At 40.3% G+C, this 144,179-nt stretch overlaps 8 protein-coding genes across 14 annotated transcripts in view; 2 read left to right on the forward strand and 6 right to left on the reverse strand.

The window, feature by feature from the left end:
* The window catches only part of sp3a (sp3a transcription factor), a 9,915-nt gene extending 8,722 nt beyond the window's left edge, over nucleotides 1–1,193 (reverse strand). Inside the window, exons 1-3 of one of the 2 annotated variants that reach the window (XM_078174506.1) lie at nucleotides 1,001–1,175; nucleotides 499–596; nucleotides 11–100 (exon numbers count right to left, since the gene is read on the reverse strand). In XM_078174506.1, coding sequence (XP_078030632.1) covers nucleotides 11–100; nucleotides 499–596; nucleotides 1,001–1,007 — 195 coding nt within the window. In that variant the 5' untranslated portion in view covers nucleotides 1,008–1,175. Of the gene's footprint in view, nucleotides 1–10; nucleotides 101–498; nucleotides 597–1,000 lie in introns of both variants that reach the window. The other variant, XM_033618213.2, reaches the window with a different exon arrangement.
* Nucleotides 1,194–8,227: 7,034 nt separating this feature from the next.
* On the reverse strand, nucleotides 8,228–66,657 carry LOC117251057 (obg-like ATPase 1). 2 transcript variants are annotated; one of them, XM_078174507.1, is made up of 11 exons: nucleotides 66,526–66,657; nucleotides 63,149–63,240; nucleotides 58,247–58,390; nucleotides 55,999–56,126; nucleotides 37,333–37,508; nucleotides 33,610–33,690; nucleotides 33,156–33,253; nucleotides 20,698–20,838; nucleotides 20,057–20,153; nucleotides 12,266–12,388; nucleotides 8,228–8,706 (listed from the first exon to the last, which is right to left on the reverse strand). In XM_078174507.1, exons 4-11 carry the CDS (start codon nucleotides 56,003–56,005, stop codon nucleotides 8,605–8,607), a joined length of 825 nt encoding a protein of 274 aa, XP_078030633.1. In that variant the 5' UTR covers nucleotides 56,006–56,126; nucleotides 58,247–58,390; nucleotides 63,149–63,240; nucleotides 66,526–66,657; the 3' UTR covers nucleotides 8,228–8,604. The 2 variants fall into 2 exon arrangements, with proteins under 2 accessions (XP_078030633.1, XP_033472917.1); XM_033617026.2 differs by lacking the exon at nucleotides 66,526–66,657 and adding an exon at nucleotides 63,351–63,510.
* Nucleotides 66,658–66,798: 141 nt separating this feature from the next.
* sp9 (sp9 transcription factor) lies at nucleotides 66,799–69,386 on the forward strand. Its single transcript, XM_033617025.2, has 2 exons — nucleotides 66,799–66,967; nucleotides 67,508–69,386. Exons 1-2 carry the CDS (start codon nucleotides 66,947–66,949, stop codon nucleotides 68,804–68,806), a joined length of 1,320 nt encoding a protein of 439 aa, XP_033472916.1. The 5' UTR covers nucleotides 66,799–66,946; the 3' UTR covers nucleotides 68,807–69,386.
* Nucleotides 69,387–70,952: 1,566 nt separating this feature from the next.
* Nucleotides 70,953–77,657, reverse strand: cirsr (corepressor of RBPJ and splicing regulator). Its single transcript, XM_033614919.2, has 10 exons — nucleotides 77,469–77,657; nucleotides 75,830–75,924; nucleotides 75,519–75,592; nucleotides 75,372–75,385; nucleotides 75,190–75,242; nucleotides 75,042–75,090; nucleotides 73,877–73,997; nucleotides 72,950–73,056; nucleotides 72,545–72,630; nucleotides 70,953–72,129 (listed from the first exon to the last, which is right to left on the reverse strand). The coding sequence occupies exons 1-10, from the start codon at nucleotides 77,538–77,540 to the stop codon at nucleotides 71,424–71,426; spliced, it is 1,377 nt and encodes a 458-aa protein (XP_033470810.1). The 5' UTR covers nucleotides 77,541–77,657; the 3' UTR covers nucleotides 70,953–71,423.
* Nucleotides 77,658–78,184: 527 nt separating this feature from the next.
* On the forward strand, nucleotides 78,185–85,503 carry scrn3 (secernin 3). 2 transcript variants are annotated; one of them, XM_033613708.2, is made up of 8 exons: nucleotides 78,185–78,303; nucleotides 78,531–78,699; nucleotides 78,833–79,014; nucleotides 79,219–79,418; nucleotides 83,814–84,026; nucleotides 84,126–84,288; nucleotides 84,387–84,567; nucleotides 84,677–85,503. In XM_033613708.2, exons 2-8 carry the CDS (start codon nucleotides 78,544–78,546, stop codon nucleotides 84,836–84,838), a joined length of 1,257 nt encoding a protein of 418 aa, XP_033469599.1. In that variant the 5' UTR covers nucleotides 78,185–78,303; nucleotides 78,531–78,543; the 3' UTR covers nucleotides 84,839–85,503. The 2 variants fall into 2 exon arrangements, with proteins under 2 accessions (XP_033469599.1, XP_078030635.1); XM_078174509.1 differs by having other exon boundaries at nucleotides 78,243–78,284.
* Nucleotides 84,878–99,005, reverse strand: gpr155a (G protein-coupled receptor 155a). 4 transcript variants are annotated; one of them, XM_033613672.2, is made up of 16 exons: nucleotides 98,754–99,005; nucleotides 98,032–98,543; nucleotides 96,443–96,842; nucleotides 95,944–96,112; nucleotides 95,689–95,844; nucleotides 94,683–94,766; nucleotides 94,452–94,572; nucleotides 94,233–94,317; nucleotides 93,803–93,893; nucleotides 93,039–93,219; nucleotides 91,996–92,085; nucleotides 90,838–90,968; nucleotides 90,313–90,408; nucleotides 90,161–90,225; nucleotides 89,898–90,035; nucleotides 84,878–88,907 (listed from the first exon to the last, which is right to left on the reverse strand). In XM_033613672.2, exons 2-16 carry the CDS (start codon nucleotides 98,462–98,464, stop codon nucleotides 88,712–88,714), a joined length of 2,436 nt encoding a protein of 811 aa, XP_033469563.1. In that variant the 5' UTR covers nucleotides 98,465–98,543; nucleotides 98,754–99,005; the 3' UTR covers nucleotides 84,878–88,711. The 4 variants fall into 4 exon arrangements, with proteins under 4 accessions (XP_033469563.1, XP_033469572.1, XP_033469554.1 ...); XM_033613681.2 differs by having other exon boundaries at nucleotides 84,878–85,771; nucleotides 93,024–93,219; XM_033613663.2 differs by having other exon boundaries at nucleotides 93,024–93,219.
* A 1,750-nt stretch (nucleotides 99,006–100,755) lies between these two features.
* Nucleotides 100,756–112,944, reverse strand: LOC117248524 (acetylcholine receptor subunit alpha-like). The gene is made up of 9 exons (XM_033613695.2): nucleotides 112,698–112,944; nucleotides 109,040–109,182; nucleotides 108,906–108,950; nucleotides 108,284–108,393; nucleotides 107,639–107,834; nucleotides 106,353–106,590; nucleotides 101,803–102,026; nucleotides 101,349–101,588; nucleotides 100,756–101,255 (listed from the first exon to the last, which is right to left on the reverse strand). The coding sequence occupies exons 1-9, from the start codon at nucleotides 112,738–112,740 to the stop codon at nucleotides 101,127–101,129; spliced, it is 1,368 nt and encodes a 455-aa protein (XP_033469586.1). The 5' UTR covers nucleotides 112,741–112,944; the 3' UTR covers nucleotides 100,756–101,126.
* Nucleotides 112,945–124,333: 11,389 nt separating this feature from the next.
* On the reverse strand, nucleotides 124,334–137,284 carry chn1 (chimerin 1). The gene is made up of 7 exons (XM_033618186.2): nucleotides 136,622–137,284; nucleotides 135,167–135,251; nucleotides 131,665–131,838; nucleotides 129,791–129,868; nucleotides 128,857–128,994; nucleotides 127,788–127,893; nucleotides 124,334–125,216 (listed from the first exon to the last, which is right to left on the reverse strand). Exons 1-7 carry the CDS (start codon nucleotides 136,871–136,873, stop codon nucleotides 125,045–125,047), a joined length of 1,005 nt encoding a protein of 334 aa, XP_033474077.1. The 5' UTR covers nucleotides 136,874–137,284; the 3' UTR covers nucleotides 124,334–125,044.
* Between the last annotated feature and the right edge of the window lie 6,895 nt (nucleotides 137,285–144,179).

The following is a 144,179-nucleotide window of genomic DNA, read 5'->3' on the forward strand; positions in this document are numbered from 1 at the left end:
GCTGACTTACCACACCAGCAGCAGCAGCACCTCTGTCCACCTCTGCCGACGGTGACCCAACCTTAGTGCAGGTGGTTGCTAGCAGGTCGAGGGGTAACGGCTGAGTGTCCTTCCCACAACGGGCAAATTTAAAAGGGAGAGAGTGGGTGGCCATTAGTCTGGGCCTTAGAGAGTATGACGTATTGCCAAAGAGCAAAGTCTGACGTGAGAAGGTTAAAGGACTGTCATGTCCTGTGTTGAGCCCCCCAGGCAGCACCTATGATAGCACCCAGGTAATGTGTAGGTCCCACTGGAGTTTCCCAGCCTGTCACTTCACTCCTGGCTAAAGAGGCGGGATCTGTAAGCTGCCTCAGAGGAAGTGTTGCCTGAGAGGTTCAATGAGGGTACATTACCCCCCTCCAAGTTTGAGATGTGTGAACTTCGGTGAGCACCACTCAGTTTCTGGGAACGCAGCATCGACATATAATGAGAATCATAATCCCGAGAGGGAAACCTTACCTGATTGCTCCTGTCTTGCTCCTGCTGCAGAAAGTCGCTCTGACTGCTGTCCACTTCCAAGGCAGCCATATCTTCTGGTTTCAACGGCTGTTCTGGTGCTGTGTAGCAAAAAGCAAATAGCTAAGAGTGTGAAACAGCCGATGCTAACGTTAGCTAAACAAGCCTGGTGCCCACACAACTAGAGGACTAGCTTATATTTCTAACGCCAGAATACTGGTTAGCAATAAAACCACAACCACGGCCACCAACTACACCAAACACCACGAAGAAAACGGCGACGTAACAATGGTTAGTTAGAGGAGAGCTCAGTAGTAATGTGTCCTAAACAAGCTAACACAGCTAGCTAAGCTAACGAGCGCAGCGTTAGCTCCTGATGCTAGCTTAGCCGGCGCTGATTAGCAATATCACCAACAAGCATCCCTGCTAGCCTGCTAGCGAGCTAATTTAGCCAGAGGATGGCTGTTAGCTTACGTGGGTGAAGAATAAGGTAGATATTACATACCAGTCATTACGTGACTTGTCGTGAAACGGAGAGTCGCGATAGTCACAATCCACCGGACATGATCAGCAAATTAAATTGATTGTATACGCGTAGAAATAGGTGATAACTGTCAGAATTTTTTTCTATTTTGATTGACGGGCGGTAGGTAACACAAAGGGTGGGGCCTCCAGTGTTGACTGGGAGTATTTGCGTCACAGACAGGAAATCCCGCCGTCCTTCATAAAGGTGATTGGTTGTTCGTTTTGCACGCGGCGTTATCATTTGTCAGGCGACACGTCAATCATCCTTTGTTGCAGTCTTTTCCTGTTTTTTTTAATGCATGTTCAGTTTTACAGTACTAGTGTTGATGGCAGTGAGGACTGTAGTGACATTGTTTACTGTCAGTTACATTGCTGTTATCAGTGAATTAAATCTCTTCAGATAGATAGCTGCTTGTGTAATGTAGGCCAGGGGTGTCAAACTCATTTTAGTTTATGAGCAACAGGAACTTGATCTCAACTGTGCTGGACCAGTTAAACCATTGTAGAGTAACCTATTAATAACAACTCCCAATGTTTACCTTTCTTTTAGTGTAAAGACCTACAGTCTGAAAGCAGTCATGCTTTTACAAAACAGATGACCAGGCTGAGATTTCTTTAATTTAAACAATATGTCTGTTTTTCCACATTCAGCACATCATGTACTCACATGCATACACTTCCAGTCCTGTGTAGTAATGCATGCATCACCACACTAAACTAAAGAGAAAGCTATTGAAGAAGGAGGTGAAGCTGTCCACTGCCTTACACACCACTTAGTCTAAAAATCAAACGTTTTGGCAGTGCCTTCACAACAGCATTGTTTTGAGATAGAGGTCGGACACATCTGCTGACTCCTCATTTTTTGCACAGTGTTCAGTATCTTTAAATATGATCACAATGAGTCTATTCATTATTTTGTCACAGAGCCATATTGTGGTCAGGGGGCAAAAGCCTTTGAAGCAGCATTTTACATTCACTAGCTACTTGCTCTTTAACTTGCTAATGAAACCTGGCAACTCTTAGGATTCACAGGTGCTTCAATGTACATAGTCATTCACTGGGCCAGATTGGACCCTGTAGTGGGCCAGTTCTTGCCCACAGGAAGTATGTTTAACCCTCGTAACATAATGTAAAATAGCAATCAGAGGCTACATAGATATAAGAAATCAGAATCAGAATCAGAGATACTTTATTGATCCCTGGGGGGAAATTGTTGGCGTTACAGGTGTTCCTTCCAAGAGTAGAAAGATATATTGTATAGTGCAAAAAATATAGCCTATACTGTAGTAACCTATCAAATATACACAGATACAGTGGCAAAAAAAGATAATAAACATAAACAGAATATATACAGTAAAGGTAAAGGTATGTGCTTTGCTTTTTGAACAATAATATGCTGATATTATACAGACTTGTTATTATACATATGTACTGTAATAGGCTATAAGCTGAGAATATAGACAGTTGTGCGATTACACTGCTCGGAAGAATACATGGGATTCATCTTCTGTATTTAACTCATTCTAAGGCGTAATTACTGGTCAAGCAAATGTCCTTTTGCCAGGAGGTCAACCCACCTCTGGCATCATCAATTAAAAGAAAACCTGAGCCCATTTCTTTATGCATCGCTGTCATTTACACAACATATTGCAACTCATATACATCTTTTAAAGACATGTTTGAAAGTATTGCAATATTACTTCAAATGGTCCCAGGATGCTAATGATGGATTGAAGTATTTCCTTTTTTATGTGTGTGTCAGGTGCTGTGACTGAGCATTAAAACATAACACAAGATAGGAGATAAACTGTTTCAGCTGCTTGGCGACACCTGACATCATCCTCCACCTCATTTTGTCATATGGATTGTCTATGTTGTAATCTTATTATATTGGTCTATTACATACACACAGCACCTTTTACACGTCCACCCTGGGCGACAGATCCTTATTCAGTTGCTCTTCCTGAGGTTTCTTCCATTTTTCTCCACATTAAAGGGTTTTTTCGGGCAGTGGGTGTCGTATGCTGTACAGATTGTAAAGCCCCCTGAGGCAAATTGTGATTTGTGATACTGGGATGTATAAATAAAAAGACATGACTCCCCATGTTGATTCCGATGGTCAGGGATCCAAGACTAGTGCTCTCTTTTTCCACAACTTAAAAATCTGTATACCTCACTGCATAGTGCTTATTATAATGATTTGAAAATATGTAGTGTAACATAAAGCATTGGATCACTGTGGCTTTAAAAACTGGGTTGTGGCCTGCTGTGTCTGAATGAATGTAACTCATGGAGAAAACACTGAAATTTACAATGACACTGACAAAGAAACAGTATGTAATTATGTTACATCAAGTCATAGATGGCAGATTAGATCAGTGTATCCATATTTTTAAGTAAACACAACAGATTTACTCTATTTAAGGCACTGCTACACAAAATTCAGACTCTACATTGAATCAGAATGATGTCATTTATCATGGCAGCTTTGCTCTCTCTCTGAAAACTAATAGTGGCACTTTCTTACCTGTGAATAAGACGGTGATCAGCAATTGAGTTTTAAGATGCATGTTTATTATAGGACAGAAAGGAACACAATCGAGACACAATCTGTTTGTATTTGACCAGATTTCTTCCCCTCCATCTGATTGTGCTCAGTACAACATTGTGAAAGTGCATTGAAATGAGAGCCTGCATGCTATTGTACCTGCTCTGCGCCTGCGATGCTATCAGGACCCCACTTCTGAGTATTATTTGTGGTGTGTCAGTTCCTCACAGTGCGCGACCGCAGTGAGGCTATTTCTCTCAACCTTCAATTCAAACTTGGCCCATTACAGCCAGACTACAAAAGCACTTTCCGTGCACTCAGGAGCTCACGGCAGTGAATGGTGGATATTTCCAATCACTCTGCTGTCAATCCAAGTGTCAGGTAAACACAGGCCAATGGAAACAGCTTTAGAAAAACCTTGCAGCTGTGTCTGTCTTACTCCAGGAGTCCTTGGAAACGTATCAACAATTTCTACAAAGACCTCCAAGTTAAAGGGAAAAGTCAAATATCCTAAAAGCAGCTCAGATGCAACACCCCGGTGGACGCAGTGGCCTACGCGAGACATGTAACTGCCATGGTGTTTGTCTTCAGACCTGTGTGTTGTCTCCAGCTCCAGCTGCAAACAAAGGAAATGAGGCTGTATTGACAGACCCCGTGTTCACCTCATGAGAGGAATCTGTGAAGTCTGGAGCAATTACCCAGTGGGAGTTTCTGCACATCTATAAGGAATCAGTGTGATAGATATAACTCTAAATAGCGGCATCAATGACCTCACTGCACAGACCCAGCTTTCCTTAAGTACTGTTGTGGGAAAATGCAATAATATATTATTTTTAACAAATCTTCTCAGCATAAATTGATCAGAAACAGTAATCAAAACTTTATTTTCCTGACACCTCTTCTTCCGGGAGCAGACGTTGTTGTTGTTGTGGCACCATGCAGCAAAGTGAAGGATAAGAGGAGTAACAGAGTCCACAATGACTCTGGGTATTTCGTATTAACATATTGACAGTTGTTTTCATGAAGGCCAGTCCATGAGAGAGTGACCCCACGGAGAGAAACTGCCCTGCTGGAGGCATCTCATGGGACACTGTAAATGGGACCTGTGAGAGAGAATTGAAACTGGTGCAGCATGGAGGAGTGTGGACAGAATATGAAATGTGTGTTATAGACTATAACTCCGAAGCACCTGAGACTGAAACAATTGGACTGTTCTTTGTCTGAGGAGCTGAGAATTTAACCGTTATAGGGGTTGCATGAAATGTTTTCTGACACTTATTTTTTATTGTTTTGATGTACACACATTTGCATAAACAACAATTAGGCCACAAACCTACACTATGGAAATGTAGAAGGCTGATAAATGTATAAACAGGGGTTGAGGTCTGGTTGGTAGTGTGTATTACCAGTGATGCAAGTTTTATGGCAGCAGAAAGAATAAGTATGATACACATTGCTTTATGTACAGATGAGGATTTTGTGTGTCTGCTGAGAGGCTGATTTACACTCAGTTGCCACTTTATTAGGTACACATGTACAATCCAGTGCAATCTAATGCAACCGTTTTGGCAGAAAGTCAGGGGCGTAAAAATAGACAGTGCAGACTGTGCAGTTGCACTGGGGCCTGTAACATGGGGGGGCCCATAGAACGAATGGGCCCTCCAACAATGTGTTGAGTGCATGGGCCATTATGGGTGATTGCCAACTTTGAAATTTGCCTGTGTTCAAAGAAGTCTGTATGCCCTTGAAAAAGGTTAACTTTCTTTCTTCTTTCTTCTTTCGTTCTTTTTTGTAAAATAGTCAGTAGCATATGTAAACAAATTATTTATATATAAAGTATTAAAATTGTGTGCACTGGTGCCTGTCGCAACGATCTTACACCACTGCAGAAAGTCATACCTATAATGTTCAGTATTTTTGACAGTGTCATAGAAGTGTTAATTCAGTTCTAAAAAAGTGGCAGCTAAAATTAGTACTTGGATCAAGAACATGGAAAATGACATATATCTTGAAAAATAAATTAAGTATGTGTGAGGGAATATGGTAACAATTTAATGACTTTATAAAATACAGAGATAACATCTGTAATAACATTTGGATATTAAAAAAGCAAAGCAAAAAAAATTTAGCTCTATGTCTTAGCATTAAGGTCTTAATCAGGGATGTTAGTGTACCAGACTGCATTATATTCAAATGTGTTTCTAATATTCCGCCCCGATTTTGTGTGCAAAATTAAAAGACTTAACTTGCTGCAAATTACTATAATAGCACAGGTAAACATTAAAAGTAATTTTCAATAATGCAGATGCAACCCAAAACTATATTTGTCAATCTAAGAATATGATTTAAACACTTCTTCCTGAGACTCCACTGAGCTGTTTGTGCTGATCTTTTCCCACAACATCATACTGACTATGTTTATTCACTCTGGCAGAGAGCAATAAGTCAAAGCTCCAGGATGTATCACGAAACACAGAAGAGAGGAAATTGTTGCATCAACTCTCATAACTAAACATGAAGTGCTACTTTATTCAAATCCTGATTCTATAGTGATTTCATGCCTGTGTACAGTATGTAGTCCATGTGTCAGACAGAGGAGTTGCACAATAGCAATAATTACAACATGGCAACACTTTTATTGTCGTCCAAAATAGAGATAATTTCCTCTCTGTAATGATATGATACAATGCCTTTACAATAACCATTGAGTTTCCCAACACAGTCCCTTGTGCATTGTAACTGCCCTGAAAAATGGCACAGTTATTTATATGTTTATTTGTTATAACTCACACATTCCTTTTATAAAATTCTTCAAAGGTCTTTAGTGTGCATGTGATTTACAACAGCAGGCCGCGGTCTGTCTTCTTGGGTGTGTGTGTGTGTGTTTGAAAGCGAGCTTTCCACTCTGTGTCCTTCTTGGTTTGATGCCACTGTGGTTTGCCTCGGGGCAGAGTGGCACCGCCTGATTGATGGTGCTGACAGAACATTTGTACCAACAGAGAATCTGTCACATTTCTGGACTTGGTTTTTTTGAGGCTGTACCAAGTAGACTGCTTTAACAGTCTGTCTACGTCACCTCATGAATACTTGCATACAGATTACCTGGTGCTTATGTTTGCATTAATGCTTTAAGATGTGCTTCATGGGACAGAAAAGACACCCAATGAGTTTATAATTATTGTCTCTCCTGAGACATCTAAATTCTTAGTATCCAACCCAGAATCATCCCATTGGGGACCTTCTTACAGAACAACTTTACACTGGTGTTTTGTTCCTATACAACATCTGCATGATTCTAAATAGCTTTATTACTCGCTCTGAGAAGATTTATTGTCGCTTTATGAAAAACAAAATACTCCACGACCCAGACCACTGGGAACAACTCGTCAATCCCGAGCCTCAAAACTACAGCAGATGAATAATCTTCTATGTGAGGTTTAGGTTGGCCAACACCACCACCACCCCGAGAGGAATGCAAAAACAGTTTTGTCTCAAGCCCCCATTGTGCTCTCCAGAGGATCTGTATGGTTTCACTTAGAAAACAGTGAGCCAAAAACAGCCTGTTGTTGTACAGAAGACAGTATATGAGAGCTGTAAGTGTTGGTAGCAGCAACTTTGTTGGTCTGCTGCATGAAATATCTTTAAGTGATTAAAATCAGTGGTTAATGCTAAAGCCACTGAGCTTAATGTCATTTTATACACATGTTGTCATCCGTCTTTCGTTCCATCTAACCACAATAAACACTATCCTATATTTTGCCACTGATCTCAAACCTTAAAGACTATAATCCACCTTATTTCCATGACAAACACTGTGCTTTGTAGTACTAGCACAGGCTCGGCTCCTTTCCAAAACTTGGATATGCAATACTATCTCTGTAAAATGACCATTTTTATTCAATCTTTTTGTTCCCATCAAAAGGCCATTTTGTTCTCTGCAGTCTTAATGGTTACAAGATATTCACCAAAGCACTGCTGATCTACAGCTCTTTGTTCGGACTCCCACGGAGAATACAATCTTACTCTGGAGCGCTGCGGCTGCAGCCATACAATTCCATCAGCATAAACGCTTCACAAACACTTACACACAAAGTATAGGGGCGAGAAAAACACTACTTCAGACAACAGGAATCATTTTCTGGCTGTGGATTGTGTCAACCTCTATTTTCATACTATACAGAATATCATAAAAAAATGGACTTTTTTTTTTTAGTGAAAATATGGTTTGAATGAATATTTCTTTTATTTATTGGTAGGTGTGTATTTGCCTTTATTGTTCAGACAGGAGAAAGAAACTGTAAACATAACAAAGACGCTATTTTTGTCAATATTTGAGGATTGTAGCAGGCCACTGTAGGGATGGTGAAAGAGACAACACTTATTCATCAGTCATAAATGAAATTATAAATGAAAGGTTAACTCAATCACTTTACAAATAATCATTTAAACTGACCAGCTCTTTTGGCCGAAACACCTGCATCCTGCATGTGCCCTTCTAAAATCAGCATCACTTAACAGATTTAATTATAATTGTCCCCTCTCTGCTACAGTCAATGTCAGCTGTGTCTTTTAATTCTCTAATCAGTGGTCGGCAGGACCGCTATCACCATCCCCATGCAGCTTCCCACTCAATACAGACATCCCAAAACACACACAGACTGGTTTGTCAAATGTTTTATTGAGTGTAGACATCTGGGCTACTGTAAAACATGCATTATCTGCAGAAGGGGGAGAAGAGCAGGTGGCATTGTCCCCGCTGTCAGCTGTGTCAGTGCTGGCACCCGTGATGGAGATTAATGAGGTATCTGGAGAGTAATATGCTCCTTCAAATGCTGCTACAATTTGGAGTGGGGGCCGATCCTGATCTTAAATAGCAAAGCTGTCAGAGTTTACTGAACCTGTGCTTTGGATCAGGGGGAGGATTTGATCCTACAGAAAGTGAGAGTGTGGCAGTGGGTATCAGGCCAACAAAAAAAAAAAGGGGGGGGGCACTAACAAGCACAGTCAGTTATGTAAACAAACAGATTGTTCTTGTGTCACTTTTTCTTTGGTGCGTTTGGTGCATTAAACTTGAAAAAGATGATGTCTCCATCTTCAACGACATAGTTTCTTCCTTGCTGTCTGTATTTTCCTGCAGCCTGTAGGATGATGGAGAAAATATGAATTAACATTTAAAAGTAAACTGTATGATACTTAGTCAAATGGCCTATATAGAGCACATATTAATGCTTTACTTTGCAAGGGCTTAGGTTTTGTTTCAACATTGGGGTGGACACATTTGAAACAAGAGGGTTGGGCTGTCCTTCACCAGAAAAATTTGAGCATCAAACACTTAAATTCCTGCATTCTCCTTAATTTCATGCATCAATTTGTGCCTTTATGAATCAATTTATGGTGTGAATGTCTTTAATTTTGTCAAAATAAAAGTCTGCTGCTACTTTCATGTTTTAATTGGGGGGTGGGGGGTGCACATGTTCTAAATATTGAGAGCGAAATCTACAGCTATGGTACACTGTTAATAATAATAGAAAATAATAGTTCGGGATTAGTATCCAATCTATTTTATCGCCTACAATAACTTAACTCCAATTGCAAATGTCATGTTCTCTCTCTTTCCCTCTCTTGCTCACACACAGACACACACACACACACACACACACACACTCACACACAAGCTCACACACACGCACACACACACACACACACACTTGCATCCATGTTTTGTTCAAGGGGTGCCTGAATTCCCACTGAGTGAATAATCCTCTCTTCTGCCCATTTCAGTTTCATGTGCACAAGCACAAAATGTTAATAAGTCTTTGATTACAGCCCTATCAAACTTCTCAAGGAAACAAAATAAGTTCTAACATTTCTTTTGTATACAGTAAGTGTTTGTTCTCCTTCCCGGCAAACTCAAAAATAATTGACTTGAAGTGCTAATACGGACAGGTTTATGCATTCTGGTTCTGCACAGCGAACAATTAATTAGAAGAATCAATGTCCCTTTAAAGGCTCAGGAGACCATTTAATCCAAGCTCAATACCACCAGAAACACTGGATGGAGAGGGAGACAGGAAAAAAAAAAATCAATGGCTATTTGTGATTCCTGAGTATGTATTAAACCAGACACGTCTAACTGGTTCATTTGCACTTGAAAGCAGCCATCTGGAGCAGCAAGCTTGGCTTAAGCAGATATGATTACTAATAATGTGATATCCCCGTACACTGGCCCTATTCAGACAGCCTATTCCCACAACTGGCATTAAATAGTGCAGACTTTAATGCCACAGTCAGAAACGCTCCATGTTCTTATGAGGCCCAAAAAGGGATTAGTAAGAGAGCATGCAGTAAGGACCTGACACTCAGATCTCAACCCCGGATAACAATGGCAGGGCTCCCCAGAGACCCATGCGTTTCACCCTCTGTTTGCAGCTTATGATGGGTGTGGACAATACACTGCCGCTGCATTAAATTCTAAATACTTATTAAAAAAAGGGGGCTTGAATAGTAAAGAGATTTAAATGTTTTCATAGTGCTTCATTTCCACACTGGTCGCCGCAGGTCCCTGTGTGTCACCATAATTACATTAGTTGAGTGTGTAAGTGGGCACATGGAGTTGATGGTGGTGATAGTGAGATTGTAACAGCATGGCTTACAGCTGCTGCTCACAAATGTCACACATAGCAAGGTTTAAGTCACTTCTGATTTAAGTAACTTGGAATTCAATTTTTTTTTTAAATGTGCAGAAATTAAACGATAAAAAAGAGCATCTTTGATATGAAAGGCATCCTACAGCTTTGATTAAAGGATTATTAACTCTGTACCTTCAATTACTAAATTACAGTTTGCCAATATGAAACTAAATTAATGCCAAACTTAAAAAAAACATTTGCAGTAGGCAGTGTTTGGGAGGAGTGAACTACATGTAATTAAACTTGTAATTTAACTACATTTTGTGGTAGTTTGCTGGTAGTTCAACTAAATTCATTTGCACAGTAATTCAAGTACTTACATTACTTTTTCCTCATTTTTTTTTGTACAGGTAATCTCTGAAATCACAAACAATTTTAGGCCATAAAAAGGGACGATTTTTTTTTTTCGCTGCTTCTCTACTATAATCGAAGCCCTTTCACCACAATTTGACCACAATCTGTGGTATTAATTATTGCTATTTATTAACAAATATCAGAGAGGTTTTTGCATGCTGTTTTAGAAGTTACCCAGCTGACTGAGTAATCCTGCATGGTGCAACACCCCCACCTGGACTATCGTGTCTGAATGCAGGAGTCTGACTGATGGACGTTGCATACAAATAAATAAATAAAGAATAAAAAAAATAAGTAAATAAATATTTAATTATTTACTTATTTTGATGATTTATATATAACTTGTGAACAAGTGGGTACTTTTTTGCAATAAATTAATTTAAGTGGCATTTTTTTGTATTATATTTTTATATTTATTATAATTTCATATCACATATTATGGAAGTGTATTGCTGCCATACCAAAAAAATAAAATAAAATAAAATTCTTATGTTATAACAAGAACTTTTATTGTAATAACACTATACTGTTTATCTTGTTGTAAGGTGAAATAATTTCTTATTACAATATTGTTAATAAGAAAGTTTCACATTATTATGTGAAATAATTTATTGTTCTAATAATTGTAAACTGTCATAACAACAAATTATTTAATGTTAAATGTGAAATGTATGACAAAATATAATACAAAAAAGTCACATGCCAGCAAAAAAAATGCCACTTAATTGAGTTCATTGCAAAAAGTACCCACTTGTCCCCAAGTCATACATAGATTACTTCACTTTATAACACGATAAATAGCATATTGTTATAACAATAAAAGTTTCTTATTATAAAATGAAAGTATCCAGTTAAAACATGAAAAACATCTTGTTATAACAAGAACCCCCTCACGTTATTACCTGACACTAATTTGTTTTTTCTAAGCAGCTTTAGTTAACCAATCTCCCACACCTAACCCCGGGGTAGCTTCGCTGTCTTCCACCTATGCTTTCAAAATAGCTTCCCATACACTGGCAACAGGGAACAAAAGCATTTTACAAAATTTTCTAAGTACCTGCTGTAGTTGGTGCCTGCTTATTGTCTTCACAAATTCACCATGAAATCAGTTATTACATCCAACACACACACGAACAACCCCCACCCCAGTTAAAAGGTCAAAAACAAACACTGGCCATCTTAAAACTAAGACATGCAAGTCACATTTCTGCACTACCCAGCCATGAAACAGTCCTTATTTGAGGAATTTCACACTTTATTTAACTTGCCGCTTTATATCACTGTCACATGCCTACAGTGGCTTGGGGATTTGGCAACAGAGAGCTCTAAGCTAACAGCACACTCTATAGATCTGATAAATGCCTGGTGAGGTGACGGAGTGCTACCTCCAAGCGACTGTGCTGAGCCGCGAGCGAGAGCTGCCATCAGCCAGTTAAGACACATTGTGATAAAGATATGCACAGCTGGAGCAGAATGGCAGTGTTTAGAGCCAGAATCAGTTGGCTTGTCAGGAGTGGTGCTGGAGTGTGTGCAGTAATTTCTTCCCCTGAGTAAAGGTGAAGAGCAGTTTGCAGTAGGTAGCTGTGTGGTGACTGTCAGCTCCACTGATCACAGGAGACTTCCCCTCATCTCCTCTGGCACCCTGACTGCTCACCTTGACAGCGCTCTCACTGCCTTCCTCTTTAAAATCCTGGAATTTCATTACTTCCGCCATAATGAAGCCCTTCTCAAAGTCTGTGTGGATCTTCCCCGCAGCCTGTGGAGCCTTAGTTCCTTTCTGTCACGAGGAAGGAAAAGAGAGGACAAATGAATTGTTTTGGAGAAGATGGATTACAGCATGCGAGCGACATGGTGTTTGATAGGGTGATAGCGTTGTGAGCATCACTCGGGGGTGTTTTCAGTCGGGGGTATTCTTGCCTCAGTCCTGATTTCTGGATAGCTTTCCACTCGGCTGTGCCCTGCTAGGGCAGCCTGGACACCGATAAGGACCCGGCACTGCTATCAATGCCTTCTGATTCCCATTCCGTGGTGGTATTGATTTCTGTCCAAGCAATCTCGCCTCATTGTGGGTCGCTGCTCAGCTCTCTGGTCATGACAGCAAGAAGACCCAGTGTTGCAGTGAGAGGCCAGGGTGGTATAGGCCTCACTGCATTGGCCCTTACTATTCTGACACACCAGAGTTTATAATTCATTTCAAACCTTCAGTTATATCATACCGTGGTGGATGCAGGGCTGCTGGAGTATGTGAGGCTGTTTTAATGTATGTAACTCAGCCCTGTCTCATAAAAAATTATGTTTAAAGACAACTAATCTGAAACAGAAAATACATTTTTAAAAAACACATGGGTGGATTGTGAAAAAAGGGGCCCCTGGGCACAATATGCAAAGGGCCCCACCACCTCTACAACACAGGAGCAAGACACGAAGACGTTGTGCTGGTTTTGCATCTAATTGTAGTCGCTATGCATTTTTTTGTGGTTTTGTGTCTCTTTGTGGTTGTTTGGTGTCTTATCGAGGTAGTTTTGTGTCTCTTTGAGGTAGCTTGGTGTCTTTCTGGGGTATTTTTTGTAGGTTTTTGTTAGGTCTGTGGGTTTTGTAGTAATTTTGTGTCTTATTGAGGTAGTTTTGTGTCTCTTTGAGGTAGTTTTTTGTCTCCTTGAGGGAGTTTTGTGTCTCTTTGACATGTGTTTGTATCTTATTGAGGATATTTTGTCTTTTTTGGTAATTTTCTGTCTACTTGTGGTTATTTCTTGTCTCTTAGAGGTTGTTCTGTGTCTCTTTGAGGTAGTTTGGTGTCTTTCTGGGGTATTTTTTTTGTAGATTTATGTTAGTTTTGTGTCTTTTTGTAGTAATTTTGTGTCTTCTTGAGGTAGTTTTGTGTCTCTTTGAGGTAGTTTGTGTGTAATCGAAGTAATTTTGTGTCTGTCTATGGTCATTTTTTGTAATTCTTTTTTAGTTTTGTGTCTTTTCATAGTAATTTTGTGTCTTATTGAGGTAATTTTGTGTCTCTCTAAGGTCATTTTCGTACTTTTTTGTTAGTTTTGTGTCTTTTGGTTGTAATTTTGCGTCTTTTTGAGATAATTTTGTGTCCCTTTGAGGTAGTTTTTTGTCTCCTTGAGGGAGTTTTGTGTCTCTTTGAGGTGTGTTTGTATCTTATTGAGGGTATTTTGTCTTTTTTGGTCATTTTCTGTCTCCTCGTGGTTATTTCACGTCTCTTAGAGGTTGTTTTGTGTCTTTTTGAAGTTATTTATGTCTCTTTGAGGTAATTTTGCATCTTATTGAGGTAATTTTGTCTCTTTGAGATAATTTTGTGACTTATTGAGGTAATTTTGGGTATCTTTGAGGTAGTTCTTGTGCCTCATTGAGGTAGGTTTGTATCTTATTGAGGTTATTTTGTCTTTTTTGGTCATTTTCTGTCTCCTCGTGGTTATTTCACATCTCTTAGAGGTTGTTTTGTGTCTTTTTGAAGTTATTTATGTCTCTTTGAGGTAATTTTGCATCTTACTGAGGTAATTTTGTCTCTTTGAGATAATTTTGTGTCTTATTGAGGTAATTTTGGGTATCTTTGAGGTAGTTCTTGTGCCTCATTGAGGTAGGTTTGTATCTTATTGAGGTTATTTTGTCTTTTTTGGTCATTTATTGTCTCCTTGTGTTTATTTTGTGACTCTGTGGTTGTTTTATGTCTTTTTGTAGTTTTTGTTCTCTAAGATAACTTTGCATCACCCTGGGGCAATTCTGTCTTTTTGAGGTATTTTTGCATCTTATTGCTATAATTTTGCATCCTCCCAAGGTATATTTTTTACTTATATAGTCGTTTTGTGTCTCTTTGTGTCTCTTCGTTTTGCCCGTTTTTGTAGTTATGTTGTGTCTTTTTGCAGTTTCTTTGCAACTCTTTATAGGAATTTTGAGTCTCACCCTGGTCAGCATTTGTTAATTTGAGTGACATTTTGCTCCAGGCCTACCGGGCACAGGCCTCTTCAATAATCCATCCATGGGCGAAATATAATGCCAAGCAATTTAAGTTTTGTATAACATAATAAGAATATGCTGCAAATTCATGTATCTCAAAAGTCTCAAAAATGTTGATACTGAACATATGAGCAAAATGTTAGTTAACAACACGTGTCCGTTATCAGCAAATGTGCAGGGACAACATATTTCAGCTGTTTCCCCCCAAACAGCATTCATTTTTATATTACACATTAACATTTAACAACTAAGACAAGAGTCTTTGTTATTACATTTTTTTAAATCATATTTTAACTGACATCACACTTCTTACCTTACTTAAACTAAAGTGCTTTTGTTGCCTAAAGTTGTGGTGTCAAGGTCCTGCATTTTCTATGTCCGCCATCCTCTCCAAGGGCCTCCTTCTGAAGCCTATGTGGTACATGAATGTGGTATTTTGTTACCTGATAAACATGTTGTCTGTGAACATAATCCAGGCAGTGATTTTGTTGTCACAACAATGTAATTAAAAAAGCAGTTTAGTAACATACAATGTTAATCTCTAGGAACGGGGTTGCTTTAAATTGACTTTGAATATTTTACCTTCAGAACAATGCCACATTTAAAATGTCCCCTAATGTTATTCCAGATAGCAATTTACAAAACACAAAATAACAATTTAATAGCTTTCTAAATTCGTTGTACTTTGAATCCTCTTTAAAACTCCAAGACACAACTAGTGACTGATAAAATGTGCAATTTATATGCACTGAAATAATGCAGGGCGTAAATGACAAATGACCCAAATAAGTGACGTGGCTGCTGTGTATCATTATGACTCCTGCCTGTCGACCTGCTCGCTCTCTCTCTGCTCTGCAGCTCTGTGCTCAGGAACTGTTGAGCAGTTTTAATTATGTATATAATCAGGTTGGGGTCAACATATTTCATGCCAAAAGAATGATGCGTATTTAATGACTCTAATACATTACCATCTCTTTGCAATCTCATTGACGGAGTGCTTGTGAGTTTAACTACCATTAATCAGCATCAAGGTTTGTCTATCTGGAGAAAAATAGATTAAGGGAGGGATTTTTTTCATACGGAGCATTACAAGAGATCCACATTGTCCTAGTTAAGAGCTATGCAGAGCAGGCTGATAGATAATGGTCACCTCGAGGCTGCCTAATAAAGCATGTTAAAGGACTTAGGAACACGACATTACTGAGTGTAGTTTTTACAATGCAAGATGTATTGGCTTAATATAGTTACTCACTGATGCTTACCTGACTAAATGCCCCTCACACACAATCAAGGCTGGCTGTAATCAGTTATGTCGACGAGGACAAGCGTGTTTTCGAGGATGCCTTTGAAGTGTTTCAGGACTTTTTTTTGTAAATAGCGAGGACATCAGTCATGCTGAGACGAGTATGCGCCTGAACCTGGTGATGTCATCTGACTAAAATGTAATGTGTCCTGTCTAAAAAAACAAAACAAAATGGAAGTGAGCTCATCTCTCCCTCTGGCCTGCACACAGTCTGAGAGGCCATCATGAAAATATTTACTCACAGTTCCTGTTTACAGACTTGTGCGGACCAGTGGCACAATGTTTTCATAAGTATGGCCAGATGGGTTGCTGAAAATCTTGGGGTGGTACATCAAAACCAAAAACTGTAAATGAATTTCAGGAATTCTATTATGCTGTTGAGGTTTATAGGCTAGTTTAGGGGTGTCAGAATACACCAGTATTGACAATAACTATGGTATTTAAAAATGAAATATTGATTTTATGTTAATAATACACATAATGATGACACTATCATGTAAATAATCCAGCATCTCTTAAATCATTTGTGTTTCTTTAAGTTCTTGTTTTGTCTCCCTCCCCCAACCCCATCTGGCTCCCCATAAACATCCATGAAGTGTAACTGACCCTTCACTAAGTCCCTCCCCTCAAACGCAGACTGGCCAATCATAGCGTGAGTCGGCCAACTCCAACAAGGGTTTGTACAATAATGATTACAGACATTGTCTCCACCTCTCTGCACTTGTATGATATGTGTAATTCATTTGTCCAAAAGAAGATAAACACCAAAGAAGTTAAAGACATATTTGACTGATAGCATTTCTAAAATTCTTTAAAGATATGGTGATAATACCATTATTGTCAACTCTTTTGGCCACGATATTCTGACCCGTTCTCACTCCGAAGTCGTTGAAATCCAGTGCTTGGACATTGACTTGTGGTGTCAGACTTTGACGGAAAAAGCCATCCTTTAATGTCGGCATGATACACGGCTGGGCGCCATTATAGTCTAACAGAGACTAGAAGAAAGGTAAGGCAGCGAAAGTCTGAGTAGGGGGGTTGGGAAGGGTGGTGGAGCGAGAGCTAAACCCTGTTCTTTTTTCCTAAACCTAATCATGTGCTTTTGTTGCCTAAACCCAACCACGTGCGTTAGTTTTTGGAAGAAAAGTTGTTGCATTTATTTTGAAAGAGACTCTATGTAAATGTTACATTTCCTGTAAAAAATGAAGCGTAACGAGAACGAAGACAATGCATGTAACAGGCAGAACTTGATTCCGCATCCCTGAACGCCAACAACCAACGCACCCAGGGTACCTTTCACGTTGTATCCGTTGATATTCGACGAGGTTGGAGTGAGAATGTGTTGGATAATCTTACAGCAAAAACACCGTAGTTAAAAACATTACGGAATCGCATACTGATATACTTCGGTGTCTTATTTCTTATTTTACAGTTAATGTTACTAATATGATGTGCATAGACTAATACCAGTACAGTTAACGTTATGAGTTCCACAACAATCCTGTTTTAATGTGTTATTGTTTGTCCAATAAGCTCACTGTCCTTTTTCTGAAAAGATAAAGATACAGCTTTAATTTGAAGGAGTGAATTGATTGTTAGGGACAAAACATTCACTGAGAACAAGCCTCAAGTTTAAAAACACCACACAGAGGCCTCCAATGATTTTTCATTATTTTTGCAGGAGGTAGAGGAGCAGCAATTGTATCAGTATGGCTGTGCCCCCCCCCGACCACCCCTTGTGGCGCCACTGGTGTTGACATGTTTCACATCATTTGCAACAATACAAATGAGCCTATTTGAAGGTGGCTGTTCCTTACATACAGGTTTTATATTCATGTGAAGTCCAGCACTAAAATAATCGTCTGATCCAGTTGGTGGCAAAAGAATACGAACAATTATTGTAGTTGTTCATTTGCTGCATTGAAATAAAATCTGCATTTCTGATCAAAATGTGAATATTTGTCTAAAGTAGCAGCATGGGGCGTCCTGTTGGCAGGCGATCTGAGGCTCATACTGTATAACAGCGATGTCCTGTGTTCATATCTGACCAGGGGGGTTTGTTGCATGTATCCCCCGCCTCTCTGTCGCTTTCTAAACTTCCTGTTTCTCTTCTTGTGAACAAAGTAATAAAAGCAACACCCTGAAATAATCCTTAAAAAAAGAAAACACAGTATGGGTTACTGGGTTCGTATTTTCTTACATTTTGCAACATAAAACCAAAACACCAAATGCTGTGATGAGTTCTTGTATCACAACAGCATATTGTGACCCTAAACTTGAAACAGTTAGGGATCATTTAAGGGCACATCTGGCGACATAGAGAATCTGTAATTCACATCTTCACCTTCTAACAAAACAAGACTGGATGCTGGTTAAGCCATCTTTGTAGTTTACAACATGTCAATGGGATTTATGGGAAAACATTTTGACTTGTGCTTCTTTTTTTGTGGTAAATCAATGAAACTATAGATGGTGTTCAGACTCAAGGTTCTGCAGCTCATGTTGACCTGCTGCGTTCACCTCAGAGGTGGAGCTCCTTTATCCATCAATATATATTGGGCTTCAGGAAAATGAAATGAAATTATCTGGCATGTTTGTTTTAGAGGTGAATTGCTAACAGTTTTTGGCTGCGGACAAGATCATTTCCTGGACACACTGTCACTCCTTATGCCATTTATCATAGTGAATAATCACAAGCTAAACTAGAGTAGAGAAAGGCCATGAAAAGGACATCATGTTTGTAGATGTGCTTAACATTTTTAGATAATTATAGGTGTATCTTTTACCTATTGTACGTTTAAAACTTGTTTAGTGGACATTTATTATTGAGTGTTAATTATTTGGTATTAAATGTAAATCATATGCACATTCTCATTTTGTCACATGGACTAGAACACTATGATTCATACACCTGTAGATATTTCACACCTGGATGCTTCTTCTAAAAAGTTCTTACCTTTTGCAGAGAACAACATGAAAACAGAATGAGACCTTAAAAAGATCTATATGCTGTTTTTAAACATCTCAAAAAAAATTATGTGTCCTGTTAAAGATCTGTGATACCACAACTCATGTATGTGCTGTGAGTGCTGTTAATAAGTAATGTCAATTTGAGAGCATTTTAAACTCTGCAATAATCAAATTTTTCTGTCATTATTCGCAGCAGCCTATTCAACAAAGATAGTGGACAGACACAACCTGGGGATTTTATTTGCCATTAGAATGTGAAAACTGGAGTAGCTCACATTGAGGGAACAAAGCCTTAATGATCTGCTTGGCGACAGGTTCTTTGAATAGATGTCATTGTAGAAAATTGAAATGCTTTTTTGAAAGTGGTTGTCCAAGTTATGTTTATGGGACTGAAAGCATTCTGCATTGTAAAAGGTTTGATTTAAAATTGCAATCCCTTGAAATATCTGATGGGATGGAAGAATGGATATGATTAAGTTTGACAGGATACAACCCAAATCTTTAGTCTTCAGAAAGTTTTCTCAGAAGTTACTTTGCTGTGTTTTTAAAACCACCTACATGAATTTATAATACGTAGCTCCCGACCAGTCAAATGGCTTGTTATATCCGCACTCAATTCTTCTATTTGCTCAGGAAAAAAAAAAAAATTTTCTACACAATACCAGCACGCAAAGCCAACATCTGTATTGATGTAAATCCTGCGATCCCGGTGCACAAAGCTCTTGGCGGGCCAGGCTCAGTAAACTGAGACACACAGGGAGGAGGAGCCCCCTGCAAGGCCCACAAACAGTCGAATGAAAAGCGACATCAATTTTGGCACAGACAACCTCCGTCACACAGATTAGGCAGGCACAATGCACAGGCTCCTTATCTCCAGCGGCAGGAGGAGGGCAGGCAGATCTGCACAGGATGGAAACATTCTCATGGACGTAATGGGCAAAATCAATTGTTGCCCTCCTCAATCAATGTAGCCCCCACTTTCACTGTTCAGCAGCTCACCAGTAATTGAAGTTATCCTTGGCCTGTAATGACTAGCTAAAGCACAACCATGACAAAGTTGAAAGTGTGTGATATCAGTGAGGGTGCCAGCAGGGTGGAACGTGGGACACTGTGTGAATTCGTTTGTGTGTGTGTGTGTGTGTGTGTGTCTGGTACACACCCTCACACTCATATGTCTGTGCACAGCAGGCAGCTGGCTCTTACCCGAATGGTCCATGCACGGACCTCGTCTGGTCCAGCAGTGAAGAAGTACTCCAGTTGCAGGGCTGCGTAGCCTGCCTTGATGATCTTGCTCAGGGCACTGGTGGAGAGAAATTTCAGTTTAAATCGAGGGGTCTGAACTGTTTAAGTATTATTTATTGCCACTGATGCCAAGACAAAGTTCACTTCGGTGGCAAGGCCCCATTCATTCCAATATAAACTCATTAAGTGAATAAGATGGGTCACTTCGTTTCACACAAGACATTCAACTCTCCAATGGTTTCTTTGATTAATTAGAAAGCTCGTAGACTCATTTAGCATTTTTAAGAATTCAACCCTCGTTCTGCACCGAGAGGGAAAAAAAAACATCTGCTGTCACAATTTTTCTCTCCATAGAGGTTTTCACACGAGAACAATAAACCCAAAATGCCCAAGTTATAATTATACCTACAGATGACAGATGACAGTTAAAAACTTAATTTAGAGGAAAACCCTTTGACTGAGTTGTTCAGTAAGAAGAGGGATCCTTTGCTTTATAATGGTAATTACTCTGCCATTTATTATTCTATCAGCACATGCAATTAAAGGAGTGCATGGAGGACACAGCTGATAATAAAGTGTGGGGAGACTGAATGCTAATTAACCTCTGCGTCTTGTGCTCTGTGCAGTGCTGCTGCCTCTCCCCTTCGCTCTTGTCCTGTAGCAGGCTCTCCAGGCCGCCGCTGAAGGGGATGACCAAGGCTCCAGGGTCATGACTGTCCACCCACTCCTTGATTTTCACCAACCTGGTAAAAATCAGCAGCCACAAAAGCCAGGCGGAGGACTTGATTAACATGGAAGTATTTGTTATCCACTGGTGTATGCATATTCATGAGAGCAGCTGAACATACGAGTGTTTGCAGGAGACTGCACTCCAAAGGTGGCATTTCTTTCAGGGAGTTTGACTCTCTTTCAGTAAAAGTTTTTTTAACTTGACAAGTGCTCATATGGAAGAGCACAGATTCACAAAGATTTAAAAAGTAACTGTAGCAATTTCACACAGTAAAAACACAACTTTACATGTAAAAATCCTGCATTCAAAATTCAACTGTATTTTAAGTACTGAAGTATCATCAGCAAATTATGCCTAGTATATTACAGTATGTACTACTGTGATACTTAAGTGAAAGTATTCATGCTTGTTTCTTTTTATATTGGCCCTAACACACCCAGCTGACCTTTAGTTACCTTGTCACCTTTGTTTTTACAGTGTGCCCCACACTGGTGGCAGTAGTCGGCCCTTGTTCCCTATTTATTAGCTGAACCAGCATGTTAAATTGGCGTTGGAAACGATGGGGCCCATCAATGAATTAAATTCCTCTGATTGGCTGTTCAGCGCAATGTACAAGAATAGTCATGCAAGTGAGGAAAGTAAACAAAGAAAAAAAATCAGGAGGGCATGAGATTAAAACAAACTTGTGATATGAGGCAGGATTTTTTTATTTGCCATTGAGCTATCTCGCAGGAAAGGTTCGTAATCGTAAATAAATCGTAAATATCCTTTATTCTTTCAACAACAGGTTGTGTTGTTAACGTGCTAAATGGCTAATTAGCCTCTTGAATCTGTCCTGTCGGTTCTCCTGCTTCCCTTTTTTTAAATGACGAGAACAGACTACGGCCGCCTGCTGGTGTGGAGTATTTTTCCCTCTCACGCAGGCGCAAAATGTACATGCTGGTTGGCTTGTGGCTGTAATCTTTGCAGTGTGTTCAAGTGCAACTTTCTGACCGAAACACAGACAATGTGAGGCGACACAACAGTTGGCCCTCGTCACTGCTAGATCTTTGATGTCATTTTGGTGTGTGTGGGCCTTAAAGGTCTAATCTCTAGGATTTAGTGGCACCTAGTGGTGAAGTTGCAGACTGCAACCAACTGAAACTTGTGTGCCAACCGTGTACGACAACTACGCAAATGGCCCTATCTAGAGCCAGTGTTTGGTTTGTTTCTGCTGGCCTGCTGTAGAAACAACATGGCGGACTCCGTGGAACAGGACCACTCTGTATGTAGATTTAAATGGTCCATTCTAAAATACAACAATTCTTATTTTTTGGTTATTATAAATGATTGAAAACATATATATGAATATAATCTACTATTTCTGCCCATATATCCCGTTAAATCCTTCACATTAGACCTTTGATAACAGACAAATAGATTTAATTCATCTCAACTAAACACGGACCAAAAAAGCCAGGAAGAAATAGAACAACTAAGTGTCTCCTTACTCATAAATGTCGCTGTCATTCTCTTTACCACCTAAGTTTTTTCTCTTTTTGTCTTCCAGTCCAGCAGGACACCTGACATTGCAGGACAAAGATATCCTCGCACTTAATGGTAACTCTCAGTCAGAACAATACAAGGGGGTTAGGGCAATTATGAGATTAGCCCCACGAGCTCTCAGGCTGGGATTGGACAGGTCTCAAAGAACAGCATCACACAAATCCATTTTCACACGGCGGCCCTGACAGAGCTCCTAGACTGGATTGATTCTAAGGGGTCCCTGTCATTATCTGTAATCCTAGTTTCCTGTTTAAAGCCCATAAGAATCAAAGACTGGGAGGGACCCGGCCACCTCAATACCACATCTATTCCAATAACAATGTCACCGCTTTATCACCTACAGCACCATATCACTGCTCCTACCTAATGATTATCAATATACAATATATGACAGGGGAATGGGCGCAGGGAGAACACAGTTTTGCTTTGATTGGATGTTTTTCCCAACAAGCCAGAATAACACTACAGGGTAAATTTGAAATGCCTCATATGCTACTTTGTCTGTCTGTTCGGATGCACATCTATTAGGAGCCGTAACCTAATATTTCCCTTTCCTGTTCGATGTGGAGCTGACGTTTGACTGCCACCGCAATAAGGTAGTCGCCAATATCTCACCAATAAAGGACAGAAAAATAAAACACATTTAGTCAAAGCCCAAAAAAAAGAAGCTGAAAACAGAGGAGATGGCGGGCGCTCCAAGAGGGGAAAAAATCCAATCTGAGATAATAACAGCTGTAGTTTGTCACTTTTAGCAGCACAGCTGTCTATTTGGTGGCACGTTATTTGCATTCCTCAGGTATTGCGTACTCTACAGGCGGCTGAATAATGATTCACAAATCACTCTCTCCACACCAGTCAAGGGCTGTGATCCTTTGAATAGACCATTGTACCTGAGACTGTAATTGGTGAAGACTTGACAGAGCTGAGCCAAGCCAGCCAAGTAACAAAGAGGCTCTTGGTAGAAGGCTGAGGGATGATTTTAATAATGTGAAGCCGAGACGGAGAACGTGAGCTGCAAATGAGCACGGGGGTCTCTGGGTCCTTGCACTGAGTGACATGGGACCAGACAAACACCTTGCCACAGGAACACGGAAACACCCCCTTCCCTCAACTCCAGAAACAAAGCACTGTCAATTAAGAGCTTTGATGCTCCGTCAGCATGGCTCCCAAAACCGATTCTGTCAACTTCACCGCTGTCCACCCATGCCACTTTGCAATTTGTATTTATGTCCTTTCCAATTATTTATGTGAAATTTTATGTGGATGTGTAAATTGGGGAAATGTTTATGCAGAACATGCTGCGGTTTCCTTTTATCTTTCAGTCATTCATGAAATCGTAAAGGTCTTCATGTAAATCTGTATTTCAGAGAAAATCAGGGTGTTGACAAGAATCATGTTTTCTATACATCAAGGACTGTTTACGATAAAGTCTTCTCAGTGGCGTAGCATCAGTACCTTCTTCCCTCCTTATTTTGTTTTGTTTAAATGCAGGGTTTATTTCTTTTCTACATCCACATCTTCGAGGAGAAAACTGGAAATGTGGATATGTGAACCTCCATAACAGAAATAATAGATAAAATATTTGTTCATGTAAAACATTTAAAAGGGTTTAACAAGTCTAAGCGCCACAAAAAAAGGAAAAAATATCCAGTGAGTGAGACTGCGTATGTGTGTGTGTGTGTCTTGTCAGTCTCCCATTATGTCCCAGCACTGAGTGCCATCTCTCACTGCTCGGCTAATAGAAAGATTCAGCACTTTCTGGTCTCGATATCCCTCTCTGAACAAATGATGCCTGAAATTTTTATTCTTTTTATAATGGAATTCCAATGGCCTTTGCTGCAAATCAAGTGGAAATTTTTGCATATCAAGTGGGAAAAATTAAATGTTAACCACGTTTTAATGTGATTAAGGGTGACAGGGACATTATTTCTGCTAATCATTCACCAGCTTGAAGGCTCAAACAAAGCTAAGGAACAAGCCATGTTTGTGCTTTTCCCCGCTGCTCTCGATTCGAGGGGGAAAATAGTTCTCTAATGAAACTTTTACAAATATAAAACATGATATGCATGTATCTATGTTAGCTGATAAAAACAAGGCAGTGTGAATCAACATCTGTTTGTCTTACAGCTAGAAAAATATATTATTTGTTCTAAGCTTTAAATTTGACGCCTATTATATTTACAATACATCCAATTTAAAACACAATATATTGTGAAATGAGGAAAAAAAACCCAAAACAATTGGAGCTTCCAGAACGGGCTGGCCCTGAATGGAGATGTCCCACAGGGGGCCACCCTCTGGGGCCAGTCTATTTGTCTTTTTGTGTGGGAATCCTGAGGGGGGGATAATTCCTGTGTTTCCGCATGCCTGGGGCTTCCCTGGGCTTTGTCAGGGCTTTGATCTGCTTAAATGGCTCAGGAGGGGAAAACAATGGGAGTTTCTAAAGTACAGGGGCAGCTACCTGAGACAATGACCTGGGCCTGCGTCTGACACACATTCATACAGGTTGGCCTTATTAGGAGTGCTTAGCCAGTTAAGCCTGTAAAAGGTGGGCCATCACCTCCAGTTTGAGTGCTCCTTTCAGATGCAATTGAATGCTGTCAGACCCGAAGAGTAATCCACTACCTGCATCCACCACAGCTTCATCACTGACACACCCAAACTGGTGAGTGGTGGAGGGGAGTGACAACAGGCGTCTGGGCAGGTGCGCTTAAATAAATTAGGAACACTGGCCAGGTGTTCCCAGTTACAGCAATGGCACCTCAGCTCCACAGAGGCAAAGGGCGCTGGGGCCGCCCCAACCAGCCGTATGTGTAACTGAGCGGTTTCACAAATCTTGGCAGCTGCTGGCTTGCATGCCAGGCACAGACTCATCAAGTAATAAACCCGGGGTCCCCTCTGTTTTGTCGGTCCCTGGTTGCAGGGACGAGAATCCTAGAGGGTTGGGATGCTGCAGCACACAGCGCACTCTAACCCCCTCCTCTTTGCTTCCTCTGTGAAGGGAGACAGATATGAGAGGTATGAGCTCATGGTGGCTTTTGAGGCTGGGAAGTCGGGGGCTCTGTGGGAAGCTTTTCATCCTCCCAGTAGTGAGCTCCTGAGCGACAAGAGTGCAGACGCTCTCTGCTCCCTGTGGCCATGGCCGGATGGAAAGGCATTACACATCAGTCTCGGAGAAGGAAGGAGATCTGACACATACACACACACGCACGCACCCACTATCTCCAATATTGTGAACTTCTTTCAGCCTTCAAAGCAATCACAGGCTGGAGGAAACAGAACCCAGCGCAGGCACAATGGGAGCAGCTTTAATTAAGAGCATCATCTCACATCATATCTCAAACAAACCTCGAGGGTGTGCTGGTAACAAGCTTTTTTTTGAACAACTTTTTCTTTGATAACTACACCCATTAAATTTTTTAAAGACAAATCTTGTGACTTAAAATGTTTGCACATGATAGATGAAACCCTAAAAAAACATCTCCCCCCAGTTTCGTCTTTACGATGGTTGTCGAGAGCACATTATCAAAGCTGCGGCCTTGTTTAAGGGTATTTGTGAGAGGGGGGAGGGGGGCGGCAAAAAGGCAAACATCTGAAATTCAAACAGTAACCCAGAGGAGTACATTCTACATCACCCAAAATAATTCTCTATATGGGGTATCCATGCTGTCATTCATAGCAGTTGACTGGGCGAGAGAAAATAAGGGGGCTGGGGTAGAGTGGGGGGAGTCATCAAGATGTGACAATTGTGACAAGAGCAGGCAAAGTGTAGCGCCGAAGAACACCACACGGATTTCTCCATCTCTTCTTTTTTTCCAGGATGACAGCTTAATGTCTACCACATGCAATATTTATTCTCATCGTGTGTCAGACTGTCTAGCTGTCCTAGGGAGTACAAAGAATGCCACTTATTAGAATAAAAGCAGAAGGAAGGTAATCAAGGACATATGTAACATCAGCCAATCATGCCCCCTTCCAATCCCGCATCTTTTTTTTTTCTTTTACCCCCATTCATAACAGTTCAACAATAATCCTGATAATAAGCGTTCAGGAGCTGTATGTGGCTACACTAAATTCATTTGTCTCATTAGAGCTGCTGGGGCCGCGGGCAACTCACTGTGGCATGTGTGCTCGGGCTTAACCTTATCGCAAAGATAATAAAAAGCACAGCTCAACAAAGCCAAAGCTATCAAAATGTATCATTAGACAGACTTGAAACTCGCACACATTTCTTTTTATGTCTGCAATGCCAAACTACAGGCTTTGCAGGGGAACAATTCCCAGGGCGCCTTCAGAAGGAAGCGAGCATGTTGTGTGCTGCTAGAGGTGTCTACATACATTATGGACTGCAGGAAACTCACCCAGCATTAACGTTCTTAAGCTTGGGCCAAAAATGAGGGAGAAGTGATAATCTGTATAGGAATATGGAGATATTTCCTGCGGGGTCATTACAGAACAAACAAGAACAGACAATGTCTCTTTTAGTCTCAAGTTTAGGGTCTGTCTCATTAGTTACAGCAACAGCAGCGCTGTGTCTTCACCACCAGGACACAACAAAGAAAACGGGGTGACATGTGACATGTCAACACTGTCCTTTCATTACCTGGACTGGGGACAGTCAATAACCACTCTAACTGGACCAAGAGGACTTTATTAGCACCATCTGTTTCGGTTTTACTATACAGCCTCTCCTGTTGTTTTCTCTCATTGAAAGTTAGCTAAAGGCATCCATTAGGACCGACTGTGGGCAGTAGGGTACACATGTTACCATGGGAAAGTGCTTCTCAGGATTCCACAGTGCACGAGGAGAGAGTGGACGACTGTGCACAAAATAAAAAAGGAGCAAGCGATCGTATATATCCCTCAAGGCTTTGAAAAGGGAACTCTAACTCCCCAGATAGTAGTTCCTAAAAACTTGGATGGAGCCAGTGGTTTTGCACTCAATAAAGTTTCAGTTGTGTTTATGGGAATTATGGTTTGGAGTAGCTGAAGTGGGCTGCAGTGACTACTTTCATGGAGTGGCTTTCAGTGAATCATAATAGCCCCCCCCCCCCCCCATCTCAGTTTTTCTTCTGTCTCTGAATCTTGACGGGTACTCAGAAACGGCTGGCTGTTTGTCAAAATCTTCACACACACACAAAAATGCATGTTTAACTTATTACTGGGCTTTTTCAAAAAACAAAAAATGCATATAACAGAACACAAGTCAATATTAAAGCTAAGCAGACGAAGGATCTGTTTACCATATGATCTGTTTGGAGAGGCGGAGAGGGCTCGGGGGAGATAGGTGTGAGCTCTCGAGACAACTGACATGCTGCAACTCCTGTCAGGGCTTCCTTTACTTTAATTGTCAAAGCTCCTCCTGCAGGCCAACTAGAGTATCAGACTCGGCAAAGACATTTTCTCCTCCCTCTTCAAGGTGTCCACAGGTAGCAGACACTTAAATTTAAGGCTTTTAAGAACTTTTCGAGATATTTTTTTTTAACCAAATATTAAACTGATTTTGGACAAATATTTTTTTTCTCATTCAAGCATTACAGGTAAGTATAGAGGTTAGTAGTATATATGTGGCAGAGGTAGGTTTTATGTAGGAATATGGTTATTAGAGAGAGTTAGGTTAATTTACATTTTGTCAGCAGGTAAGTGCAAATATAAAGAAAAATACATTATAAGGTTCAGTGGTAGATTTAAAGATTTGTGACATTAGAAATGTGGATTTTCACCCAGAAGAGCTTGGCTCATTCTGACAAGAATAAATTAAATTTTGAATATAGATAATATATTTGTTTTAATTTAAGATTATTTAATGCCCTTCAAGGCTTTATATCTATAAGACTGAATTTAAGGCATTTAAGACTTTTTAAGGACGTGCAGACACCCTGTTTTTTAACTGTAGGTGGATTTCTTTTAACGTAGCACCAAAGATCGGTGCATTGCCTCCAACAGTGAGACAGAGGTTTAGGATTAGGCTGTTTTATTATTGTCAGAAAATCCCTATGAAAAGTTTAGTGGGTAAGTGGTTTCCTGAAACAGCTGGGCATCATAGTTTTTAGCAAACATCACTAAAGCAGAAGAAAACAGTGCATTTGTTGGGGACTATTTTCTGCTGCGGATTGATACACATTTTATATGCCAGTGAGTATTTATGGCAGAAGAACAGCGTATGTGTGACTGACTTAAAAAACTATAGTGCCCATATTTGTTGTAATAAAGGAACATGTCGCTTCATGAAACAGTGTGTCTCACTGATGTGGTTTTTTTAATAGATTTTGGACAACAATGGAGCTCTATGGCACAGAGGGATAAAATCAGGCTTTGGGCACATGCGCAAACCTTTATAACAGGATCAATTCGTTGTTGGTTTGGGTCTTCTCATGAGATTTGTTCACAATAATAAAAAACAGAGCATCTCTAACCGTATCCTCTCACTCATAATGAGTAAAATAAACAGGGGTTGAGTCAGCGTCTTGCTTAACGACACCTTAACATGAAACGAGGCCTTTCGCTGAGATCAAACCGGACAAGGACTTGTTAATCACAAGTCTCCTGAAGTGCTGAGACACACTGATTGTTGTCCAGACACAAGCTGTTTTTTCAACATCACAGTCAACAGAAATGGCTGATGAGAAGAACATGCATGGCATACGATTTTCTGAATTACACCATGCCAGACAAATATGTGGGGAATTAATTATAAAAGATCAATTTATGCCTCTGTGGCAGGAAAATAAAGATGATTAAAAAGGATGACTGGAAGAGCAGCTGCGGCATGTAACTATTTCAGATGTGGTTTTCTGAACATAAAGACAGACGTACCTAATGTAACACACATTTCGAAGCAAATAACGTTCAAAGAGACAAAGTTTTCAATACGTTTGAATAACAAGACTCGAGGAACGTTTACGCAGACTAAAGAGGGGAGTACACGTGCTCATATGTATATACACACACACACACACACACACTTGCATACAGACAACCAGACACACACTCATACATACACAGTTAATAAAAGCTCCAAGCAATGGTACCCTGCAGTTCTTACACTCACCAGGAGAACCCACACGGCAGAGGCACTCACAGACAGGTCACGCTTGCTGGTTTCCTTAAAGGTCAACTCATCTACTTAAGAGGTACCAATTTACTTTAATGCACATTGTCCAAAAGAAGAAGACGGGGCAAAAAAATAGAAAAAGAAATGACAAGGTAGAAAAACATCACAGCATATCTGGAGTATTCTCAGCTGTGCTTTTTTGCCATTACAAAATGTGACTGCTCTTAGTTCTCCAAGGAGGATTGAATAAATAGATATCAAACCTATTAAAAGAAAATAAAGACTGATAAAGATGGCGAGGCCACAAGCTTGTAAAATAAACAATAACTTCACTGACAAGTGAAAACACACTAACACTGGGCAGGCTGCAGCCACCACATCATCAACAGTGCTCTAATGACCCTCTCTAACACACAAACTACGGTATGTGGCACAGAGAAAAAGTCTTCCAGGCAGCTCACTGACGCCGAGCAAAGAGGAGAAAGCCTCTTGATAGACTCTTGTAGATGCCATTCCCTATCACGCAATGCCTCTCAGTCATAAACACATGACAAATGCGGCCTTAATCATTTTTTACGAGCGGGGATGTGCAGGGGGCAGTGCATGGTTAGAGGGGAGAGGGGAGCGGTGAGCAGCAGGCGGCCCCCTCTGCACAGAGGAGAGGGCTGTGTGGTAAAGTCTCCTCTGGAACATCACTCGGCCAGCAATCCTTTGATCTCCACACCGCAATTACGCCAGCATCCAAATGAGCATGGAGTCGCCTCTGAAACAGACTTCAAACATGCACATGTACGCATTCTCATACACATACACATACACTGTATAGGATTGGAGCCATGTGCTCCTCTCAACAGTAAATGATGTACTGTCTCCAGCAGAGAACCTGGGGATGAAAGGAGGCCTTGCTCCTCGTCTGATCCCTCCATTAATGATGGCTTGCTAAAGCTAATACTGTGTATTCTTGTCTAAACAAGGGCAGCTTGGTATGTGGTTCCCATACTCCAAACAGGATGATCTCAGTTAACAATGGACTGTTTTTGGAGGCTCAAAAAGTTTGATAAAATGGCTGTCATCTCCCATGTGAGACAAAAGCTGCAGCAATAATTGTCTGTCTCTACAACTTGAAACTGAGTGTCTGTAATAATGAAATCAATTAACTTACATACATTAAACTCACAAAATAATGTTCTGTGGCGCATGCTGCTCAAATTAATGACACTAACCTAAAGCCTGAGTGGCAGCATGTACGCCACAAAACACCTAGAATATAAAACAGTACGTGAAAAAACTCAACCTGTGAAATGGCCTGAGTGGATGTCCTGAGAGACATAGATGAGATTGGCTTATTTGCCTCATTCTAGGATTCGCCCTCTTTTTCCCCACACATTAAAGCTGAGATTGCAATTTGTCTTGCTGTTTGCTTTGAATAGTCCTTAACCGTATCATCATCTCAACTGTGCTGGTGGAAAAACACGGGAGCATGGCGACAGCCAAATGGCAGTCTGGCGTCTCTGCTGCAGACTAGCTGCCATTAGGGCTGAGAGCAGCATTTATTGTACAATTAGGGCCAGCTAGATCTACCTGTAATCATCTCCATACAGGTGTGAGCTCCTCTCTGGACAAGGGAAGTGACTCATCACTTGTCAAACATCAACACTTTGATGTCGGCATTGTTCATCGTGGCGCCCTCAGGACACCTGAGCACTACTGTTTGGCTCTTTAAAACACTCTAAGATTTATTGCGTTTCACACAGTAAAAATACGCGCACACACGCAACAAGAAAAAAAAACCTCTTCCTACCGATGACGGATGTTCCACATGCCATGAATCATTTGATTTATGAGTTCTCTTCCCCCTCCCTCCGTCACACACTCATACTTTCGTGTCAGGAACATTTTAACAAACAGTCATAGGTAAACAACTTCCCCTTGTAATACAACGCTGCCAAGCAAAAACAAATTTTGTAGGACTGACACCACAAGCCTAGAGGGCAATTGGAAAAGTGCGATAACAATCCACAAGTTGGTGTTATTGACAAAATGGCTGTAGTGTGGAAAAGTAGCCCTTTCAGATATAATGGATGTCTAACACCAGCCCTCGAGATCTGCTCTCACTGTGGCCACATGACAACATTATTATAAAAAGTGTTTTGACAGAATGGAGCTGGAAACACAGCAAAGTTTATTTAGCACATTAAAGGTCAATTCACATTATAAATAATGCTGCACCTGCAACATAAAAAGTTCAAGTCCCTGCATATAAGCATTTAAAGCAGATGCATTTTTTCTTGAAATTGGTGACTTCATTTTTGCACTTATTCCAAAAAAGAGCATGCTTTCACTAAGCTGCTTACATGGCAAAAATAAAATAAATATTCCACTTGTATTTCCCTTTATATGTAGCCATACATACTCTGGTTAACCTGCCCTGACATGTAGTTTGAATGGCTGGAGCCACTTGTGCAATTTGATTTCTTTGCACCAAAATATATATTTTTCAAAGTTTTTTGGTAGCAGACTTTACACATACTCAAAAACCTGTTGATATCCAAGTCTTTTATAATGTTTAAAAGCAGGTGTGTTTCTCCTTCTGCCCAGAAATGTGGGCTTTTCTTTTGGGCAGGTCATTCAGACCTGACGAAGATCCCTCTGGGATCGAAATGTTGTTTGCTTATTAAAGTTTGTGGCATGGAGTAAGCATGCAGGCTCTACCTCTTTTTCATTCATGTTTTTGTGCCGGCTTTGCACTTACGTGATGTGCATGTAACTACCCTCTTGCACGCTTTTCTTTTGGGCATGCATCTCAATCCCAGCCTTGCAAACTTGGCGAATTGGTTCAGTACAATGCATCCATGACAATGCACAGAGCTGCACACAATGTGTCGTATACATGTCCAAATAATGCACCTAAAACCTGAATAATACAAGCATACCCCACATGTCTTAATTGAAAAATGCTCCGTTTGAAAAAAGGCCTAATCGTATAATCCAAATGGAATAAGCTGTTTATATGACCCGTATCGAATTCAGAATGTTGTCTTATTTGGAATAACTGTGGAATATTAGTGTGCTTGTAAACGCAGTCACTGTGTACGAAGAAAGCCTCAGATGTCGTTTGTAATCTGTGGGAATTTCATGGCTGTAAAGTGATGCTTGTAAAACTACTTGAGCAACAACATGTGAAGACAAAACCAAATATTTGGAGCAAAACATTTTCAGATAGTATGATATTCAAAGAGTGTAATCCTTATGATTTATTGGCTCTCTCCAGATGATTTTAATTACTTGTTTGGCTTTGAATGTACACATGTTTGTTTTTTTTGTCATTTAAAGCCTTCCATATGATATGACAAATTTTGATGGAAAATGGGGACCATATGCGAGTATGTGCTTAATGAAGTGCAGAGTCTGGAGGCTGGCTGGGGTCTGCAGAGCTGGATGTTGTGTTAGAGCTTACTTAGTGCCACCTCCAGGCAGATCCTCTCACAAAGATATGACCGTTTCTGTCAGCAGGAGACCGCAGTCAGTAGATCAGCCAGGCTAAGTCGCACACACATACTCTTCACATCCCAGCAGACGCATGCACACACACTTTTTTTTTCAGCTGAAATGCAGATTCAATCAAAGTTAGTAGAAATCAATGTAACTCCGTACATAAGTAGAAGGAAAGCTCTTTGGTGATGATTAATGAGTGCAATGAGTCGTCTCCCGCCTTTATTCCAAGCACTTACCATTTGTTCTTTCTCCTGATGTAGTCTTTCTCAGAGAGGTTAACGAGGTAAATCATTGGTTTGGATGTCAAAAACAAGTATTTGTTCAACACTTCGATCTGTGGCGAAGACAGACAGAGCGAGCAGTGAGAATCCAAACTTTCCAAAGTAGCCTTTGAGTGCGGCACAGGCAGAGATAAGTGAAGCCAAATCAAATTAGAGTCTGGTGTATAGGCGCTGTGGGGAGCGACTATAAAGCCTCTAAATTAAGATCAGCACGGCCAGATGTCATTAGCTTGTACAAAAGTAATGTCAAAATAAAACCAACAAAAGGCTGTGCATAATATTAACTTGTGATTTGCACAAAAGACAGAAAAAAAGAAAGGAGGAAACAGCAGTTGTACTTTTAGGTCAGATGAAAAGATTAGCGAGATAAATGGCATTAATAAATCTGACTGTAACATCAAAGGCTTACCTCCTTGTCGTTCCAATCCTGATAGTAGCGGATGTGTTTCTTTTCATCCATTACCCAGCTCTTGATTTTGCACATAACGTCCTGTTTGGGGTTAAAAGAGAATGAACAAGAAGCCATTAAAGGAGATGAAAAAGAATATAAACCCAGCAGGGTATGGGGTAATTATTTCCTAAATGCATGGCATCCTGATGCCAAAATGAACAATGGCTGTGCTCGCATTCAAGCAGGAGTGGCCTGGCTTTGACAGGGATGGCATGCACAAGACCCCCTTCCCTCCTTTAAATCATGACAAAATGCCTTCTGGGGTGTCTCGCTTAGAGTCGCAGTTTTGAACATCAATATTCCATCGGGACTGTTTAATGAAAAGGATAGAGAGAGGAGACTAAATTGGAAAGAGCAGGGAACTAATTGGAACTTGGTTAGTTAGGTGTAAATTATTGGTCCTTCCTCAGGCACTTTGCAGAATGTAGTCATACTGAATAAGCACTAGTGAGGTACAGAACTAATTATTCACTGTTTCTTCTGGAGAAAATATTGAGCATTTCCAGCTATGTATGCCACATTCATTACCGAGGTACTTGTGGGTTGAGACCACAGGCAAGACTGGGTCTTGACAGGATCTGGAAGCGGAAAAGGGTGGGAAAATGGGAGGGAGGTAGTTATAAAATTTGTAATAAAGAAATTGAGCCTATTATTGTTGATCCAGCCCCACAGAAATTAGCGGAACACATTCTTTTTGTTCCTGTCAACTTGACCTCCCCCTTCATATAAAAACTCCCCCACCCCCTGCAACACTCCCCCTACCTCCTTTTCCCTCCCCAAACCCTTGCAGCACTTCACAATCATACTCCCTTTTGAAAGAACTGAGGAAAAAATCCTGCCAGAGCCTCAATTACACAATGGCAGAAAAAGCTCCACACACTGACCCCCAGCCAGCTGCATTCACTCTCTGCACATCTCTCTCCACAGGAATTCTAAAGGCCTTTTAGTCAGGCAGCCAGAGTGCAGCCAGCGGGAGAGAGCGCAGGAAGAGCTGCATACACTCCGCCCGCGCCGTCCCAAGTCTTCACAGAGAGATTAATCATCTGTGAAATGGAAACAGCAAACGGCCAGTGACACAGGCTGAACCCGCTCCAGGTTTCCCTCATCAGCTCGCAGCCGCCGTGCAGCGCTCCTCTAACAGGCAGGTGTTAATAAAAGGCATATAGGTCCCACAGGGGTCAAACACATATGCCTGCCACCATGAAGCGCCGCTGGTGGGCCGGCTTCTTATTATTGTTTTGTAAGGATAGGGATTTTGAGGATTCACACGGACAAAAGCAATGAAACATTGTTCTTGTAAACACAGCACCGGCAAAATGGATTTAAATCTTTATAACAATGCATACATATGAGCCCTGCTGCTGCATGCACATAAATTTAGCTGGAACTGACAATGAAATATTCAGTGACCATTTCACCCAGACAGCAAATTTTAACCAAAATATACTATTTTACAATAAATTCCAAATTTCTGATTTGTTTTTTTTTCTCTTACAAAATCCCATTTTCTTAAACAGCATATCTTCAGCTGTGAGCTGCAGCAGTAAGCATATAAAAACGCACACCAACAAAACCTTCACAGGTTTTTTTGTTTTCCATTAATTTTGCATCCCCTACCTATCAGATAAAACAACATTCCTCTCGCAACTAGTATCCTTTTTACTTTAGGATATTAATAATCACCTCATGTGTTTTTTCTTTCTCCAACATCCTGTTTCAGCAGAAGTACATTAAAAAAGGAGCAAGATGCCCTTGAAACTCCTCATGTTGTGTTATATACCACAAATATTCAACATTATTCTTTTAGGAGCGCATGCACAAGCTATTAAACTATAAGGCATAATTATTTACTGGTATATACAGAAGTTCTCTGAGTGATATGATAAGGTATAGTGTCTGTAGTAGGAACAATGTACAGGGAATTTCCCACACTGCCTACATTAATCTTAAAGTAACTACTTTAATTTTTATGCTTTGCAACATAGAGATTTGTGTGGATATGTCGTAATTACTCCAAAATTTCACATAATTTTATTTTATTTTTTTTTCCTTTTTTTCGTAGTTTTATTTTATTTCCACTGACAGACAATATAAAAATGTGAGAACGCATGTTAAAAAAAAATCAGATTGAGGATTTTTAGGATACATTTAATGCAAACTATTGTGTCCACTTAACCAGCTCTGTAAGTGGGTCATCTTGAATCATACCAGGAACACTAATGTGACAATAAGCAAATATCTCAATGGTAAAATAATTGTGTAACTCCACTTGAGGCAGGATAAAAGCAGTTTTTGCTCATGAAATTTCAGGCTACATAAGGACCTGTAGAGCTTATAGGAAAGTGAGTGCAACAATGGAAATTAGATGTTATTTCAAAAGGTCTTGCAAATTACTTAGAGGGAAATCTAAGGAAGTAATCACCATCTACACAGAATGTCCCTTTGATTTCATAGCATCCTGTGGCTCTCCAGCAGAAAGTACAAGCACTGTTGTTTCTTTTAAGCTGCGCATTTTTAAGACGTAGTCGTGATGCACATGCTCTGCATATAGATGCTTACATAAACATGTATATGTGTCTGTGCACAGCTGAGCGTGTCAAACACCAGGCGCAGCCTGTGAGACAATCACACAATCCCTCCCATCTAAAAGCTTGCTACAGCCTTTGATAACCACCATTCTTTGCCATCTAAAGAGGTCTTCTATAGATTTCACTTGCCGACGTGTGCACAACCTTTGACAAGTAATGTATCATTTTTATTCATTGCCTAAAATTGTTAGCAATTATGTGCGTAAGCGGCCACCTGCCTAGCCTGAATGGCTCCTGTCTGTGGGGCTACAGGGGTGTGGGGAAGTGCTGTTGGCTGTACGGGGGGGTTTCGTCTGAGGGGAACCAACCAAACACAGGGCCTCTGCAGCAGGTGAAAAAGCCCCTCTCGTTAGTGTAATGAGTGGTCAGAGCCTCAGTGTGTTGGGGCCTGAAATTGGGCATGCCGCTCCAAGTGAAAGGCCAGATCCCCTCGTGTGCTAGCCCATCCTATCCTGCTCCGATGATGGAAGGGCATCGTGAGACATTTACAACCAAATCATTGCTAATGTTGTCTGCTCGGCCTCGTTACCTTAACAATATAACCATCTGAATGCATCCACATACATTTTGATCTGACAACCAGGATGTGGATTTTTTTTTTCTGATCTTACCCTGCATATGGCCCTGCACCTCTCTGCATACAACCGAGGGATCCTCTGTCAAAGAATATTCTAAACATTTACGGTATTCATAGCGAGGTATTGGCATATGTGTCACCCACTGTATGGCCTTATACAATTTCCCCAGCTGCTGTAGGTGTATAAGCATGAGCAAGAGCTGTGCCATGATTTGAGTATTACTTTAGATGAAAAGAGCTGTGTGGAAACACTTTCATTAGCCCAGTGCTGTGACCCAGGGTCAGCAGCTGAATAAGTAACTCTCTATTAATGATTTCTACAGCAGAAAACCCCTGACCCCTGATCACTTTCAATCTCAGAAAGGGAAAAAATGGGGCAGGGGGAGGGGTGAGACCTATTGGAGGGAGATTAAAAAAAACATACTTTTTTTTTCTCCTTGGCCATGTGTGTGGGAGGGTTATTATTTGTGCCTTGCTGTGAGGGGGAGCAAAGGGCCTGCTGGGACATTGACTCACGTATTCTGGTTTGAGTTTCTTGTCACCGCCTCTAATGGCCGTCTTCTCCAGCTTGTCAATAATAGGCCCGATCATCTCCTCATCCTTCAGCCTCAGCTCCTCGTGGATGATCTCCATATCCCTCACTGGGTCCACTGTCCCCTCAACATGGATGATATCCTCATCCTCAAAAGCACCTGCAGTGACAGGACACAAAGACAGAGAAAGGAGAGAGCATCAGTATAGAATTTTTTTTCAGCAGCAACGACAACACCACTGCCTTACATCAACATAGACAGTACAAGCAACAGGATCAGAGCTGCGGAATCAATGACATTGACTTCCTGAGATCGAATGTGAAATGGTGATTAGATCTGGCCCAAAAAAATCATTAGCTTTTAGCAGAGAATATGGAAAAATAAACATGCACATGAAAAAGCACAGTGGGAGTCTCAGGGAAGTCATAACAAATACAATAAAATACTCAGGAACATATTTAATTTTCTTTCAGTGTGCAAGTGTCAGAACTGTATGAAACCAGCTTACAGTGTCAAAGTAAGTTCCACTAAAATTGACTTTAAGTGCAACAAAACAGGCTTGTGTGTCAATCTGCATGAAGTGTGGAGTGTCTGGTCACGCATTTCTCACCCCTCTGTCTTAAAACTATTAGCCATTCAGCTAAAACATACCAGAAATGAAGAGAAGTGAGCACGATTTAAGAGAAAAATGTCAACATTCATAGACGACAGTCTTCCCCTAATCATTTGCGCCTTAGCAGTCTTGGCTGTGCTGGTGATTAGGTAATGAGGCTCTGAAGCAGGCCATTTAGCAGCAGCAGCTCTCAGGACTCCTTCTGATTCTCCAGCAGAGCTCAGGGGTGAGGGCGGGATGGAGGGAGGGAGGAAGGGAGGGGTGCATGGGCGTACATCTGTCACATTAGAGTGACAGCCTTTAACATTATCAGTGGCCACTGTAGTGGACTGAAATATGCTCTTTAATTTACAACCTGTACAGTTAGCGCATGGTTTGTTTTGTATTATCACTACATTTGCAAATAAATGGGGGGTTAAAGCACCTTATTGGTGAAGGGAGTGCACAGAGCCTTTACTCAAGGAAAAGTGGCAATACTGCAATATAAAAATACACCTTAGAGGTAAAAGTTCTGCACTGAAAACACTTGAGTTAAGGTTTGCAAATATTATTGTCATATTATTACTATCTATGATTACATAACTGGAAAATGATCACAGATGTAAATAAAAATAGGTCAGATTGTATAAATAAATAAATACATAAATATTATATATTTATGAATAAATAAATAATACTATACCATACCATACTATACTACACATATATAAACTACATTTTTCAGTAGCTTGCTAGTCGTTGAACTGCATTCATTCAGCCATTTTTTTGTTTTGTTTACTACTGAAACTACAAACAATTTCGGGCCATAAAAGGAAATGAATAATTTTTAAAAACATTTTTATTACCCCCCTTTGAGCACCCCCACCACCTTTTTCCCTTACCCTGACCGCTGTGAAGGCACCCAGGCGATGCATTGGTTACACAGAATTTGTACTAAACTTGAATACATTAGGTGTCAAGTAATCAGAAGTATTGATTATTTTTAGTTATTGACAAATGTCCAGAGACACTGCATGCTATTTTAGACGTTACCTGGCTAACTGATTAATCCTGCTTGGTGTAACACGCCCACCTGGACACTAATTACTGAAGACAGGTGTCTGACTGATGGACATCATACACAAAAACAAAGCTGACATTCTTGCACTTTCCCATAATAGTGTTTTTTTTTAAATTCACATATAACCTGTGAGCAAGTTGGCACTTTATGCAAAAAAACTCACATAAGTGACATTTTTTGTTGGCATGTGATTTTTTGTATTTTATATCTCTTTTAAAATGTTTTTATTTTAATGATTTTTATTATTTTATTGGGCTATTTTTAGCTAATAGCTTCCTCGCGTAGCTTTGCTGTAGTTCACCTTCCTCCAGTTTAAAGGAACTGGTAACTTTTTATGGGTTCATCATGTTTTGTCAGATAAAAGTAGTGGGGTAAAAATACATTATTTACCTCTACATTGTAGGGGAATAGAAGTGTAAAGTAGCATGGAATGTAAATACTAAAGCAAAGTGCGTAAAATGTACGCCTTCTTGCCAGATTTATATAAGTACAGTATATCTGGATTTTGATTATGGCTACACATGTTTTCTAAATCAGTCAGCAGTGACTTGTGAAGTCTCACACTGAAGCATAATGGGAATGCCATCTCATTCAACACGGAAGTGGATGTCAGGTGAATGATTACTTGACTTGAAGTATTGCTGTGCTGAGGGACTCTATGTTTGGAATGCTCATGGTAGAGTCACTTAACGTTATCAACAATCCATATTCATGTGTTGACATCTGAGTAGTGAAGGTGTGCTGACAGGTGAGGCCCTGCGAGATAATAGCGTCACCCGAGTGATCAGCACTATTCATCATGAGGCTGTCACATCGTCTCTCAACAAGTTCTAACAGTGATACATATAGGAAGTATCAGTGATTCATGCTGTGCACAGTCGTCATGATCGGCAACAACATGCCTGAGATTCAGGCAAATCTTGACAGAGTTTCATTATCAGATATATTGTCTAGACCCTGCCTCTCCACTAACCAGACTAATGTCCTGGTTGTCTACAGTTGAAGCCCCTGAGACTACCTCTGAGTGTTTTTTAGCTGCCTGGCTGAAGTCATGGCAATGTCAGTCCACCACTTTGGTCCAGACGGATGTACTTCAACAGCTGTTGGATAGATTGCCACAAAATTTTGAAGACATTCCTGTTCCCCATAGGATGACCTGTCACTAGCATGTTAACATGCTAAACTACGATGGTAAACATCTTAGTCTGAAAGATGAAGCCTACACGGAAGTTTCAAAATCTGCTCCAAAAGCGAGTCAATCCCCATAGACCACCATGTTAAAATTTACAGCAGAAATAAACATGTTTACAGCCTGGCAGAGAAAACTGTTTTGGTCTGTATAGCTAATTTCAACATTCGTGACAACTGTAAGGAGGGGGAATTTTTATATGAATCACCCATTTACATTTTATTAAGGCTTAAAATTGTGCATAATTAACAGCCTATTAAAGTGACAGGCCGTGTGCCCTTAGCGCCCTCGGCTTCTCAGTCAGATCCATCCCTCGCTCCTCCACAGCTCCATCCTCTCGTCCAAATATGGCCACTTCTGGCTCTAAAAAACCAAGATGGCAACAGCTGAAATGCCAAAGTCAAGGCTTTGAAGTCCACAAACCAACGGGTGATGTCACACTAGCTACATCCATTATTTGATACAGTCTATAGTAAACAGGGTAAACACTGGCTCATAAAGCCTGTCATTAGCCAGCTATCTCAGGGAGTTTCCAAAATCCCTGTCGCTATGTGAAACTAGGCTTGCATAGCCAAACAACAACTCCAGAGCAAGCAAACTACACACTTAAACATCTCCTGATGTTTTATGTGGCATTTTCTTTTGCGAGGATTTAGCCATTTTAAGGTCAGTGTTCACCTCTCCATCAAAATGGTGTTCCCTCCCAACACGATTTCGCACTCTCAAGGCATCATGGGGTTAGCACTACCCAAGGCGATTGTGATTGGTTTTAAGAGATACAAACAACCTCTTAGTCCATAATTACGATAGGTTCAGCCAGACCTTTCTCTGGCTACACAAGACTATGGTAAACATCAGCATGTTAGCATTGCAACTGTGAGCATGTTAGCACGAGGATGTTAGCATTTAGCTCAAAGTACAGCCCCACAGTAGACTAGTAGTCTTGTTCAATAATCAGAGCCAGTGCCTCTGAGATCAGCTCTTAATGTTTTTAAACTGTAAAGGACACTTAATTGTAAACTGAACCCACATGAAGCTCTCCAGTCATCTTCCACTTGCACAGAATATCATATCTTGTTCCTCTACGGGAATAAGGAGGGACACGTTGATTCCCCATGAGACTCAACTACAGGGCTTTTACAATCTAGCATCACTCATCAGTCACATCCAAACATCAAAGCTCAACAACAAAAATGACAGACAACCAAAAAATCCTGCGCCAGTGGCCTTATTACTCATGCGAGTCAACAGAAGCTGTAGACTTTTGTGCAAGCTGTCATCCTGTGCGTTGTCCTCATGGTGAAATGAACTTATCCAATTACTCTTTGCCTAATCAGGCTGTTTTGGTTCCTCTCCTCTTGCAGAGGTACTCCACAGTATAAACAGTTCACTTACGCCGCACAGAAAGGGGCTAATCAGTGGAATTATTGTTTTGCTGCTCCAATTTACCAGCTCCCTGTTCAGCACTGATTGGAACGAAAATTTGCTATTGTGTCTGCATGAACTCAGAAAATATAATGCAATGTAATCATTTTGTTAGCTGCAAGAATATACATATATTATAAACAATTATGATGTACAGTTTTGATACACTGTGTTTCAAATGGAAAATCCGCACAAGTCTGTTGTTCAATTTAGTGCACATAAATGAGGAGCGAAGAGGTTTCAAACAGGTTCACATGGTTAATAAACCACTCATGATTGTATAAATCAGTTAATGAAAGCAGGAGAAATGACTGTACACCAGACCATTTATTAAAATGTTTAAACACCTAAAGCAAACAGGATCATTTCGCATCACATTTCTCACTTTTTAAAATAAGAAATGGACGGTTTCTAACTATTGTTATACATCCCTAATAAAAAGCTGATAAATCAAAATTTCAAAGAGGCTTTCAGCGAGCAGGAGCAGCTGATCACTCACTATTTAGTCATCAGCTGACACTTTCCCCTGACTGCCACATATTCCAAAGTAATTTGCTTTAATTAATTTCGCCTAATTTAACATTCACATCTACTTTACCGCTGTCCCATTCAAGGCTTAGAGCTGGAGAACAAATGCACGAGGTGAAAGAGAGAAGAGAAATCTGAGGGGGCAATCTCCACAATTAGTCCTTTAACAACTGGGTCTGGGTAGGGCTCTGTGAAGACGGCTCTTATGAGGCCGCGGTGCCACACAAAGCCACATGCAAGACAGTTAAAACACAAAAAAAGAAGAAAGAGGTTAGGAAGGCCCAGTTTCAGGAGTCAGGACTGTCTCACAATTTTTATTGTACTGCTTCATTTCAAATAGTGTATGTTTTGAAGACACCATTAACAGGTGCACCTTTATTGACAGAACAAAAGGATTAGTCTCTCAAGGGTGAGTGGTGTTTAACGGCTTGATTAGGGATCAGGATAAGCTCTGGAAATTATGGACTTACAGCAGCACTGCAGACTGGTGCAGCCTGAGAAGATATAACTCCATGAACTGACATTTACAAATAAAAAAACAGACAGCAAATGAAAAAAACAAGGAAAAAAAATACATGTGTCTTTGCTCATGTTTTTACATTAACTTCAGTATGCAAAATTTAACTGCAACACATTTAGGAGCATAACTTTTTAATATAAGAAAAGTTTCTCTAAAACAAACAACCTATTCCCAGTTTGAACAAGTTTAACACCTAAAACCAGCAAGCGAACTCGAGTTTATATCATTACTTTTCTGTCAGGTACACAGACAAGGCAGTCATCTGAGTCAAGTCTAGATCAATACTGATTGAGCTGCTTCCTCTGATGTTGCTACCTGGGAGGATATGTGGTCAACATAATTCAGTTAAATTACAGTATTCATTGACTTCTAACTTCCTGTGCATGTTTTCACATGCAAGATGGGTAAGAGCACATCTAAAGAACTTGCATTCCTCGCGCTGCTTTTAAAATGTTCATGCAAACTCAGTGCCGCAATTCTCCTGGTATTCAGAGCAGTAAAAGCTATTTTATGAGTCTGTCAGGAAAGGCACATTATGGATGTCTTCCCAGCATAGAAACACTGGCAATGCACACAAGGGTATTTATGTTCATTCAGGAAATATCTTCTTGACATTCATTTTAGGATACATGAAATTGACGGCAATTTGTAGTACGCTGCTTCTGTAACAGAGTTTGTGGCATATTCAGCCTTGTTTCTTTGCATATGTCAATTATGGCAAATACATTGGCTGCTAAAAAGCAGTTTGACACCAGAAAATGGAGGGTTTGAGCCCTTTGGAGAAACACTCATGTTTTCTACATGATCCCATCTTTCAAAATAGATCACAGTGAAATCACAGTGCTCGATCGTATGAATATCTGTACCTTGCGAGGCATCTCCAATTCCTATGTGATCTACTGTCAATTGCAGTGTCTCATACCAAACTGAGTATTAAAGGTGCATCTTTGCAGAATGTTTGATATCACTGACTGAAAAAAAAAAACATGTAGGGGAAAGCCGTTTAGACAAGTGTGATCTGTGAGCGGTTGAAAAGTGAATGCACTGGGGAGGCTCCAGTTTTCATGAACTCTGACAGAAAACAACGGTGCTAATTCCCCTTATCATTATCTTAACCTCTGTCATTCCATTTATTTTGTTAAACCACAGAGCATAAGAGTGCCTTGATTGAAAGGAACCGTCATATGCACACCACTGTTGTCCCACATCATTCAAAGAACAAACCTTTTTAGATCCTTAACTACTATAGTGCTGCTGATTGCACAGGCACCAGCAATTTCCTAACCAACCGCCACCTGAACAATGATGTGTTCAGCTTTCAGGCCCTCCAGCCTTTCAAAGGTGAATCATTTCACAGTTTGGAGCGAGATCTCCATAGCAACTCCTCTTTGAAGGGTTTAGAATCACCATCCAATAATTCTATGATCATCGGGCCTTGCCATTCCCAGTGGTTCTTTTCACAGCGGACAGGCAAGGGGGGCATGAGGAGGAAGCAGGAAGATTCTACAGTCTATTTCAGGCAATTCATCTTGCAGCCCCATTAGAATTCAAAATATTGCGACCTTCAATCACCGGGCATGTTATCTGGAGCTGTGGCGATCTCCAGTCAAGATGGGTAGACATTTTGCTCTAATCATCCACGATGAGTGGAGGCTGACAAAAACTCTTCATTCTCGCTGAAGCAAAATGCTCATTTAAATGCTGTGACAGCACCTCAACACGGCCCTGAAAACACACAAAGGGAGGATGATGCCCACGGCTAAATGATTTAGATTTAGAATTGCAGTATTGGTTGAAACAAAAGCTAACATAAACAAAGAACTACATACAGTGCGGGAAAGCTTTTTTTTTGTCGGACTAATCTTCCATGCAGCATTTCCATTTTTCCCTCAAGCATAACAAGACACAACAGTAAGGCAGGTGCTAGGACCCAGCTGAGACTACTGTACAACAGTTTATTTTTGTCCAAGTGTGGTGTGGGAAGTGAGTCGCTTGCTTCTTCTAAACCAGTTAACTTTGCCGAGTGGATTATGGCTGAACATTGAAAAATAAACAATATGTTGAAACTGATACATGCCAAAGTACAACAAGTTTCTGACTAAAGTCTTGAGTGTACCACACTTACATAAACCACAAACTGACAAAACTGACAAGTGACTCATACCATGGCATCTGTCCTCTCTTTTAACACGTAAATTAATTTTCATTAGAAGTACTCATTTTACCAAATTGACAGTTGTAGGCTATAGCAGAAATCAATATTTCATACAGGCTTCAAACAGCTTTGAAGGCCCATTGTCTTACAGTAGTATACAATTATGTACTATATATCAAACACTGATATTACCACGATTACTATTCAAAGACGCACAATGACTGATGATGGATTACATGAGAAAAATGTTCCAGCTATAATATGAGCATTATGTTTGTGGGCTAAACAAAAATGTTTGGTCGGTAGAGAATGCTAGGCGAACAGCGTTTTAAACTACCCTCGCTGGAAACGTATTATTTGCTTCCCTTATTTTAAAGATATGCTACTTGATCTCCAAGCCGTGCAGAGACACAGAACGCAACCATAGACTGCAGAAAAATAACAGACGTAGCCACTGTGATGTCACCTATTGGTTTGTGGACTATAGAGTTTTGCATGTTGGCCATCGCCATCTTGGACTTCTGGGGCAGTGACATGAGGTGAACATTTTTGGACACCAGGGTGGAGCTTTGGAGGAGTAAGGGGTGGCTCTGACTCATAGACTTTAATGACACCTCGTAGACAGCCTGTCACTTAAAGTGCCGCGGCCTCAATTATGCAACAACATTTATATGGTTGAGTAAAATAAAAATCCATGAAGGTGGAAATTATCTACAGAGACCAAAATGTTCTTTGTACCGGGCTGTAAACATGTTTATTTCAGCTATAAATTTGGGCATTTTAACATGGGAGTGTATGGGGATTGACTCACTTTTGGAGCCAGCCTCAAGTGGCCATTGGAGGAACTGTAGTTTTTGCACTTCCATATTAGCATAATTGTTTTTTAGCGACAGAGATTGCTGCTTGAGTGCAAGGTATCACGGTCTGAAAACCACTCCCACTGAGAGCAAAACAAACAGCTTAATGCTTACAAGATGCCTGTAGACAGCTAAAATAGTCAAATGATTATTTTAGCACCCTTTGTCTACCAGGAAGGAATTAGGGACTTTAACATTGTTGGTCTATTTCAGTGTCCCTTCTCTTCATCATGCTTATCTTAGAGAAATAATCTCTCTGCGTGGACAGAAGTGAAATACTTTAATATTTACAACTATTTGACTGGATTACCCAGTAAGATCATCATTTAACCTTAGAAAAATAAGACCTTACAAAGCTTAGTCAGCTTCAACCTCTACAATTTGTCTGGCCAAGCAGCAAAATGCTTGTTGAACACAAAGGCAAACTGAGAGTCAACAGTTTTCCAATTTTCTTTATCTCTGTATCAATTTTTGTTTTCTTAAGGCTCAGTCTTTAAGTTCAGAAACTTATAAAAACTTAGCTCTGGGTTCCCTGTTGGTAGTACATGCCACAACACAACAACTTCTAAGCATTTTTCTGTTGTTTGCTAGCAGACAGAAGTGACAAGGAGGAACCTTTACGCAATACAAAGGAGAGTAATGAACTATTTTCCCCTCGGGTGTGGCGTGGGACTTAATTGTGCCCTGTCCCTGTGAAATGTGCTACGCTAGACTCTTCTCACTGTTCAGTATACATTGAAGTATGCATTTGTTCATATTCTATATTTTCTTATTGTCAACATATCTCATGAAAGACTAAAATAACAATGAATCAGTCCTTCCGATAGTTATTGCCTTTGTACCAGAAGACACTAAGACATAAAACAGAATGTCCCTGTGTCATAGATCTCCATTGTTGTCCAAAATATTATTAAAAACAGATCCCTGAGCTACATTGTTGCACTGAGTCAAATCATGGCCACTGTTGTTTATTGTGAGTCAATCCCACATAGACCATCCCAGAGCCAAAAATATTCACCCATGTACCAAGTGTCTAATAATCTGCTGCTGAAAATAGTCCCCAACAAATGCAAGATTTTCCCGTTTGAGAAACATGTGCTAAAAACTACAGTGCCCAAGTCTTTAAGCAAGTTACTCAAACTTTTTTTTACTTAAAATGAAACTATAATTGCATAATTTTTTAAAGATTTACAGTCTGAAAGTATTCAGTAGTAAAATATTAAGATGACTAAAGCTTTGTTGTTTTATTCTTTTTTGGAACAACGTGGGTTTTTCTGAGCTTTTACACAGTGAATAAACACATCAACCAATCATGTTGCGCAAACTATGAGGATTATAAAACATCAATACGGAGGCTCAACACAAGCAGCAATCGCGGAGGCTGAAAAATGAAGCCAAAACAGAAGTGCCAAAAACTGCAGTTCTTTGAACGGCCACTTGAGGCTGGCTCCAAGAACGAGTCAATCCCCATAGATGCCTATGTTAAACTGTGCAGAATAAATAAACATGTTTACAGCCTGGTCCAAAAACTGTTTTGGTTTCTACTGCTAATTCCCCCCTTCAAGACAACTGTATAGATAGTTACATAATCAAGGGCTGGGGCGGCTCTGAGCGACAGTCTATCTGCCTATGGAGCCAAGACGGCAAAATTTATCACTCCTTTTAGCCTTGACAAAGACAGCGCATACCAGACATCCTCTTTCCATGTGTACCTTTCACAATAAAAGCCCTAGACACATACTGCACACTGTGTAACTGTTTACCAGAGGGAGCTCAAATTCACTCAAAGCATTTCGCTTTGGGGAAACTCACTTACAGTAGTTAAAGCTAAACATCAACTGACCTCAGACAGACAGCCAGACACTGCTCTGGGTCAAGTAGGTAGTTGATGCATATTTGCATGAAAACCTTTTATTGAACAAATGTTGCAACTGTCGAAAATCTGCATCACTGCTGCTGTGTAATGTTTTAATGTGAAATATTTGCAGGTGAGTATAGCTGAGGTAATTTCTGGAATTTTTCACAGGATTTAATGTGAAATATTTAATATTTAATTATTTTCTGGACATATAACATCAAGCTACAAGAGATTAAAAATATAATAGTAATTTTAAATGTGTAAAAATTATGGGTACATGTTATCACTAGTTGTTTCATGTTTTCTGGCTCAGCTCTGTATTTAGCACCATTAGCTATAGGATACTTTCGTACAATCTCTCTGTAAAAGACTTTCAGCAACATAAAAATGACATTTCTAATAGTTACCATTGGGTGTATAAATTAACACATCAACGCAACAACTTATTCTGTGGCTGAACTGCTGAGAGATTCACTCACTGCCTGATCTGTTTAGATAGTCACACACATGGAAGTCACTGGGCTGGTGAGGTGTTTTGGATGTTTGTCAAGTTTGGGAATTTGTGAGTTGGTGAGTGATAAGGCAGAATTCCTGGAGACTAGCCATTACTGGCGTCAGTGAGGAGGCAGGTTGGCCATAAATCATTTCTGTCTGAATAGTCAATCCAGTTTGTTCACAACGCCTGGAGCTAAACAATCAGTTTGATTTGTTCACTATAAGCGATTAGTGTAGTGTGGGCTAATGTCTGAATGATGCAATACCTAAACATAAATACAATGTCCTACCAGTGTAGCCAACAAATTTAATCACTCACTCTGAATCATCAGATTTGGACATTTATCAGGTAGTGATGATTCATGTGGAAGTTGCGGAGGATATTAGAGCTCTTTAAATAGTGACGCTTTTTAGAGGTGAGTGAATAGGAGAGGCCTAAATGTTGTCAGTTTGATGTTGACTGACTTCGACTTGATCATAATAACACTGCCAACAAAAACTCAAAAAAAAAATTAAAATAAAATAAAATCAACAACAAAACAGTTAGCACCTAGCAACACTTTCAAAGTGTTTGACAGATTTGATACACAAACTACCACAGTGCAAAATCAAAGTAAATAAAGTTGTTAACATTTTCAGACACAGTTAACAATCATTACTTACGCTTGTTAACTTAATGTCTTCATTTATAATTAGTTGGAAAACACAAAAATGCATATTTCCATAAATCTGTCAACAGTCTGTCAACCATAGCATAGAATTTTATGATGGTGTTTTCCAGGTATCCAAGACAGCAAACAAACTAAAGAACTTAAGTATAGCTTATTGGCTATTGGTCTGTTAGCTGCTGTGCATGCTGCTGTTACCACAGTTGCTGTATGCACATGTCTAGGTTTACATTTACATTGAGATTCATGACTATTAAAAGTATTCCCTGTTTGTATTAGCGATCTATGAAGATTTGATACTTCTGTCATATTTTACCATTTAAGGAAGTCATTAGTTTGAGTACTCACATAAAAAAACATAACAAAAAACAAAGGTACTTGTTTATGGCACTGTATTAAGCAGAACACTGCCAACAATAGGATACCAACATGTCTGGCATTGTATTAGTATTCTGTACTTGACCAATAGTGGCAAACAAGGCACAACATAAGGCAAATAATTTAAATGTTTAGAGCTGCAACTGACAATTACTTTCACTGTCAGTTAATCTGCAAAGTTTTCCTTCAGTTAATTAATTAACTGTCTGGTTAAGAAAACATCAGAACATTGAGGAAAAATGCTCATTACAATTTCCTAGAGCCCAAGGTGACGTCTTCAAATGTCTTGTTTTTACTGACAAACTCTAAAACTAAAAGATAAATAGTTTAATACTGTGACTAGGAGAGAAAAGCAAATCATTAAATTTGAGAAGCTGAAACCATCAAATGTTTGGCTTTTTGCCTGAAAAATGCCTGAAAGTTTCAATCTCAAAGATCTGTTTTGTTTTCTTTGGCAACACCCATGACGATAAGCAGCAACTGCAGTTGTGTTTTTTAGAAAGCATGTAAAGATGGACAACGCGTCTCCACTTCCTCCCACTGCACAAAAATGAAGCCAAAATATCCTGCATATGGCCGCTGCCATCTTTCGCTGGTAACGTCATTTGGAGCCAGAGACTGCGTAGCACTGATGTGAGGAATATCAAGTTCTTGCCCACACACCTGTTTGACCAATCATCATGTGTCATCAATTGTGAGCACACAGATTGGCACACACAGGTGTCAATCTAAATGTCAAACCCCCTTTTTTCTAGCATCAAATAACTAGTTATAACCAAACCTATCAAAAAGAACAAACACTTAAATGTTTATTAGAATGACAATAACTACCTTAAATGACAGAAACCATTTTTGGGGAAAAAATAAGTTGTTGTGTACTACGGGGTTTATGATTTATACCACAGCCAGCCACCAGGGAGCCATTGAGACATTTTGGATTCACTTCTGGGGAGCTGTCATGTTGTGGTGATAAATAGTGACTTAACAGACATTTAATTATGTGAAAATCTTCAAGATTATTACTTTGATTAATGAATTAGTTGCTTATTAATTGTTGCTTTTGACTATTTAATTAATAGGCCAAATGTTTCAGCTTAAGGATAGAGCAATGTAACATCTCTACTGCTCTATGGCTAAGATCTCATATAAATGATCAGATTTACGTCCCTTAAAACTTCTACCATTATTTTATAAAATGGGCAAACTTTCTTGTGCCTGCTGCAGGCAGTAGACAAGGGGAGGGAGGAAGTTAACCAGGAGTTCAGGTGCTGAAAGCATGAATATCACAGCAAGAGAAGAGTCTACGCCAAAAATAACAGCCACTTTCCACTCGGCTGCCTACAACCACAGCCAGTCCCTAAAGATTAAATGTGCTATACCGCAGTATCTTAAGGCGAGATTCTTACTGAGTGTCATGCAACCGTAAATAAGTCTTCATTAGAAGTGAACCAGAGCATTCCTGTAGTGATGAGGGGGACACTGTGTGAGCATTCAAACATCTAATTGCTGGAAACCAAACATCTGGGAATAAGGCCAGGTGAGCTGGCAGAGTTGCTAACGGGGAACAGAAGAGCAGATGAAGTAGAACATGTCTGTGTCTTGTCTCAGACAGCGAGGATTCAGCCGTGTTCCAGTCACTGCAGAAGCACTGGGAACACTTAGCCTGCAAACCATTTTGTTATGAGACCAGGGAACACCAGCCATTCAACAGAATCAGCTTTCAGGATGTCATCATGCGCCTTAATAGTTGTTGGAAGGTATTGTTGAAAGCAAATCCGCTGTTTACACAGGCTTTTCAAAGTCATTAGAGGTTGAAAAATATTCATATCATGCATACTATGGGGGAATTTTGAGACACCAAGAGGAAAATCCAGTCAGACTACTCCCTGGAAAAAGTTGAATATTTTCACAAGACGAATATACACTACGTGGTAACCTATGATGGTTTCTTCTATACAAAGTAATGCAAACCTATAAAGGGAATAAATGACCACAATAACATGATGGACATAACAGAAAATCAAGTCTGATCTCTAAAGTTTAAAGGAACACTTCAACCACCAAATGATCATTTGTATATCAGTACCTCAACCCCGGTTACATTGAATTCATGAAGAAAGAATCAAAAAACATAGAAAATTCTTAATGAATTACAGTCATACTTCATCAAAACATCTGCTTACAAACTCTCACACAGATTGTCTGGTACAATCCAAGTCCCATTTATCCAGTGGTATACTAATGGTGAGTTCCATTTGCATTGGGAAGCCAAAATTTCCGTGTACCAAGTTGTAAATTTCAACTGCAATGACCCCTGAAGTCAGATTTCCAACTTGGAAAGTTGGAGGAACCTCACCAACCCTGACCTCAAAATCCAATATGGCTGCTCCGCACATCAACGGTAATCAAAGCTGTAGTAATGTACAGTTTATTAGCACTTCTGTCCCATTTGTGTCCATTAAAACAGTCATACATATAGATATGCTAAGAATATCTTGGTTTTCCGACTTGCCTTACTTGAATGTGATCAGCTTGGGAGTGACATCATTCCCAGCTTCGAGCTCTGACTTCTGAGGTAAATGGATGCACCTTGAGTACTTTCTAAACAAACGTCCCTTTTCGACAGGATGGTACTAAAAGTGACGATACTAAAAGTGAAACTTATCTATGCTCTCCTTAAAGCCAGACTCCATTGACACCAACAGTAATTTTACCTTGCTGAACATGGGAGCTGCTGGTCTGCCTCTGCCTCGATTGGTGGTTTGTGTGTGTTAACACTAAAGTCACACAATAACTCAAACAAACCACCAATTGAGGCAGAGGCAGACCAGCAGCTCCCATGTGCAGTGAGGTAAACTTAATGTTTTTGTCAATGGAGTCTGGCACTGAAGAGAGCAGAGATAAGTTTCACTTTCTGTTCAGTTCCCTGTCAGAAGGGGCTGTCTGTTTGGGAAACACTGAGCATACGACTAGATAAATGAGACTTGGATTATACTGCAAGAGCTGTGTGACAGTTTATAAATGAACATTTTGATGTAGTTTTGTTGTTGTTAAACACAGACCCCTATGACTTCAGTTCATCAAGAATTTCTCCATTTTTGAAACTTCCCAAGAGGCACATGAACCAAACAAAGTTTTCTTCAGAAACTTAACATAACACAGGATGAACAATTCATAAACAATGATAATTTTGGGTTAGTTTTGGCTTAACATGACCTCCAGACTTAGTTTCATCAGGCTCTGGACAGTTGCTTGTGTCCTCAGTTTGTACTAACAATAACTGTTTCTTGTTACTAATGCTGAGCATCCAAAGTATCTTTATAAAGCCTTCTGCTAATTCCCAGACAAAAAAAACCCCCAAACAAAACAAAACATACCACTCCAGACATGAAAAAGTGTGATCCCCCACAACCATATAATCACGCCATATAAAAGCAGCGGCCTCAACATTGCAGTCAGCCTCACACCAGATAGATATAATTACTAAACAAAACCAGCTATGTCTAATGGTTAACTTGTGAAACATACCACATTGTTTCCAAGGACTTCATGAGAGTGGAAACAATGGCATGCCAAAGCGGACAGATGTAAACACACACACACACACACACACACACACACACACACACAGAAGCAGCTTTCGATCTTCCTATTTATGACTCTCGTGGATGTTTGTCTTCTTTGTGTGAGCAGAAACAATAGGGTTGGTTTTGAGAGAGGATCTGGCCTATACATTTGGCACATATCAAAGGAACTGTGGGTGTTTTTAACCATCACATAATGATTCTAAACATACATATGACACACATAAGTGACAATAATGTATATATCCAATAATGTAAATTAGCATCACTAAATGTGAGCAAACCACAAGAAGATGAACACATTAATTCTGGACATTCTGATACCACTGACTGTAATGTTTAAAATCTGAGCAACTTTTAAAGAACAATATTTCATGGTTTTATTACTCTCAAGTCTCATAAAAAGACCAAAACCAACAAAACCCTGAGTCTTTTAATTGCTTATGTGTGATATAGCTTATTCCCCTGTGACATATCTCTATTGTTGCCCAAAACTATAAAAAACATGAGTTAGCTATACACCATGGATATATTATGAGAACTTGATAAAGCATTGGAGGCACAGCCCATTTTATTCCTGTGAATGTTGCTCAATGGCACATGAAGCCAAAAAAGTTTGACTTCCTGGGTATAAAATAACCTGGATCCTCCATATCTATGGGCCCATAGAACAAACACACCAGAGACTTCCACCAGATGAGTGGCTAACTTGTGGTGTAGCCCTCCGCTAACGCGAATGGGGAAGAACATTATTTAATCGTACAGCTCTTCTAGGTTTTTGAAATGTTATCGAACTGAATAGCTTAATATCTGCGGGGGTTGTAACCAGTGGTGTAGTGGTAGTTGATGAGGTGGGTGTACTACTGAGTAGATGTGTAGGTTATCAAAGGAGTAGGAAGTGGGTATACTCTCTTATATATTCCAGTGGCTTTTTGGCTAATAGGTGGATATACTATAAATGTCCAGAAAAAGAGGTGGATATACTCTGTATACCTGCATATACCCTCCACTACACCACTGATTGTGACTGATGTATCTGCTAATTTACATGCATCTTATTCACAATGTATGTGTATTGGAAAAAGTCATTTTAGGCCCTGTGGCATCACATGATGGACCTGGAAGTTGTAATTCCCATTTTTGGCCACTATGATAACTGGGCTTTAAAGCTTAGCATTGTTCCGGGGGCCTTGGCTTGTGTTACACTGGCTAAGACGTTCCTTTATAACCATGAACATGGTGTCATGAGTAAATCCCACATCACTGTCCTACCATCCCAGTCACTAGAAGACAATGTTGGCATTGCTCTGTAAACCACAGATACGTTCTATCTGCATGTTTCATATGTATCATATCGATGTTTCTAAAGTGATGTAACATGAGCTGACTTTGTCATTGGGAGGTGGCTGGATGGTGGACAGCGCAACCCAAGCGAGACACCTGCCAAGCTGCAGACCCTGCAGATCACTGTTCAAGACCAACAAACAACAAAATGGCCTGTATTTGTGCATCATTGCTGCGTTTCTGGCAGCTTATCAGCTCAAAACATAGGTTTCTGTTGCATATCACTGTTTTTTTCAGTGGGGATAGTGCCAAGAAAAGCGGCTGTCTCTTAAAGAGACATCTCTGAGTTTCCTGTCAGGAATATGGCATGAATATGACTGTTATATACTGAAACATCACTGCTTTTCCTGCCGAGACTGTGCCCCCAAAACCAGGCATTTTAAGCCCAAACATGATCTTTTTCAAACCTAAACCAAGTAGTTATGGAAACCTAACTAAATGTTAACCATGGCATTGTTGACATGTACAGTATTAGCATACCTTCTACAAAATAACATGCAAATGTAACATATCTATGGTATGCAGAAACGTGGAATGGCATTTTTTTCCTGGTGATTGGGTTGGTGCTGCAGCTGCAAATATTCAATAGTGAAGCAAATGTGTACACCTAAAATAGTCCTCAACAAATACACTATTTACTCCTGTTTGTGTAAAGTTTGTTAAAACTTCAGTGCCCAGCTGTTTTGGGAAGTTACAAATCCCTGTTGTTTATTCTCAAAAAAACATCAATTATATATTTGTGACCTGTTTAAAAGAGCCACAAACAGGCTGAGGAAGTCTGAAAGTATTGAGAGACAGGCGAATACATTGTTGGTTTTGATCTTTTCAAGGGTTTTGTTGACAATTAGAAATATATAGAATAACACCGGCCTCATCCTTTAACTTAAATTGTACCAAAAATCATTAAAAACTGAAATGACAACGGACCCGTTTATCTCCCTTCACATGTCTTGTCCACTCTGTAAATCATTACTCAGTCTTACAGTGGGTGGTCTTCCAGTTCCACTTCTCACAAACTACAGAGTCAAAGGCTATTTGAAAACTGTGTTGGAACAAATGTAATACACTTGTCAGAGATACAAGTTAGGGACAATATAGCAAAATGGCCTCAATCTTAACCCTTTATATCCGGACGTTCTGCGCCTGCCACCACCAACTCTCTAATCAGAGCTCCTTTCACACAGTGGGGGAAGTCAATAACAGCACACAATCAGTAACCAAATTCAGCTATTTTTAAAAGAGCCTCTGCATTCATTTCAATTGCTGTAATTTGAATTATTCTAGCGTGTAACACTTTAATTGTGTTAGACATAGACCATGTCAGAGACACGGAGGAAGTTGAGGGAGACCTGGAAAGTGATTTGAAGCCAGACTGGGAATAATTTGCTGAGAGAATCATTTCTGTACATAGAAGGCAGTGTTTTGAATCACTCCAAATATACATGATTTCTATTATCCTTATAATTGTCAACAGTATTCTAAATGAATGCAGGGTGCAAAAAAGAAACCTCCATCTTCACATTATGTCTATTAATAACTTACTTACCTCCACTGTGCCCAAAATTAATCAAAAGTGGCATTAGGAATCATATTACAATATTATGTGAGGCTCCTTCTGATTTGTCTTGTTATGTTTCCAGACCTCAGAATATGCTACTGATTGTGTGAAGCCTAAACTAGACGCAGATCCTTTCCCTTCTGGGATTCTCATTCAAGGAGCCTCCCTGTAGGAATGTGAGGTTTGATCTGACTTCATTAACACTGACTTATGTTGATGCTGGCATGCACCACACAAGATGCTCTACTAGGAAACTATAGCACAACTAAGGCCTTTGCTTTCAGAAAGATGGTACTGGGCCTATTTTGTGTGACCAAATGTTGCCAATGCAGCTGCTTTAGCTAAAATATAAGATACTGTGATTTGTTGATGATATAAAATCATATGTAGGAGAGCAACCCTCGACCTGTGACTCACGTGTCATGTGGAAGATGCCATCACAGGCGCTGATATGGGACAGGAAGGCATTTCCCAGGCCTTGGCCAGCATGAGCACCTTTCACCAGGCCAGCAATGTCGACAACATTAAGGAATGCTGGGATTTTGCTGCAAACCAGGAAGTAAAAAGAAAAAAGTCAGGCATTTAAGACTTTCTTAAAAATATAATTTCAACAAAATCAGAAACAGTTGTGCTGCAGTCCAATTCAACAGCCCTGTAAAAAGTTTAATGTTTGTTAAACTTTTAATTTTAATTTTGCCAGTTTAAGCTGTGATTCATTTGAGATTGTAGTTTGTGATGTTGTTGCATTGGATTGCATCAGACTGCAAGGTGTTTTGAAGAGATTTCTGTAAAAGAGGTGAACAGAATACTAGACATTCTTTCTGATATATTTAGTCAACACAAAAAAACTGAAGAGGTTTGACCACAAAGTGGACATCGTAAAAGTTAATGCTAGTATTATTCTACATTTTGAGACATGAATAGCTGCAGCCACACAATGCATCCCTACAAACCGCACCCACTAATAGAACAGGACAAACTCACCAACACAATGGGTTTTTTTTAACCCCTGCTGCAACATGAGGTTGTAGCAATTAATTATGAGGCCAAACATTGCAGTACTCCGCTTAATTAATTTAGTTTAATCATGATACATGAAGACGTTATTCACCTTATATGTAACAAGATGTAACCCCTACCCTTAACAGCCTTTCTTTTAACCTAACACTTCATTGCTTTCTTCATTGTTTCCACTTCCTGGCCAAGGCGTGAGGGGACTGACGTGTGGGTATGGTGGGTGAGTCATGTAGGTGGTGGGTGTGTCCTGAAGCTGCTCCAGCTCCAGCTACACCTACTCATAGATTTTTATTATTGTAAATCCCACAAAAGAAAACAAAGATATACATCTGTCAATACTTTCCCTGCTTTGTCTGTGACACTCAAATTCAAGCAACTTAATTCCAGCTGAAGACTTACATCTTTAAAGACAGTGTGAGTTTTAAAAACAGGCTCAGTATTTTCCGAGAACAGCTGGGCACTGTAACTCAGTGCATTTGATGGGGACTATTTTCACTCGCACATTAATATACACTTGCTACTTGGCTACTTGCTTGCTACTAGGATGATGCATGTGGGATTAACTCAATGTATAATAAACTGCTGCTGATGTTCTCTGGCACTTTTTGTTCTTAGGAACAATTCATTGTTGAGTTTTGGTCTTTTCATGGGATTTTTAAAAAAATATGTTAAAACAATATATAATGAGAATTATGTAGAATATCACCAGCCTTATCCTGAGAGAGGTCAGGCTGTACTCATGCACTGTTCATACATTTCCCTACGTAAAAGTAATGCATCAAAATTTGTGCTTAACCCTTGTAATTTGGAAGACTGTGATCAGGTGACCAATGCGCTGACAGGAGTAAAGAACAAAGTGGGAAGCAGTCTGGATAAGAGGCTGGCTGGGGCGGTGGATGGGTCACAAAACACAGGACTTTCCCCTGGGACTTTCCCCAGGAGGCCGGTGTTTGGAACTGGAATTTGAGTGAGTCATCTCAGGTACGTTGTCACCATGTTTCTTTTCCTAAACCTACCCACAGTAACTTCACTTGCCTAAACCTAACCTCCATAACTGAGTAACTCTGTGTTAAATACATAAAGTCAAACATGGGGCACTAACTTGTAGGGTATCATATGAACTGCTGTATGAGTATACATTGGATAGGTAGGTGGGTAAACAGGTAGGAACTGTAGAGCTGGTTTTATGGTGACTGGTGTATTTATTTATTAATAGCAGTGGAATCTATTCTGCATGTATTTAAGTTAAAGTATAGAGCACAGAGATTCATACTGCTCGTAGCAGGAGTTTACTTCTTGTGACTAAAATTCATGCACTTAAATGCTCTGTGCTATTCAACATACCAATTCTTGTCAGTCAAAAAGGGATATCTCGCTAGTGCTTTGTCAGTATAGACCAGCAAATCTGAATTCAGCCTGCTTTAACAGCTTCTATAAATGTGTATGATAACCAGGTGTTGGAGGTTCAGACGCTTCAGCGTTCTCCTTAACAGAAAACCTTACAGTAGAACAGCAATCATACATCATACAGAACTGGCAGCTACATGTCAACAACATTGTTATATGTTTTCTCATACCTATTGCGAGAAGCCCGTCAGTGACTACAGATCTGAAGTGTGAATAATAGTTGAACGACGAGACCCCATACCTGGGAGGTTTGTGGAATTGGCAGAGGAAATCATAGCGTTCATCTGGAATGGGCACTCTGCTTTCATTTGGGTCAATGGTGCAGAAGGGGAAATTTTCAGCTGCAGCCTGACTCTTTGTCAACACGTTGAAAAAGGTTGACTTCCTGAAAATAAAAACAGCGGTGAGGTCAATCCATCTAAAAGTGCTGGTGTGCAGAACCTGATGGTTCGATAGTATGATCCTGAAACACTTCAGTAAATTATGCAAGATTGTCTTTTTTTATATTCGGCACAGGAAGGAAAAGGTTATTCTAATGGACTGAATATTTGAGCGCTTCAACCAAAAATACTCCATGAAATACTCTGCCCGATTACAAGGTCAAATAATCCCATAATAGATCAATTGTACATGGAATCGAGGGGCAAATTACATTCCTGATAGATCTCAGCTGTTGAACGAGATCAGCCAAATGCCGCCCCATGTTGTGATCACGGAGAGATTTATTTTGTATGGCACAAGCAGCTCAAGTGTACTTCAGAATCTACAGACAATGGCAAGTGTCTAAGAGTAATAATTACATGGCAGTTAACTATAATCCAGGACTTTCCATTTTTATCCCCTCACTTGGTGCTTCACATTGAAATGATTGTTTGCTAAGTCCTATAGGCATGAAATTGCTCAAGATTGCTAAAGTGCATGCATTAATTCCTTATATAAAGCTAAACTATTTCTCTAACATACTTGAAGGCTTTCCTAGGGTCACCTTGGGGGAAAAAAAGAAAGACGGTCCACAGGGACGAATATCATCAGTTGTAAAGATGTTCTTGATGATATAAATAATTACACAGCAAATTACTAAAATGCAAATAAGAGTTTACTGTGGTCACTGGGGAAAGTGATGCACATTTGCAGCCAGACTTTAGTGTTTTTTTATAGGGAGGTGAGACATACAGATAACTCAGGCAAAAATATGAATCTATAACCTGGACTGGGTTTACTATGAAGATCATGAATGTCACAGACAACAACATGTAATGTAGAATACAGTGAATAAATGAGGATTGAGAATAGAATACAGTGAATACATGAGGACTGAGGCAACACCAGCTGCTAATAAAGACTGAGAAGCAGATGAAATCTCCAAAAAGAGCTCGTGAGTGGCTCTTGAGTTAATATAATTTTGTCAATTCACAATTACAGTTTATTAATTTTAAAAATCCAGGTGATCAATGTCTTCTCAAAAGTTACAAACATATTTTAAATGATTATTAATTGGAAAAAAATGGGACACTTGAAATCAAAATTTGTCCATCTACCAAAGAGAAAGGGGCTAAGGGAAGGTTTTTTCCTTTAGAAAATGCAGATTAAGAGCAAAATACAAAGTTAAGATGCTGGAGAACTGTGCAGTCAATGCACACACAATTTAAATTTGTGATTTTGCAAACCATTCCCAGATCACACACACACATTTCCCTGCATAGATTTATTTCTTCATAGGGGTCAGAGTGCATGCTTGGCCACCTACAGCAAACAACAAAACATATTAGCGTCACATTTCCCATATATCTGTGTTTCTATGTTCCTAATAAATTACATGACCCATGCTATGGTTGATGTTTGTATTAACAGTTCATACAAGAAGATTCTAGATTCTTTGTTTTTCTGGTTGAATGCCTCGTTAATCTCAATCAAGTTGGTTATCCTCATGCAAGCTGCCTAATTCAGTGTCATGATGACATTCTTAGGTAGTTTCACAATCTATCCGCTCTGAAAAACATAAAACATACTGGCCTCTACTGTTTAAATATATAAAACCTTTATTTAACTAGGAAGTTGTACTGAGATTAAAACCTCTTTAACAGGTGAGATGTAATGTAGGCAGACTAAAGGGTTTGTCTATTACACAACACAGTCTGAGCTGACACAATAGGCAAAAGGCAGGTACCCATTAAAATAACTTCATGTCTAGGTGACCTGGAGGAGATTTCTAAGAATGACTCAACATGAGTCAGTTGGGCCATATACTGTGCATACTTTACAGTGTGTCCCAGTAAGGGGTTAAACGGACACGACTAAACTTTTTTGTGCCTTTGAGCAAAAGAGAACATGTGCCGGTCTCGGTGTAGAAATAGCTGTGAGATTGGCTGAATCACACTCTCAAGTTTCCTGTGTGTGTGTGTGTGTGTGTGTGTGTGTGTGTGTGTGTGAAGAATGGTCAGTTACGCCCAACTAACAGCAGGCTGGCATCTGAACATGGTTCATTCATGATGAAACCATGGGAGGGTTGACAAGTTGTACTTTGACACAAATGTGGTATGGCAGGCCACAACCTCAATGAGTTCTACTTCTTATACCGGGAAGAAATTGTGGTTTTTGCTGGGGTAAGAAATGAAAACACTGGACTCTGGGGAGTTGGCTCTTTGTGCAATAAGCTCAGAAATCTGACAAAACAGCTAAGACACATGACATGTGAAGAGGCACAACCCTCTGAGTGTTTACTCTCTGTTAAGTATCTGAATATATAATGAAACAAGTCCTTACTACACTATTCAGCACAGTAACTGGACAACATCTCAACACCTTGGGCCTTTCTGTCCCTTCAAAACCTGCCGTTTTCATCTCTTTCAAAACTTCCCAGTTTACTCGAAAACAACAGTTCTGCCGAAAATGACTCGGAAAAAATGTCTCAAGGAGCTCCTAACATATGAGGACCTGTCAGCTGAGCAGAAGATAACCTATCACTGTGGCCTTTTCCTGCAGCTCAGAGGAAAGTCATGTAGGGTCTGCCCTGTGATTAAGCTCTGTCACTGATGTTGCTGAGGGTCTCGGTAGATGCTGACAAGGTGGATTTGTCTGACCAGGTCTGACATGCAGACAGTGTGTCAGCCTACTAACACGAACTGTGGCAATGTCGTGCAGATTCTTGTCAAGTTGTCGACCTTAGTGATATAAATCACCTTCAGACTGAGTTACTCTTTAACTCCCTTGCTCATATTTCAGAGAACTGAAATATTCCTCAACTACCGCACATTTTTACCTTCTATACTCACTGTGTTTGATTACACTGAGCTACTGACCAACAAGACTTTGAAAACAGTGACACCTTAATTAGCTGCATATTTGCCTTCAGTTGTTTTTCTTTAAAGTATTGTCTCTTTAAGTTGACTGTGCTCATTGTTAACTTTATTTACATGTACACCTAACACACACCCTAACCACTCACATCATATATGCACCATCCTTCCCCTCATTATATAATAGCATAATTTGATGTAGAAGACAGAGTCGAGATCCGGGACTCCGTTTTACATCCTGCAACTTATTCACATCGGTTTTTCAGCTTGTATCCTAGCCTTCATTGTGCTTTAGAGTTTTAGGCTAGCTACAAAAGGTTAAGTGGGAGACACCAAATCATATCTTGCACAAGAAATATTCTCGTAGTTGTAGTAAGTAAATAAATAAATAATTTAAAAAGGAGATGAGATCAATGAAAAAGGAAACAGAACATTACAAAGGAGTGTTTTTGTGATGCTGTACATGCTGGACTTCTGTTCAATGTGTGTTTTTATTGAAAATTATAATTACATTAATCCTAAAATGTAGAAGAAAAGTTGCTCGACTTGTGTACGTGTAAGACTGGGAGCTGATTCATTTAACTATAGACAAACAGCCATGTTGATTCCTAAATAAGGTGCTATTTCATGCTGGTGTGTAATAGTGTCGGACAGATACAGTGCAAATAAGACAGCTGACAGGTGTGTACGTATTTTCATGTGGCAGCCTTTGTGTCCAAGATTAATTTAATTCCCTAGAGACAAATGAATAAACTTGAAACTTGAGACCAAAGCAAGTTTCATACAGTTTCCAGCATGTAATGTGCTGTCTGTGTCGATATTAGAGACGTACGATCTGTTGCATCTACAGGAGAGACTGGCCTGCCTGGTGGCTCAGTGGTGCTGTGATTCCTCTGATTTTCTCCCACACTTCAAAGACATGCAGGTTAGGTGAACTGAAAACTCAAAATTACCAGATGTATGAATGTGATAGTGACTGTGCTTGACTGTCTACAGTAGGTGTCTTCCCTGTGACTGACTGGAGAGCTGTGTAAGATGTGTCCTGACGTTTGACCGGGGCACAAGATAAATAAGAGGATATTTAAAACCAATGGGCAGCAGGGTCTGTTAATGCATTTCATTCATTTAACGTTCTTCTCTACATTCATAGTAGCATAATAGGATCATTCTTGTTTGCTCTCATACAGTTTTATACTAAAGTAGATGGATCATGACACATTCTTATCAAGATTTCACACAGAATTTGGCTAGTTTCTCGAACTGAAATCAAACTGCTGTGATAATAAAACCAACATTCATAAATTCAATATAGAACACACACTTAAATGAGTTAACTATTTTATCAGAACTATGATTTTTGACAGACTACAACTCTTTGGAATCACAGGTTCACCCTTGATCATGACACTTATTTGCTATCACTCTAAAAACAGTAATGTTGGAAGCACTGTGTGAAAAACTGAGCACTTTCATTTAGTCAGAGAGAAAGTTAAGACGCAGGGAAGGAAAGACAAAGATCCTGTGGGATTTGGTCCTTGGCTAGCAGGAAACACATGGCAATCATCTAAAATCTAAAATTGTGTTACATTGTGCTACATGTCATTTTGCTTGTCTCCGTATAAAGTGTGGTGTAAATAAGGTGTGGAAGCTTCTTTAAGGGAAACTTAAGCTCAAAGTCTGTAGTGTATTCTACTGTACTCGGCTGTCACCCTGCCTTCCATGCATTTATATTTTTGGTATCATGGGAGGAAGACTTAGCTCAGATGTGGACAGAGCACATGCTGGTGCATGCAGTGTGAATGGAGAGAAGGCGATACCATCTATGTAAATAAAAACCCTTTACTTACCCAACATTGGGCAGGCCAACAATTCCTATTTTCAATGAAGTGCCAAACCTTCCAATCAGTGGTGGCGGCTTTGGTGCATCACCTCCCTTTCCCTAATAAAGACAATGTGGAAATGTCTGCAGTCAGAACGAGCCAAATACCATTACATAATCAACAAAGCACGCTCATTTTTTTCAGTGGAGCCATTCCTCGTAACCTGCACCTTCTTTGGAGCCATTTCCCACAGTTAATTTCCTCGCTGACTTCCACAACAGCTCACCAACTCAGAGAAAACACCACATTCATTGACAGAAAATGTGCTAAGCTAAGTCCTCAAAATGTAACCAGTCGACTGCACTTCAACTGGCTCGCTCCCCCGCGCTCGAAATAGAACATGCAGCCTCTGGAAATGAAAGTTGACACTGTAAGCTGGCAAGCTGACCTATGCTTCCAAATTTAGCTGTCAATAGTATCGATGCACGTTGATGAGCTGCTGTGACATCAATCTTACACAGAACCGTTGGGTGAAATGTGTGTATTGAAAGCATGGTTAATCTTTATCAGAAGGCTTGACTGTGTTGTCAACAGCTGCCTGCTTTCCATTAACATTCGAATCATCTGTCTTGACAGTCGTCTAACTGAAGACATCCACGAGTTGCAACTCTATACTGACAGGTCCGAGCAATTTTGCCACTTCCCCTTCTTTTATAGCTTATCGACTTCCTACAGCAATAAATTCTTTTGTCAAGCAGTATATTTTGCAGTGCACTTTAATGTATATCATTTCTATTTCCTTGCTGTTGTCTCTGTTTACCTGCCACTGAAATAAACAATGACCTGGCAACCTCAAAGTGCAAGAATAAACTCATGGGTCGCAGCAGATGAGCCACACGCATAATCATTTAAAGCCACAAATAAAATAAAAATTGTTGTTTTTACCATCATTTTTGCATTTTACGAGAGAACAGACAACCAAAAGATATCCGTAAGAAAAGGAAGACATCCTAAGTAAAAGCATCTTGACAAAATCTTCATACTTGTGCCCACTTTTTCTGTTCAATGAGCTTCCTCTCATGATACAAGTGCAGTCGTCAGACAACACTGTGCAGCTCCAGCGCCACAGAAATAAAGTAAAACATCCTTGCACTCATAGTTTCCTCCAGCCCCCCTTTGAGAGGAACAGGTGTAGCCACATGAGCACACGAAATTACAACAATTAGTTAAATGTCCTCAAATAAACTTCCCTCGGCAGAAATACAAATTAAAGCACACAGGGGCACAACCAAAAACCATCGCCCAATCCAGCAGCCTGTCTGGTTTAACATGCAGAAAATGAGGCTCTAATAATCTGGATTTGAGGCAAGTGAGGCTGGCTTTGTAGAAAGAATTCAAATGAATAGGTCTGAATTAATCATTTATCTTTTGTTGATGGATGCACCCCCACTTAGACTCATCACAATAGATGCAGAGCGTTTTGTTCGACCAAATAAATCATTCCCATTGTTTAAGGTACATTGATCAATCTAATGGCTTGTAATAGGCTCCTAATTGCCACAGAGAAGTGCTCACGAATGGAGTCCAGAATTACAGATTCAACTCAAAATTCTCACTTGAATGACAAGGCCAGGTCATGTTCTCCCCTTTTGTCCCAAGTAAACACCGCCTGAAAAATCACTATTATTTTATTATTCTCGGTTAATGTGACAAATAGTTTCTTAGCATTTAACTTAAAGATATAGCATATAGAAAGAAAATATTGGTGCATGATTCCTGTGCAGTGTTCCTTTGTTAGGATGATTATTGCAATCTGAACACTACACTGCTCCTTATTAGGATATAATATAACACAAATAATCATGTGTACAAAAATATTATTGAAACAAAGGAGCAAATATTATTAATATAATCAGTAGTGACTTAAACAAGTGTTATTGTGTTTTTTTTTATCTAAAAAAATTGTTAACTTAATTAAGGGTAAAAATATTTCTAGTCTAGTCTATTTCTATTTGTAGTCCTATTTTTTTTTTTTAATATTAAAGCATAATGAAAAGAAATGCCCTTACATCCTGCGTTCATTCCCATTTCACGCTCGACTTAATATGATTTCTTTCACAACTTAGTTTATGTAGAATAGACATTTAATACTGTTAACAGCACTCTGCCAAATTGTGATGATTGCTAAAAAAAAAACCCAAAACATTTTCTTGGCAGCGCTCAGTATTTGATGAGACTGATTTTTATTCACCCTTCCAAAGGTGGTGGTTTTAAAGAAGAAGAAAAAAAAGAGTATTTGAACAAATTGCGCCTGTGTTGACTGGCAGCATTCACACTCTATAATGGAGCATTATTTGCCCGTTTTGAATACTGTAATGCACATCTTTCGGTCAAGCCTTTCTCTGGAAAATTGCTTTAACTTTTAAAGGGATGATGGTTCACGTCAGAGCAGGTCAATTTTACATTATGCCATTATCCCCGGGCGTTTTAACAAGCTATGGGATATGCGGGCTTATTGAATTGTGATATTAAAAGGAAAAAAATACATATGAGAGTCGCAAAGAAGAGAAAATTGTCGAAACATCCTCTTAATTGTCCACAATTTAATAAATGAGTGATTAGAGTGGCATTAGGTTTTATTTCCCGGCTACAACACAGGCACGGTGCCTCCTGTTAAAGCAGCTTTAATGGAGATGAATTGGCGGCCTTACAGCAGGCATCCTCTGGAAGCTGAAACTTTTTTCCGCTAATAAAATACTTTAAAAAACACATCTCCGCGCGCTGATAAAGCAAGCTGTCATTTTTAATTAACCCCTCACCTGCACTCCCCCCCAACAAGTAAGCAAGGAGGGGGCGCGTAGCACACGCACGAGCGAGGACGCGCGTAAAATTTTGGCTGGAAGTAAACAAAGTGTAGGTTAGTTGATGCATTGCGAGTCATAATGTGTTTTTGCCGTCATGCATTCAAGTGGTTTTATTCAGCCAGCTCATAAATGATCTAACCGCGGCTGGAGATTTGAGGTCCGCGCTGTCAGGCCTGTTTCTGGACTTCTTCACCAAACTTAATCCATGTGTGATTTTCCAATATGAAACGCAGCGCTTTAAGATAAATAAGATTTTAAGATAAAGCTTATACCACCAGTTGTTTCCCCTGAAGCATTAACTACACTGTGCCTGACACAGCAGCAGCAGCAGCGGCATGCGCAGGGCACACACTGATGTGATAAAGTCATCAGTAACAACAGCGTCCCTCACATTGTTCAGGATACTATGTGCTTAAATCGCAACAATTTCTCAATGACGTGTTGCGCATGATCTGAACATTGAAAATCAGAAGGGAAACCTGGAGCTACACACAGTGTCACCACAATCCACAAACGCTTTAAAATGAGTGAAACGCTTACCTCCTGGAGAACTGACGTGTGAACTCAATTCTGCAATGAAAAGGAGACATTGAGCCTTCGTGTGAGAATACATAAAAATAACTGTATGCATTAAAAAAAATACCAAATCGTGTCTTGTATGACAGTCTGAGCAGAGGCTGCACAACAGATGATTGACGGCGGGGTTTTTGGTGTTTCTGTCTGCGGTCGGGTCTCTCATTGGCTGACTTCCTCCCCAGCCACGAATGCTGCCATTAGATTGGCTGCGCGTCCTCGCCAGCTGTACTTCAAAGAACACGCTCTCTACAACTAGGTAGTGTTGGGAGCTGCGAGCCAAGAGAGAAACCGTGTGACCTGAGTCAAACACGGTGAGTCTGAATCAAATTGGAGCCGTAACAGCATTGAAATCGCGAACACCCTCAACACAGCACAGACCCTGGATATGGCCACGTCTATACTTGGGGTGAGTCCGACTTTTTTATTTATGCGTAAAAGTTGTGCGTAAAGTTGTGTTGCGCTGCAACTTAAAGTGTTTGCTGGTTTCATAAACATGCATTTGCAGTTATGATTTCCCACTATGCTCACTACGATTACTTTACTCGTTATTTATTATTAAATTACACAGTTAAATAGCATTACGAAATCCAGATCAAACTTTGCAGTGTTTTTAATATTTTGTAGGCTACTCGCCGCATATTCTCAGCAGACATCTGACGCAGTTAATATTGTGAAAAAGTTTGTAAAAATGTTAATATTACTTGAACGTTGCATTTTATCTATATTATACGCTTGTTAAAACGCGCACCTCCACTCTCTCCAAACACATTTATCTGAGCTCAAATTATACTTTAAATAATTGCAGTAGTTTTAATTCATTTGCCAAAGTCCTGCTTTATATCAGATCAGTCATCAGCTTCCCAGATATCTAAATAAAACCAAAGTCTTTGAGACATATTTGTTGCTGCCCGTTTTAAGTCCAACTTCTGTGTGTGTGTGTTTTCAGGAAGAGCCACGGTTTGGAACTACACCTCTAGCTATGCTGGCTGCAACTTGCAACAAAATTGGTAACACCAGTCCTCTTACAACTTTACCTGACTCGAGCGCTTTCTCAAAAGGTGGATTTCACCCGTGGAAAAGATCCTCGTCCAGCTGCAACTTGGGATCCAGTCTGCCCGGTTTCACAGTTGCAACAAGCCGCGCGTCGACAGGACTAACGCCGACCAGTGGCACAGGCAACAGCGCCTTTTGCTTAGCCTCCACCTCCCCGACCTCGTCTGCGTTTTCCACAGAGTACAGCGGTCTGTTTTCCAACTCTGCCAGCGTCACGTCCCAAGAGTCCGGGCAGTCAGCGTTTATCTCCAAAGTCCACACATCGGCAGAGACTCTATACCCGCGTGTGGGGATGGCGCACCCGTACGAGTCGTGGTACAAGTCCGGTTTCCACTCGACCATCTCTGGCGATGTTGCCAACGGTGCGTCCTCGTGGTGGGATGTCCACACTAACCCCGGGTCGTGGCTCGATGTCCAGAACCCTGCAAGCACCCTCCAGACCTCACTGCACTCCGGGACGCCTCAAGCCATCCACTCCCAGCTGAGTGGCTACAACCCGGACTTCTCCTCGCTGACGCACTCGGCGTTCAGCTCCACTGGAATCAGCCCCACCGCGTCTCATCTACTGTCTACCAGCCAGCACCTGTTAACGCAGGACGGTTTCAAAACAGTCATCCCCACTTACACAGACACTTCCGCCGCCAACGCCATGATTTCTGGGGGCAGTTCAGGAATAAGTAGCTCCTCAAGGTCGTCCCGGCGGTACTCCGGCAGAGCAACATGTGACTGTCCGAACTGCCAGGAGGCTGAGCGGCTGGGACCCGCCGGGGCCAGCCTGCGCAGAAAGGGACTTCACAGCTGCCACATTCCCGGCTGCGGTAAAGTGTATGGAAAGACATCTCACCTCAAAGCGCATTTGAGATGGCACACCGGCGAGCGGCCTTTTGTCTGCAACTGGCTTTTCTGTGGCAAAAGGTTCACTCGGTCCGATGAGCTCCAGAGACACCTTCGCACCCACACCGGCGAGAAACGGTTTGCTTGCCCGGTGTGTAACAAGCGCTTTATGCGGAGTGACCATTTGAGCAAGCACATCAAAACGCACACGGCCGGTGGAGGAGGCAAAAAGGGGAGCGACAGTGACACCGACACCAGTAACCTGGAGACCCCGAGGTCCGAGTCCCCAGAACTTATTTTGGAGGGGGTAAATCCCAGAATCACTGTTAAGGATCCGTCTCCTCACGACGAGCCCTAATGAGGCTTCACCCCTCCAAAAAAAAAAAAAAAAAAAAAAAAAAAATCAAACCAGATTCAAAACTGCACAGCATTGAAAACGGGTCTTATTTGACGGACAATAAAAAGGAGAAAATATTTCAAGAAGCGATTGCAAAGTCTAAAAAATATATTCTCCACAGGCGTAACGAGTATTCCATGCGTAAAACCCATCTAAAGAAAAACAGTGATTTATACTGTAGGCCTTTGGGGAATTTTTAGGGGCAACTTGAAAATGAAATGGATGTTTGCTAAGGGTGCGCGAAACCTGTTGAACTTTGGTTGGACAATGTGAGTGACATCTTGTATATTGACGACTAAACTCTGTGTTATTTTCATGTAAATGTTTAGGCTATGATTGTTTTATTCGTGTTGGTATCCTGGAAATCAGGGAGTTTACTTTCGACGCACTTTGTGGATATGTATGTACACAGCTTTTTCCAACTTTGGTTAACCATTTTATTTCTTTGCTAAAAAAATATCTATATATAAATGTTTACCTGTATAAAGTCACACGTATAAGACTTTCATTTTATCGTAATTAAAACATCTTTAAAAAAGGCTGTAATTGTGTGATGCAGATTTTATATTTTTTTTTCTGTCTAATTTTATTTGTTAAATTAATTTAGGAATTTATTTGAGAGCATGAGGCTATTTTTTCTTAAACTCACCTATAATACCTCGACTTTCACTATTTCCCCCTATGGAATAAATCAATGTTTAATGCCCCGGAAAAAAACATTTCATGCCCAAATGAAAATCTTGTTAAATGGTATTAATTATGACTTGGAGCACATCGCAGCCCCATGTGTCTTGTATTTGCGATTAGGGATTCGTGTCTTATCAAATATCTAATTAATCTCCGAGACATCTTTTGTTCAGTTTCACTTTATCGGGGGGTTTCCAAGGGGGTTTGACGACAAAGGTCCCTGAATATTTATTCTAATTGTCCAAATTAACTGCTTTCATTTGCATACCAATCCATGGCCCGAGAATAAGGATGTGGCGTCTTTCTCTTTGCCAGAAGCCACAGAGATGTTATGGGAACAGTTTTTTAAACTTTAGAAAAAGAAAAGGGGCAAAGAGTCACATGCAAATGTTTGAATTTGAAATGCTCTTTGCTCAGCGCAGTCAAATGGTGTCTGCATGTTATTTGAATATCAGTGGCCCCGTATTGAAAGGGTTCAAGGATGCTCTCTGACTTCTTTGTGCTTACCCAGTGCAGCGTCCGACTCTCAAAGAAAAAGCCGGGGAATAATTACAGCGTGAGTCCAGGACTGGGAATACGTCAGGGAAAAGCATCTCATCTAGACACCCTCTTTTTTTTTTTTTTTTGAAGAGGATGTTAAATTGACCAGAAGGCAATAGAGGGAAATTATTTTCATTTCCTTTTGTGCAACAGCGGCTTCGAGAAAACGGCCAGATAGTGAAAACTACCAAATTAGACAGCCAATTTGAATTTCATCAAATATAAAAAACTGGAAGCAACAGTGAAGTAAAAAAATGTGGAAATTTAGGCATTTAGACGCCACATTTTGGAGTCTAATTAAATTTGTTTTTGAGTTACATTTATTTATTTATTTAAATTTAAATTATATCAAAATTGCTTTTCCTACATTTTGAAGACTGTCAAATACATTTTTAAAATAATTTTTACGTCTAAAATTTAATGTTAAAACAGGAAAAAAAGACATGTCCAAATTAGATAATAAAACAATTATTTAACTTTCACACAATTTTTCTACATATTAAAATATAAAATATTGGCATGCATTAATAAAAACCATAGCAGATTTTGTTGCGTTTCCAGTATGGCTGTATTTACACGCTGCATATTTGGACAGAAATCATATTTGTTTTGTTTGACGCCCGCAAAAACCCAGCAGGACGCATTTCACAGCTTTTGAGATAACACACATTGTGTCATGTGATTCAGGGAAACCGGCCTGAAATATTCAAAATCATTATTATTATTTTAAAAAGGTAACAGTAATAATTTGCTGTCAGGTGCTCCGCGCTTTAAGATAATTTAGTAGTCAATGAGAAGATATACAAGCGGTAATCAATCAACAGACAAATCACTCTTATCCAAGTTTTGACGCCATCCATCGCAAAACAAACGCGTGAAATCGAGATGATTAAAAATTTAATCAGAAATTAAATACTCATTTTTTTGTGAGAATCAACAGCCGTCTCATCATCACATCTTACAATGTCGACACATTAATGAAAGCAAAAAAGAAAAAAAAAACCCTGCAGCAACAGGAATAATCTTTCTAGCGGCCAACTGACCATTAAAATGACTCCAATATTTTCTCATCAGCGGATCATAGCTACAAATTGCATCCAATGGTAATCAATTAATTTAGAGCCTTTTATACAGAAGACAACACAAGGGTGCAACGAGCTGCGGCTCCACATTATCTGTGCACTGCGTCCCTCTACTGGACAAAAAGGGCTACTACTGGACATATCTGCGATGTTAAGTAGAGGGACAGTGTGATAATTATGAATACTATTTAACAGTCATTTCAAAAAAAAAAAAAAATGAAAACATTCAACACGTTTTGCCCAATATTGTAAGATACAACAGAAAACAGTCAGTGCTTTCTTTTGGCTCTGTCTTGGCTCCTCTCTCTTCTCTCTCTACTCCTACTTCTTCCCCTGCCCTCCCTTTCTTTCCTCCTTTCCCTGCTTCTGCTCCTCCCATCTGCTGTTCTGCCTCTCCTTCCATCTGTGCTACTTCTGTTCCTCTCACCATCTCTACTGTGACGCCCATCTTTACCTCTGTCCTCCCTGCCTCTCTCGCGGCTCCTACTTCTGTCCAAGCCAGACTTGGAGCTGCTAGGTCTCTGCCTGTCCCTGCTGTTGTGTCTCTTTCTCTCTTGACCTCCCTCCGGCTTGATCTTGTTCGCCGGGCTGTGATTTCGACTCCTGCTCCTTCCCCTCTCCGTCCTTGTTTGTCTATAATCTCCGGACTCCTCTTCAGGCCGCTTCTGTCCAGTGTGAGGGCTCGGTGACCTGCTTCTGTGAGAGGAGGCCTTTTTCTGACTCTTGACTCTGCGCTCGCTCTTAGAACTGTTATCCCGACAGGAATCTTTTTTCTTGTTCTTCTTTTGGCTCTTGAACTTGCCACGGCTGTCTGAATCGGAGCCACTATTGCTACTGCTACTGCTGCTGCTGCTGGAGGAGTCACTCGAGCTGTCACTACTTTCATGCTTTTTCTTGTGCTTTCTTTTGCTCTTCTTCTTCTGCTTTTTGCTCTTCTTTTTCTTGGCCTTCTGCTTTTCCAGGCGATCGAGCTTTCTGTAAAACAGGAACACAAACATTCAATTAAAATTCTCAAACACAGAAGCAGATAAACTTATAATATCAACATAATAAAGTCTATAAATCACATTAAAGTTTAATGAGAGTGCCTTTAGCTGATGTTTAAGGTACATGCAAAACACCATCAAAAAGGAAAGCATTGGAATGATTGGATTTAAAAAACTAAACTAAAATGCACAAGTTTTTGTTTTTAAATTTGAAATACATGCATAAGAAAACATCACAATAACCTTGTAATTCATCAGATAATTTATCCAGACTTCCCTCATGTTACTGTATCAATACGAGGTTTAAAATATTCAGTGTTACAAAAACAATACAAATGTTGGTCTGCTCCTTAAAGCTTTCATTTATTAAGATTAAGATTTGTAAATTGTGCAACATTTTGTACCTGAGGAGCTTCTGTTTCTGCTTAGTCGTTAATGACTTAAGAAATTCCACCTCGGGATCTTCCTCTTTATCACTGGCAACAAATTCCTGTAAAAGCACACAGCACGTTGAAACTGGCATTTAAATCAGAACGATAATGTGCAGATAAATACGACTCTCAAAAGGCAAATTTAAGGAAATCTATATTTGAATAGGTGAACACCGTAAAGCAATGATATTATTTATTTTATCAAATCTGTTCACTTGAGTTGAGCTGCCACAAAAACTTGCCCCTGTGCATCATTTATATATGCTATACAAAGATATATTTAGTCTTTTCTCACTGAAGGGTGTGTGTGTGTGTGTGTGTGTGTGTTCATATATCGTCCTATGTGTGCAAAGACGGGAGTGCGAGACAGACAATTACCTGCGATGGATCACAAACAGTAGCATTCCTACCAAGGACACATTTTTTCAGGGCAAACCCACTGTTTCGCATCTCCGCCATTAACTCCGAGGGGTGCATCGACGGACCTGTTAGCACAAATCACAGCCTCAGAGTTCCATTGATGTCAAACCCATGCCAACCACTATCTCCACAGTGGGAATTTCAGGGGTGGCTTTGTTAACAGAATGGGACATCAAATCAACTCACTCCACTTCCGGCTGAGCAAATCATACAATATCATTCTCTGCCAAAGCAGCAGTTAGGGGAATCAGAATACACAATAATTACATTTTTTTCCTCCCGGCACAGGAGGGGGACCATTACAGCACTCCACCATCAACACCATGCGCAGACTGGACTCTCCCAGGGTAAACATTATTACTTTACTACTCAACTCACTGATTGCAGAAGTCAGAATCAGCTCGAGACTGGGAGCTCCAGCTGAAACCCGAGAGGAAAGATACAGTAGGTGTACCTGCTGCAAAGTCTGACTGAGGCGAACACACTCGCCACAAATATCCAGCGGCACGGATATTCTGGCTCCTTGTTCTTTTGTACAATTACTCTACTGTTTTTTGTTCTATCGCATAACGAACAACAATCATGTTTAACATAAATATAGATTTCAACGGGTAAAACGTACTTACTTATTTTTAGTCATGCACTGATAATGGAGAATCACTTATTTCTATCTTATTTTCATAATGCTTGCTTGTATGCTTATTTCAATTAATTAATTACTCCTGTTTAATTCAACAGCAACAAAATAAAATCTGTAAGTCAAAATGGTGCTTTGTTTACACACATATCAAATTAAAATCTAATTACATCGATAAACAAAGAAGCTGCAGGGGAAGGTGTTTAAAATGTCTGTTTTAGATAATTATTGTATGCTATGTACTCTACCTGCTGCCTCCTCTGATGCCACAGAGCTGGCATTGATACCCGACAGCCCATAGAGAGGACACTCTCGGTCTGTGTTCACATGGCCCCATTTGTGACATTTGATGCATCGCACGTTGCGCACCTGGGAAGTTAACAACAACAGGCATTAGTGCAAATTGTGGAGATGTATGTATAATTATTTAAACTCAACTTGTTTTTGTACCAAGCAACACTTAGCTATATGGCAACATTTATTCCATTAATGTGTTAAATTCATGACAAACTCTGATTTACTTTTTGAAACTTTGTAATGTACATTAAAGCATACATGGCATATTTAATAATATAGTAGTTCCCAATCTTTTTAGCTTTTTGAACTCTGTTCATTGATTTTTTACAAAATTTTAAGCCCTTGTGGGTGACAGCATCATGTTATAGTAGTGCAGTAGAAATAACCACAGGATACAATATTACACAGAAAACACAACAACAGCCAGCTTGATCATATTTCACATATTAAAGTAAACATAACAACCTCACCTTTAAGGTAAAAATAAAAGATATTATAGATAATTAGCAGACAGATTAAATGGGATCTTCCTTCAGAGATAAATGGGAATATCATTTGTCCTGAATAGGCTTCCACATCTTTTTTAAATTCCTGGAAAAGCCTTTCAATGTATATCACATTTTTTTAAGCTGTTGATGTCTGGGAATTTCTTTTATCCACAAAGTGTGGGAAGGCGGTGTTGGTAACTTCCATCTCATTAGTATTAGATGTCTAGTTCTTTACAAAACCTACCAGATCTGCTAAGAGCATTGCCAAAAGCAACTGAGGGACGCAGAACAGAGCTGTAATGGCATTAGACTCTAGTATCCAATCATATTTAGCATCTGACCCCTAAAAACAAATCAAGGTCTACATGCGGCCCCTTTGTCAAAGGCTGTGACTTTACTGTCGACAGAGTGTGACTTTTCCTTTTCAGACTGTTTCATTATAGAATTTGCATCTTCCCAAGAAGATATAAGTAGTCACTATTTCCCAATAAAAAAAGCAAAAACAGACATATGTCTCATATTGTTTCTTAATCTTTTAATCAACTTGTGACCCCCTTAGATTTAATCTCCTGTTGGGGGATCACTGGTGCAGTCTGTATGTTTCAAATAAATAAAAATCATCACACACCTGGATTCCAAATGGCTGATCTCTAATGTTCATGTCATCCTTGGCATACCTACATGAGAAAATGAGGATTAAAAAGAGTGCAAATCCTGGAGGAGAGCTGGACAATATGCAGAGTAAATTTTATTGCATATAAAATTCAGCTACTTACTTCTCTCGAGGAGCCACCTTCTGCCACTCAAATTTGTACTCGTCTTCCCCCTCCTGAAAAAACAGATACATTTTTGTTATGGATTTTAGTATGTTAACTTTTCTAGTAATAAATGCAGTCGACATGCAGAACACATACACATATCATACAATTGTATAGGTTCATAATTTTCTTTACATTACCTCTTTTGTTTCCTCTTCAGGACAGATGACAATTATGTTGGGAAAAAACAAGTATTAAAATGTTAAGTATAATTTTATTAAGAATCAGATGTTCGAAACTAAGCATAATATTTAGTACAGATCAGAGCTGCTCAAGTGATCATTTACCTTTGGATGCTCCAGGTGGAGCCTCGTACATGAAATTTAGGCCATTTTTAACGCGATCATCCCCCATCAACAACCTAGAGGTGAGAAAACAACATGTTTGTTTCTTTGACGTGGTGATTATAAACATGTACACGATGTGAATCTGGAGGAGGTATTTAGAAAATGTAGCTAAAGTTCAGTTTTCTGAGCCTGAAACATCTGCATACTATTTATTTATCAAGAAAGTAAACCTCTGTATGTGTAAAATAAATCTGATATTAAAAGAGCAGCTTTCAAGGAGGTACAAAATATCACTTCTAAATGTATCTAACCTGTTGTTGTAAGAATCCTGCTCTTTCATGTACGCCTGCATAAGTTCTTCTTGCTTCTTCTTCTCGAAGGTCAGTTTCTGTTCTGCTATCCATACCTGTAAAATAAAGGGAAAAGAAGGATTACTGAACAAATTCTCTCTAGTTCTTTATACATTTTAAAAAACGTATTTGTGTCAGCTCACTTGCCTGACACACAAACACTTAAGTAAGTAATTTCACTAAATAGAAGTTCAATTTTTATGCACTTTATGTAATTACTGGCCCCTGACAGAGCATTAGAAGGGAGAAAATTAGTCAATTAACTGAATAATTTACGAGTTGATTGGCTGAAAATTGCACACACTTTTGAGAATCAAATGTTTTGCTCTTTTAAATATTTACTGCTAAAGTAGTAATGGCATTTTGGTCCATATTTCAAAATGTATCCATGTTATTCATATGAAGAAAGTCAAAAAATATTAGTAAACATGAGCAACTTTCTCTCAAATTCAAAAACTAGAGTGCTAAATTTGTGATGTCATCGAGAAAGGTCTAGACCTGCTCCATAGACAATGATTGGAAAAGATATCATAGATGACACTGAAAGCATCCAGGGGAAGGCTCTGAGTATATGGGTACATTTTGTGTCAGACCTTAACACACTTCAATGCAATAAAGCTCATTTGGGTATAAAAAAGAAACGAACATTCTGTGGGTCCACAGAAATTAGTCTTCTATTCATTGTCTAGGGAACAGCACCAGACCTTACACTTCAGGTGGTGTCCCACTGTTAGGCGATCCAAAGACATTAACTTGGGCTCATGGCAATTGTGTAAGGCATTTTACACCATTTTCTGTATTTTGTGACCAACAATTAATAAAAGGGGGGGGGGGGGGGGGGGCAGACACTTTCACCAATACAGAGAAATCATTGGTAGTTACAGGGCTAAAGGAAATTTATGAGTAAGGCACACAATACATATTAAATTTATTAGGTGTAAGTTGAAAGGTGTATAAATAATGTCAACTTGGATATACACCAGAGGGCGCTCAATACCAATACACAGGGCAGAGACTACTAGTTAGGCTACATATAGACATAAAACCATAACTGTACGTATTGTTTATTAAATGCATTACAAACATATTAAGTCACAGAGTCATTTGTATTAATACTGCTTTAATGTTTTGCAGCCAAACTCACGGAGGACGATTTCTCATTCACATTTTAAATGAGCATCTGTGTGACGTTGATACAACATATGGCCTTATCTGGACAGCTTTAGTTTTGAAATACTGAAATTGAAATGAAAAAACATGCTCATTATAATAACTTTAACTCTCCTTCCACAGACCATAACAGCACAGTGAGCTAAAGCATCCCAAATTAACGTTATAACTTAAGGTTAGCCGTGTCCGTTAGCTTAACTGAAGTTACAACGTCAAAATTACGTTTATAATCTTAACAGCGCGAACGAACAAAGTACAGTAGCCATCTTAAACGGTTGGTCGTGGATACAAACAGAAAAACGACTCTGCGGTAAACATGTTCTTTCAGGTAATTATCCAACAGGCTAATGTTAGCTCCTGCTAAGTAGCAAGCTAGCAGGCTAATCTACGTTAGTTTCAAACGGTACCGCTAACTGTAGCTTCCACTCACCTTTTTGATATTTGACTTCGAGGCAGGGTGGAAATCCTTCTTACACATGAAATTCGCAAACGACTTCCCCATGGCTGACACCTATTAGGTCAATTAGGTGGAAAACGTAGCGTTTATTGTGGCTAAATCAGGCTTAACAGGGTCGCTAGCGGAGATTCCTCCGCATGTAAACAAATCTCTGTGCGTGAAGATAGTTCCAGGTTGGTGTTAAAGTGTTGAAGTCAGTTGCGCTTTATAATAAAAATACGCATGGTGAAATCTTTATGCTAAAACTACCACGTTACACCAGTGTGTGTAGATTGAAATATAGCTAAGTCATTTTAAAAAATATAAACTAAAAGCTACATCTTTTTTTACGCTTTGTAGTTAAATGGCCACCTGCTTTACAGTCATACTTGATATATTTCGATGATAAAAATGGCAGATTAAATTGCAAATAATTATTTCTGTAAAAGGATTTTCTGTCTCAGGATAAATCTGTCAGCAATACATAAATAAAACTATTAATATTGAGTTTCTGTATTTTTTTTAAGGACGTAATAAAGCTTTTGGAACAACAACTGCTATCGAAATAATCAAGGATGAGACATACAAATCAAACAAACAAATCTAATGTAAAAAAAATAAAATAAAAATAAATAAAAAGTGAGAACCGGCGTGATTTTCTGCATTATATGATCACACGCTAATAACTACGAATATAAAACTAACTTCCGCTCGGTCACGTGACTGCACTGTTTCCGGGTATGTGTACTTTGACCCATGTGATCATATGGAAACAGACATGGGAATAGAAACTTACTGTGACAGCTCACGGTAAGACTGGTAAACATAGGTAAGGTTACCTTGTTTTAATAATGAGTATATTCACAGCCTTACATGGCACTGCACATTGTTTCGTCTGTCAACCTGACTTTAAACGGCACACTTGATGCTAACTTTTAGCTTTAAATCTGATTTCATATCACTAAGGTGTATTCAAGGTGTTGCAAAGTGCATTGGCTGTTGTTCATCAGATATGCGTAATGAAATTAATTGTTCTTTCTGCTAACTCTGTGCAAGTGTGTGATCCAAAATGCTCCCATCCTCCTGTGATACCTTCGTGGCTCTGCCCCCCTCCACTGAGGGACAACGCATCATCTTTGGGAAAAACTCTGACAGGCCTTGTGATGAAGTCCAGGAGGTGGTGTATTTTCCTGCCAACGACTATGATGCAGGGGAGAAAGTTGAGGTAGGTGACAAAGACAGCTTGTTATTGCCCTCCAACCTTCAATTTCCCACATTGCGACTGCACCTTGGTTGAAGTGCCTTTATAGATAACCATTAACAGTTTTGCCCCTGTGTCTTGTTCATCTCCTGAACAGTGTACATACATAGAGATTGAGCAGGTGGCCCACACTTATGCAGTTGTGTTGAGCAAACCAGCCTGGCTATGGGGTGCAGAAATGGGCGCAAATGAGCATCAAGTGTGTATTGGAAATGAAGCAGTGTGGGGCAAAGAGAGTGCAGATGATGATGAAGCTCTTCTCGGCATGGATCTTGTCAGGTAAAAGCAATTGTTTGTATTACCAAGCCTCTGTTTCTTGTCACAATACCCTCAACTAGAGGTGCAAAGGGAAATTTAATGACACGGTACCAACCAGAAACAGTTTGGGGTGTTTTTTTCTTCTAGTTGTCAGTTCAGAATACATTTGTGAGAGACACTCATAGGCGAAGCAAAACATAAACCTGTGACTCTACAATTTTCCAGGCTTGGACTGGAGAGAGCCAATACAGCTGAAAAAGCTGTGGATGTTATTACTGAGCTGCTGGGGAAATATGGCCAGGGAGGAACTTGCATGGAGGATGAGAGCAGCTTCACCTACCACAACAGCTTCCTCATCTCAGACAGGAAGGAGGCATGGCTGCTGGAAACATCTGGGAAGCACTGGGCAGCAGAGAGAGTGGAAGGTAATGGAAAAAGAATACAAAGAATAGGTGACAGATTGAAATACAAGGCAATGGAATATGTTCAAAAGGCATTTTATTGTTTAGCTTGCAGTATTATGGGCTGTAATTCGAAAACAACAAAGAGACCATTGAAAAGTAGGCGTCCTAAACCGGTCAGCAGCTTTATATACGGTCAGTGGTCATTAACACAAAGAGAAAGGGGCCAATGCAGTGCAGAAAAAGGTGGACATTACATCTGACATAATAATTATGTCAGCCAAAAACCCTAACCGTCAAGCAATAGTGGGATACTTACATTTTTGGTAAATTAAGCTTGGAGCTTCATAACAAAAAGCCCCTGAGGAGGTTAATTACATTGGACAGTATCTTTTATCAGAAAATATATCATATATATTGGTATCTGTGTAAATGTCACCTGAGAAACACATCACTAAAGAGAGTGCCGCAGATATGTTGAGGTTGTTTGGCATCAGTCACCATTACATAGTTTGTCCACCAGAGAGCACTGGCTGGTTCATTTTCCAGCTGTAGAATGTTCCTGTCAGTACAATATTGTGATTTCAGTTCTTTAATAACCAAATTTTACTGATTTTGAAGCTTTCAAATATCAATAATGGTATTGGCCTTTAAAAAAACAAACAAAAAAGAAACAGTACCTGTCACGCTCTAGATGCAGCCACAGCCAAAGTCACATTACATCAGCGGCTGGAAGTTGTAGCTTTTGTTGCTTTTTGAAAGCTGTCAATAGCAGATTTAGGCCCATGTCTTCCATTTCCTTGCAAATGTTATTTAAATAAGTTACAACTACTGAAGCCAGTTTTTTTTCTGCCTTTCATATAATCTCTGGTTCATTTTTAATCGTTATTTGAAACAATATAAGTAAGTTTTTAGATTAATTTAAAAGACATTTGAACATCTACGTCTTGATTTTGTCCCAATTTATAACAGAAAAGAAGCTTGTATAACTGCAGCCTTGTTACTAACTAGTTTGTTTTTTGGAAGTATGTGAGACATCAGTTGTCAATTTACATGTTATGGCTTAAATTAATATTTGACTTTGTCCAGTTTGTAATGTTTCAACAACCATACAAGATCGTACAATGTGTAACTCTCCAAATGTATAATGGCTAATTACTAATTTTTACTTTTAAGCTTTATCACTTGAAATCCACATCGTACAGTAGAAATATATTGTTTACCAGACTGAAGCTCAACGTACACTGCATGACTAAAAGTATGGACCCTAGCGGAACATGTAAATAAAAAACAATGGGCCTTACCAAAAGCAAACAACATATGTGAACAGCAGAGTCCACTTATTTTTGGCAATACAGTCCCTGACAAAAGTCTTGTCGCTTATCCTAGTTGTAGGAACAACAAATAATAACCTGACTTGTAGTTGATCAATTGGGATCAGAAATAGCTTATATGAAAGGCAAAGGTCTTTAGATTATGCTTATTACATCAAAATAAAGTTGTGTGTCATTCATTGAGTTTTATCATTTAATTAGGACAGAAAGGTCAGATCTTGCTTGGACAAAAGTCTTGTCGTGTCTTTAAACGATTCAACCAATCACAGATTAGAGCTCCACCTGTGACAAATACTGTAATTAACACATTCCTAGGTGTGTATAAAAAGAACCCCAGCACACCAGACCTTCATGTGAAGTGCAACCTGACCGCTGACAACATGCCAAAGATTCAACCACGACCAAAGTGCTGATCATCAAGAGCCTGAAGACCAAGTCTGCTGCTGAGGCGGCAGACATCTTCAGTGTATCCAAACGTCAAGTGGAGAGGATAAAAAAAGAAACTGGTGACGTTCATGACAAGCCCAGGTCAGGCAGACCCCGTAAGACAACTGTTAGAGAGGACCGTTTGTTGCTTCGGCAGTCCAGGGCCAGCCCTTTTTCAACTGCAGCAAAGCTACATCAGAACTGGTCACCAGAAACCCCTGTATCTACCAGAACAGTTTGTCGAATTCTCTCACGCAATGGTCTCCATGGCCGAATTACTGCTCACAAACCAGCATTAAACAGAAGACAACAAAAGAATCGTGTTGCACTTGCCAAGGCCCACAGCTTGCAGAAAGGATGGACAGTGGAAAAGTGGCAGAAGGTTGATTTTTCTGATGAATCATCCATTGAACTGCATCCCAATCGCCGCAAATACTGCAGAAGACCTGTTGGAACCCGCATGGACCTAAGATTCACCCAGAAAACAGTCAAGTTTGGTGGAGGAAAAATCATGGTTTGGGGTTACATCCAGTATGGGGGTGTGCGAGAGATCTGCAGAGTGGATGGCAACATCAACAGCCTGAGGTATCAAGAGGTTCTCGCTGCCCATTACATTCCAAACCACAAGAGAGGGCAAATTCTTCAGCAGGATGGTGCTCCTTCTCATACTTCAGCCTCCACATCAAAGTTCCTGAAAGTGAAGAAGGTCAAGGTGCTCCAGGATTGGCCAGCCCAATCACCAGACATGAACATTATTGAGCATGTCTGGGGTAAGATGAAGGAGGAGGCTTGGAAGATGAAACCAAAGAATCTTGATGAACTCTGGGAGTCCTGCAAGACTGCTTTCTTTGCCATTCCAGATGACTTCCAGATGAAGTTATTTGAGTCATTGCCGAGATGTATGGATGCAGTCCTCCAAGCTCATGGGAGTCATACACGATATTAATTCTTTTTCCCAAGGCACCATGACTTTATGTTCTGATGTTATTGGAGCATGTTTGTGTATTCAAAATAAAGTATCATTTCTACAGTACATTATTTTTGTATGCGACAAGACTTTTGTCCAAGCAAGATCTGACCTTTCTGTCCTAATTAAATGATAAAACTCAGTGAATGATGCACAACTTTATTTTGGTATAATAAGCATAATCTAGAGGCCTTTGCCTTTCATATAAGCCATTTCTGATTCCAATTGATCAACTACAAGTCAAGTTATTATTTGTTGTTCCTACAACTTGGATAAGTGACAAGACTTTTGTCAGGGACTGTATACTGCAAACGCACCATAGTTTAAGACCTTAATTTATGACATTATACTTAAATAAGCAATCATGTAAATTATCAAATACATCAAAATTTCCTGATACAATAATGTGACATTGTAAAGCTTATCCCAGGTGAACTGTGTAAAAATTTCAGTGGCAAGTTTTACATTACAAGTATCTGTTCAGTCTATGTGGGGTCACAAAAATCCCTCAAGGCCCCATATGATTTCAACACATTATTTTTAACCTTTAAGCAGTCTCCCATCAGTGCAGCTTTTTCAGCATGAAACTGGATAAAACCCTCGCAGCTCTCCAGGACTCTCACTGTCACTTGGAAAACACAAAACATTTTTTAACATAAGGTCAAATACTTTGAACAGTTACTTTTACATCGATCATTAGGTCATACTATTCATTAAATAAGTGCCAGTGGATATTACCAGTGTATCAGCATCATGATTGTCACATTTACCCCAGTAATAATAAATCTCTGCACAAGATTCTCTGTTTTCACAGTAGAGCTCTCAACAATAAACAAATTCATAGATTATGAGAAAAATATTTAACATATTCTGTGTTAAATAGCCTTTCTAGGTGTTTGTTGGCTAAAACGGGCAAATCAAATTAAATGTGAAAAAAGTTGACATCTGCCATCTTGTCTGCAGTCAGGTCTTTCTTAAGCAGCATCCTCCAAGGCTGAAAAATGAAGCCAACGTAGAAGTGCCCAACACTAACTTTAGGTCCTCTAATGGTGACTTCAGTCCCCATTAACACCCATGTTAAAATCTCCAACTTTAAAGCAGAAATCAACATGTTTGCAGTCTGGTACAAGAAACAGTTTTGGTCTCTATAGCTAATTTTCCACTTTATTACAACTGCATGATGGGTGAATTTTCATATAACTCTACTGTTAATATTTTATTAAGGCTTAAAGTTACATAAAGACATAAACATAAATACATGAACATAAGTTACATAAAGGGCATAGCTGCTTGAGTGACAGGATGTCTGCAAGGCATCACCACAGTCTGTGAGTCAGATCCATCCTCTTGTCCAAATATGGTCACCTCGGGACACTTTTGGCCCCAAAAATCCAAGATGGCTACAGTCTGTAGTCCTTCTCCTTGTAGCTGCCAGTCCAAACCTTCATTGTGATCATAATGCCTTTAAATTATTTCAGTTTTCTACACTTAAGAGCTGCCTTCCTTTTGATTTTGTGTCACTGTACTCATAACTTAATCCAGCTTTAAACAGCCTTGTAAGAATCTATAGTACGTATATTGATGCACAATCATTTTGAGGTTTGTAACAACACGTTGAAGTGCTCAGGGGGCCACTGAATAATGGTTAGTTTTAATATTAGTGGCTAATCATGTTGTTTTAATATTGTCTAGGTGGATATCGCAACATCTCGAACCAGTATGGCATAACCACTAAAATAGACAAGGAACACCCAGAGATGAGGGAATATGCACGAAGCAAGGGCTGGTGGGACGGAAAGAGTCAGTTCAACTTTGCCACGGTCTACTCCTTCATGACTACAGGCAGGATAGAAGCCTCTGGGGGCCGGTACTGTGAGGGGAAGAAGCTGCTGCAGAAGAGCGACGGTTAGTAACACACACTTCACTGTGGAGAACTGACACGCAGGAGCAAAAAGTCACAATGTTTAATACTGTTTATGCATGTGTTGATTATATTTCCTGAAGGTCACATCACTGCTGAGACGATGATGGATATCCTGAGGGATAAAGACAGTGGCATCAACATGGAGGGCATGTTCATGTCGACAGGAAGTATGGTGTCTGTGATACCCACGAATCCTGCTCTGCCAGGGGTCCACTACTTTACAGCGACTCCAGACCCTGAAAGGTAAAGCGCTTGATCTCTCTCCAGCTGATTGGGCATATTTTTAATTTATTTTGACAGCAGTTAATGGTGATTTAATGAGTCATTCTTTTGCACAACAGGTCTGTATTCAAACCTTTCATCTTTGTGAAGAACGCCATCGAGCTGAAGGAGACGACTTCTCCCAGTTACGGTCCAGATGACCCCGTAAAGAAGAAACCCCGCTTCCAGAGCAAACCTGACCGCAAACATGAGTTGTTTGTCAAACATGAACTGGTGGCTGCCATCATCGAGTCCTACAAGGTTTCACAATTTAATTCAACCAAGCAATTTACCTAAATTTGTCACTCGGCTTAGTGTGGCAGTCGTCTACTCATAAATGTACTTACATATTTTTTTTTTTTGTCTATAGGACAGAGGAAGGAAGATCACTGAAAGTATGAGGCAGCTGGAGAAGGAGAAGATGACACAGATGGAGGAGTTTCTCTCACATGGTATTGAGGAACCGGATTTACAGGCGAATCTGTTCCCGAGGTCTGTTAAGGAAGAGATGGCTGTGTACGGCAAGAGCTGAAACCACAAAACACGTCTTCAAACAAAAGCGACAGTAGCACTAGCTTTACCTTTTATTTAGGTGCAAGTACAATCATGCTTGTATCATAAATCAGAACACATTGAATAGTAATTAACATTTTTGCTTAAAAATTAAGCAGTTAAGGATGCTGAGGCAGTAAAATATACATATCCCATGTTGTACAATTTGAACTTAAATGTTGACAGTATTGAAGCATTGACCAGAAATACAGTAAGGAACAAATTCATTATGTGGTTCATGTTTTGAGGGTTCTGCAATAAAATTTATTAAACAAACAAAACAACATAATAATAAATAAATAAAAACAAATGCCGTTGACAGTACCTCAGTGCTACACACTGTATTAAATTGTATTTTATTAAAAAGACATTTTTACACCACTTTTTATGCATGCTTTAGTCATTAATAAACACAAACCATTGCACTTAAAAAAGCCAGAAAAAATATAATTTAGCAGAATTAGTTTCCAAAATATTACTATATACCTGAGAGGAAAAAAAACAATTACAGCAGCTCATTTAGCCCTGGCTGAGTTCTGACACTCATTTCATTTGGTTATTTATTAGTAATGATGGCTTTTTAGTTTGTTTAAACTGAATTTTCAGTTTGCTTTTAAAAAGTAATAAAATATATCATTGAAACATGGCAAATGCTTGTTTTTCTTTTTCAAACCACCAGAGATACCACAAACATAGACCATATAAATCACCTTTCTACTTCAGTGCAAATTAAACTGCATGTTATCACAGCATGCTGTATGCCCCATCTCCAGTTCACTAACCGGTGAAACTAACTTATTCACAAACTTTACTGGCAACAAAAAGGCACTAAAAAATGGATGCAGATTTAACCACATCGTCCCTTTTTTTCCTTTAGGCAAGTGGCTTTGGTAGAAGAGTGATGAAAGTGTCCCTGTAAAGCAAAATAATACATTCAGCAGAAGGCAGGCATTTTTTGGCTGCACCTATAAGAAGTTTTACGAGGACAGCTCTTTGTGCATTATTGCTCACACAGCGACACAACATAAAATAAAAACTGAAAGTCCAGAGGCCTCATGTACAAAGACTTGCGTGGATTTCCTACTGAAACATGGCGTACGCTTAAATCCAGAAAACGTCGTACGCATAAAAATATCCAGATGTATGAATCTGTGCGTACACATGAATCCAAGCACATTTCCTTTGTACATCCCAATCAACGCGGAATTGAGCGCACATGTTGGAGTACCCGGCCCCTCCCTGTCCACGCCCCTATTTAAATATGCAAATCATATTTAAATGAATCCTGCACCTAAGATTCCCCTCTCTGCACGATCAGAAAACTAAAACAAAAGAATGAGTAAGGCGGGAAAAAAGAAAAACTTCACAGAATGCGAACTGGAGATGCTCACTGAAGTGGAGGCGCACAAAAATGTACTTTTTGGCACGCTGTCCTCCGGCATCAATACAAAACGCAAGGTGAGTGAGTGGGAGAGTGTGTGTGAGCCTGTCAATGCTGTGGGGACAGAAAAGCGTACCCACGCAGAATTAAAAAAGAACTTGTCCGACATTAAGGTGGACGTGAAGCGGAGGAGGGCTGCCCACCGCCAAAGTGTGGCTAAAACAGGCGGGGGGACAGGAGAGGAGGAGCTCACCCCGTTTGAACAGAGAGTCTCCTGGGGTCAGTTGAAAGCAGACAAATAATTATGTGAACTGGATTTACAGTTTCCATTTGTTAATTTTATACACCACTTACACGGATCACACACTATTGTTGTAAATTAAAGCAGAAGTGCACCGGGGAAAAGGTGTGGCTGATTAAGAAATGTCACACTTTACGCACGGGTTTATTGACATGAGTACTTTACACACAGAGACAATCAGGGGCTTGTTAGAAAACTCTGAAGCTGTAGTTTAATCAGCAAAAAACAGCAAGTCACTAACTTTAACCACTGACTAGTACTGATGCTGTGAAGACAGGATAATATTTGGGGGCGCACATGCTCAGTGTGCATCAGGGGGATTAATGTTAGGACAATTAAACAAATAAATTACTCACCAAGAAGGCACCCATCGCGCACAGTGCCAGCTTGTAGTCTGTTCCCAGCCATGCTGTTACTCAGAATGTATGAATCGTGCGTTAAACCAAGCCACCTCGCCACAGTGTTGATTAATTGCATTTGCGCATCATATATGATCTGTACATTGATCGAATGAAAATGTTTCCTGTTGACAGAAACAAATTCATCCTGTGATTGTGCTTTTATACTGTAGCCATGTGTGTGCAGTCGATAGCTCCGATAACGTTAGGAAAACCGGCTGTCGTTGCAAACTGCGCTTTAATGTTGGCCTGTTCCGCTATGGGAATTTGATATACCTGGCTGACATGCGGATAATTCCGTCCCACACAGCTGGCATGGCTCGGCTCAGGGTCGACTGGCACAGTCCCGATCGGTCGGCCAGCTCCCTCTGGAATGCCCCTGGAGCTAAGGAACCCCAGTGTGGTCAGAACCTGTATGGATACAGGCAGCGCATGGCTCCTCGCCGTGTCGCGCTGCCGGCTGCAGCTCTGCGCACAGTTCCAGGAGGACAGGCCTCAGGAACCTAAAGCAGCTGATGAGCCGGTGCCATCTGTCTCTGAACACACGCTCTCTTCGTATTGCACCATTTACAAATCTTCTACTACTGCTAAAGCAGCCGTTGTTGTTAACGGTATTTTCGGCACCACTTTGCGCATGCTTTTATATCCATTCATCTAATTGCAGACACGCGGCGGTGTTAATTGTTCATCAATGTTAATTGTTGATGTTTCTCTGATGTGCACATCACTCTGAGGACTAATTGTTTTCACATTTATTTATTCTAACAGCTTCTCAGCCACGTTTTTGTGCGTATGCACCCTTTGTACATGAGGCCCCAAGTTGATGTGCTGATTGCATAAAATACTTTAAAAAGTCTTTAAAAAGCAGCAATGTCTTATTTTACCCTTTTGAGATTTACACTACCTGTTGTGTTATTCTTGAAAAGGCATATTAATAGAAAGCATCATGGCTCTTATTTTTGCAGTTTGGGCTGTCAGTCCCTTTTTGGTTCATACTGAACTCATTAGCTTCATTGCAGATTAAAGGAAGCAGCAACATCACTACAGCAGAGTCAAACAGCACGAGGAAAACAGACAACTTAAATATTAACTTGAAAGGAAAACAGGCACATCTTTGAATTATTACTGCCTACTGTTGATGTCAGTAACAATTTGAAGATTAAATAAGTGTTGATTAAATTCTAATCTACAGAATTAAGTGCTAGCTACGCATCCACACATTGATTATAGGGATTATAATGGCCTTTTCAAGTACTCCCACTTTAGGTTTTACCTCAAAATAAATGGTTTTGATAATTTGGCAAATGGGGCGTTTACTGTATATGTATGATCATCTGACAGCTCATGTTCCTGTCCTGATTGGCTGCTGTAGCAATGTTGCCGCAACTCAAAATCTTAGCAGTTATCCTGCTGAGTGAAATGTTAAAAGTAAAACTGCAAAAATAAGACAGGTTGTCACAAAAAAAGAAACTCCCTTTAAGATCAACTCCACATGATGGATTACTCCCTGACCTGTTTGGTTTTTAAGGTTCAAGCTCATCTGAACACACCCAACATCACAGTCAACTACGGTCTGTTCCAACACTTGACCGGGATGTTGCACTGCACAAAGCTGTACTGTGAAACGCTGTACTGTACAGGATGTGCACAGAGCAAGGCAGTGCAAATACAGTTTGAAATGTCAGCATTTTTCTTCCTGCTGCCCGAGCACAAGATGTATTTGCATTGTCATTTTTTCTCAATTGAAATGCCATTAAATCTTTACTTTGTAACTTATGTCATGAAGCGGTAGTAAAGGCGACTGTCCTGGAAATCGTGCTCCTTACTGATGTGCTGGAGCACACCGCCCTGCTGTAACCGCGTCCCATAGAGTACCGCCTCACCCTGGTCCTGAGCCAAGCCCACCTGCTGGAGCCACTCTACAAGTTCACAGCCAAGAAAACACTCCACCATAGTCCTCTTCCCACACCTGAAAGTCAAAAGAAGCATTCACCCAAAGGTTTGTTGACTTTTTAGAAGGAAGAGAGAAGAAGCAAACAGAGCCCACATGCAACAAAACTATAAGAAGTAACAGTTTTTTTTAAGTATAGTCTTTGTGAATGACGACTAGGGGAGAGATGCAGAGTTACGACAAACTGTTTCGCACACAAACAGAAATATGCATACACAATCTTTTCATAACATTTAGAAAGCTGTCTGTTTTGTGAATTTTGATAATTGTGGCATAGGGTGCATGGCATGCACACAATTTTCACACCCACAGTTAGCCATAAATGGATGTAGAAACGCCCTCAAATATCAGTGTGCACATCAATATTTGTGTCCCTCCACTACTCATTAAATTTGTCAATGAGACATTTGGTAAAGAAAGTGCAATTTCACCGACTTGTGTAGCATCGACTAAGTTCTTCAACAGCTGTCATCCTGTAAGTTGTGGCAACTTGTGTATTATGTACCAGTAATTCATTACATTTCTGCAAACCATTATCGCAGTAATATCTCAATCATCACTGTTAATAAACGTCAGGGGGATAATCAATAACGTAACCATGGTGCTCATGTTAAAACTGCCTGTAAGTAGTGCTACAAGTGACAACATGTAACAGTCATTTACATGGAGATGATTGTGTGGCCTCAAAAATAACACAATCAGTGAAATCCTGAACCAATATTATCCATCCCTTAATCTTGTCCTTACATCACCTGCAGCTATCTCAGCTAAAACCATGTGTATGCCTGGTTTGAACAATGACTGTGCACATTCTCACCGCACACTCTTACTTTATAAATATCACTTAATGTGTGGGAAAAGGTGCATGCACAGTTTTTGTGCTTACACACTGTTTATGCATCTGACCCCAGGACTTGTTTCTCCACACATTTAGAGAACGTGTTTATTCAAGACATTTCTCATCATCCTCTGACCAGAGCTGCGGTGAGTAAGACGATATGCACTCACCTTCTTTTTTTGACAATGTCATGAAAACACTGGTCCTTGTGGTATTTGGTGAACTGAGTGCAAGTCATCCTGATTTCCTCAGGTAAATCGGTCTGTGGCTGCTCCTCTTGCTTCCTCCCATACCACAGACTGTATAACCTGAACACCATTCACAAAGACAAAATAAACACATCGTATATTTACACAGTACATACGGTATTTTGTGCGTATAAAAAACTTAATGTGAGAGTGTGGCGTTGTTTTGTAACGTAAATCTTCTTTACCTCTTCTTAAATGGCACTATAATTAAATGCTTGTCCAGCCCAAACAGAGCAAAGGAGAGAAAACCCTGGTGATAGAGAACATGTGATGAAACTGGTGCTGCTGTGATGATTAATGTTCACAATCTTGGTACCACAGTATCTGGAAGACCAACCTGTCCATAGTTGGCCACAGCACAGAAGAACTGCAGCTCCAAGTAGAGTCGACCAGGAACAGGGTTGAAGAGCACCCACAAGCAGCTGGACAGATTCTGCCGTAACAGGAATATAGAGGGATTTTATGTATTAGATGTAAAACTAGAAAAAAAAAACCAACTTGTAGAACCAGCTAAGTGAAACAACTCACTACATCAGGTGTCAGTGACAGAAAAATATGTGAGCTGAGCTGCCTTAAAATATAAACATCTTTACATTCACAGAAACATTTAACCACAAGCCACACAATTTATTGGTATTTACTAGGCTTATTTAATATGTTTTTTATAATAATAATCTAAACATAATAATTTTCTACTGTGTTTCTTTGGCGAAGGCTTCCTCTGACACTGAGTGAGTGAGCTGGAAATTACACAGCCCGGCCATTTGTGTCTGATTTGGTTTGTGATGCACTAAATATAATGATGCAGGCAGTAAGGCTGACTTCATGTCACTGTAGAAGTGAAAGGTGGTGGTTTACTCACAGCGAGCAAGCTGACAGTCAGGAGCAGACATAAGAGCACATGACGGGCCACTTGTCTGTCTGCGACCTGTTGCAGCTCCTCCACTTGGACGAGCAGGCAGTCAGTAGATGCACAGCTGTTCTCACAATGACCTGAGGGTGGCAGCAGAACACAGAAACACTTCATTTTAATTAAAAGCTGTACATTCTTTGGGGCGTCGGTGGCTTAGTGTTAGAGCAGGCGCCCCATGTACAAGGCCGTTGCCGCAGCAGCCCAGGTTCGACTCCAGCCTGTGGCCCTTTGCTTCATGTCACTCCCTCTCTCTCTCCCCCCCCTCACGCTCATCTGTCCTATCGATTAAAGGCTTAAAAATGCCCCCCCCCCCCCAAAAAAAACTTAAGAAAAAAAAAGCTGTACATTCTTCAATGATTATAATTCTTGTGTGATGTTTAGGTTTTACAGATTGAGGTTTAAAACTGTAGTTGGTAGCTGAAACTGTCACTATATCCATACAGCACTAACTGAGACAAATAACCTGAGGAAAAAAAAAAATTCTCATCTGCCTACTCTATTTCCTTGTCACATTTCTAACAGCCTTTAGGCACATGAATGAAAACAACATAACAGAGCAGAGTGTCTAAACGCAGCTGTCAATTCCTGCTCTTTAACTGTGGTCAAACTGACAAATTTCTGTTTCTGCATTGCCTATTTCTCACCTCAAATGTCTTAAGAAACATATTTTAGTGTACTGTTTAGCTGTAAAATAAGAACGTTTATTCTGGCCAGTGGGCAGTGCTTGGTACTGATCTCATTTTACAGCTAAACAGTACCCTAAAATGTGTTTCTGAAACCATCTGAGGTGAAAAATAGGCAATGCAGTAACAGAATCTTGATTCATGTTTGATCAGCACTGCCTAGTTTGACAGGGATTGACATGACTGACAGCTGAGTTCGAGACTTCTTGGCTCTGCTTGGTTGTTTTTGGTGTGCCAATGTAGATTCCTGCAAATGCCATTAGAAGCACTAGAAAGAAAGGGGAAATTATTCTCTTCACAGACAGAATAAAAGTGACAGTTTCAGCAAATATGACACTTTAATAAACGTTACCAATTTTAGCTCTAATGCATTTTAAATTCTTGCATAATTAAAATGCACGTCTGCTGCTTATCAGAACAGTACCTGAGAGTGTGGTTGGTGTGCCGTTCATATTTGTGCTGATGATCATGTCAGGCATGGGCTGGGGTGGCGCACACTCACATATGAGGCACGCTGATAACAAGAAGATAAAAGTGAGAGTAATACTTTGCCATGCTGCTACAGTGTCCTCCCAGCTCACACTGGAGGCACAACGTACATACAACAATATATGAGAAATATAAGTAATACAAAAATAATACCATAATGAAGCAGAGAGGTAATATTAGTGCATGCAGTCTCACATTTTATCAAATGATATAAATATATCTTCAATATCTTGAGTTAACAGGAGTGTTTAGAGTCATGATATACTGTGACGACCTAGTATCCTACACATCACACTTATGTAACAAATAAGTGTTTCCCTTCAACACTTGCAGAACTGGTTTGCATGTTTTGTAGTGTAAGACCAATGAATCTAGCCATTCCCTCTCCTTTAAAGTAACAAACTTTACTCCAGGTGGCTCAATTACAAGTCAAAGATCTGTTTCTATGGCTGCATTGTGAGAGATAATGTGTTCAGCCTTTACTTATGTAACTAACTAAACTTATCAGGAACTTCAGTTATCATGTTTCCTCAAGATAATGACATCCAAAAAGTTTGTTCCTGCTTTTTAGTTTAGTGTATACTTAGTGACTTTGTAACTGCAGAGGCTTTTTCTACTCGTGTAACTGAAAATTATCTGCAGGAGAAAGAATATGTGACAGAAGCTGTATTGCCTATGTAGCAGTTTGCTGTAGATGACTTCTAGATAAGAAGAGTTAGTCCTGACTTTGGATTCTTGATTGTACTTTTCTTTTCAACTTAGTCTTTGATGACTGACAAACCATTTTAGATGTTACAACCGCCTCTGTATGTTCTAGTGATCACCATGTGCTCTGATAATGTCACTACACTATTATACTTGGCAACCTGGTATTTATTCAGTGTCATCAAGGTGACATATTCAAACAAATACTGAAATGTTGAATAAAGGTCTCAGTGAAATGGTCTCCACAAAGCAAAGTACCTCTGTTGGGATCACCTGATGTGGTGACTGGCTCAAAAAGAGTCTGGTTATCTGGTTCAACCTCAGTCACAAGGTCCTCTGCGGAGTTTCCCTCTTGGATTTGGTCGTTTTGGGCCCAGCTTCCTCTGCTGAGACAAACTAGAGAGCTTCCTCCCAGCAGTATGCTGAGGGCAACTACGACTGTGGTGCAGATTATCTGTCAAAGAACGCACAAATACAGACATGCAAGCTTTTAAGAAATTCTCTCGGGTTCAAAAACAGTTCTTAAAGGTACCACATTATTCTCATTTTAAGGTTCATACTTGTATTTTGGGTTTCTACTAGAATGTGTTTACATGCTTTGATGTTAATGGCTGCATGAATATACCTTTAATCATCCTCCGTTTTAAACACTCCATTTTACCACCTGTTTCTTGAAGCTCAGTTTGCTCTGATTGGTTAGCGTTTCCGGGTCTTTCACATCTGCGTTCTCTGTACTGTTACTGCAGCCAGGGAATGACTGTAACAGCACTGTCACAGCACTTTCTGCCTTTATATAATATACTTGTGACATCACAACTGCATTGAAGTCCTGACAGCTCGTTTAAAGGCACAGTTTCTGAATATGGACTGTGTGCATTTGTCTGTGGATTGAGTGCTCTGATACCTTCACAATTCTTACAAAGCATCTATACTTGCTTTATAGTAATAATAATAATAATAAAAAAAAAGCAAATCTGACTTTTTATAGTACGGGACCTTTAAATGGCAGAAAAAAAAAGAATGATTTATGGTGTTACCTGTGGGGTGCCATAAAAGAAAGCAGAGTCAATTGTGTCAGACATTCTTTGCCCAGAAATAAGCAATACAGCAGTTACTGAGGCTGGAACCCTGTTTTAATAAAGAAAAAAAATACAGCAAAATCACTGACAGTATCAAAATGCAAAAACATAAACCAGCTCAAACACACTGAATCGCAGACTAAATTTGCAGGAATTTAAAAAGTTTGTTCGATCATTTATATTAAAGTGAGGCATCATTACCCCTGTACAATCACCCTCGGTACTCCTGATCATAGTTTTATGTGGTATATGGTAATGTATGCAAATACTGTCCAATATGTTAATTCTACTGTGGGGCAGGTATTCTGGTTGGGGCTCCACCTCTCAGTGGAACAGACAAACAAGCTTAGTTTCATTTCTGTGTTCAGTCTTCTTTTAAGTGACTCACCCCCAGCCTGCAATGACAAACAGGCCTGGTGAAACTTTCACATCCTCAAATCCTCTCAGGAGCACAAGAGAGAGTGCTATTAAACCTAAAATGACAAAAAAAAAATGAGCATTACAAAATTAGCAATCAAACTGTAGATCTCAGAGCTCACCAAGATGAATTAATGCAGTGTAATGTGAGCTTAATGTAGGTGGATGGTTGTGTGCATGCATATCATACCTGACCAAACATAGGTACTGTAGAGTGAGGTACACACTAATGTGAACGTCAGGACCTGCCCGACAAAGTTGTCTTCTTTCACCACAAAGTTCCACAAGATCATCCCGACACAAGTTAGAATCTAGAGACCGCGGCGTAACAAATACAAGCATTTACTCATGTGAAGTTACACCTACTGGTAGGATTTCTTTTTCTTTCAAATCAATTTAGAGATTATGTGCAAGTGCTCACCTGTGCCAAGAAAAGGTTGACTGTAAACATGTGAGGTAGCCTCTTGAATTTCTTACTTAAAAACATGACAGTAATCGTCCACACCTGACAGAGAAAACACATTTTTCTTATTATTCATATTTACCTGCAAAACTCTTTTGCAGAGATGCTAAACACAGCTAATATTAATCATTGCTGGCAAATTATTCAGTTTCAAAGCGTAAGAAAGCGGAAATTGTTCAACAGAGTGACATATTAAAGCAACACTAAAGATGAACAATTAAAGTACGAGATAATGCAGAATACAAAAAATGTGTGAACGTGTTTCATCACTGCAAAGATTATTCAATGTTTATAGTAACGAGTTGCAGGTTCCTTTAAAGATACCCTGAAAGTGATAATTAATGAAATGAGGAAGTAGGTCTATCAGTCAGTTAAGCATCTGTTTGCCCACACATCTTCTACATGACTGAGCCTTTTAATGTCTAACAAGAAGCTAGATTTTAGTACTGTCATTTCATTCAGCATTGAATGAACAGGAGATGTGTAATTAGCAATAGTGAACTGTGCCATGTTATAGGAATAACTAACTATAATCATGGCAGGCCAAACTGGTTTCAGTTTTCAAGCAGAGCATGCTGTAACAAATGCATTATGAAGCATGACTTCACTTTGACCTTAGTTTCCACATACTGAGATAAACCAAAAATAAACTAAAGCACTCGGAGAGCGCAGACCTCCGCCAAGCAGCTCAGATTTCCCACCATTTTATTATTTTATCCACTTCGCTTCAACCGATCACCACCAAAATTGTATCATCTGTTCCCTGTCCCATTATCAACCTTTTCTGAAAATTTCATCAAAATCCGTTCAAAACTTTTAGAGTTATTTCGCAAAAAAACGCTGGCGAAAACATAACCTCCTTGGCGGAAAAGAACCAGCTCATGGAAGGTCAGTTAGAGAACATTTAGCCAACAAGTATACACATATCACACTTAATTGACATGTGTGTCTCGTCGCGACTCACCAGTGCAACCAAGCTCACTATGCTTATGTTAAAGCTGACATTCTGCAGTGAATTCATCAGTAGCTGGGGATCCATCCAACGTATCGTCAGTAACCAGGCAGAAACATACATTATTGGAGCTGAGAGAAAAGTGCTGATCACCATTCCAGAGGTTACCTGTTGGGAAACAGAAATCATGTATGGTGAGTTACGACGACAAAAAGTGGTTCAGTATCTGGTGGGTATGAGGTTGGTAGGTAGATTGAAGCAACTCACAACTTCTAGCTCTGTGTTGTAATAAACAGCATAGATGGCCACACTTGGCGCAGTGGGAAACACTCCATAAAGAAAGGCATAATTGGAGAGGCTTGAGTGGTTCATGGCAGTGCTGTTGCTATTGTCCAGCAGATCCACCATGTCCTTACAAATCAGGGGCATCAACAACCTGAAAGTCAAATCAAAAGACTGGTGTCATGAACCATTGTTTGAGGGGTTAGTTAACACTACCCTGAACAATGCAGTGCTACTGAAATATTTATATACACTAGCTATTATCACTTCCACCCCAGAGACCTCTTAACATGTCATCTGTGTGGTAAACGGCTTTTGGTTTAAGAAAGGTCTGAGTCACCCAAACCACAAGCTCAAAACAACACGTTGGGAGCACATCACAAAGCTCGAACCTGCTGACTCTCTACACTCCTGAAGTGTGTCTTATTATAAAGAAGTCAGCTGATAGCACTAAATCATCATCGTCAGGTCTTTTTTCACTCACAGTTTTGCTGTAATGAGTAATATTAGCGTCACCACTGTGGATCTGGTTAATTTCCCCAGCTGTCCCACCATGGAGAGACCCAAGTAGAACAGTGCTGCTCCCCCAAAAGAGTTGGCCAAGCCGTCCACAAACTCAGCCATGAAGGGAGGAATTGTCTGGTGCAGGGCAAAATGGGCGATGATGCCGATGACGACCATGAACACTATAGGGTTCTTCAGGACCTGTAAAACTACAAGTCCCACAATGACAAGTTTGCTCTGCTGGTGGTTCCCTTGGTTCTTCCACTTCTGGATCTCGCAGAAGGCGAAGCCAATGGGATTTAGAAGCATCAGGGACACAGGTGCAACCAGGTAGATGTACTGGAGGTACTCTGGGTATGTGCTCTTGTACAGGGCCTCAACTGTGGATAAAGATGAAGACAGATTTCTCAATATTACAAACCCTGTTTGGCATGTTTGACTTGTTGGAGCATGCAGCACAAAAGCAGTTAAGAAAGTCATGTATGAAACTTCACCTGGATTTCACACTACAAGGCTGCATACACACAAAGCTGCTCAGAAATACTTTGGTTTACACACTTTTTCATGTGAAAGACGCATTTACACATATGGTCCCTGGGTTGAAGTGCTACCATAGACTGTACAAATAATGGAGGTAGCGAGTGTTATGCGGGATGCCTCTGTGTTGTTATGTTTGAAAGCAGGCGTGGCTGTGGCAGCACATGCCTGGGTCAAAAAGGTTTTAAAATCCTTCCTTCAAAGAAAAATCTGTTAATTTGGGCACCTTCACATGACGCACAACTGTTCATATCTGCCTTAATAAACCCCACTCTAAAAAGTAAAATGCTGGAGCGAGACTCAAATGGCCTCAAATAAAAAGTTATATTTAAAAACTTCTCTGTGAGAGCGAGAGTCTCCTCTCACTCTCAACATGAAGCAGAACAACACTTCAAATCTGGAAGTTCCTGAAAATGGAGGGGAATACTGGAACTGACGTTTGAGTCACTGCAGTAAGAGCTAAACAAAAGGTACTTGAAGGAAATGTCACCACTAGATTATCGAATGTAAAAAGAATGGTTAAGGAAGAAGCTGATGTTGCTATGAATTCTGCCTCACTTGAATGAGGAACAACTGCTGAAATTAATGTCCACTCTATTTGAGATTTGCATATTTGTCAGGCAGTCAGTCAAGCTTAAGTGGGTTTACTCATTTGCCTATGACAGCCTGAGAAGGAAACACGTACACACACCATTAATACACAATAACATTACTTTGTGTCCCCTGTTCACTTCAACTACAGGTAGCTGAGCATAAGCATGATCAGAGGTGTGTTTAAATTTCTGCAAATGCATACGAGTGCAAAATAACGAATCCTGCTTTGCTCAGATCCCACTCTTGGTATATTTTTTTGCATGAGGGAGGGCCCTGAAAGCAGTGGTATCCAGTTCAGTTTGCTAAAGTAGTTTACAGTGCATACACATAATTATACTTTAGGTCTGGTGGATGGGCAAACATTGGGACAGCATGATTACAGTTGCAGCAGTGAATGAAAAGCACTGTGGGTGGCAGGCTTACATGCATTATACTCACCAATGGGATATCCCAGGGCAAAGTCATTGCTTTGGGTGGCAAATATTGAGAAGAGCCCAGCTTTGCTGTAGCGGCTCTCAGGGCTGGCAACTATCAGCGTGAGGACGCAGACAATGAAAAACACAGACACTTTGGCGATGAGGATGCTCCACAGGAAAGGCCAGATGACATTACCAAAGTCCAGCTGCACCATGTTCTTGAACAGCAGCGCTGGGAGGGCAAACTTGGACACAAAATTGCCCAAACCTTTGGCCTGGGTGGACGTGATGATGTTTGCCCTCCCTGCGATGTATCCACATAGTATGATCCCAAAGCACTCCAAGAGAGCCGGTAGGAGCTTGTCTATGGACATGCTGCCTGAGAGAGCAGGGGGGTCCAGGTCTTCCCATGGGTTTTCCTCTTTATGTGAAAAGTTGGTGTCCGGTGCGTCCATCGTGTTTATCCTCCCTCCACTGTCACCTGTCACGCCTGGGTTGCAGTCATGTTAATGCCCTGCTCGGCACTGCCAGACACTGAAGAGGGAAATAAGCTACAGTCAAAGGAGGAGTTAAAGTAGCTGCGTTAGCCGTCACAGCCGTTAAATGGGCTGGTGCGATGTAACGTTATCAGGTAACTGCGTTAGTTAACCGACACAACTCTTTTACGACAGATAACGATAGTAAATCTGTAACCAAACAGCCAACAAACACTTGAGTGTCAATACAATTATTAAAGTTGCTCACCCGAGTGCAGCTGTGACCCTTCATGTACCATGTGTCAGACAAATCTCAGGAGTAGCAGCCGTTAGCCGTTAGCTAGCCTGTCAACCGAGACCCACGGCGTCGCCGACAATACTACGACTTACTTAACTTCATTACAAAACTTCAAAGTCCACTGCTGTAAAAGAAAACTCACATAACTCTGGGAAACCTGACTGTAAACGTGTGTTGTAACACAGGTGTTATCTTACTTTAGGCCCAACCCAGCAACTTTCATAATCCCTGATTTGTCAACAACGTATCAACCAATCACATTATCCGGAGGGGCAAAGGGGCGGGGCTTATTCCACCTGATTACATCAGGCAGAAAACTTGTTTTCAGAGTTCAACATGCTAACATGCAATCATGCGTCTTAATGAGCCAGAAGAAGTCACACACTTGTTCTTGATTACCCCTAAAGCAAGCTGATTTGGACACATACTGAATTTCCAAGTCTCCCCTGTATTTAAATGGCTTTTAAATTTATGTATGGACTCATGAGGCTTCACCACAAAAACTTGTTTGCACATTGCACCGTGAAGCAGTTGTAAATTGGTGCAAAACTAGCCTATTTTATTTATTGCTTATTTCAGGGGTGTCAAGCATAAAGCCCAGGGGCCAAAACCAGCCCGCCAGGGGGTCCAATCCTGCCCACTGGGTGACACTGACTTTACACACCTAATAGTGATGCACTTGAGGAGGCTAAGGTGGAATTTATACTTCTGTGTTGAATTGACGCCGTACCCTACGCTGTAGCCTGGCATGCACCTCCCCAGAAATGTAACTACACCTTGCAGTGATGCAGACCAAAGCTTTTATTTACTTTAATTTCACAGATAAGAAACAATAAATTATAAAGACAGTAAAGCCTCCACAAAAATAACATTTTGAATCTTTTGTGTGATTTATCATGCGGGGATTTATACTTGGGGATTATTCCTGGCTTCATATGAGAAGAGGAAAAGTTCGCTAGCTGCCAGATTAATTTGTATATGTAAAATGCCACAGGCTTGTGCTAAAATCATTAGCATGTGGTATTTGTGGGTAAAATGTGTCCAGCAAAAGCAAGTGGTTGTCTGTGAATGCTGCGTGTTATAGTGAAGCCGATTTGTGTCTACTTGTGTTTGAAATTGTCTCTGTTAAGCCATGAATGGCTTTTGCTTTTTCATTTTCTCTTACTCTAATGCTCTCCACATACAATGTTTTAACATCTTTGTGCAGCACTTTGCATCAAGCATTTTTGATTGTCTGTTAAACACTACAGGAAACAGTAATGTCATCGCTAAAATAAAACAACAAATTACCCTCTCTGTCCCTGCTGCATATTCAAATAAAACTGACACAGTAAAATGCAATCAAATATTTTCTAAAAATCTGATTTTTGCAGTCCAGGAAAATCCGCCACTGATCATGAGACACACGTAAAAACAACAAACAAATGGTCTGTTGGACACAGGTCATGAGTCCATCTCACCCCCCATACATCCCAACCTACACCCACCAAAGTTATTGTGATGATTTGGAGTTTTCATGTTTTATTTATTCAGTTTAAGCTGCAGTAGGCTAATCAATTATCTTATCTTTCTCAGCTCTACACTGTCCCTCAGCTTTTTTGTTTTTGTGCTATGGCCAGCAATTTATATTTTGGTTCTGTCTCACCGCACTGATTTGTATCTTTGCTTCATGTCTGCTGGATGTGTGAAGAGGCACCTCTAAACACTGTTGAGCTAATCCTGCGTGGGAGGAAAATCTGCATTTATATTTGAATGTCAAATAGAGGGTTGACAGAAAAATAAACACAACTAGTGCAGTGGCAAACAGTGGTCTACATTCCATCAGAGTGTATGTGTGATAGTATTGGACCTATTCCAGTCTCTACTTTTATGTTTCCCACCTTTAGATACATAGAACACTTAAAAATGTGCAACATACCGGTCATTTACAGGTCATGAGGATTCACAGTAAGGACACTGAGCAAGACTGCACTTACAGATCTGACAAAACCCCCTTTATTCAGTTGTTCCCTATAAACATGTCAAAGAAAAAATCTCAGATATTTCTTTTGAATCAATTCAACAGTTCAATTCAACAGTTCAATTTCACACATATATCCTTTTAAAAAAGAAAATCAACGCTACTCTAACATAAAACGTGCTGAAGATACTGTATACAGCACGACTGTTTCCATGCACAAATATCATTCTTCCAACACCAAAAAGCAAACAGAGACTTCAACAGGCTGTTTATACTGTGAGTGCTGAATACAGTAGCTTCAAAAACAAAGGTCATACACTTCACATTGAGTAACAAACTGGTCAATAGAGAGGTTAAACCGGTCTAACATGAGGCTTAGGCCTTTAGAGCATGCTCAGCTCAATGAGACGGCCTGCGAACACGCCTAATGTGCCGATGAGACACACAGCCATGAACACACACAGCAGAATATGATCCAACACCATGGCCACAAACTTCCACTCCTCAGCAGCCTGGAAAGAGAAGAGGGACAATAGTGTCAAATGAAAGCAAAAAGACTTGTTAAAGGACCACGTTAGAGACACTCTATGTGTGAGGAAGATTACATTGTTGGATTCCTCATCTGATTTCATGGTTTCTGCGATGTACTTGATTCCTTCAATGGCACTGCGGACATCAGGGTTCTTGATAATGGGTGACTGGTAGGGGACAGAAGTGGCCTGGTTGCCAGAGATATCTGAGATGTCAAAATCACCACCGTAGATGTTGGATTTAGCTGGCTTTTCCTTTCCTGGGCGTTTCATTGTTGAGAAGAACATGATGTTGGGAATGGTTTCAATAAAAACCTGTCAGAGAAAGACAGAAGGTATGCTCAATGTCAAGGAAATACAGTACTGGAAAATAAAAAATGAAGATGTTCTCTCTGCCACCACTAGATGGCAACATAATACAGTGGAAAAAGATTATGGATTGCTCTCCAAAGCTTTCCAAGCTTGGGAGCAGGACTGACAATCAAAACAATAATAATCATAATTTGTGCCTTTATTCTTCTGTGCTCACCTTGCGGACCCAGTCTGGCATTGTGTGGGTGCTTGGGGAGCGGTGGTGGGTGTTGATGACGATGACAGTGATGATGATGGAGGCAATGACAAAAACCATGGTGAAAAGCATGTACTTCCCAATGAGTGGTACAGCACTGGAGGTAGAGGGGATCAGCTCCACAATGACCAGCAGGAACACAGTGAGAGACAGCAAGACAGAGATGCTGAGAGTCATCTTCTCACCTGGGAGACACAAAAACATTTTCACTGCTCCTGCTAGAGAATACTGACAGAACATCATGCAATATACAGATGCTGTGCAAGAATTATTAGTGGTCAGTCAATATTTAGACAGGTGTTTCCCAGTGTGGAGGTCAGCAGTAGTAGCAGTAGAGCTTTATACAGTCATCACAAATTATACAATAAGAATATAAATAATAAACAATATCAACAGTCTGTGTATTAAGCAGTCACTGCAAAAAGCTTATATATGCCTGTCCCACATACTTTTCAATATACGCTATACTATAAAATAAATAAATAAATATTGGCGTTGTCGTCCATAATTTATCTCTAGCAACAGAAATATGTGTCCTTTTAGTCTTTTATTATTTTTGATTATTTATTTTATTTTATTTTATTTCAGCTTTTTGAGTGGTGAACTTAGAAATGTAGAAATGCCTCTCATATCATATTTGCTGTCTTGTACTAAAAAAAAAATGTACACAGTGTGACAGTGACTTTATTTATGACCAATATTTGCATTGTTTTATAATGCAACAAATCATTAAATTTCATAGCCTGGGAATTTAGAACTAGGTCAGGGCATGATTGGAAGGGAAGGATAAATCTCAGGGGTCGTGTGAGATGTAACTAACAGGATGGGAAAGCCGGAAAAAAAACATTTGACAAACCAATCTCAACTCAAGGTCCATTTAGTAACACTTCATCATCAGATTGATTTTGCTTATTTTATATGATCAAAAGCTTTAAAGCGGCTACTCGAAGGGCACTGACGTGAGTGTTTTTCATGTGCTGCTTCCAAAGTCACAGATTAAATAAACTTAAATAAATTCAGTATCTTATTTACTTAATTTCTCAGACCTTCCTCTCATGTTTGCTTTTTTCTTGTTAATCACTGGATAAAATTACCTCTTGACGACTAAAAATAAATAATAAGCAAAAATAAGTAGTTCACAACCAAGGGACGACAGGTCACAGGTCAACATTTCTTATTTTTGAGGGGTCACAAAGCAAAAATGTACATATGACATTTAGGTCATATCATCTGTCAAAATTATGTCTAATTGAACATAGATGTAGTTAAAGAGGATACTTTCTGTTTTCAGTAATATAATTAAGAAATGTCCATCATCAATTACACCTTCTGTTTTATTTAAACAAACTGAAAGAACCCTAAAACCCGAGTGGAAAATGTGGAGCTGACACTTTACTAAACAATATGTGTAGCTCACCAACAACATGCAATCTTAATATATTGCCACAAGGGAGAGCTGTTTCTATGAGTAAATGCTTCCCTTCCAATCAGGACTCCTCTTTCAGAATTTACACAACGCAGTAACTGCACTGTTCACTGACACCAGCAAATCACACGTAAAGAATGAGAGGCATTTTTTGTTGTTTCTAAACCTAACAATAGCACAAGTCAACAGATTCTGACACCGTTTCACAAATAAAATGCAAGACGTGTTGTTTTTGTTGCTCAGTAAGAGCAGTTATCCCAGAGAGAGCATCTTTTGGCACCAGCAATCTCCTCCACACTTCCCTGTCAGCAGTCATATCAGAAACTGGGATCAAGTGATGTATTATACATTAAAGCAAAGGCCTGCTTTCAGACATGACAGCACAGAGGGACCCTGGGTAATGAGGCAGACCACACTGGGAACGCGGCCAGATGCGCACACAAGCAGTGCGGTTTCTGCAGCAGCTGATGTGGGGACACCTCAGAATTAGGGACAAGGATTTGTTCAACATGATGTAAGGTGTAATATCATATTTCAGTTTTCATATCATATCATGAAAATGCAGATCATAAAGAAAATGGAGCTGGATTACAGAAGACATGAGTGCTTTTTGATAATTTGCATATAACTACCTTGTTTTGGCATATCCCTAATAATTCACATGAAGTGTACATCTATATCTTCTAGTTCTCTTGAGCAAAAATTTCAGGAGTGACTGACACTTACTGTCACACATGTTAAAGACATAGTTTGAAATTTGGGAAACAAATATACTTGCTTTCTTGCTGAGAGAAGATCAAGACCTCTTCCATGTAGATTAAACATGAAATTACAGCATGGAAACGGTTAGCTTAGCTTAGCACAAAGAATGCAAAGTGAAATCAACCATTTACAGTTTCATGGGTTGCTCTGTGTAGACTATTTCTTCGCAGGGCTGTGGATGAATAAAGAGAAATGGATGTTGGAGGCAGGGTCAAAGTCATTCCTATGAAAGGTGCTCAGTGGCGCATGGAGCCAAAAAGGTTTGATTTCCAGGGTGTAAAAATATGATCTTCAGCATCATTGGGCCCATGGAGCAAGCACACTTGAGACTTCCACCAGCTGATCCAGCCTGTTCTCATTCCCAACTTGTCAAATACCGCTAAATTTGTTGGTGATTTTGGCGTCAGACACCGATGTGATAAAGCATCTTTTGTAGCATTATGATACCCCACCAGGCAGCGTTACTTTGTAACTCTACCAGCAACACCATAATTAAATGAGCTGGAATGTCCATGAAGGCCAGACAGGTATGGAGGTGTATGGGTCCAACAAATCCCAGACTTTTACCCAGGAGCCAGCTGTTCGCTTCCCGTTTGAATGTTGAGCCAAAACATTCTGGGTTCTTTTCTAAATCTAACCACATGTTTTTATTGTAAAAGGAAATAAATGTAAAAAAAAAAAAAAAAAAAAAAAAAGGTTTTTAACATTCTGAGTGTATTGTGAAAAAGACTGCATCTGACAAGAGGGAACTGTACATGTCGTGATGAAATGTTATCGGATCGAATGGATTAAACCCCGGTAGTGAAAGGAGTCATTTTGCGATGCATTTGCGATGCTCAACAAAATGTATTCAGTGACTTACAAATGTTTCTTTCCCAGTGTAAGTCTATGCAAAAAGTCTTTTTAGGTCCAATAGCATCATGTGACGGACATGGAAGTTGTAGTTACACGATTTGGCCACTATGTCAGATTGGATTCAAAGTGCAATGCACTTCCTGAGGGCCTGGGCCAGGCACAGTGATTTCTGGGAGTATTGTTGCCACCATGAGGGTGCCAGACAGTGAGCCAATTAGTCAGCTTTAAAGGTGCTGGTAGGCAGCTGTTTCCCTGTTACCAGTTTTTGTGCAAAGTTAAGCTACTTGTCTCCTGGCTGAAGCTTCATATTTAAAGGCGCTGTATGTAAGAATGTGGCCAAAACGGTTACTGCACTCCAATTCAAAATACTGCCGCGAGTCGTGTCCGCCCCCCCTCCCCTACAGATTCGAGGTTGCTGGACAGCGGCACGCTGGAGACTGATTTGTTTGCCCACGGGCGGCTGCCGTGGCAGGGCTTCCTTGATCTTCGGTTTTCCAGCGGACCGTTCGAGCGAGTCCGGCTTCTCTGCTGCTAACGCTGCTGCCAGGATATAGCTGAGGAGCCAGCTGCTAATGCTATGTACTGGGACGCTGCTAATGCTGCTTGCCGTGCTGCTGTAGCTCAGTCATAACTGTAACTGATGCTGAGACTCTACTGACCGTGTGACTGGTAGACGGCAGTGGGTGGCGCAACAGGCCAAAACACAAATTCAAAACATAAACATGATTTGCGAACCGTAAAAATTTTTTTTAAATGCGAATATTCTGGCTGTACTATTGTTGTCGGTGAGATCAGTATGTTATATGAACATTATTCCTTAGTCTCTGTGACATATTAGGAGGATTTTACGACTATTTGCTTTAGATTTCTTACATATAGCTCCTTTAACGGACAAATATGAGAGAGGTGTAAATCTTGTCATCTAACTCTCCGCAAGAAAGCAAATAAAAGCATTTCCCAAAATGTTGAACTAAATGTACAGATTCCCTTCAGTCCAGTAACAACAAAGCCAAACACAACAGCTGCTACATTTACATTTCAGTATGATGCACAATCTTAACAGACTAGAAATTACAGAAAGAGGACTGTTAAAGAGAGGATAACTGTGTCATAGAGGACTGTGCATGACTGTATCAGCAATGTAGCATGCAGCTGTCGCCCTCCAGCTAAATAAAATGTACAAAATGAATGGTGGCCACATATAGAGACATACAATGAGATAAAGCATCTGAGCATAGGGAATATATTATTTATTATGAGAGTCACTGCATATATATTGTGTGTGATGAACGTTTAAATATATATTGAGCTCTCTGGTACATTTCATGTTTTATTGGTTTTTGAAAATCAGAAAAACAACAACTGTGCACTGATGTTTCCTTCATGTCATAATGTAAATATGTTATTAACTACTGTTTACTGTTATATCTCAGTGACAAAAAGCAATGTGAATTTAGTGTCAACATACCAGAGTCTGTAGGAAGATAGAAGACAAGGCCAGTCAGGAAGGAGAAGAGCATGCAAGGGATGATGACGTTGACAATGAAGTACAGAGGGAGCCGCAGCATGAGGAAGTGGTAGGTGATGTCCAGGTATGGGGTTTCTGGGCAGCAAGCGTAGTAAACCCAGTGCTTCCAGCCACGGAAATCCTTCATCACCCACTCTCCACTTTCCATGAAGTTACTCAGATCAGGGCGGTCACTGTCCTGGTGAAGAGAGGAAATAAACAGGGTGATTAAAGGATGGGTTGTCATTTAAATTTAAATTTAAAAATTTATATATTTCTATTATTATACTGCACTCTGAATTTGAGCTCACAAGTGATTGTTAAATAGGGCACTAAACTGGGTTTAGGTTATGTTCATACATTTAAGATGCTGTGGTTTCAGAGTGGGTTGTGATGTTATAGTGAATCCCAGCTGACAGCTGAGGCGGGGTACACCCTGGACAGATCGCCAGACTATCACAGGGCTGACACATAGAGACAGACAACCATTCATGCTCACATTCACACCTATGGGCAATAATATTTGTAATATGTGGTGATTTACACCATTTGCATTGTTAAAGGCATAGTTTGACATTTTGGGAAATACATCTATTTGCTCTCTGGGTTTGTGCTTGTTGTAGTGTTCCTGGTGTGAGCTTTGTAAGCCAGGAAATTACGTCATCATGTCAAATTGTTTGTGTTGAGCACTAAGGCTTCAAAAGTTGTTGCGGCACTTGTTAATACATGAATTATTGTCTATAAGGGAGGACTGGCCAAGCAGGTTCGCCTGCAAAGACGTCACTATGACTCTTTGTCACTGGGAAACCACAGGGACAGTCAAATGGCATTAAATTCTCGGAAAGAAATAGCCTCCACACTGGGAAAGAAGAGGGTGTTTGCTGAAGGGTGTGAAGGAATGTGAGCAATCACTGTAAAAAGCTAAAAAAAAAAACGGTCTCATTAAAAGAGTGGCAACCCTGGGGCAAACAAAGTGGTCATAGTTCTGGGGGTAACAGGTGGTGACAATAATAATTACAGTATACAAAAGCAATGACGGCATTAACTACTGTTGCCAGGTAGCGTACTTTTCCAGTAACGTTCTTCCAATAATACTCATTGACTTGTTTTTACTCATACTTATGTTGAGCCACGATAACTGTCTGCTGGCTATAGCCTTATGTTATATAGAGGGATATGAAAGTGGTATCAATCTTCTCTTTTAGCTTTGTAAAGAAGGGCTTTTGAAATGGCCTGAACAGATTTACAGGGTTGACGACGACCAAGTTTCCATCATAGGTCCAGGTGCCCAGCTTCATACTGCAGTTCTGGAGGTCAAAGGGGAAATGCAGCACAATGATTTCACAGTAGCTCTTGAAGATGGCAGGTGGGTTCCACGTGATCTTTCCCGTGTGCTCCAGCAGCACTTTGGTCTCGTGAACGATGGCAAAGTCTCCATCAGCACTGTGGGCACAGAGAAAACACAGGCAGCATCAACATGAGAGATAATAAGCTAAATGTTAACGCAGGGGGACATCAGTGCCTGAGGATGGGTCAGTGCTGCTGTCACACCCCAGCCAACCAGCGCTCAGCTTGGCTAAAGTTGTTGTGGCAGCGGAGCTGGTTGTCAGGGAAAAAAGCAGCGTGTCAGACGCAGCATATGGTGGGAGGAGGGTGAGGTGGGGGACCTGCAATACAGGGTCCAGATTTAGCCTAATGAAATCTGAGCTTTCACACGCTGCATACTGGAGTATTGGAAAGTGTGATTCAAAACATCAGTGATAGGTGTGTTAATTGTTTTTAGAGGTCTGGTAGCTCTTTGTCATGTAAAGCTTATTGTAATGGACAAAAAAAGTTTTAATGAAAAATAAAGGAGGGACATGGCATGGAGCAAATATAGCCTGATAACATACTTGTTGTACAGAACCAGATCAGGGCGCCAAATGTCAGTGGAGGGAACTCTGATCTTTTTGATGCCACCGTAATCCTCTGGGTTCCAGTGCAAGTTCACATCTTTCCATTGCTGAAAAAAAAGCAGATAAGGACACCTAGACCAATGGACGGTACTTCAGTGATGTATGTTCTATATTTGTGAAAGAAAAGTTATGACAGAAAATGTCATGCAGACTGTGAGACTACATTTTCACAGTACTAATAAACATGTTGTAGGAAATTTACATAGTCTTAGGCACATATCTGTTTCTGTTTCTGTGGATTTCATTCCCAATTGTGACCAGTTCTGGATCTAGCACAGCCTGGGCAAACTTCTCTTGCCCCATCCCCCCATTGTGCCCTCCCTCCCAGGGGGCACCCTGGGCGCCTGCCTATGTTGCTAAAAGGAAGATCTGCCACTGACTGCCACATGACGGTTTCCTGAATTTCATCCAATGTTTTCAAGAGAGAATGGTACACAGTATCTTAACTAAACAAGGTGTGTGTAAATTTGTTTGAAGAGGTGTTCTTTATATATATATAGAACAAATAAAAATAAATGAGAATAATATTAATAAAAATAGTGCACAACATGTATCAAACCTGTTTCAGTCGCACGTTGCTGCTGACAATCTGGTTGACCTCATCCTGTGAAAGCAGATAAATGTGTTTAGACAGTTGATGACAGTGAATATTAAACAGATGATGGTGATATGGCGTGTGACACGAGACCTCACCACACTGATGAGCTGGATGAGCTGAAGGCCCACGGTAACAACCACCGGGTCCTTGAAGTGACTGACAGGGCGGACGACCTTATTGTAGCCAGTGAAGAGGGTTTTGACCAAACGGGTTTCATCAGTGGATGCCCAGGCAGCGCCTTAAATGAAATCAAAAAGAAACACACCATACAGGCTCAATAGGCCTGATTTATATTATACTACATACCCATACTTATACTGTGTGATTAATCATATAATTACACTATGTCATGTATTCAGTATATATAAATATACTTATACCTGGATACATTTACATGTACATAACCTTTATATCCTGGGTCTTCAATAGGGGGTCCGTGACCCCTAGAGGGTCCTCTGTGTTACTTTAGGGTGGTCACCAAATTACCTCTTCATAAATTAAATGTAGTCTTTGTTTTTTTGTGTTTTCAAAAAGTAAAGTGTATCTCTAAAAACTCAATAATGTGAATCCAAAATATTATTAGCAAAGATAAATTGGCCTATTAATAAAACCTATTTAGTTTTCACTACACAACATTAATGATAGGCTAACTATGAATCCTTGTGCAACCGTGTGAGTTCATTCATTCATTCATTCATTTTCTGTAACCACTTATCCTGTTAGGGGTCACGGTGGGCTGGAGCCTATCCCAGCTGACATTGGGCGAGAGGCGGGGTACACCATGGACAGCTCACCAGACTATCACAGGGCTGACACATAGAGACAGACAACCATTCACACTCATATTCACACCTATGGGCAATTTAGAGTCACCAGTTAACCTGCATGTCTTTGGACTGTGGGAGGAAGCCGGAGTACTCGGACAAAGCCCACACTGACACAGGAAGAACACGCAAACTCTGCACAGAAGGCCTTTTCCACCTTACATTTTTTCCCATATTTGCCAATTAGCTGCTAAATGACTGCTCAAGACCCCATAATAGTCAGTTAATTATCTCAAGTCCAACTTAATGTTATACAATGTATGTAGTGGGGGTTCCCTTCTCCGTCTCTTGACCAGAAAAACGTTCCATCTCCCCTGCTTTGTATTAATACGGTAAAAAGTTATTGTGCATTTTCCTAATGAGGAACACTGTTCTCCCTACTGTGCAATGATATTTATATATTTAAATATCTTTCCAGTAAAAATGCCAGAAAGCATACGTGTATTACAGTTAGCCTGTGCAGCTATCAATCATGGATATACAGTGTCTGTTTAAGTGAAAAGTTGGGGCGGCTGTGGCTCAGGAGGTAGAGCAGGTCGTCCACTAATCAGGAGATCGACGGTTAGATCCCTGGCTCCTCTAGTCTGCATGTCGAAGTATCCTTGAGCAAGATTCTGAACCCCATTTTACTGTTACATCAGTGTGTGAGTGTGTTAAAAATTGAGTAGCAGGCGGCACCAATGTATAAATGTGTGTGTGAATGGGTGAATGTTACTTGTAATGTCAAAAAGTGCTTTGAGTGGTTGGAAGACTAGAAAGGAGATATACAAGTGCAGGTCCATTTACAATATAATGTACATAAATTTGCTATTATTTTTATTCTATCTAGTTTGAATTTTTTTCATATTTTTATCTGTATGTATTACTCAGTTACTTTCCCCCCTTTTTCTCTTGTTTCTGACTCTTCAGCTGCTTATCTTATCTTATCTTATCTTATCTTATCTTTATTTACTGTTGTTTACAGTTAATTACACTGAAGGTACTGCGACAGTGAAATGTGTGTTTCTTCACTCCTCAAGCTGCCTCTTGAGTGTGCTTCACATTACCATGTCGTGCCAGAGTAGAATACTCCTTTAAGAACATCTGACACTTGAGATGAGTTCATTTAATATGAGCTGAAAATAGATGTGACATTAGGTGTCATACCATTCTCGGAACCCATCGGCTGTATTCGGCGTCTGACTTCCGGCAGACGGCAAATACAGCCTCTGGGGGCAGACCCCCGATTTTGGCTTTCCGGTTTGATTATAGCCTGGAAATCCAGACCCAAATCTAGAAAGATTTAGGGTCTGGTCATGAGTAATGAAAATGGCCCAACTCGAGGGGCAGCACCAAGAATGCATTTATAAATATCACTACACGCAACTGGAAAACACTATGACCAATCAGAACAATACACGGGGTGACGTATACGCTTAGCTACAAGTGGAGCTAACTGGTAGATTAGACTAAACAGCAAAAACGTCCTTCTTGCAAAGGAAAGACTTGAGCGCCGTCTTCTGTTCCTCTTTTAGAGAAAAAGCCAAAGCCGTTTCAAACAACTGGTGTTCATCCGTAGCCATCTTGCAGTGTTTACTGACTGATTCCGGACTTCGTCGTCGCAGCGCTGTCGTCATCTGTTTAGCTCGCCTCTGGCCCGCCTATATCAGGTACACCGATGTGATTGGTGCAGCTTGGCTCCAAAAGCATAGGTAATGAGCATCATTACTGATTGCCAGAGTGACTCGCTGAGCAAATTCAAATTGTGCTCTCGCGAGAACTCTAGATTTCCAGGGTAGTTTGATTAGGGCGGAGGAGGCGAATTTCCATTTCCGACTTCCATTTATATATAAGTAAATATGCTGAAACATTGCGATGGATTCAGAGTTTGCAGTGACGCCAATTATGTTCCGCCTTGTTAGTTCACCGCACGGACCGTTTAACCTGGCAACAACTGCAGCCAGCTCAAACGTGATTGGTCAATATCACGCGGACTACAAACAGCCTACAACCAGAAACTAGGGCTCTTCCGCTCTTCTCCCAGAGGCAAGATCTCCGGGGGTTGCCTGTTTATAGAGACTAGTGTCATACTATAGGTGTAAGGCACATGTGAATATAACATGTGTATACATGTTGTTTTTTTAAGTAGACTGAAAGTGACCCACTTTTACTTGGTGTGTGCACAGTGTGTGTGGAGCAAAGCTTTGAAAATAATGCTGATTAAATACATATATATTCATTTCATATATATATATGCATATATATTCATTTTAAATGTTTTGAATGTACTTTCCAGGTCATATAGCAGAGATAACCACAAGGGAATTGCACTCAAGCACATGTTCTCAAACCTTTATAGTGTAGATGTATACATTTGCATATATATGGTTGGACTTGGGGTCTAAATTTGGAAATTCAAACATGCAATGGCACCCCTGTAAGGTTGTTAATAGAGATGTTCTTCAGCACTTTCCACTACATGTCTGTCACAAGCCAGAGCGAGATCCCCTTTCATTTTTCAGCTGACCTTGAAACGAAGGTCATTTCACAGCAACATGTTGTTTGAATGGTTGAATGATTCTCCAGACATTCAAGTGAGTAAACTAAGGAATTGCCTGAACATAATTACGCAGGTGACTTCATGTGGTGACAGACAGACAAAAGGTTGAAAAGCAAAATGAAAACAGCACACATGCCCTTGTCAATCAAAGAGCCGGTTCGCGCAGAATTAAAATTTGCTCATTAGTTTTGTTGTTTGAATTGGATCAACTTTCACTGACCTGACAGCAGTTTCAACACACGCATTTAATACAGGGTTTAGCAGCTGTTTTTTTAGGCTCCAACTTTCTCTAGCTTCATTATGTTTTAAAGTCAAGCAAAGCAGACAGACACATGTTCCTACAGGTAAGCAACACATGTCCTTTTTCTTCAGTTTTAAATAAGTTCTTACCTGCTAGAATGACTAGATGGAAACCGAGAAGTACAGTATTCATTCTTGCCAATAAACCCAGGCATCCAAAAGCAAGATCCAACCTCGACACGCTGCCCACGTTGACCACTTGAGAATTAAAAAGATTTGACCCACCTAAAACATTCTTTCAGCACTGGCAAATGACTTAGTGTACAAGCTCCAAGCTGTCCACTGGCAGCCTTGTTGTTATTGTCTGACAGCAGATGTGAGTGACCGGCTGCCAATGCTTGTCATTTGAGAGGGCCACATTCTTTGTCAAGTGTTATAAGATCAACATGCCGGAGTAATCCACCACTGAAATATCCCATCGTGAACTTGGCCACACACAACCTCGAGGTGAGAGGCGACGCAGCAGTACATGCTTGCCGCCTTTTTTTACTTGTGTCAGTGATAAACTATCCGCGCTGTCTTTAAATCCGTACACACAGTTCCATATAATGTTTAGCCCCTTGAAGACACACACTGAGTAATGATTTTACATGGATATAGTTTCAGTTTAAAGTAAAAGCTGTCAATGTGTGATGCATCATTTTAGTTTGGGTGACATATTTGGTGTCATGTTAAAGCTTTGGATTCTAACTAGAATGAAATAAGTCAAGTTCATGTTTGACCTTGGAAACAGTATCCAAAAAAAAGGTCTGTACACCATTTAGTAGCTGTTAGGGCTTTTAATTGTGTCACCTGATCAATATGCATTTGCTGAGGAAGATCATGTGATGCAATCAAAAGCTCCAGAAACCATTTACAAGAGATTACCACAACTCAGATGTGGTAATATTCTTCACCGAGTAAGAATTTATTTTAAAAGGAAAATATTAACTGTTTGGTACTTGATTTTGAATCTTGACATTATCAGATGCATGTGAATGAATGTATTTATAAGCATATCTGTTATATATATATATATATATCTGTATAGCTATGAAAGGTTCCCTTGAACATTAATCCCTAAACCTTAAAATTACACTTCGGGCAAATAGAATGAAATTCTTTCAGTTGGAAACGACTTTTCATCTCCCTCCCTAACGCTTCCAACCCATATTATTGTGGCCAACGGTGTTGCAAAGCATGAGCATGAGTCAGGAGGCTGTGATCATGTGACATATGTGCTGCAGACTGTCCTCCCTCATATGAGGTAATCAAAGGAGGAAGTCGGCTCATGTATAATACATAAAGCCATAAAGTTCATGTAAGGAAGTAGGTCAGAGTGGAAGGTTGGTCAAACAAACACAGGACTTTGATCAGGCAGACCGGGGTTTGTGTCCTGTGTACAAAAAGTTGTCAGCGTTGAGTTATTTTGATTATGTACTTAATGTAACATTATGTATTTACAACCTGGTCTCACTCCGAAGTCGTCAAAATCTGGCGCTTGGGCAGTGACTTGCAGCTTTAGACACAGATGATAAAAGCCATCCTTTAACATCAGCGTAGCATATGGGGGGACAAGAACGAAAGTCCAAGTGGGGCAGGCTGGAGTGGTGGTGGTTGAGTCCAACAAACACCAACTTGCTGATGTCCCGTAAGATTATAAAGCCAAACCCTTTTCTTTTTTTCCTAAACCTAACCATGTGCGTTTGTTGTTGAAAGAAAAAAAAAAGTAAATTCAGGTGTGTTGTACTGACGTAGTGCATTTATTTTGAAAGAGGCTGTATGTATACATTAAATTTCCTGTGAAAACAGAAGTGTATTTTGAAAGAAGACAATGCATGTAACAGTCAGAACTTGACATGGTGTCCTAGAACTTCAACAACCAACGCATCCAGGGTACCTTGCACATTGTTACTGGACATGGAAAGTCCATGACTAAACGTTGATACGTGACGAAGTTGGAGTGAGAATGTGTTGGTATTTAACGTCATGTCACATCATGTCACGCCATGTCACAATAAGATATAATGGCACTAAATGCAGAATATCATATGAACCTTTGTATGAGGATATGTTGTGCAAAGACAACTTGATCACTTTCCGTTTTCCTCAGGGCCTAGCAACTGCTAGCAATCTGGGACATGCTGCATTTTGTTTCCCACAGTTACTTCGATTGTTCCATTGTCCGCCATTTTTTTTCCACTGCTGGGGATTGTAACTGCCATCAACTTACACTGATACTCTTTGATAACTAGGGATAACTACTGAGGAAAATGTGACGCCCCTCCCAATGTCTTTGAGAATGTTTCAGCCAGTCTCATCAGGCAGCTGGCTGACATGGGAGGGTCGTTACCATGATTAGGCTCACCTGGGCTTCCAAGCTATAAAAGCTGCCTAATCTGTTCACTTGGTCTCTCCCTTCCTTTCAGCTGACATCCACTGAGCAGTTTTGGTTTGCACCTTCAACACTTCCACAGAACACCTGACACTCACCCATGCATGGTTTTCATGACTGACTTTGCTGATCTACACACTCCATTGATTATTAAGTTAATTTTAGTTTAATAAATTCGGCTTGTTTTAAGTAAATCTTTTGTGTGGACTCCCTTCTAGCATCCACAAAAATGAACCACAAAGAACCAAAAATCCTTGTGTGATACTCCCAAAAAATTCAATCACCATGCTAATACCAAAACACTTTAAAGTGTACTACTCAAAAGTGTTAACAAACTACAAGTCACAAACCAGATTAATCGATATAACAAATCAAGCCTCATGTGTAACACTAAGGCAAGATTTAGCCTTACCAAACCGATCGGACGAGCCCCCATTTGTCACAAACTAACGTATCCCGGACAAGCCCCCACTTGTCACGAACCCGGCCGCACGGCCATGACAAAGAGGGAGACACATACACAAGGAAAGCCAATTAAAGGATTTTATTTGCTAAAGAATAAACATAAGAAAAAGAACCTAACTAAACATGGTATTTGCAATCAGTAAAGTCAGTGGTGTAGGTGAGAGCATGAGTGAAACAATGTATGTGTGTGATGTTGTAGGGTGCAGAAACTAAGATAAAACCAAACCCAAAACAAAATGCTGCCTCAGGAAGGAGAAGAGAAAGAGCAGTGAGCAACCAGAGCTTTTAAAAGCTCACTGAGCTCAGGTGCTGCCACTTCCCTGATTACCCGCAGCCACGCCCACTGCTACCTGCAAGGGAGAACACAACAAGGCAGGCAGGGCAGAGAGGGTCGTCACAAAAACAAAAGTGTGATCCTCTTCCTCTTTTGGTCAAGCAATTGTTGAAGCACTTCCTTTGTGCTGTAAATTGAACCCTGGTTTCCCCGAGAGATCACACCCAGTGGCACATAGAACTGCAGAGGGAATGCGGGGCTTATTGGGAACCAGTCTAAACACCAATGGTGTCATTCATGTATAGCTGTTGCATTATGCAGTCAACATTTACAAAAAACTTTTCTATTTCCACTTTATGTTAATAAGAGTCTAAGTGAGGTAAGATAGAGTAAGATAAGGAAAAGTGTTTTTTATGTGTTTTAATTGTTTTTTCTTTTTAGTTTCTTTTTGAGTGATGCTATGTAATAAATGGTCAGACTGACTTACTTATACTTATATATACAGTACAGGCCAAAAGTTTGGACACACCTTCTCATTCAATGCGTTTTCTTTATTTTCATGACTATTTACATTGTAGATTCTCACTGAAGGCATCAAAACTATGAATGAACACATGTGGAGTTATGTACTTAACAAAAAAAGGTGAAATAACTGAAAACATGTTTTATATTCTAGCTTCTTCAAAATAGCCACCCTTTGCTCTGATTACTGCTTTGCACACTCTTGGCATTCTCTCCATGAGCTTCAAGAGGTAGTCACCTGAAATGGTTTCCACTTCACAGGTGTGCCTTATCAGGGTTAATTAGTGGAATTTCTTGCTTTATCAATGGGGTTAGGACCATCAGTTGTGTTGTGCAGAAGTCAGGTTAATACACAGCCGACAGCCCTATTGGACAACTGTTAAAATTCATATTATGGCAAGAACCAATCAGCTAACTAAAGAAAAACGAGTGGCCATCATTACTTTAAGAAATGAAGGTCAGTCAGTCCGGAAAATTGCAAAAACTTTAAATGTGTCCCCAAGTGGAGTCGCAAAAACCATCAAGCGCTACAACGAAACTGGCACACATGAGGACCGACCCAGGAAAGGAAGACCAAGAGTCACCTCTGCTTCTGAGGATAAGTTCATCCGAGTCACCAGCCTCAGAAATCGCAAGTTAACAGCAGCTCAGATCAGAGACCAGATGAATGCCACACAGAGTTCTAGCAGCAGACCCATCTCTAGAACAACTGTTAAGAGGAGACTGTGCCAATCAGGCCTTCATGGTCAAATAGCTGCTAGGAAACCACTGCTAAGGAGAGGCAACAAGCAGAAGAGATTTGTTTGGGCCAAGAAACACAAGGAATGGACATTAGACCAGTGTAAATCTGTGCTTTGGTCTGATGAGTCCAAATTTGAGATCTTTGGTTCCAACCACCGTGTCTTTGTGAGACGCAGAAAAGGTGAACGGATGGATTCCACATGCCTGGTTCCCACCGTGAAGCATGGGGGAGGAGGTGTGATGGTGTGGGGGTGTTTTGCTGGTGACACTGTTGGGGATTTATTCAAAATTGAAGGCACACTGAACCAGCATGGCTACCACAGCATCCTGCAGCGACATGCCATCCCATCCGGTTTGCGTTTAGTTGGACGATCATTTATTTTTCAACAGGACAATGACCCCAAACACACCTCCAGGCTGTGTAAGGGCTATTTGACCAAGAAGGAGAGTGATGGAGTGCTGCGGCAGATGACCTGGCCTCCACAGTCACCGGACCTGAACCCAATCGAGATGGTTTGGGGTGAGCTGGACTGCAGAGTGAAGGCAAAGGGGCCAACAAGTGCTAAACACCTCTGGGAACTCCTTCAAGACTGTTGGAAAACCATTTCAGGTGACTACCTCTTGAAGCTCATGGAGAGAATGCCAAGAGTGTGCAAAGCAGTAATCAGAGCAAAGGGTGGCTATTTTGAAGAAACTAGAATATAAAACATGTTTTCAGTTATTTCACCTTTTTTTGTTAAGTACATAACTCCACATGTGTTCATTCATAGTTTTGATGCCTTCAGTGAGAATCTACAATGTAAATAGTCATGAAAATAAAGAAAACGCATTGAATGAGAAGGTGTGTCCAAACTTTTGGCCTGTACTGTATATATATATATATATATATATATATAACTGACTAACCTATGTCCATTTATTATAACCCGTTGATATATCTTAAAATACTGCCAATGTGGATGATGCTTTGTTTTATTTATCATTATTAATAAATAATGTAATAATAATCTGGCTAATTATTCATCTTTAATAAAGATCCCGCTTTGACAGATCTGGGGAAAAAAGCATTTTCCTATTCGTATTTTAATATGTTGTGATCTTGTTATGGCTGCTACCTCTGAGAGGTCCCACTTGTAAAAGAGATTTTCGAACTTCCTGGTAAAACAAAGGTAAAATAAAATAGAATAAAATAACAATAGGCAATTCAGATGTTTAAAACAGACTTTTGTGTTTCATGGGGTCCAGGTGTTACACCCATGTCTCCCTGTTTGGCTCTGCACCACCCCACCCTGTCGGGCCCGTGATGGGTCAGGCAACTCAATTTCCTCACATCCCGAATCCGTTCAGTCAGCCAGTCACTCAACTGCCCGCCTCATTCATCTCACTTAGGGACAAATGCCCATTTTGGCAATGTCTGAATTAAGAGAGATTTGTCTCTACCCACCCCCCTCTCTATCTCCAATCACTCAGGCCACCTGAGTTTACACCATGTAAGCACCGCTTTGCCTCTCTTCCAGTCTGTCATGTAACACAGAGACAAGCCGGCATTGTATCTGCTCAGCCGACCTGTGGTCCCAGGCGTCTCCCTGCTCTGTCCAGTGTTAATTAAAACACTTTGAAGGCTCACACCGTGCTTCCAGCCTCTAGAGGACGATGAGCTGTGTGTTTATATCAGCTCTGTAAAGTGATTAAATGTTCATTGAATCTGAATGAAAGCGTCCATGTAATATCTGCAGGGGGGTGGCTGAAAACTGGACAACATACTGGGTGTTTATGCCTCGATGAAGATTAAGGGGATTAGAGTTTTCAAAGGAGAGATTATGATGTGTGTCGAGTGGTATACTGCAATATAAATATAGCAACAACTAACACTGGACAGCATTAACGATGTTGAAAAAGGCAATCTTATATTTTCATTATCTTAAACCATTATTTGCATGTTTTTACTGTTGCCAAGTATGTATTTGATATTTTAGAAGTATTTCTGCTGGTGTGTTAAAATATTTTTGCATTGTTTTAGTAAATGCACACTGTCAGTAAAACTCAAGTACAACAACATCCATGGTCACACCTTTGCTAGTCCATGTAAAATATAAAAAATAAAGGTTTCCATTTCAGATCCTTCACATGGTTGAACTGATTTTTCTTTCTACATTTCAACATTTGAAAATGTATTCAGGTCAGCTGTTTGCAGGGAGGAGAGCATTACCATCCAGTCAACAGAGAAAGGTCAGTTATCTCATGGATCACAGCCTTTCAAATTTAGTCTCATTACTGTGAATGAGGCACACCCACCCCACAATGCATTTGGCAGACATTACTCCAGCACGGTGTTATCACAGCGTCTGACTGAGGGGATAGAAAGCTCGATAGCTTTATTGGTGTGGTTTACCTCCTCTCACAGTCGACGCCTGATGTAGATGGAGGTATGATATATTTAAAATGGCTGATAATGGCGGGGGAGGCTAAACGGTTGGATGAAAATCCAATTTTGCCACACAATCACATGAGACAAGTCTGAATTTGGCTTGCATTAACTCGACGTGATGTGGTCACAAAACCCAAGTGATTAAATGTCAAGCAGTGATTGCTGCTCAGACGCTTTGTGGGGAGATTTAAAGCTCAAAAACCTAAACACAGGGAACACGTATGAAACTACGACAACATGAGGTGCCCACAATCACACCTGAAAGCTCTCATGTCTCTCATAAATATACTTTAACACAAAATGTGGATTGAAGACACCATCCAAATACTCAAATAACTCCTGGAGCTTATACAATCTGAGACAGCGGTCATGTGATGAGCCCCTGATGGCTGTGCATGGCTGGTTCGTAGAAATTGCTTGGAAAGACATAACCTGTGGGTAATAAAACTAAAAATGCATAAATTTAATGTGACATTGTTTGCACATACATCCAGTAATTAACAGTCTCCCGAGTGCAGGAGTGGTGTTGCCTTAGGTGTTGTGTGTTTGGTTTTAATCTCACAGTGAATCAGTGTGACGGATGTGTTGTGAGAGGGGTTTTTAGAGAGTCACATGACGTGTGGCTTTCAGGCACAACCTGTCATTCTGAATATGCAGGATGGACAACTATCAGTCCGATCTGCCAGGGTCGTGTTGCTGCCACAAGCAGCATTATATATTTACATATTCTTTAGTCTTTTCAAGGATGCAGATGCTGTTATTGTATGTTTTTCTTATTATCAAATGCCATGAAAAGACTAAAATGTGTTTGTCTGTCTGACTTTCCTCTCCTGTCTGTGACACTCGGCCTCAAGTGCATCAGTTCTACACAGAAACCTTAAAAAAAAGGGGTCACAGATATGTAGTTTTATTTTTAAAAAGAGTCAAAATAATTTCTTAAAACAGCTGGTCACTGTAGTTTCTATATGATGTTACTCAAACAGGAACAAATGGTGCAGTTGTCGGGGACTATTTTCAGCGGTGGATTACTACGCAGTTGGTGTTCCAGTGAGTATTTATGGCATCAGGACAGAGTATATGAGATTAACCTAAAATAAATACATTGCCCACGTATATGGTATTGATGGAACATGTCACCAAGTTCACTGAGGTGTTCTGGAAAACAATGGTGACCAATGGCACTGAGTAATTATCTCCGTCTGAACAGTCAACATAAATAAATGGTTGGTTTTGTTCTTTTCATATGATTTTTTGCCAATATGACAAATATAAAATATTGCCAGCCTTATCCTCTAGGGAAAAGACAAAAAAAAGAAGAGTGAGGAGGTGTAGAGAGACGTGTGGGAGGTGGAAGATCACATGTGATTTCAGAAGCAGCATTACATTTGCATCATTTCAGACGTCACCATCTCTTGGCAGAGCACAACTTTACTGTTTTAGATCACTCTCACTCAGTGTTGTACTGGAGGGGACACACAGGTATACAGGGTATACTCACCTCAGTATACCTACTTATCAATCAAAAAGCCACTGGAATAAATAGGAGAGTACACTTACTTTGTCCTTGATAACCTACTCATCTACCTAGTAGTATACTCACCATATTCACTATCACTACACCACCGCTCCCACAGCAGCCCAGTTGCCAGAATAAAATGTTGGCATTGTACATCTCTGCAAACAGCAGATATGTTATATTTGTACAGTACAGGCCAAAAGTTTGGACACACCTTCTCATTCAATGCGTTTTCTTTATTTTCATGACTATTTACATTGTAGATTCTCACTGAAGGCATCAAAACTATGAATGAACACATGTGGAGTTATGTACTTAACAAAAAAAGGTGAAATAACTGAAAACATGTTTTATATTCTAGTTTCTTCAAAATAGCCACCCTTTGCTCTGATTACTGCTTTGCACACTCTTGGCATTCTCTCCATGAGCTTCAAGAGGTAGTCACCTGAAATGGTTTTCCAACAGTCTTGAAGGAGTTCCCAGAGGTGTTTAGCACTTGTTGGCCCCTTTGCCTTCACTCTGCGGTCCAGCTCACCCCAAACCATCTCGATTGGGTTCAGGTCCGGTGACTGTGGAGGCCAGGTCATCTGCCGCAGCACTCCATCACTCTCCTTCTTGGTCAAATAGCCCTTACACAGCCTGGAGGTGTGTTTGGGGTCATTGTCCTGTTGAAAAATAAATGATCGTCCAACTAAACGCAAACCGGATAGGATGGCATGTCGCTGCAGGATGCTGTGGTAGCCATGCTGGTTCAGTGTGCCTTCAATTTTGAATAAATCCCCAACAGTGTCACCAGCAAAACACCCCCACACCATCACACCTCCTCCTCCATGCTTCACAGTGGGAACCAGGCATGTGGAATCCATCCATTCACCTTTTCTGCGTCTCACAAAGACACGGCGGTTGGAACCAAAGATCTCAAATTTGGACTCATCAGACCAAAGCACAGATTTCCACTGGTCTAATGTCCATTCCTTGTGTTTCATGGCCCAAACAAATCTCTTCTGCTTGTTGCCTCTCCTTAGCAGTGGTTTCCTAGCAGCTATTTGACCATGAAGGCCTGATTCGCGCAGTCTCCTCTTAACAGTTGTTCTAGAGATGGGTCTGCTGCTAGAACTCTGTGTGGCATTCATCTGGTCTCTGATCTGAGCTGCTGTTAACTTGCGATTTCTGAGGCTGGTGACTCGGATGAACTTATCCTCAGAAGCAGAGGTGACTCTTGGTCTTCCTTTCCTGGGTCGGTCCTCATGTGTGCCAGTTTCGTTGTGGCGCTTGATGGTTTTTGCGACTCCACTTGGGGACACATTTAAAGTTTTTGCAATTTTCCGGACTGACTGACCTTCATTTCTTAAAGTAATGATGGCCACTCGTTTTTCTTTAGTTAGCTGATTGGTTCTTGCCATAATATGAATTTTAACAGTTGTCCAATAGGGCTGTCGGCTGTGTATTAACCTGACTTCTGCACAACACAACTGATGGTCCCAACCCCATTGATAAAGCAAGAAATTCCACTAATTAACCCTGATAAGGCACACCTGTGAAGTGGAAACCATTTCAGGTGACTACCTCTTGAAGCTCATGGAGAGAATGCCAAGAGTGTGCAAAGCAGTAATCAGAGCAAAGGGTGGCTATTTTGAAGAAACTAGAATATAAAACATGTTTTCAGTTATTTCACCTTTTTTTGTTAAGTACATAACTCCACATGTGTTCATTCATAGTTTTGATGCCTTCACTGAGAATCTACAATGTAAATAGTCATGAAAATAAAGAAAACGCATTGAATGAGAAGGTGTGTCCAAACTTTTGGCCTGTACTGTATGTCTCATATATATCATATCAACATTTCTAAAGTGACGCAGTTCATAATAAATGTATATGAGCTGAGTTTCTCATTAGTAGGAGGACAGGATGGTGGATGGTGTGACACTGTGAGACTAAAGCAGTAGACAACTGTTTGACACCAGTGACATTTCCAGCTGTGATTATGTTTACAAAATAGTTTTTTTTATAAGCCATGTTTATAGCAACCAAACCAGGTATATTAAGCCAAAACATGTTGTTTTATTGACCCTAACCAAGTGCTTTTTGTGCCTAACAGCATTATCACATCACTGACATGTAAAGAAACATAAAGTTTCAACATATCTACTGCATACTAAACATACAAATTTAACTGAAGACACATACAATGCAAACATTTATTCTGGAGATTGAGTTGCTCATAGTGTTGCTTCCAGATGCAGCAGGTAGGTGTTTACAGGAGAAAAGCTCTAAGACAAGACAAGAAGATATTTTCCTCAAAAATGAAATGAAAATGAAAGCTAATTTGGGACTGCCCAAAAATACAGACATTCTGAAAAAACGTTAAAGGTGAAATGGGGAGAATCCTGAAACTGGACACTGGATGTACTGCCTGATCACCGTTTTATTGAAAATGAGGGTTATACACTGCATATTTTCCCGATTACTGCAAGAAAAACAATAACTTTTAATTGGATGAAGCTTAACCCTCCCACGACTGTTCGATGGTTGCAAAAAGTTGAACAAGCTTACATGACGGAGTGCGTGAGAGCTCAGCTAAAATTCACCATTTTTCAAAAGGACATGGGCACCAGTTATTGATTACCTTGGTTGGAAAACCCTTTTATTATTATCATTGTTAGTAGTATTTTGTGGACAGTACACATATCTATATATATGTGTAATATGTGTATGTATATATGTATGGATGCATGTGAGTAATGTTTATGCATGTGTATGGATGCATGTGTATATGTATGGATGGATGCGTATAATTATGTCCATGGAGGGTATACACTTGGGTAGCTGTGTGTCTTCTCATGCTGTATGATGAATCTTCATCCACTTGTGCATTTACTGTATGTTAGGTAAAACCCACTCTTTAGACATTTTTGTTCTGCATTGTTTATTGCCTGTTCATTGCTGTTATGGGCAATATTGCCAGGTGGCCAGAAACACATCTCCAATACAAATGAATAATGTTGCACGATATCTGCAGTATACAAGTTTGTAGCCATGGACTCAACATTGGTGGGGACCAAGCCTGCCAGGACGTCTGGGGTCCCCCCACCCCAAGAAAAAAAATAAAAAATTCGAAAACTCACTTTCGATTATATTATCTTATTTATCAAAGCAAGTTAAGCTATACAGTATACTATATGGATATGCAACAGCAGTGCATGGTTGCCAATTGTAGCGCAGTAAATGTTATATATTTTTCTTTATCAATACATTGGTTGAGCATATTGAGCACATTTGAATATTACTACCTTAACTGAATCAATAAATAAGTAGCTGTTTGCTAACATGTTTGCCATGTCAACTTATAAGTCTGTACAGCTTGTTTCTGCTGCCCCCCCCCAATAAAAAATTAGTTTAAATGCAGCTTTAACGCACAGTTTGAGCTTTATTATGGTAAATCAGACAACTCATTAAGCACTTAATTTCTCAGAGTAAGGTTTAATAAATTAAAGTGATCATGCACAAGGTGTGTACAAAAACATTACAATAAAAAATTAAATTCACAAATAATGCTGTTTATAACAGTAAAAATGTTAAGGTCAGGCAAATGCACCAGTTTGTACACATTAAGAGGAAAGGCTCATTCAACTACATAAGGTTACATAAAAACAGTTGAGGAGATAAAAAAATACAGCATCATAAAAATTACCCAGAAACATCAGTAGCTTATTTTTACATCCAGCTATACAATGTTGAACTGAAAGAAACTGCGCAGCAGGCAGCTGGGAATGTGGACTATCGAACTACTACAGAGCAGACAAAAGCAAAATCACAGCACTACACGATGTGAACACATGCTGGGTTACGACTACAAAGCAACAAAGACCTCGCACCATGCATGCTGGCCTGTCAGCTTCCAAAAATCCCCCGACAAAAATGGGGAGACATAGAGTACGTACAAGTGTAAAGTTCATCGTCCACACCCGATACAGGAGAGGACAGATGTTAGGTCAGCACTAGTCCATACGCAGGGCATTTAAAAAAAATGTATCAATCAGTGTAATACAAACTGTCATTCAAGTCTTTACACAAAAGAATGATTAGATAGCTGTTCTATAAAAGTCCTGATCTGTGTTTAGAAGAGCGCGTCTTCATGTTTAATGAGCATCTCCACCACCTGTCTCTGGTAGCGGATGTCATTGAGTGCTGTCATGGCATCCGCGTCTGGCACACGCATGAGGGTGGGTCCAAAGACGATGGCGAGGTTCTCTGCGTTCATCAGGTTGAACTTCTCATTCTGTGTCACCCTGCAAATATGGATTAAAAGGAAAAAAGTTAGTTGAAAAGTTAGACACATAGATAGATTCTGGAAATAAACTGAGTTTTAGGGACTGTATGAAAATTACTTTCATGGGGAGGAGGACTGCACATTATATTACTTTAAAACAAAACCCCCCCAAAAAAAGCAAGGCCCTCCCGTGTGTTACCTGATACCAATATTTTTTGGGAGGGGACTTTCCTCTTTTTGCAACACCAACTCCACAATATCTCAAAATGATGTAACACTATTGATTGATGCACTAAATTTAGCAACCCAGTCTCACTCCGAAATCACTTGTGGCGTCAGACACTGACGAGAAAAGCCATCCTTTAATGTTGGCATAGTCTCTATACACAGGCTCTACATTCAGTGAATGTAGAGTCTATTGAAAAGTTAGACACACACTGGTGTGCAAAACCCCGGAGATCTTGCCTCCGGAAGAAGAGCGGAAGAGCCCTGGTTTCCAGTTGGCTGTTTGTAGTCCGCGTGATATTGACCAATCACGTTTGAGCCGGCTGCAGTTGTTGCCAGGTTAAACGGTCCATGCGGTCAACTAACGAGGCGGAACATAATTGGCGTCACTGCAAACTCTGAATCCATTGCAATGGTTCAGCATATTTACTTATATATAAACGGAAGTCGGAAACGGAAATTCGCCTCCACCGGCCTAATAAAACCGGAATGCCAAAAAATCGGGGGTCTGCCCCCAGAGGCTGTATCGCCGTCTGCCGGAAGTCAGACGCCGAATACAGCCGATGGGTTCCGAGAATGATGTTGGCATGATATGCAGGCGGTTGCTGTTATATAACGGCGCTCAATAGCGTCAGGGGGAAATGCCGCGAGACAAGAACGAAAGTTAAGGTGGCAAAAGTCCAAGTTGGGTGGATGTGAGGGGTGGTGGATGGGTCCAACAAACATCAACTTTCAGAGCAGTGTTTGCATCCCATAAGATTCTAAAGTAAACCCTGTTTTTTTTCCCTAAACCCAACCATGTGCGTTAGTTGTTGGAGGAAAAAAACGTCAATTCACGTTGATGTACTGATGTAGTGTGTTTATTTTGAAAGAGACTGTATGTAAACGTTACATTTCCTGTGAAAATGAAAGTGTATTTTGAAAGAAGACAATGCATGTAACAGGCAGAACTTGACACAGCATCCCAAAAAGTTAACAACCAACGCAGGGTATCTTTCATGTTATATCTGGATGTGGAAAGTCTATGACTAAACGCTGATATGTGACAAGGTCAGAGAGAGAATGTGTTAAATTTAGCCATCAATAACAAAAAAATGCACAAAGATTTTAAGATAGTGTACTCCGATTAAACTATAATACACTACTCATAGAAATAGACTGAGAGCAGAACGAACATTGAGGTGTTTGTCATGGTCATTTGACTGATACCAAAAAAAAGGCAATTTTTGTTAGTCGTTATGGTGACAACACACATCAGTAGGGCCTTACAGTGTGTCACCCTCACTAGTTTGAAAACTTTTTTTTTTTTCATATTCTTACACCTATTTTCCTCTACAGACAAAGAAAAAAACAACAACGATGCACCAATCCAAGTTTCTCTCTTTAACTGAGACTAATTTTAGCTTAATTGCCATATTAACTTGTCCTAAAACACTTGACTCAAGCTCAACATCTTGTTAATCACTACACTGTTGTAACAATCACCAACTCTGGTTTGGTAAAAATAAACCCTTAACCCTTGGCTCTACATGCTGTGTATCCCCATGATGATCCACTTTCTCTCTCAGCTGCAGGCTGAGCAGCGGCTTTAAGGCTCTTCAAAAGCAGCCACAGAACTTCATGTTTTTAACAAACATGCACTGAAGGCCAATGAGACTGGGAAATCACAGTTATGGGGATATTTTTAATGTCACAGTTTGCTTATTTGAACTCCACCGCTTGTTTGGTTGTTACTGAACACCTCATCAGAGTTTGCGACTTGCCCAACACATTCTTACTTCCACCTTGTCACATATTGATGTTTGGTCATGGACTTTCTATGTTCATATACAACCTGAAAGGTACCCTGGGTGTGTTGGTTATTGATGTTCTGGGATGCTGTGTCATGTTCTGCCTGTTACATGCATTGTCTTCTTTCAAGATACACTTCCGTTTTCACAGGAAATTTGACATTTACATACAGACGCTTTCAAAATAAAAGTACTATGTGGGTACAACAACAGCAATTGATGTTTTTCTTCTCCAGCAACAACAACACAAGTATATAAAGTATTATAATCTTACAGGATGCAAACATCACTCTCCCAGGTGAAAGTTGGTGTTTGTTGGACCTGTCCTCCCATCGACCCTTGTCTGACTTTCACTGCCTTAACTTTTGTTCTTGTCCCACCTCATATCATGCCGACATTAAAGGACTGCTTTTTTGGTCAGTGTCTGACACCGCAAGTCACTCCCCAAGCGCCGGATTTTGACAAGTTCAGCGTGAGACTGGGTTGACTTGCCTCAAGTTGGTTTGTTTATTCAGAAGTTAGCCTGCTACACACACAGTCCCTAACCTCCTGCAGAGTTTCACTGCATTACTCACCTTTTTAAATGTGCCATGAGGTACTTCAAAGTTTCATTGTGTGATGGCGGCAGCAAAGCAAGAGCCTCTCGGAAAGCTTCCAGCTTCTTCTCTGGGTCTGTGAGCTCTGAGCAGAAACAGAAGGGAGCAAAGGGTTAAAAGTGTCCAGAATACACTCTCTGACCTCAGAGGAGCAGGAATCGATGTAGTTATTTCCTGTGGGGCAATAAAAGCCATTAGCCTCTGAGAGGAAGGCTGAGGCTGCTTGAGATGGCTAAAAAACATTGTGAATGTGCTCTTGACTTGTGTTTTGCAAATTAGCACCACAGTTAGAGCTGAATACTCATTCAGTACTTGGGGTCGGTGTTTAGAGAGCCGCTGGCTGATTCTGAGAAGTCAGCTGAACAAGCTGCATTTTCACAGCTGTCTTTGAGCTGCAACTGAGGAAAATTCTGAATGAATGTTTCCCTTTCTTCCCAATAACAGCCATAAAATCTGTGCAAGCGAAGTATCAAACAACATCAAAGGAGTGTGGTCGAGCTGGCAGCGGCCACATATAGTCAAATAACAGGCAGCAAAGTTCAGTGGAACACAGCAGTCCTGCAAACTATAGCCTCGAGAATGAATCAAAGCATTTTCTGCAATAAAACATGTTTGAGGACTAATGGCTGTAATGTGACTCACTGTGTGACCACATGAAACAAACAACATGAAGCTTAATCGTGACTGTTTGGCATCTTTAAAGGTATACGATGCCGGGTTGTTGGTTACTCTTTCTGAACACGCTTGCTAGAGAAAGTGAGAGTAAAAGCCAACCCCAGATTCACTCTCATTTGGCGTTTCACCTCATTATATTTCTGTTTTTCTGCACTGTGTCTCTTGGATGCCTGCTGCTTACAGTCTTGCACCTGGTTGCCAGAATCTCTACAGATAAATACACCACACTCACTTCTAATGGGTCATAAGTGATGATGAGAGGGATTACTTTTGTATGAGACTATACATTGAAAATCCTGCAAAGTATATCTTTAAGTGCAGCAACAACACAATAAAACAGGTGTGTCTCTAAATAATCTGTCTTGTGACTTACTTGCAGCCTCGATGAACCTGGGGTAAGCGTCATAAGAGATGATGGGAACAGGCAAATCCCTGAGGTAAAGTTTCAGTGCACCGGTGATGATATTGATGTCTTCATAGGCGTTCACTGAGATGTCTGTCTTGTCGCCATCTGTGAAGATGTTACACTACATTATATTATATTCATTTAGCTGATGATTTTGCATTCAACTAAGTAGATACAACCCCAAAAGTGCAAGAATCACATCAGCTTCATCAAATGTGCTACTTCTAGTGCTAGATTTGGATGTGTAATGAAATAAGGGAGATGAGAAGAAGAGGGTTTCCACACTATGAAAGTGGTTGACGTCAACACTTTCACATCACCGTGTGAATCGAGGAATAAAGAGATTATGTTACTGTGGGTAAGAAAAAAGTAGCTGCTATCATCCGCCTGGCCTGTTTCATTCTGACTTCCCCTCAGTTATGCATGCTTTCCAGAGCAGGCCATGGCCTACTTGTGCTGGCAGACTGAACATCACAGCGCTGTGAGCTGGAATGACACTCTGTCATGGATGATCTCCCACATGCGGATCTGGCGAAGAGTTTAGTCCACTGCTGCAGGGTTTTTCTTACAGTTAAAATTCACACTGCACTGGGCCAAGACAGGCTCATTCCCACTAAGTCTACTACTGAATCCCAACACAGCGGAAGAGTTTTTTTCTCCAGCTATGTTTAAGGCAGTGAGAGTATATCCGTGGTTTGTATCCCCTGAGGTCCCCCCCCTTCTGTCCACACTGTGAAACCCTGCGTGAGAGGGACATGTCAGGATGGGATCTGCACTCCCAGATGGGCATTAATCCTCCATAAATGTGTCACTTTCGCATTAATCTGAAATGTTCTGTGTGTGTCCTATGTAAACATATAAAAGCACATGATGCCAATCGTCATGTCAAAGGAAGACGTACCTTTATCAAACGCCATCTTGACTTCCTCCAACGAATCACTGAATCCAGATATTCTGTACAGGCCTTCAGACTTCAGTCCTTGAGGAACAAACATAGTAAAAACGTAAAAAACAACCTTTCAGACATCGTCAGGGCTGTCGTGAGTAATGTAGAAAAATTCACCAGCATAAATCGCCTCGGGTGATTTAGGGAAATGCCATTAAACACCCTTAAATATGCATAAGAAATTAAGGATAAAATGTCCACAATGTCACACAAAGGAACAACATGGGCAGACGCAAATAGTTTTCCACATCAGCGGGCAAAATAATAAAGACATAAATCAAACTTAGCTACAGACATGTATTAGAGGGCAGACAATGAGGGAGCAATGAGTTTCCTACATAGTTGAATGATTTAACTGAAAAGCAATCAAATAAGGCAGCAGGAAACAGAGTAATGTATTCCTCATTACACATTCACAATTACCAGCCCACTCATCACTCCTTTCAGTCATCCCCCCCCCCCCCCCCCCCAAAAAACATTAACTCTGTTAGTAATGTAAGCAGACTTTTAACACCCCAAACTGAGTAGTATGTTATGTAGATTCCTAGAACGCTTTGATGAATACAGTGAACAGGAGGGGGTGTCTTCACAATAACTTCAGAGTTCCTGACCTGACTGGACATGAGCTTGATTGGTGGTCCTACAATAATTAATAAATGTCTCTATGTAAGCAACAAAAGGTAGAAGAGATTTGGATCTTAATAGAAATGGAATATCTATTTATGAAATTTAATCACTACTGAATACTTAATATTGAAATATAGCTACCACTTTATTTATGTAATTGAAACAGGTACTTGAAAAATTATCGCACTGAATGTGGACATTTCCAGAGGATCATTTAATTAGATTCCCAAACTTCATATTAATCATTATTCTTTACATTTCATAGACTGAATTTTTGAGTATCCACTATCCAAGCCGCTCAGATTCAATTGCCCTTTTCTTAAAAATTACCGAGGCACAATACATATTTTTTGCTGATATCTGATATGCCTGTATTCTCCAACGTCTTTGGTTGATTGCCAGTACTGATATAAGGACAATCAAGTCTCCATTGCAGTTGGATAATCATAGCCTATTATTATACTCTTATCATGATTGCCCACTGGCAGATGCAGACATAAAATGCAATGCTTTTCAAAATGTACACATTCATTGGGCAAAATTAGAAAACGACTGAAACTTAGGTTACATGTAAACTATGCTAGATTTATTTTTATACAGAATTTTTAAAAAAAAAAATTGCAAATTTCTTCTTACAAGCTAAGATGATGCTCTCCCTGAGACAATCCTGGCAACAACCAGGGCAAATTTGAAATGTATATAATTAAAGTTTCATCTTATGGGCCTGTGATGTCAGCAGAAATGTCCATTTTGGGCTGATATTTCATTTTAAAGCCCTTTCTTCTGATACCTGACGTATCAATATCATCTCACCTTATCAAAAATGTAAAATTTAAATCTCTCATATTGAATTGGTTAAATTCCGACACCCAATTCAAGATGAAAAAATTTAAATTTCAGACCACAATTGACAATCATTTGAATATTAAATATTCAGTAGTGACAAAATTTTACAATAAGGTATTCGGTTGCTTTTAAATTTTTAATTAATATGGCGTTTCTTTGTTTGTTTGTAGCATGTTAGCTATAATCTTTCAATGGAAAGCCTCCACTTAGTTACAGCAAATCAGAGTTTACTTTCGCAGCTTTTAGGGTTTAAAATTAATCTGATGAATATTCAACCTAAACTGCATTTATAACATTTACATCTTGAGCTATACATATGAAACACACATACATAAACACACACACATGGAGCTGACCTCTTGACTCGATCTCCCGTATGCACATGTCCACCACCATGGGTCGCGCTGTGTTATAAGCTTGCACCAAGGTCGTGAGGTCACAGCTGAAGACTTTACGGATGTGTCTCAGGTCTGGCTTGCAGTCGTTGGGGACCAGAGATGAACACTGTTTGTGGACATTCAAACCACAGTCTACAGACAGAGAGACACAAGTTTAGTTCATAAATATCTGCAGCTTTAAAACAGTGAAAATGGAGCAATAGCGCAATGTAGAGTTCTTATTTACTATAAAACCTGAACACAAAGTCAGCTGAATGACTCCTTGTAGGTCAGCCATTTTATCTCTAAACTGAGGACCATTATGCAAATTCACATTCAACATCAGGTTCATTTGGATTTGGTTGGCTGGTTTTATGTGTGTTTTGGCTGGCAGAAGAGTGCTAATTCCCTTGCTCTGTGTTTGCCCCTCTAAATGTCACAAGACCACTGGAGAGCTTCTCTCCCTGCACCACATATGGCATTGGAGTCACCTTCAGCACTGGATAGATCTGGAGTCACCTCTAAAAGGCCCATTTGTTTATTAAAAACAGTAAAATAAAGCAATGATTAGCCACGAGACAGGACATTAATCTATGAAATATTTGTGTGTCTTTTTTCAATTTGTATGAGAGCATTTAATAGTCATTGGAACAACAGGGAGACACATTTGATAATTATTAGATGTGAGGAAATTCTCTTTTTGATGCCTTTTTTTCCTTCCTGTATGATATTTTCAGACGCAGAATGCACCACACTGGGTGTTCAAATGGCATATTAGTCATGATGTCAGTTTAAGTATCCCACATTGCGTTTTGTCTTCAGTCACAGCGGATGGGGCCTGAGGCACAGCTGTTTCAGGGCAGGATTCACCTTGTCGGGAACAGAGGAGCCCGTGGAGAGCAGATGCAGAGAGAGAGAGACTGCAGCTCGGCTTTGTAACAGAGACGCATGGAGGGAATTAGAGGAACACTGAAAACGCTGTGGCCTGGAGGAGGGATAGTAGTCAGCACTGCTGCTGTGTGCTCTATTCTTTTCCAAATCCGAGCTCACACACAATGGCTGTGGAAGCAGCAATTGAGGCGCTGCAGGCTACACTAGACCTAGTTTCCCAGACTAAAATGGGGCAGCTCTTCAAGCTCTTTAGATCTTTTGAGCCGTCTCCAAGTTCTGAATTGTTGTTTTTGACAAATAATGTCTGCTTTTTGATTCCGAAACACACAAAAAAACATTTTTATCCCTCAGAAGAATCACTAATTTTCAATTTTAAATATAAAAACTACCTCTAAGAGCCGAGTATCTATGCTTCTGTAGGACCTCAGACAATATTGAGATTAATATGGGTCCCTGGAGAAATTCACGCAGCCTGAATTTATATGCATTGATGCAGAAATGTAATTACTTTAAGAGATGATTCTCTTAAGGATATGAGACAGGCAGTATAATAGAGGACGGCCTGTCATCAGACACAAGTCTGCTGAGCTCCTGTTGTCCATGTGAGCACACTGACGGCCCTGCTGGGTCCCAGGTGGGGCGGGTGAGGGTGAGAAAGGGGCCCCAGGGACACTGGGAGCCAGGAGACGGGGGATGCTGCTTTACTGCACCGTCAGCTCTGTCTCGGTTGCTATGGCGAGGAGGCTGCAGCTCAGTTTTGGCTAAAGGGCTCTGAGATGTGGTTTAACGGTGGCTGGTTGCTAATTTCTAATCAGCACATTATCACCAGCAGTAACCAGTTAAAACCAGTCCCTCTCTGACTGGAACTGAGAACAAAACGCTCCACTTGTAGTTGTTAGATTTTTTTTTTTTTTTTTTACCAAGTATTTAAGTTAAATAGGGGTTGAGCCGCTTGACCTAGCTCTTTGGTTGAAGCCGCTGAATTTTAATGTGTGTGGAAACAGAGCTCCTTCCCCACGCTCCGAGCTCTGCTCCTCATTAAAGAGACATGCCAGCTTTGTTTTCCTTCATGGGCATGATGGGATGAGGCTGGGGGGCGTACTCTGATGAGGAAATGTGGCACAACAAGCACAAGCAGAGGCTGGCTCCCTGGCACGCGGCCAAAAACAGTTCACACATACAAAAAGAAAAGGGGGTGGGAGAACATTTTTTTTGGTATGCAAATTTGAGCATCATGTGAGACTTCGCTGCCCTAGATTCTGGTAGCTGTGGTCGAGACTGAAGGAATGGCAACAGAAGAGTTTATAAAGATTGGCTCCAAACATATGTGCCTTTTTTTCTGTTTTTTTTTTTTTTTTGATTGTTGTCAACGTTCAAAATCAAGACATTAATAATTCACGCCAGCACTCCCACAGATTTGTGTGACATACTTTGTTTCATCAATAAAACATCAAAGGCACACTTCAGACTATATTATAGAGCTATTCTGGGATGTGAAGCGGATTCCAACAACAGCTACAGTGCAACAAAAATCGCAGTTGAGTATTTGACAAGCAAACGGGCATAACAGGAGCATTTACCTCACAATAACAATGTGTGTATGTTCCATCCATCACTCACACTAAAAAATTAAAAGACTGTTTTATGAAGGACTCAAAATAATTACAGATTGAACACAGTGCCAGACATAGTACATTAGGCGCCATGGGCAAGCCCCCCTCCTCCATTATATTTTTATTATTAATATATTTTATATTTTTGTATTTATTATGAACAAGAGAAAGAGCTAATGAGGTGTCAATGCAAAAACGACTTTGCTAACAAACAATAATGTAGGGAAAAAAAGCAATATGGAAAGAGCAAAATTGCAAAATCAAAAACTGGGGGAGACAATTTTAATGCTAGATTGCACCCTAGGCGGTCACCTACATCACCTAAAGGAAGGTCCACCCCTGTCTGAACGTGAATATGTTTATGCTCATAGTGTGCAGCACAAAATGACGAAATGCATTTAGACAATAACAAAGCACCGAGCTTTGTCTGCCGCTGTTATGATCCTACTGTTGCGTGTTTACTGGAATGTAATTCAGCAACTGTTTATCCATCAAAACCATAGAAGTGGAAACACAGATAGCCTTTGTTATTTTGATAATGTCAACAAGACGTGAAGAACAACCCACGCCCTGAGCTGAAAAAAAAAAAATTTAGTCATTATTTCTAATAAGAGTAAAGAGCAACTTTTAGATTTTATATATAGTAATCTGTCAGAGCTGACTGGCAGAGCTTGTTTGAACTGATTACTCCATTCACAAACCCAGTGAGGGGAAAAAAATAGGTCAAAATGAGGTTTTAACACAGTGTAAAGTACATGTTACATCACAGCTATAGAGTGCACTCATTTCACTCTATTATACAACCCCTAATCCATAAACTACTGTTGGGATTTTCGATTAGAACTCACTAATCCAGCTCCAGATGCACTAAAAACCAAGTAACCCATATACAGTTATGCCCGCTCTGTACGTCATGAATGTACCATTTAAGCAGTTTATATAGGTCAGTGTTGATGTATCTTGAGAACAAGATGTACCTGCACATTTGACCCCCTGAGCCATCAGTCCCCACATGAAGCTGGCGCAGTGTTCGCACCAGTGCGGCCCTCGGAAGGTATGGACCTACAACAGAGAGGAGGACAGTGACAGGTATTAGTGATGAAGTGCAATGAGGAGACAGCGGGGGAGTCGCAGCCCCCACAGGCACCAGATCTCCTTCTCTAGCTGGCCCAGGAGACCTGTAGGTGCTGCCACCATAAATGAGGCAGAGGAGGAGGACTGTTGTTCAAACAGAGCGTCAGACTGACAATACAGAGGTGAGCTGTGACTCAGAGCAGGAGGAGGCTTTGCCATCACGGCGCAGTAGGATTTGACACTTCACCAGAGTAAGGGTGCAAGTTGTCAGGGAAACTTGCTATGGAAACCGTGGGAGGCCACCTTGCTGGTGTACGGAGTGGGAGCCCACCAGGTGACAACAACACAGCCAATCAGAGAGGCCTCTGGGAGCTGCAACTCTCTCTGTTTTCCTAAGTCAACAGCAGACACAGCAGACAAACAAGAACTGCAAGTTTCTGGTTAAAAACAATGTGCAGCTTGATCATTTTGTTTAGTCATCCAAGAAGTTTTCAGACAGTCAGCCATCATTGATTGTTATCCCAATCACTCAGAGTGATGTCATCTGACATTTCTCTCATGTCTACAGAATCTTAGGATCACCATTTCGCATGTATCTACTCAATGTGTGCAGTTTTCAGTCTGCAACATAATGCACATTATGACTTTCTTTTCTGTGTACAAGCAAGACAAAGTTGTAAATGCAGGTGGTGAAAGCATTTACTTGGAGTAAGAGGCTGGGGTATGGAAATATAGCTGTAAAACTGTAGTTTAATTTGATAAATGCTGCATTAAACTGTCAGAGGACGGCTTCATTTAGAGAGTTTGGAATCAAAAGTCTTCCTGTAGCGCCCACATGTAAATTCACTCCAGTGAAACACCATCCTTTAGTTGTGGGAGCTTGAACACAACACAGGGACTATGCACTCCCAAAACACTGAAATGCAGCATTCAGCGATCCTTGTGCACAAAGCAGCAGAAAGAGATCGGTAAGCATCAGCAGTTTGAAAGCCTTGAAGGTAATATTTCACCTGCAGCTCTCCATCCCATTAACCAGCCAAACTAGGAGAGTGAGCCAAATAGGGATACACTCCTCCACTGTTTCCCCTCTCCGTCGGCCTAATCTCTCCATCTGGTGCTCAAACTAACAGCAGTGGTCCACAGACCACCCGACAGATTTTCTTTTGATAAAGGCTCACTGGACAGACCAAAACAACTCTGTTTTTCATCCCCTCTCTCCCACTCTGTAGCACTCCACCCCTCCTCCTCCTCTTCCCTGTCTCCCATTAGGGAAGCATGAGAAGCAGCCCCCTGGCCACACATGATGAAATTAAAGCAACGTTTTTTTTGGAGATGCAACAGCTGACAAGAGTTCTCACCTTGAAGTTGTGGACTTTCTCCGATTTGGATGTCCGCTCGCTCTCCTTCAGCGTGGCTCTGCGAACCAGTGAAGTGAGCTGTGAATAGGCGAATAGTTTAAGTGGCTGCCAGAAAGTGGCTGGAGGTTTCTGTGGCCCCATCCTCATCCCCAGAGCTGCCGCCAGAATATCCTCCTGATTGGCCTCCCGCTTGGCCTTTTGCACCAGGGACTTCTCTTCCTTGTGAACCTCGTAGGACTCTCTAGATGGCATTCTGGTGCTGCAGTCTCCCAAACCAGATGAAGGAACAAGCCTGGTGGAAAAGTCCCAAAAAAGGAGGGGAAAACTGTTTGATGCTCAGTGCAAGATATCAAATGATATTACTTGCATTGTCCCAATTAAATAGAGACATCACAGACAGCAAATTGCAAATTTGAATTATAAAAAAAAGAGTCTGGAAATAATTTAAAAGAGTCCAATAGGGGGAACAGAACTGTGGTCCTTATTAAATCCTCTCACAGCAGTGACAGTAGATGAAGTGGAGCCTCTGTGATAGCAGTGCCAGGTTTTATACAAAAGAGGTGCAGCCCTGGGTGCTCATGTGGTTCTCTGGGAACGTGTATGCAGATGAGCTGAGTGGTTGCGCTAATCCTCTCCTCCCTGTGCAGAGCTGATATTCTCCCTGGAACAGAGACAGCACACTATTGTGTATGGATGCCGTCAGGGCGGGCAGAGTGAGGGGGAGGAGTACAGGGGCGGACCCTGTAGTAGTCACAGCAGATTAAATGGATCCCACCAGCCAATCGTAGCATGGACACACAGGCTTTATAGTAGCCACTACCCCGCCCCCCACACAACCATCCCCATCAGATATCCAAGCAGGGGACCCTGGGTAGGATGAAAATGAGAGTGGGATGATAATGAGCAATGAATGAGTCATGCATCAAGAGTGGGCTGCTGCTGCCGGCAGAACTTGCGACAGCAGTGGGCCGTTGGAGAGGAGCTATTTTCAAAATCATGTTGCCACAGAAACTGGTCATGACTGGGAGCACGACGACGACACAAAAGCAGCAAGCACGCAAGCAAAAATATGAGATCATTGATGGACACAGGCTTTGATTCAAAGTGATGCCCCAGCTTTCAAACAAACGCAAGAAATTTTATATTCAAAATTTGGAATTTGGGGTGAAAAATTAAGAGAAAATCAAAACATAAACATAAAGTGATGAAGAATAAACACAAATATGAAGCAGCTCATGAAAAGAAAACAGTTTCTATGAGAGCAGTGTTTCTAATTCATCCACACAGCCATGAAACAGCTTGGATCACATGCTGGTGCTCTGTTTGACAAGACTCCCCTGTTTTGTCTTTTTCATGTCTTTTAATATTCATATGCATCACATGAAGCACTGAATTGACTTTACTCCTGAAATATGCTGTACAAATAAACATGCCCTGCCTTACAAACAAAGGCACTGTAAAATACATTTCAAACTGTTTAAAATATTACCCAGTTTAATAATTTGTATTGTAAATCAATATTCACTGTTACTAGCAACCTACCTCATCTTCCCTCATTATGATAAAATATACAATAAAGAATTTAACCACATATCTCTGGAAGCTGGGAGCCTTTTTCTTTATGTGCAGCCTTTGTGTGAATGTTCATTTCCTTGAGGTTTACACTGATCCAAGCATTGTGTTGCGTGCATGCAAATGAAGCATCTAATATAGCATCATGACAGCGATGTGGGAGAAAGGATCCGCAACCCGCTCCTGTAATTCACACCACAAGTCAAATGTGATTATGGTCCTGTGTTTCAGAGTCTAATTCAGACTCAGCTTTTAAAGTGCAACGCTCTCACTTTTTTTTTTTTCCAACAGAGGTCGGCTGGGGAGGAAGTGACTGTACAGACTCTCCTTCAGAAATCAATGAGGATTGTTATAGCTCTGGCTGCCCCCCACCTCAGCAGAGAGGTATCAAAATGAGAGCATGAACAGTGGAGGGGAGCAGAAAAAGGGGGCTTTGAAGATCAGTGTACTTATGTAGAATGGCATCCCAAACTGTGGTGTCTGACTGGGTATGGATCACAACATGAAAGACATGACGCTCTCCCTCTCTCGTGCTTGGGGAAAAAGTCTCTGCTCGGGAGGGTACCTGAGAGTGGTATAGATAAAAGACAGTAAGAGCCTTTTATATGCACCCGTTCATCCTCTCAGACCCTGAGCACTTTGGAGGGTTTTTCAGCGTAATTGCGTTGCCTGCTGTTAAGTGCAGGGCCAGAGTCTGACTCCCAGGATGTGGTTTACTTTGAACGCAGCTCTAATTGACACTGATTGATTTGCTTGTTTCCTAAACATGTCCAGAGATGGGACTCTTGAGGACGGATGTATACAGTACAGTATCTGTTACATCTCTGTGGTGTCCATCTGTGTCCAGCCTGGACATGTGAGCCTCTCTGAGTGTTTGGATCCAGCCACATTTAGGATTTTAACCACAAGTTAGTTCTGTGATTCAACACTTTAAACCAGAAACCAGTAAATGCTGAAAACATTCTTTGTTAAAACATTATTTCTTCACTCCCTCCCACTCTCTTGTAAGCCCTAAGCTGTTGATGGGGCTATTTTTATGGGTTATAAGGTTGTTACATAAGGAAATGTTCCTCTAATACACTGCTGACCCAGCACCGACATAAAGACCCATTAAGAGGACAGCGATATTCACTCTCATGATCTGTGAACTCTCAGAGACATGATTTCTATCTCTCACATAGCACTCTTTGTTTGAGATATAGATATAACATTTTGAATCTAAACAGATCATAATTTATAGCCAAAACAAATAACACATGGAGTGTCATTGATATACAACTCTTAAAGGGTTGGAATGAATCTAAAAGGCTGCTGATCCACCAGCCTCATCCTTGAATAAAGCTGCAAATCATGACGTTACATAATGTTATATAACCAGAAACAACAGCCTGATGACGAGAGTGAGAGCCAAGACGTCCAAGAACATAGAGGATTGATGTCAGAACGAGGGTGCCTGCACGCTGAAAGCTTTCTGGAGAGCTACATGCCATTAAACTTGTGAAATGAGGACAGCAAATTTGAATCTTGTCACGCATTGTAGCTCTAAACACTGTGGCAGGGAAGGTTTAAACATTACGTAGCCATTTAAAATGGAGCAAATACAACATTCATTACATAGTTGCTCATGTTGGACTGTGAGGGAAGAGTACAGTGTGAATAAGAGACACAAAAAGGGTAAATATTTCCAGCCACCGCCACCAGGAAATACCACATATGCATAAGATGCGGCTCAATTGGGTTTTCTTTTTATTTCTGCTGGGCTTGCAAGAAACCTGGAACAAATTACACCATATTTTACCGGGACAAATAGATTACCTGGATGTGGCTGGAACAGTCTGTGGCTTGACAGTGATGTATGGGAGGCTGCTATTACGGTTTGCTATTCACACAGCAAGGTCAGAACATGCATGGGACACACTCTTTACAATGCACAGGCACAATATAGTGTGAGGTTATAGTCGCAGCTGCATTTTAAACTGCGGATTTATCCCAGTGTGTGATTTTACTCTTGAGAAATCAAAACCTGTGTAAATATATTGTGATGATTTAGTCTGTGCCACTTGTGTGTTTCAAAAAGATCAATTTAGATATAGGAATTCTTGAATGAGTCCTTATGGATGCATGCATTTGGCTGGCTTTTACACATCAGGGGTGCGACAAATAAACAACACAAAAATGTGAAATACTCGCCTGCAAATATTCCACATCAAAACTATTTACACCTCTTCTTAACATACAGTGAGCAAGCAAACCCTGGCAGATGGACTGGAAAACATTATCTAGATATGCTACAAGCAGCAAGCAGCACAAGCAAGGGATGAGATTTCTTTTTGACACCGGTGTGATTTCTCCCTCTGCAAATGAGCATCTAAGTTATTCATTCAGAACTAACATAATTCTCTTAAATTGCAATCATTTCCTCAGCTCGAATTATTGATTTTTGTGATTTGTATACAACCTCGTAAATGATTCTTTCTTCCAACACATTCTCACTCCGACTTGTCACATAGCGATGTTTGGTCATGGACTTTCCACGTCCACATACAAGGTACCCTGGGTGTGTTGGTTGTTGACATTCTGGGACGCCGTGTCAAGTTCAGCCTGTTGCATGCATTGTCTTCTTTCAAAATTCACTTCCGTTTCAAAGGAAATTTAACGTTAACATAATCTCTTTCAAAATAAACACACTTCGTCAGTACAGCAATATGAATTGACGTTTTTTCCTCCAACAACAAAAGCACATCGTTGGGTTTTGTAAAAAAGAACAGGGTTTGGCTTTAGAATCTTTGGGGACGCAAGCACTGCTCTCCCAGGTGAAAGTCCCGCCTGCCACCGTTCTTGTCCCGCTGCATTTCCCCCTGACGCGGGCGGTTGCCATTAAACTATAATGGTGATCGGCCGCGTATCATGCTAATGTTAAAGGACGGCTTTTTTTGTCAGTGTCTGACGCCGCAAGTCACTGCCCAAGCACCGGATATCAGTGACTTCGGAGTGAGACCAGGTTGTCTCTTCATGCATGTTGACAGCTGAATAGAGAGAAATTGGAAACGGAAATGTGAAGGACAATTGGTTTTGCCCAATGAAGACAGGTGGGAAGTGGAGCAAGTGCACTAACCTTTGCAAAAACAAGGGACACATTGCTTCGCCTGATTGCTGACTTGCATGGAGCAGGTTAGGACATCCTCATTGGAAAATACTAAAACAATCTGATGTTCGCATTGCATTCAGTTTGGAAGAGTTGTAATAGCTCTGATGTTGTGACGTGGCGTCTGTTCAGCACAATATGGTTGGTTGTTGTCTTTATTCGTGGGGCAAAAGCTCACAAAAATTGACGTTGTTCCAAAAACTAATCCATCATTTTTTACCACGTAATATTTGTGGTCTGTGTGAAAGTACTTGTGACAAAAACACCAAAAAACATATTGTCATGAATTAACTGCACAAAGAAAATGCCCCCAGTGTGTCAAGGCCCTTTTTTATGATTTCTTTCCAACTCTTTCACAGTTTATTTTGATGTACCAAAATACCAAAGCTAATTTATGCATGTGAATACCTACCTGATTCTGATTTTGATTGTGATTCTGCACAGTAACAGCGTGGTCCGAAAGTTTCACAATACTGAACACAACAGTGACTTGGTAAAGCAAATCAACACAATCACAATACTGTTGTCATGCTTCACAACCTTGACAGAAAGCATTTAATATGTGTACTCTCTGTTTAAACTTGTGTGCTTTTCTACTGGTTGAAAAAAAAAATAAAGTTAGATTGAGACACAGTAGGCCTATGAATAGTACTCTTAAATACTGGTATCACTTTATATACAATACTTCTATTGTATATCAGTGGAGGTCCCACAATCAAAACTAACCACAGGCAGCCATGTACAAATGCTGCCATTAATCCTGTCTTGAGAAACAATTTGGTTACCACAAAGCCATCTACTTTGGGAATCACCTACTTTTATAAAGAACGACTGTATTATATGGAATGACAAATGGTTGTGAGGAATAATTAAAAGGCTTGAGTGGTCTTTTATCTCTGTGTGGCTCTGCAGAGAGTGGTTCCCTCCAACAACAGTCTGAATACCAGTGCTTAGAGCATGATGAATGGCTCATTGTGCATGGGCTATTTTGGCAACAGGGTGATGATAGCAGGATGAGATGATTTAGTTAATGCCTGAAATATTTTGTTTAGCTCGGGTGTTTTAACAGAAAAGCAAAGGAATGCTAAATCTGTGGAGTATAAAGGGATTGGGTTCATTTACTTTTCCAGCAGCAAAGCTTTTCATGGATATTCTTAAAGGAATAGTTCAACATTTTGGGGAATTCTGTTTCTTTCCTAGAGTGAATATATCAATCTCATGTCTCTGTGTGCTACGCTGTGTTCTTGGGTTGTACTTTTACATCTGAGTACTTCCTCTATTGCTACCTGGCACCAGCTCATTACTTAAAGGGACAGCTCACTCAAAATCAAAAACACATATTCTTCCTCTTACCTGTAGTGCTATTTATCAATCTAGACTGATTTGGTGTGAGTTGCCAAGTGTTAAAGATATTGGCTGTAGAGATGTCTGCCTTCTCTTGAATATAATGGAACTAGATGGAACTCAGTTTGTGGTGCTCAAAGCGCCAAAAACTCTCTTAAAAAACTCAACAGCAATGTCTCTTTCCAGAAATAATGACCCGGTTACTCAAGATAATCCACAGACCTTGTTGTGAACAATTTCAAGTAGGAACTATTTTCTCTCTACCAAACTACACCCCCAACAGTATCACCATGCAGAAGGAAGCGTGCATCTACTGCTAGCTCACCTAGCACCACTGAGCTAGCTAATGTTACAGCTCAGCTGAGGAGGACTCCATTACATCTTGCGCTGTCATGAGCACGAGCCACTCGTCAATGAGTAGATACATGCTTCAACAACATCTGTGGATTACTATTAGTAATCCCGTCATGATTTCTGGAAAGAGACATTGCTGTTGAGTTTTTCAGATGTATTTCTTCAGCACTTTGAGCACCACAAGCCGATTGCCATCCAGTTCTATTATACTCAGGGAGTCAGACATCTCTATGGCCGATATCTCCAACACGCAGCAACTCACACCAAAACAATCTTGACTCATAAATAGCAAAGAGGAAAAATATGTATTTTTGATTTTGGGGTGAACTGTCCCTTTAAGACACAGATGTGAAATTGGTATCAATATCCTCATCTCGCTCTCAGAAGTAAAGTAAAAAAGAGCATTTCTGAAAATGTTGAACTGTTCCTTCAATGTAAAGATTTTAGGGAGTCATAAAAAACACTAACTTAGCTAAGTCTCCCTACCATGTTCCTGAGACTTTCTGGGCCAGTGTCATCAACTGTGATGTTCCCTAAATATTGTCAGTAAATACCCACACTGCTTCATGTGCTGTTGTCACAAAAAATAATAATAAAGATAACCGCAAATAAGGCTGTGAGTGTATTAATGCTTTATAAATGCTTGAAAAGCTTCCTGTGTGAGTATCTGAGTGCAGAACATCACACACTGGTCTCATAATCATGGACAGACTATATGAGCTATGTAATCTTTTCACTCTTATGTAAGTGTACCTTACTCCTCTGCATCCCTGGAGGGAATGAGGCCAGGAGTCCCTGCAGCTTCCTGAAGGACAGCGAGGCGTCATGATCAGCTCTTACACAATCGGTCTCAGTCGCATCAATAACAGACACCAGGTCAGAGGTCTTCGCTGTTCCTTAGGGGGAAAAAACATGCACAAAGGAACATTTACACTTTCTATAAACATTCAGATTAACATTTTAAACATGCAGTCAAGATTTATAGAACAGAAGTACATTCACATATGGTCAAAAGTATGTGGACACATAACATTTTGTCTACTTTTGTTTTGGCGATGCTTGACCTGTGTTATATATTTTATTGAGTTGTGTATTCTAATTATCCCAAATGTTTCCAACAATAATGAAACCCTGGGAAATCTG

This window comes from Epinephelus lanceolatus, chromosome 14 (assembly GCF_041903045.1).
Source record: "Epinephelus lanceolatus isolate andai-2023 chromosome 14, ASM4190304v1, whole genome shotgun sequence".
Taxonomy (NCBI): domain Eukaryota; kingdom Metazoa; phylum Chordata; class Actinopteri; order Perciformes; family Serranidae; genus Epinephelus; species Epinephelus lanceolatus.

Excerpts from the sequence above, each read along its gene's own strand:
- LOC117251057 (XM_033617026.2), bottom strand. Across the intron at positions 33,254-33,609 it reads AGGATTGGAACGACAAGGAG|ATCGAAGTGTTGAACAAATA; the intron begins GTAAGCCTTTGA and ends TCTTCGCCACAG. Across the intron at positions 20,154-20,697 it reads ACAGAGCACAAGACGCAGAG|TGCCCTGAGCAAGATCATCA; the intron begins GTTAATTAGCAT and ends TCTCTCCACCAG.
- sp9 (XM_033617025.2), top strand. The coding sequence starts at position 66,947 with ATGGCCACGTCTATACTTGGG. Across the intron at positions 66,968-67,507 it reads TGGCCACGTCTATACTTGGG|GAAGAGCCACGGTTTGGAAC; the intron begins GTGAGTCCGACT and ends GTGTGTTTTCAG.
- cirsr (XM_033614919.2), bottom strand. The coding sequence starts at position 77,540 with ATGGGGAAGTCGTTTGCGAATTTCATGTGTAAGAAGGATTTCCACCCT. Across the intron at positions 75,091-75,189 it reads AAGGTGGCTCCTCGAGAGAA|GTATGCCAAGGATGACATGA; the intron begins GTAAGTAGCTGA and ends TTTCTCATGTAG. Across the intron at positions 73,057-73,876 it reads GGCATCAGAGGAGGCAGCAG|GTCCGTCGATGCACCCCTCG; the intron begins GTAGAGTACATA and ends TTGTGCTAACAG.
- scrn3 (XM_033613708.2), top strand. The coding sequence starts at position 78,544 with ATGCTCCCATCCTCCTGTGATACCTTCGTGGCTCTGCCCCCCTCCACT. Across the intron at positions 79,419-83,813 it reads GGCAGCAGAGAGAGTGGAAG|GTGGATATCGCAACATCTCG; the intron begins GTAATGGAAAAA and ends AATATTGTCTAG. Across the intron at positions 84,568-84,676 it reads CCATCATCGAGTCCTACAAG|GACAGAGGAAGGAAGATCAC; the intron begins GTTTCACAATTT and ends TTTTGTCTATAG.
- gpr155a (XM_033613663.2), bottom strand. The coding sequence starts at position 98,464 with ATGGACGCACCGGACACCAACTTTTCACATAAAGAGGAAAACCCATGG. Across the intron at positions 93,220-93,802 it reads TCTTTTATGGCACCCCACAG|ATAATCTGCACCACAGTCGT; the intron begins GTAACACCATAA and ends GTTCTTTGACAG. Across the intron at positions 88,908-89,897 it reads GACATTGTCAAAAAAAGAAG|GTGTGGGAAGAGGACTATGG; the intron begins GTGAGTGCATAT and ends TTTGACTTTCAG.
- LOC117248524 (XM_033613695.2), bottom strand. The coding sequence starts at position 112,740 with ATGAATACTGTACTTCTCGGTTTCCATCTAGTCATTCTAGCAG. Across the intron at positions 107,835-108,283 it reads GATCTGGTTCTGTACAACAA|TGCTGATGGAGACTTTGCCA; the intron begins GTATGTTATCAG and ends CTGTGCCCACAG. Across the intron at positions 102,027-106,352 it reads CTATCTTCCTACAGACTCTG|GTGAGAAGATGACTCTCAGC; the intron begins GTATGTTGACAC and ends TGTGTCTCCCAG.
- chn1 (XM_033618186.2), bottom strand. The coding sequence starts at position 136,873 with ATGCCATCTAGAGAGTCCTACGAGGTTCACAAGGAAGAGAAGTCCCTG. Across the intron at positions 135,252-136,621 it reads AGAAAGTCCACAACTTCAAG|GTCCATACCTTCCGAGGGCC; the intron begins GTGAGAACTCTT and ends TCTCTGTTGTAG. Across the intron at positions 129,869-131,664 it reads ACGGGAGATCGAGTCAAGAG|GACTGAAGTCTGAAGGCCTG; the intron begins GTCAGCTCCATG and ends TTGTTCCTCAAG.